The sequence below is a fragment of the Nyctereutes procyonoides genome, unplaced genomic scaffold (genome assembly GCF_905146905.1).
Source record: "Nyctereutes procyonoides isolate TBG_1078 unplaced genomic scaffold, NYPRO_anot_genome, whole genome shotgun sequence".
Classification (NCBI taxonomy): Eukaryota; Metazoa; Chordata; class Mammalia; order Carnivora; family Canidae; genus Nyctereutes; species Nyctereutes procyonoides.
Window position 1 is genome coordinate 57,621,964 of NW_026575049.1, and position 144,179 is coordinate 57,766,142.

A 144,179-nucleotide genomic window follows, 5' to 3' on the forward strand; every position below is an offset into this window, starting at 1 on the left:
TGTAGAAGCATAACTATACAAAATTGTCCTGAATTGAGACAAGGAAGTTGGGCCTTTGTATTCCCATAGTAATCAGTTATTAAACATGGTCTGACTTTGGGGAGAAACAAACCTTGGGCCAAATAGTTCCTTTTGGCCAATGGCAATTTCTGGGGAAGAATTAAATTATGACCTGTCAGAAGACAGCACTGCTAGCATCTAGGGAAATGAATGCTTTGGTACTGAAGGGGAATGTGGATGGCACACCACAGCATCCTTGACACTATGCCTAGTTCATGCCAGACTGAGGAATTTATACTTTATTTGGTAAAGATGCCACTGAAGGTATTCTCTCAGAATAGTAATGTGATTCAGAACTGTATGTAGGAAGATTAATCTGATTGAGGTGTTTGAATTGGATTGAAGATGGAGAAACTGGAGACAGAGAAGACAGTGGAAATCTTTTTAAACAGTCCAGGTGAGGAAATAAAGGCAAGGGTGTTGGCATTGGAAATGGGAAAGACAAGTGGTTGGTTATAAGAGATATAGCAATGCTAGAATTTACAGGCCCTGGTTTAACATGGGAAGTATAGAAGAGGAAGAAAACTGAAAAGTGAGTCTAAGGTTTTGAATCTAGCTGAAATGTAAAAATAAAGGTGCTGGTAATAGAAGAATAAGAAGACTATAGGCCTTGGTAGTAAGTTTGTTGAATTTGCAGGATGGCAGCCACTCGAGTAGAAGCAGCCTACAGGTGACTAGAAAATTGTTTGGGAGGGCAAAACACACATAAATAAAAAATTATATAATTATATGAGGATGGTCATGCACTGGTATGAGTATTAAATAGATAAATAAACAGTTAATGCTAAGGGAGGTCAGAGGAGAGAGAAATCACTGGCCAAGAAATAATCATAGAGGAACTGGCATTTGAGTTGGTAGATGGAGGTGTGGGATCTAGGAGAGAGGGAGGAAGAATGATAACATTCTAGGTGGGGGGCTTAATTAGAGGCAGAGAGGTAGGAATATATACCACATGTTCATGGTACCATAAGAAGATCACTTTGGCTAGAAGAAAGGATTCATTGAAGGAAATACTGATTTGAAAATTATACAGTTGACTGTGGAAGAATTGAGTTACAGGCTGAATGACAGGGAGGTTAGAGGAATTCATATATATATTTTTAAAGGTTTGTTTATTTATTTGAGAGAGACAGAGAGTAGGGGAGGAGCAGAGGGAGAAAATCTTCAAGCCAATTTCTTGCTGAGCATGGAGCTCAATGTGGGTCTGGATTCCATAACCCATGAGATCATGACCTGAATGGAAACCAAGAGTTGAATGCTCAACTGGCAGAGCCACCCAGGCACCCCAGGAATTCAGATTTCATGTAAAACTTTGTCTTTGTTTCTGAAATTTGGTCCTATTTACTGCTGAATGTAGGTGTCCATAAACCACAGAACTAAACTTTCCACTTGAGAGATACCCTCTGTGGTTTTTTACACCTAAGTGGCTCTAATGTAGAAGACTACTGGTCATTGACATTCTTTTTTTATGGAGATTATATGAGGACACATTAAAGAAAAGTTCAGTCTACATGTATTTCTGTGGCTTTTATATTCAGTCTTTGCTTAGCTTTCATGAAGTGCAAAGAATCTGCGGCCTAATTGGTCAGCTGGTGTACTGGCTCACCCTGAAAAGTAAATATTGTGTATCTGCAAGTGGTAAGTCAGTATGTGTAATCTAGCTGCCTAGTCACGCCTGCCCCAAACCCTGTTGAAAACTTTGACCAAGGGCTATAAAACTGTCAAGAGCTGGGGCCTAAATTTGCTTCCACACCAAATAGCTTGTTACTGAAGCTATTGGGAATACAATAGGGCATGCATTTGACTTGCTGGGATCCCTTGTTTGTTACAGAAGCAGCTGGCAGAGCTAAATAGCTTTGTATTACATCATTCTTCATTTCTTGGTTTTTATTTATCCTCTACTTCGATTTATTTGACATCAAAACTTGCCCTACCCTCTTCAAGTACATTCATAGAACAAAAAGGATTATCTTGATATCAATGCTATAACTTCAAAATGAAATCTTCAGATTGGCACTTAAAAACAAAACAAAACAAAAAACAGAAATTTATTTGGCACTTAAAAACAAAACAAAACAAAAAAACAGAAATTTATTTGGGTCTTTGAGCAGATGTTTAAAATTTTCACCTTTTTCCAACCTGATCAAGGGCCGCTGTGAGACTTCCCCATTGCTATTTTGTGACATTCACATAATCACTTATTTCCTATTTTCTTTGCATAATTTCATAACAGAATGTTTGAAACATCTCTTGGGAAAGGGATTACTGTTGAAAGCACTTTTTTTTTTTTTTTTGAACAGGAAGTGGATGATGTTTGCTGAAGCTACATGGTGACTTTTGGAATGGCCTGCTAGATTTAGAAAGAGTGATGGAGAGAATGCCATTGATGTGTGAACAGTTACTTCTGTTAAAGTAAAGAAGCCCAGGTGTGTCTGTAGCTTTTTGTACAGCTAATTGAATGAGCTTTCACTCAACAGAAGAAAACATGTCAAATCTTGAGTAATTAAAAAAAAAGCACCTGAGGACATTATTAAGTTGCAACTGATATTCAACAGCTCTACATTAATCTCTAAGAAGCAAACAAAGGAGTATTTCCTCTTTTTATCCATTGCTCAACTTTGTGCAATTGATTTTTTTCAGTCCACAGAAATGTTTACTGCACTATAAAGATTTTTTTTTTTTTAGTGCTTATATATTTAACAGTGTCCTTTAGATACTTGGTCTATAGGGGGTAGAGCTCAGTGATCCAAAGAATCACACAAGGAGCACCTGGGTGGCTCAGTCAATTAAGTGACTGCCTTTGGCTAAAGTCATGATCTTAGGATCCTTTTTGCTCAGCAGGGAGTCTCCTTCTCCCTCTGTGCTCTCTCTCTCTCTCAAATAAAGAAATAAAAATCTTTTTTTTTAAAGAAAAATTCACAAAAGAGCTGTACGTGTTGTATTTTCCATTTTAATTAGAAATCTTAAAAAAAAAAAAAAAAAAAAAGGGATCCCTGGGTGGGGCAGCGGTTTGGCGCCTGCCTTTGGCCCAGGGCGCGATCCTGGAGACCCAGGATCGAATCCCACATCGGGCTCCCGGTGCATGGAGCCTGCTTCTCCCTCTGCCTATGTCTCTGCGCCTCTCTCTCTCTCTCTCTCTCTGTGACTATCATAAATAAATAAAAAAAAAAAAAAAGAAATCTTGTTTAATGCCTTACTTACTCCATTTAGATCCTTAGTGAATCTAAATTAATTTTTACAGCTACCTTAGACATCCCTTTTAAATGAAAATGAAAGGAACTTTTCATTTCTTCCCTATTTACCTTGGCTACAGATGTGGAAGAGTCATCTACTGACCCATGGTGTGATTTTAATGGTACTAAGAATTCTTTATTTCCCAAATTAACTCTCATAAATAGTACATTTTTATTGAGGTATAATTGACATATAGCATTATATTGGTTTTAGGTGGATAGCATCATGATTTGATGCTTGTATATATTACAAAATGATCATAAGAAGTGTAATTAACATCTGTCACCATACACAGTTACAGAATTTTTTCTCTTATGGTGGGAACTTTTAAGATCTATTCCCTTAATAACCTTCAAATATATAATAATTTTATTAGTAATATTCCTTTAACAGGCACCAAAGAACTTGATGCAATTTGCTTATCCATGGTATCTGCTACTCTCATCCCTGGTAGAGAGGGTTTTTGGCTTTACTAACAAATTTTTTTAAAAAGAAGCACAGAAAATATGAACGGTCACACAGAATTAGCCACTGATCAGTAATCAGGCCTTGGAGTCAAATTGACCTGAGTTATAGACCTTGCTCTACCACTTTCTACTTGTGTGACCTCTGTTTCTCACTTCTCTGAGGCTCAGTCTCCTCCTCTTTCAAGTGGGATGTAAATGCCCATATCATAAAATGAGGTAATATTTGTAAAGCATATCAAATGTCTAGCATAGCAGGAGGCCGCAGTGTATGGCATATAATAGGCACTTAGTGCTAGCTCTCATCATTACTATTTAAATCATCTAGGCATTTAAAAAAAATGCCTTTCTTGGAAAAGGCTAACACAGATTTGTTGACACTAAGCTCTGCCTTGAAGATGTTTAAAGGCATGTCTTAGATTTTCACCTGAAGTACCAACCTAAATCTCATTTTAGGAGATTAATGTGAACTGCCCAACACCTGAATCCTTGTTTCTGAATCTCACTTTAAATGTTTGAATCCAAACTGCTCCAGCAGCTTTTGCCTCTTCCATCTACTTATTTGATGTCTGGAACCTCTTGCCTCTGCCACTGTGTTAGTCAAAGTCTGGACTTTTCCCCTGGTACTCTATTTCCAGAAAGTTTGGCTTTGTTATATCACCTCATTTATCCAGGCCTGACTCTGGCCTGAGTTCTGTTTTTTGGCTTTGTCTTACCAGGTCAACATTGATGGACCTATCCCATGGGCTCCATATAGGACACTAAGATGTTAAAGTTCTCAGTTAATGGGACTGGTGGACTTTATATCAAAATACTACTGAACAAGCACTCATATGGATGATTCTAGTAATCCACTCCCAGATTTTGGCCTCAGCCTCTAGTTTTAGTTTAATGTCTGTCTGTTATTATCTAGCATTTTTCCAAGTCTCCTATGGCTTCCTGAGTTTGCTTTGAATTTTTAAAAAAGAACTTCTTAATCTGACATGAAACTCATTATAAAAAAGGTAGTAAGTTGCAGATACAGAAAAGTATAGAGAGAAGAACACAATGTTCTTTCAACCTTGTCCCAGAAGTAACTACAGTTAGAATTTGGCATGCTTTTTTCTTCCAAAACATATATTTGTGATTGCAATAGTATCTCCTATATTTTCCACTTTACACTATATCATAAACATCCCCCACTCTATATACTTCTCTTGATAAACATTTTAATCACTGAATAGTATTCTACTATATAGATATGCCATAGTTTTAACTTAACCATTCCCCCATTATTGTGCATTTAAACGCTTTCATTTGTTTTTTAGAAATAACACTAAAGTAATAATATTTGTGCATAAACATTTTTTATAAGTTTAAAACTCAGGTGTTTTTTTTTTTTTTTTTTTTTTTTTTTTTTTACCTTTTTCTTAAAGAGTAAAGGAATAGTGTTCTTTCTTTCTGTCATCCTTGGATAAGAAGTAAACAACTACGCTGAAACAATTGTGGATATTTACATATTCATTGAATGAATAAATAGGTATTGAAAAGGTGACTTGCCCTCATTAAAAGTAAATAAATGGAAATGTGAAACTACTTAAGGATTCTACTTATCCCTGAACAAAAGAAGTACACTAAAGAAAAGGGATATAAAAAGAAAAAGAAAAGGGACATAGAATTTTGAGGGGGAGGTTAAGGAAAAGTTTCCTGCACTTAATGCCTGCCTTCCCACCTGGGTTAGTGATATGCATTTTAAAGAGCAAGGAGGAGGGAAAACAAGAAGGAAGGCTTCACCACATTAAATGAAAAGGAAACAATATGCATATAAGCATCCTAAGATATACCACTCTGCTAGGAAAAACCAAGATGAAAGAATTATTAGACACAACAGTTCAAAGCACACTGCACCTATCAAAATGTCCAAATGTCCATCATCTTGTATAGAAATGTACCATTCTAAGAGAAAGAGGAATCAAAGTCACTCAGGAGCAAGAGCTTCCTTTGTCTCCTTCATCTGGTCAACTCTTCCACCTGAAAGGCATTTAGCTTCATCCTAAAGATTGCCTAGAAGGACAAAAGGGAGGTCTCTTTCATTGTCAAGGACAGTACACCTTGCAGATGACACTCAAAAGAGGTTAAAATGGGTCAAAGCAATTGCTGGGCTTATGTAAGGGCATGTGAAGTTAATGTTAAAGTCACACACAAAAAAATCTTGATCTCAAAAAATATAGTTTTAACCTAGAGTAAGTATGGGAAGGAAGGTACTAACATGTAATACTGATTTATTCCAAAGAAAATTTAAGGTGAGAGTGTATCTAAGAGGATTAGTTAATAGGTAGTCTGGGAATGGTCTTTGCCATTCCAAACATCTGCCTACACCGTGTGTTAGAAAGATAAATGTGAATCACTAAATTCTACTCCTAAAACCAGTATTATACTCTATGTTAACTAAGTAGAATTTAAATAAAAATTTGAAGAAAAAAAAAGATAAGTGTAATTTGGGGCAAAGCAAGAAAAATGTGACTTAAAATGATGTAAAATATGCAAGTGTTGGTAATTTCATGCAGCTATTACATTTTTAAGAATTATGTTTTCTGGATACACTTTAGCAAATATGTGTAGCATTTAGTGAGATGACAGATAAATGGCTGGGGGGTGGGCATATTTAAACGGTAGTCATTACTTTTGTACAATTTCTTAGATTCCTTAAAAGGAAAGCTTAGAAACCCATCTGAGAAGAGCTGATCTAGAGAGAAGTAGCATGGCAAATTCAAGTCAGCCTGCCTGAGTTTATGGCCTGGCTCTGCTTTGTACAGATCATATGACAAGTAACCTTACTTTGCAATTCTGTTTCCACTTGTGCAAAAGGGGATAACAGGGATGCCTAGGTGTCTCAGTCTAAGTGTCTGACTCTTGGTTTTGTTCAGGTAATGATCTTAGAGTTGTGGCTCAATTCCTGCACTAGGCATGAGTCTGCTTGGGATATTCTCTCTTCCTATACCTCTGCCCCTTCCCCTGCTCATGCTGTCTCTTTCTGTCTCTCGGAAAAAAAGGGGGAAAAACAGGTCATAGGATTACTAAAAGGGTTAAAGGAGACACTACATCCAGGAGACATGAAAACATGTCTGTTTTGTACCTGTCAGTTTTGAACACAAACTGACACATGTCAGTTTTGAAAACATGTCAGTACTGTACACAAATGTTTATAGTGGCATTATACATAATAACCAAAAAGTGGAAACAAGCGGAAAGTCCATCAACTGAAGAATGGATAAACAAAATGAGGTGTAGGCACACGATGGAATATTATTTGGACATAAAAAGAATGGAAAATTGACAAATGCTACAACATGGATGAATCTTGAAAAATTATATAATTCCATTCCTATTAACTGTCCAGAATAGGGAAATTCATAGAGATATAAAGTAGTTTAGTGATCATTTAGAGCTGGGGGATGGGGTAAAGGAGAGGATAGGAGGATAATAGGGAAAGGATGTAAGGTTTCTATTTGAGCAGGTGAAAATGTAAAATTGACTGTGATGAGGGTTGCACATATCTGTGAATATACTAAAAGCCATTGAATTGTATACTTTAAACAGATGACTTGTATGATCAGTGAATTATATCAGTAAAGCTGTTAAAAGTAAAAAAAAAAAGAAATGAAGAAACAAAAAAGAGAGAAGGAATACAGAGAAAAATAAGTGAAGCTCTAACTGAAGAATTAGAGCTAAAATATAAATCTGACAGAAAATTATTCTGGTGCTTGGGTGGCTCAGTTGACTCAGCATCTGACTCTTATTTTGGCTCAGGTCATGACGTCAGGATCATGGGATTGAGCACTGTGTTGGGTTCTACACTAAACATGGAGATTCTGTCTCTCCCTATCTCTCTGTGCACCCCCGCCCCACTAGCACACACACTCTTTCTCTCCAAGAAAGAAGAAGAAGGAGAAGGAGAAGGAGAAGAAGAAGAAGAAGAAAGAAGAAGAAGAAGAAGAAGAAGAAGAAGAAGAAGAAGAAGAAGAAGAAGAGGAGGAGGAGGAGAGGAGGAGGAGGAGGAAGAAAAAGAAAAGAAAACTATTCTCTGCTCCAGTGGAACACTTCCATTCCTAAAGAATATGCTCATTTGCTAGCTTCCTCATTTAGGCAAAAACTGCTAGCTAGTGTCCAAACCCATTTTCTTATCTTCCTGGACACACAGCTAGACTCTATTTCCCAGCCTTCCAAAGGAAGGTGAGCATTCTGATGGAAGCCACTTCCAGGCCTGCCCCATAAAAAGTTCTCACTTTCCATCTGTCATTGATCCATCTTTTGATGTAGATGAACACAGGGCCTTGAAAACCTTCTGAAGATGATAGAGCCCCAAAATGAAAGAAGTATAGATTTCTGAATCTTTGCTTGAAAACAATTGCCTGCCTATCAGATTATGGGAGCCAGAAACCTAGGCTCATTCCTGACAAGTCCTTCTCTCTCACTGTCCATATCTAAGCCATCATTGAATTCTTTATTTTGTCTCCTATGTGGATTGAATTTGTTCACTTCTCTTCATGTTCTCCACTAACACTTGATTCAAGTGAACACATCTTTTCTTGGGCTGCTGGAATAACTTTCTAATCTGTATCCATTTTGGCCCTCTGCCAGTCTATCAAAACTTATTTCTCTTCTACTACTTACTCTGGTACTGAATGCTGTAGGACACACTGTGTTGTGGTAGTATCCTTGTCTTGAACCTTTGTACGCATTGTCAACACAGAGGGTTGTAGGAATATTTCTAGAACCAGACAGGAACTGAAATTAACCATATATAGAAGTGACTATGAATTGTTTAGCTATATATCACCAAACTCAAACTAAATATACCCTCCTAACTTAATTTTCCCAGGCTGGGTTCCCAAAAATGCTTGTGACCACTCCAATGCCATCCAACATGAAGAGAAATATGATGTGATGAAAGGGGGGAGGCATTAAGCAGAAAGAGCAGTCCTAATCAAGTCAGCTAAAGTATATTACTTTTGCAAATTTTACAAAAATATGACCATGTGAACACATTGCTAGGGTCCCTTTAGGACCTCGGAAGAGACTGGTGCATGGGAAGGGTCTTGAGATATAATTTCATTAGCTTCTCTGAAAATTGACCTTTGAAGGGCAACTAGTTTTATACAATATTCTGTAACTGGACTTGTGACGTGCTTTGAAATCACATAGGTTCATGGTGTTAACTATATAATACTATTTTACATGACATCTTATGTGTCTTCGCATCTAATTGCATTGTGGGTATGGTTGTTGCTTAATTTGTGAGGTAAGTGATACTTGGAGGAGAAGAAAACTAGACTAGAAGAAGAGAAAGGTTAAGAAAGGAAAAAAAGATGGAGAACCAACAAGAAAAAGTCAAGGAAGAAGTTCATGTGATTTGAAGCCATCAGGCCAGGTACACGTTCTTCAGGTGTCAGACTCATCACACAATGCGCTGACCTTGGTCAGCCGATTTTCATGCCTCCCCTAATTCCCTGCAGCCACTTGAGTTTACTGGGGCGGCAGTAGAAATTTCTAGCTCACTGAAAGCATCCTACATCAAGCCTCTGTCTCTCTTCCCATCTTCCTGAGGGCTTTCTCCAGTGCTAGGGAGCACCCTCTTCTGCAGGCAGTTATAAATGGGTGTGGTGTTAGTGTCCTTGGGGGCAACCCTCACAACAGAGTTGGAAGTTGTAGATAAATGGCCCAGTTTAGGCAGCTTCTGGTGGGATGCTTTTGAGGTGAGTTCCACAAGATTTCTCAGAGGCTCCCTAGAGGAAATGCCTACCAGTTGCCCATAGAAGTGATCTACTCATTTTTAACTCACTCATTTATTTGCATCTCTCCTCTCCCTGACTCATTCCCCCCCCCCCACTTCCTTGCCTGTTCTTTCTGAGTTAACCCCTCAAACTATCCACACTCAATTCTTGTGTCAGGGTCTGCTTTTGGGGCAACACACACTAGGACACCTGGTTTAAGTCACAGGCAAGTAATTTACCACTTAAAGAAATGTAATCTAAATATTAAAATACAAAAATGTGGAATACAGTTTTTAAAGGAAATAATTTGAAGATACTAAGGAAACTCAACAAAATTATTTGTGTTATATGCATCTCTTTAAAAATAATGCTGTGATTCTGCAGAAACTAATTTCATTTCTATGGGAAGATAAAAAAGAACTGAATTACTGCATTCAGGTCTTTAAAATTCTCTTGCGTTTGTATTCCAACTCTGGCTTATTAAAGGGGTCTGTGCTCCGTTAAAGTACACATGCGCTTACAATATAAACAGCTTAACTAGACATCTGTGTTGACTACATATAAGAGGCAGTTAACTTTTTGCCTTGTTTCTGTTCAACGATCTTGATATTTTAGTCTGCTGGCCAGATGAAACAAGATTGGTTGTTTGGTACCAGATGTGTCACAGTTTGGGTTTGTATTTTGCAGGTGCTCCCCCCAGCTGGGAGGATGGAAATGTGCCATCTTTCTGAGATGATGATTCAGGATAGAAATATAAGTCTGTTAAAAATAATTCGACATATTAATGGAAGGTTTTGTCCCTTGTGGGCTTCTTATGCATACCATATGAGCAGACCAGCAGCTGTTCTGTATTTTAAAAGAAGAGTTAGAAAGTTAGAAGCGTACATGGCTATTCAAAACATAAGCAACTGCTTGGAGTCATGGAAACAGGATTCAACAATAAACTTCTATTTGTGAAGCTTCCCCAAAAATAATAATCCCACTGGGCTGTTTTCAGGTGGTCTTAGGATACTGAACAATCTTTCTATTTCCATTATTTGGATTCACTAAAACATCTCCCTTGTAGAGGCAAAGTGGTAGAGATGACTATATTTATTAGATGTGGGGATTGGTTTCCAGCTGATTTCTACCCTTCAATATCTATATTTTAAAATTACAATTCAAAAACCCTACTTTCTACCATTTTTTACTTAAACATACTGTGAAAGAACTGAAAGCCCCACTGAGGCCCGAGTTGTTAATAAAACGAGGCATTTTATCTTATTCCAGGTGATGATGTTGTTTGTTCCTTCAAAAAATCACCTAATGAATATGTCAAGGAATGGCAGTAATCTTTACATTAGCTCCTTACTTTACACTAATCCTATGGAAGGAAGGACTCTGTAAGCTTTTTGGCCCAGCTTCTGAACCAGGAGAGTGTTAGCTTCGATCCCTCTTCACCATGGTTGTTCTCAAAATTCCCCCACGCAGACAGCTACATCTGGATCGTAAGTAATAGACTTTATCTTTTGGGAATTGCTGTCCTCTCCAGTATAGTAAGGCTCACATGATTGGTTCTTGATTCTGAATTTCTAGAGTTTAGGAGCATTTTGTGTAACATGATGACTTTTGCCTCTCTGGAGTTTTTAAAGAGAACAATCAGCTAAAGTTTAAGAAAATAAATCAGAATCAGGTTGGTATCTGTGTTATTTCAACACAATTGCATCTAGCAGCAGTGGTGACAACTGGTCATGGCAATCAGCAAAGCTGGTTTACAATCTAGGGTGGACTATTTGCAGGAAAGAAAGGATTTGCTTGTTGGTGTTGAAATTCGGAGTATGGCCAACGAAAAGAGCTTAATCTAAGTCAGAAGACCTGTATTCTAGGCACAGCACTGTTGCTCAACAAACTGTGACTTTGAGCAAGTCTTAAAAATAAGATGCCCTGACTAGGTGGTGTCTAAACTTAGAATCCTGTTATTATTATTATTATTAATAAGTGCACATAATAAGAAATTTTATGTTTAGAGGGGGTAGAGATTGCAAGTTGTTAAAGAAACTAGTTAAGAGGGAAATTTGGCAGTTGAAGGGAACTTATTCTTTTTTGGGGCTGTCTTAACAACCAAGAGGCCTTTCATAATCACTGTCAGAATGTGATTGTCCAGTTAGAGAGCATGGACTTCTCCAAGGGCAGGTATGGTAAAAGAACGATGAAGTGATGGAAATGACTAGTTGTGGCCTCATTACTGAAACTTACTAAGAATGTACTTATTTCCCTGGAAGCATGTTTGGAAGTATGGGAACCCATGGCTGCACTTTTTTCACTGGTGAAAAAAGGCAAAATGACTTTTAATTTAACATAAGTATTTATATTTCAGTACAATGAAAAGGAGCAAAAACATGCACAATTTAACAGACTGAATAGCAGAAAAAATTATTTTGAATTGTAATTTAAAAATGTATAGCTAAATTGATCCTTGCCCCCGATAATGAACCCACAGTGTGAAGAACTATTTTAGTGAAAGCAGTATGAGTTTTCTCTTCTACCAATGTCCAATGCTTCCCAATAGCCACTGCATAAAAGGAATGCTCAGATGCTTTAAAAAATTTGGCAAATTGGGATCCCTGGGTGGCGCAGCGGTTTGGCGCCTGCCTTTGGCCCGGGGCGCGATCCTGGAGACCCGGGATCGAATCCCACATCGGGCTCCCGGTGCATGGAGCCTGCTTCTCCCTCTGCCTATGTCTCTGCCTCTCTCTCTGTGACTATCATAAATAAATAAAAATTAAAAAAAAAATTTGGCAAATTGAGCTACCTTATCTCTCACTGTAGCCCAGGGTTAGGGATTAGTTAGTTACAGTTATTAAAATTGGAAAAACTCCTTATTTCAATATCTCAGTTTTATGGATAAAGAAACCAAGGGCCTCAAAAGCTAAGTCTCACAGTGGTTAAGGTTAGAAATGGTTCATTTATTCTACATTAAACTCTTAAGTGCTGGAAAGGATTACCATAGAAGTTACTCAATAAATGTTTGCTGCTGAATAAAAATGACTCTGAAGATGAATTTGTCTTGTAATTCCCATCTTTGGGAGCTGGTTTAAATCAGTGATTCTCATAGAGGAGGGGAGGAGGGAGTCATGTGTAGTTCGGAAATAAAGCAGGTCTTTGTCTTACTGCTTTGGTTTGTTTTTAGTGAAGATGTTTACTTTATTTTGAATTTCAAATTACATTAAAAAGAGAACAGGAGATTTTTATGTTTACTGAGGATGGTTGTACCTGTAAGGGAACTCATGTGTAAGCTTTCCAAAGTTCTTTCCAGGATTTTGCTTCTGTGAATGAAAAAAAAATTTTTATCACTTGCTATTTTTTTTTAGTTAAAAATGAAACTAAAACTGAGTGATTTAGGCTCATTTTTAGTGGATGAATTGAATCAATGTCCTTTTTGATGGGTAAGCCAAAATGGAATTACAGGTGGAAACATATCAAATTATGTCTCTCAATGCATGAATGTGGGACAGGGAAACTGAAGGACTCCATAAAAATTTGCTTTTTGTCCCTTTTCCTGCTTTTATTCTTGTTAGGACCTACACCTCTACTTACATATGCCTTGAATGCAAATAGTATATAGCAGTTGATGATTTCTTTAGATAACATCTAAAGAAGGACCACGTGAGAATGACCAAATGAAGCCATCATATGCATATTAGAGACCACCATTGTAGCTAGATATCTCAACACCAAGACCCCCTGCTTCCAAGGAATGACACCTTGGCCCTTGTCTTTGTTCTAACTGGTTCCTGGATGCCTGAGAGGACACATACACCAAACCACAATCCTTAATAAAAACCACCAAACTCCAAGCAAAGACCAGACTCCCTCCTTTCCTAAGTCTCCAAGACACTCCATGTGTATCTGCTCTGAATCTTCAGTAAACTGCTCTCACTTCCTGCTGGCTCATGTTTGATTTCCATCCTGTGCAAAGCCAAAGACCCTCTTGGCTGGTTCTGCAGGACCTCTTCTGGGTCCTTGGACTCCACCTGCCAGCATCAAATGGATAAAGTGTGATATGTTTACAATATGAAATATTATTCAGTCATAAAAGGAAGTGAAGTACTGATCCATGCTACTACATGGCTGAACCTTGAAAATATCATGCTAAGTGAAAGAAGCCAGATACAAAAGGGTACCTATCATATGACTCTATTTATATGAAATGTCCAGAATAGGAAAATCCAGATACAGAAACTAAATTAGTGGTAACTCCTGTAAGGGCTTGTGGGTTGGGGTATGAGGAGTTACTGCTAATGGATATGGGGTTTATAATGGGTATGGGACTAGATAGTGTTGATACTTGCATACAAGTATTCATGTGGACAGAGTGATAGGAACGCACTCAACAGTCCAGCTGTGTCGTGGCTGGATGTTATCTCTGCTTCCTTGTGTGGTTCTTGATTAGATCTGTTGCCTCATTATGTTTCAATGCTCCTTTAACAAAAGCCCATCCTCTGTTCACACAAGAAGTTTGTGTTTTGTTTCTTGATTTCTTCTGAGCTTTCTTTTTGACAATTGCTGAACATTTAGTCAACTTTTTGAGAAACACTTGTTTCAGGGTCGAAGGTGCCTGGGTGTCAGAGGTTATTTCTATGTGCTTTTAAACTTGATGTAAGAGAAAATTGGCTGCACACCTTTTTGTGGCATGATTTTGGCAGGTTTTTTTGTTTCCTTTTCTCCTAGATTATCTATTAGAAAAAAATCAAATGGTCATTCTTGCTCTGGCAGCTATAACTAATTTTTTCCCAGACAGAATTATATTGGCTGTTATTGGTTACACTTAAAAAAACTTCCAAAGATAGAGTGATCCTCTAAAAGAATATTTTTATTTAAAAATATAACACATCAAAGTGAAGCAGTTACAGTTTAAACAAATAAGACCTAAAACCTTTTCTTTGAATTCAGAGGGAGGGCAATTTGCTTTAGTTCACAGTCACTCTGGATGCCAAGAATAAGAACTGTTCCCATTTTTTTCCTCTGTGAGCATCAGTAATTAAGATGAGAAATTTTAGTTATAAGTGAAGTTTTAGAGTTTTAATTTTATTCAGTAACTAAAGCTTTTTCAGTACAATACCTTTTCTTCATTTTGTTCTGCATCTTGAGGAAGACCTGAATTCAGTGATGTTCTTACCTTTACTGAGTGTTATAGACTGAATGTCTGTGTCCTTCCCAAATTCATATGCTGAAATCCTGACTTCCAATGTGGTAGCATTATGGAGTTGAGGCCTTTGAGAGGTAATTATATCATGTGGATGGAGTCCTCATGAATGAGATAGTGCTCTTATAAAAGGGACTGACTCCAAGAGAGCTCTCTCACTCTCTCTCTACCATGTGAAGATATGAGTCTGCAACCCAGAGGACAGCTCTCACCAACCAGAATGTGACCATGCTAGCACTTTGATCTAAGACTTCCAGCCTCTAAGCTGTAAGATATAAATTTCTGTTGCTTATAAGCCACCTTGTCTATGGTACTTTATTATAGCAGCTTGAACTGATGAAGACACTGAATTTGCTTCTTCAGGTCAACTCCAATATAGTTTAAAAAGAATTTGTTTTCTCATCTCCTCTCTGTAGATTTCTCAATATAAGAATCACTCTATGGATACCTTATTCACTTTGGGAATTTTGCTTACTCTTTTGTTTACATTCATAATAAAAAATTTCAGACAAAATTTAAAATATTCAACAGAAACCAGCATATTATACAATAATTGTTTATTACTAAGTAATAAACAACTGTGTTAAGACTGCTTATGAAAATAAAACCAACACAAATATGGTAGATCCTCATTTTCTAAAGAAATATATCTTTATTGACTTTTTCCATTTTCTTACAAAGCAGTTAAAAAATTCATTCTTGAACTTGCATGCTGTTCAATGTTATGATGGTTGCCTCCTTATAAGACTGCCAGTGGAGCTGTAGTAAGTTTCCTTAAGCAACACAGAAGATAATCATTGCTTTGTCCCACTTTTACAGAAAAGAATCCAAGTTTCATTGGATAGAGTATGCTTAGCTCTCTTGAAGAAAACCAGTTTAGTGGATTAATGTCTAATTTACATACAGTAATAAAGACAAACTTTGAATCTTTACAGATTAAATGCCCACTTTATACCATGGTGTAACTGTTTGAATTATTGGTGAGTGTACAGCATATAGATGTAGATGTACTAGATACGTCTATAAATAAAATAGTGCTTTATGGTAACAATATTCTTTGGCTGATTTAAATGCCTATAGTGGACTCTTTTAAAAGACTAAAATGAAAATGGCCCCACTATTATTGTCAATCTTAACACTGAACTTGTGCGGAAGGTTCCTATACTGTTGACTGTTAGCATCTCCAGGTCCACGATATATTCTCTTGGTCCTGATAGCGATTTCACAAGCACAAGCATTGCACTTACAGGACTTGTTTGCTAAAATAAAAGAAAAAAGAGGGAGGGAGAGAATAATTTTCCTTGAATTGGAGTTTCTATTATTTGTGAGTATACCTAGTCTTATAAGAATTAGGGGAAGAATTTTGAGGGTAGGATAAAAGTCACTACTTAATTCCTTCTTGGTTTCAACCTTTCTTGGTTCTTTTCCCTTTGTGCACACATAGTCATTAGTTCCAAGTTACAGAGATCTGCTTTTTTGATAGTTCTGTGTTTTTGGTTCATCCCTCTCTGTTAATGTTTCTCTTCACTTTTACTGAGTAGTACCAGCCTTTACAGAGACTGTAGTTCAGGTGAGAATTTGATAATTTTTGAACTGGTAAACAAAGTTATCATCTTTCACTTCTTCTTAGCATTATGCATTTGCTTACATTCTAGTACATGAAGAGACAATGTGAATAGTTAATTTCTTTTTTTTTTAATTTATTTATTTATGATAGTCACAGAGAGAGAGAGAGAGAGAGAGAGAGAGAGAGAGAGGCAGAGACATAGGCAGAGGGAGAAGCAGGCTCCATGCACCGGGAGCCCGATATGGGATTCGATCCTGGGTCTCCAGGATCGCGCCCTGAGCCAAAGGCAGGCGCCAAACCGCTGCGCCACCCAGGGATCCCTGAATAGTTAATTTCAATGGAACACAGCAAATGCTAAGATACATGAGGTTATGTAGTGTATGTACAAAGATACATAAAGGTGAAAAATATGGGGAAAAAGAAGAGGGACCTTGAAGCATTGAGGGGAGGCTTTTGAATTTCTGAGGAGAGTCACCAAAGATAATTGGGAGTTTTGTAAAGAAGTATGTTCAGAACTGGATGTAGTTTCATTTTGATGAAGAATGTTATGGGTGCTGGAGAGTAGAGGAAAATGAGTTGGAGGGGCAGGTTAGTAGATGTGTGAATCTGAATGCCAGAGGAAAGCAGGGGGTAGAGACAGTGGATTAGGATTTAGCAATCACTTCAGTGGGTGGACATTAAACCAAGGGAGAGAATGTATATGTGATAAGACTGGATTTGGGAGAGCCTAACATCTAAGGAGTGGGCAGAGGAGAAGCCATTGAGGGAAGATGAGAAGAAACAGATGATTAATTGGGAAACAGGAGAATGGCCAGCAGTATCCAATGGCATAGTGAGGCTGAGAGAGACTGGAAATGAAAAATGCCCTCTGGATTTAGCAGTATAGATGTCATTGCCTTTTCAGAGCAACTCCAGTAGGGTAATGGGAACAGAAGATAGAAGGGTGACTAGGAAGTGAGAAAGCAGAGATTGTGTTTATAGGCTGTGCTTTAAGAACCTTGGGTTGGGAGAAGAGAGAGAGAGCAACATCTAGAGGGAGGCAAGTTGAATACCTAAGAGGCAGATACAAGTTTGATGGAACAAGGTTCTAGAGGAGATGGATGGAAGGATATAGGTGGTAGATTAGCTTTGATTGACAGAAGTAAAACCTCATCTTTGGAAAAACTCAAGGGAGAAGGTAAGAAGGAGGATACATGAACTTAAATTTGTAGGGGGTGAGTGGGAAGTTCAGGTAATTCATGTCTGTTGGCTTCAGTGGTTTCAGAAGAGACCCTACTGAAAAAGAAGGGTCCAAATTGAAAAGATCTCCAAACTGAACTTCCTCTCTACACTGGCTCTATCTTCCCCATATTAATAAATGGCACCACCACCATTTACTGTTGCTCAAGACAGACACTTATCTTTGGTGCCTCCTCGTCCTCCATTTCCCCATAGCAAATAACTCACCAAGTCATGTAGTTCTTCCTGTATCTTCATAAATTTGTCTGCTGTTTTTGGACTCACTGCTACTAGTGTAATACCCCATTCTCTTGAACTACTAACTGGTCTTTTCATTTCCATTCCTGTCCCACTCTCATTCAGGCTCTGCAGTATACCAGGCATTTTCATTTTAACATGAAAATCTAATAGCAATTCCTCTACCTGAAACCTTAATATCTCTGTAAGGCATTCTGTGATCTTGGCCCTGCTCATCTCTCTAGGTTCCTCTCAAGCCACTTCACTGGCAGCACTTGAAGTTTCAGACCAACTGGACTGCTTTTATTCCTTCTATTTGCTGGTCTTTAATTGTTAGTCTTCAGCTTAAGTTCACTTCTTTCAGAGGTTTCTAGATCACTCCTATCTTCTTAGTGGTTGACTTGGTAGGCACTCATGAGCACTTGCAACTCTCTATTGTAATATTCAGCATACTTGTGAGCACTTGCTTAGTGCCTTGACCATGAGCTCCACTGGGGCAGGAATTGGCTTGGTTTTATTCACTGCTGTGTCTCCAGGACCCAGCATGGTGCTTGTCCCTTGAAGGTAATAGTAATACCTTGAAGGCATTAGTTGAATTCATTCATTCATTTACAAATCTTTTTTGAGCATCTGCTAGGTGCCAGGTATATTCCTTTTGCTGAGCATAGAAGAGTGGACAGACAGGTAAAGTCTGCTTTCATTACATCTGCACTGTAGACCACACATATAGACAAATGAATACTATGCAAAGTGGTGATAAGGGCTATTAAGAAAATAGCCTCAATAAAGTATAGGTATTGGGTGGCATGGGTGGGGAGGATGGTATTCTACCTATAATTTTATGTACTACTTCTATTATAATATGTCCTCTTTTCTAAGGATGAAAGTTTTCTCAGTACTCTCCCAAAAGGAATATAAATAAAATCCTGTATTCTACAGATCCTTCAAAGATCAGGTCCAGTATCATGACCATCAAGAAACATTAGATTTTATTTATTTATTCATGAGAGACGTAGAGAGAGAGAGAGAGAGAGAGAGAGAGAGAGAGAGAGAGAGACATAGAGGGGCTCCCCTGGGGAGCCTGGTGTAGAACTCAATCGTAGGATCTCGGGATCACAACCTGAGCCAAAGGCAGATGCTCAACCACTGAGCCACCCAGGTGCCCAAGACACTTCTTTAACTGTTCCAGTCAACATTAATTCTTTGATGTCTTGGATCATGGAATCGAATATAAAATTGCTTCTCTTTTCCCTTCCTAGATGTTAACTTTTGCCACATGTAATATTTCAAGCCTTTAAAATAAGGAAGTATGTATTACATGCACCTGGTATGGGGCTGAGCATACAGTAGGTGCAATATTAAGGTCTGATGACTGATTCTTATGCATCAAATGTCCTCTACAAAAATGGATTTTTCAGTAGAGAAATTTTGTAGGATTCAACCTAATTACTTCTTGAATTATATGATAAGAAGTAATCTTAAAATGACTTTTTATTGGGCACTGGGTGGCTCAGTTGCTTAAGCAACTGCCTTCACCTCAGGTCATGATCCCAAGGTCCTAAGATTCAGCCCCACATCAGGCTCTCTGCTTCTCCTTCTCCCCTGCTGTGCTCTCTCTCTCTCTCTCTTTCTCTCTCACTATTTCTCTCTTGAATAAATAAATAAAATCTTTAAAAAAATGACTTTTTATTTCAAATAGTTTTTGTTTCAAATAATTTAATAATCAACTCTGGGATTATAAAAATTGCTAATGTTTTATATCATTCATGGAAAAGAGATTTTACTTGAGAAAAACACTGAGAATTTATATTTGAAAATATCAAGTCAATAAATGTACTGATATGAATCATAAAACTTTTAAAGTGCTATGTTTATTGCAAGGAAAATAACATGCTGGAACTTTGCTTAACTCTTGATTATGTTAGAAATTTTATTTTCTTAAATTATAGCTAAAAGATCAAAGTGGAAAACTATTTTTAAGAAAGATTTTGAGATGAACCTATTTTATTGCCATGGGTTACAAATGTTATTTATTTGGGCTAGAATTATTAAATTGGTATTATCTGAACTGTGTGAAATGCATTTAGAGTAAACTTCTTACAAATATCTAGTATATCTCAAATTTGAAGCATCTAATGTTAGAGAAGTTTATTCTTAGCTATTAGAAAAAAAGAACAATAATAGATTTTGGGTTGGATTTCTCTCTTCAGAAGTCGGTCATGAGAAATTAATCATTTCTAATTTATTGGCAAAGAAACAGAATCACAAAATTCTGGAGTTGGAAGGGAACTTAATATATCAAAGAATGGGATAAACATGTAAACATTAAAAATCTGTAAACTTTACCACAAGGATGAATTTCCCAATTTACTTTTCATGTTCTTAAAATGAAATATTGACTTTAAAATCTGATTAAAAATGGAGAGTGCCCAAAGGAGTTTTGAGAAAATTGTAACTGGATGAATAACATCCTTAGCGTGAAACAGTTACCGGAACCCTGCAAACTGCTTGGTGGGGTGCCATCATTTGCACATGAAGTGGTGAGCCTTATTTAAAATATGTCAAAATTTTCACCTAAAATGAACTTGCTGAGATTTTGCCTGGAAGGCTGAGGCACCAAAGTTAGGGAGATCTGCTTGGAAGCCCTTGGGGGGATGAGGGGCTACTAAGAGCCAGTTTAAAGGAAGAGAAGCAGGGGCACGGGGAAGCAAAGACTACCATGAAGAAAGGAGAAACCATGAAGAAAGAAATAGCAGAATTCAGAGAAAGATTTCATATCGGCAATGAAAGAAATGGAAAGCACAAAGATGACCTCATACTGTCTGCCTGGAAGTTTGCAAGAATGGTACAACTACTGGCCCTTTTGGTCCAAATAGATGGGGGCCCTTTAGGGACTTCCAGGTTTCAGTTTTGGTGTGAATGTAAATGATCTTGCAGATGTACCAACAAGGAATTTATGGTTCTTGAAAAGCTCTCCAGGAATTATTTTTTCTACGTACAATCAAGTAACCAGCACTGATTTGTGGTATCTATTTGGAGTGTGTGTAAGCTTTTGTTTTGCTGGTCACACACAACTCCATTAGTCTTCAACTTGGTATCTGAGTGACTTTAGAGAAGCTACTAAATCTGAGTCTCACTGTTCCGTATAAATGGAGATGAAATAGTAGTATCTTTCTGACAATGCTACCAAGAAGATTAAATGAGATAATGCACTCAGGAAGACTTACACAATGCTTGCACATAAAAACTCCTTAAATGTTAGCTTTCCTTCTAAGTGAATACTGCCAAACCACAGCAAACTTGCGCCTGTCCCAACAGCTACAGCTGCCCACAGGGTACTACTCACTCTTAGGTAGAACTCTCCATTTTCATTTCCAGATTTAATCCGAAAAGTATTGATAGTATTGGCATAAATGGTTGTGGCCTGTATCTGGAAGATGTCTGATGGCACAGACCTATCAGATCGGATGCTCATGTACTTGTAGACTATAGACTGGGGAAGTTCTCGGCACACCGCACTTGAGACTGGGCAAACACATCGGCTGCAGAGAAAAACAAAAGTATTTCCCAGTTTATGGTGGTAAGACCAGAAAGTTCTCACTTTCAAAAGCTCTGATTTTTTTCTTACTTCTCTGATGTTAAGACATAGGGATCTTGACAAGGATTTCGTGGGTAACAACGGAAGCCGCCATGATAATTCCAACACATTTCATCTTCCCGACATTCATTTGTGGTCTCACACTCATTTATATCTGTAAACACATAGGGTCAAAGAATTTACCGATCTGAGTAAATCATATAACACTTCATAGCTTCACTTCTGCTGTGCTTCCTCTGGACAGTGTAATCTACTCCCAGAGGATCAAGTCTCCACTTGCATGCCGAGCTTACCAAAACCATACCTGTAGGCTGTAACTCTCTTGGAAGCTCCCCAGCCAGAGAGTCAAATGCTCCCCCCATTGGTTTTGCTTGCTGTTTTCCCAGCCTAGAAGACCCTCAGGACCCAACCACGAAAATCCCATCCCAACCACGAAAATCCCATCTAACCAGCACACTTCAAGGCCAATTGAGATGCTTCTTCTTTCCTGCAGGCTTCTAACCCTCTAGGCAGAATTAATTCTGCTTCTAATCTTCTAGTGCACGTATCCATCTCTTATTTAATTCCATTTTATTTTATAATTAACTATTGCCATATCTATATTCTTAACTAAATTACAACTCCCCAAGGGCAAGGATTGGTGTCTTTCATGTTTATATAAGCACAGTCAATGGCTAACATTTGGCTTTGAATTCAACAGATGAACAATAGGTGGTTGATAAAAATATCATGAAATGACACATACTAATAATCTGTCTGGAATGACTCAGCTACATCTGTCCTCAATTAAATGCAATGAACTTAGGTCCTACTCAGTTTTGTGTCTAAAAGCACATTTAACTTAGCCCAGATCCCTATATACCTCTTACCTTGCAAACTTGAATCTCCCTGAATCTGTTCCACCTTGGATGGCATAGCTTTTTGGAAATAGTGTGGAAGAAGGGGAATTGAAGAAGGGGAATTAAAGAGGGGGCTGTGGTGAGAGGCAAGCCAGGAAAAGGCAGTGCAAGGAAGCCAAAAGGGGAGAGAGTCCCAGAAAACGAGGGCTGTGCTGGACAAGGACTGATTTTGGATCTGGGAATTATGAGCCTCCAGATGACATCTGAGAGAACACTTTCACTAGAGAGCCATTATATTTACTACTAGAACAATGAAAATTATATTAAGATTCACATCCCTAGCTATGTCTACCTCCCTTTACATTTGAATAATGATTTAGATTTTATCCATTATAACCGTTTCCTGAATCCTTCTACCTAATAACCAGACATTTTTATTCATTAATTTACTCATTCCAGTTTATTTTAACCCCTCTTAGCTTATAAACCCCTTGAGGGCAGGACTATAGTATCCATCTTTAAATCCCTTTATCACCCAGCATTAATACACTTGGGGGCACCTGGCTTTTAAGAAATATTAAAATGAACTAAGTTGCTTTTCACATAAATCATGCAGACATGGACAAGAAAGATTATCTCTGCTTGACATGGAGGAAAAACAAGTAAGGGTTAAGTATGTAGCCCAAGTTCATACAGGTAGTCATAGGCATCTTTCCACTGTGAGGTACTACATCCCCTAAATGAGAATACTTTTATGCCTTATCTTTGGAGGAAAAAATTTTTCTTTTAGATTCCAAACTGGCCAAAGCCATCTGGAACCCAAGAAGAGACTAGAGAAGTTTCCAAGAGTTTCCAAGAGTCAGTTATACAAAGTGTCTTCTTTTGGACTGGCTATGGCTAAAGAAAGAATTTAGATTTCTTAGAAGAAATCGTAATTGACTTGTCCTTTCAATATTCTTCTCTTTTCTGAAAAATAAATATGCTGTTTAGCTACAAGGAAAACTAGGACTGGTTTGTTATATGGAGGCCAAGAATGACAACAGGAAACTTTATGTAATAATTTCATTTATTACTTTCATTAATTTAGAGCCTAACGTAATCAACACCTTAATCATTCTGGAATGTTTTTCAGGAATTATTAATAGTATTAAAATATTTCATGAATGTGTGTATGTGCATTCTCTCTCTCTGTTTCTCTCTTTCCTACTCTCTAGCCTCCCCCACCCCACTGAAACACAGAGAGTTTTCATTTTTGCAAGGTTGTAGAAATGAGAACAGTTATTTCATCCTGAAAATAAGCCTTTGATTAAAGGTAAGACTCCAAACTCTTTCAGTTTTACTTTAGTCTATATGGACAAGGTTGGGAAGAGAGAGTTTTAGTGGAGAAAACTAATTGCTTTGTACTTTAAAAGAATGTTAAGCCTCTCTCTTAAAAAATGTTTTGGCTTAACCAAACATTCTGGAGCTGCATATCTTCAAGATATAACACTCTTGAATCACTTATTTGCAATTCTAGTATTTTTTTTCACCTTAAATTGTAACAGATATGTTTCCATACAAATAGAGTAGGTAGGTAAACTCTCCCTGTATGTTAATTTGCCTCTGTCTTTTGCTGAGCACCAAATACATTTATGATAAAAAACACAGACACATTTATTTGAAGGACTCCAGGGAAATTAGTTAAGATATCCCACTGGCTAACATTTTCCTCCATGTAATATTCATGTTAAAAGTCTCAGGCTTCAGAAAGTAAAATCATTGGAATGCAATGTTTTTCCACAATTAATATTAGAGTCTCTAGTAACTTTCCTGGAAAGGGGTATAAAGGTGTTCATTGTGCAGTGAATGGCATTCTGATTGTGTTCATACTTAGTGGTTGGAATCTAGTTGAATTATCATATGCATACCGTAAAAATCCCAGGTCCTGGGTGTTCCTCTGAGTTAATATTCTATAAAATCATGATATAGACTGAGAAGCCCTACTGTATCCTTGCCCTGATCTTTTTCCTTTCTCAAAGGATTTTACTGCCCTTGTATGTCCTTTCTTAGTTCTGATTAAAGAGGACTCTTTAGAGCAGATTTGCTACTAGTCACTTACATTGCTAAGTAAATTTTATGAAAACATCTTGGATAGTAAGGCTTTATTGTTTACAAGTAATTTTTATGTATGTTATCAATTTCATGCTCACAACTCCCTTTTCCAAATGAGAAAGCTAAAGTTTAGAGATGTTTGATATTATTTAAGACTATAGAGCCTCAAACAAATTTTCTGTCTTCAAGTTCAGTCATTTTTTCCCACTTACTGTTTTATGCAAAGACAAGTATCTATACTAGCTTTTCTAGGATTATGTATACTTTTGGCTTTATCTGAACAGACTTCTCTGTTAAAGAAATTTGAAACTACATGTAGCATTGGAGATGTGTAAGTATGAATATCACCTGAATGTTTATTTTAAAACTGGACCCTAGGATATTAGCTATTTTTGTTTTTTTTTCTGCTTAAGAATTCAAGCACATTTTAATATACTTGAGGCTGATTTTTCTCAGCACATTTAGGTATATAATCTTGGTATTTTAGAGGATATGAGACTGATTTGAGGTTTGCCTACCCCACATGTTAAGTTTATTCCCTAGACTCAAACTCATGGTGAAATATTTTAATAATTGAATCTTTGGGGCAGGTGATTAGAAGATGTATATCATAGAGATTAAGTAGGCTATATAGAAGAGATATCAATATTTTATTAAAATTATTTACATCTTAAGAGCAAAAATTACTTTCAATCTAAAAAAAGTCAGTGCTAACTGAATAATACCTTTTTTTATGAGATGAGCATACTACATGATGAACAAGGGAAAAAGGAGCTCAAATTATATAAACACTTAACAGATATGAAAACAATAAACTTACCCTGACATGTTCTACTTCTCACCACTTGGTATCCCTGGGGGCACATACACGAGAACTTCCCAGGTTCATTGACACACTGATACTGACACAGGTAGCTTGAGGTTCTGCATTCATCAATGTCTGTTCAATCAGACAAGAGTAGGTACACAGAGTTGAAAAACTTACAGGTCACTACTTTGACAATATTTCTGAAGATAAGGTAAAAGTGTAAAAATACTGCAAACTCTAAACCAGAAATATAGGGTGCTTGGTGGCTCAGTTGGTTAAGCATCTGCCATTGGCTCAGGTCATGATCTCAGGGTTCTGGGATCTGAGCCTCAAGTCCAGGCTCCCTACTCAGTGAGGAGTATGCTTCTCCCTCTTCATCTGCCCCTCCCCCTTACGTGTGCTCTCACTCTCTCTCTCCCCATCTCAAATAAATAAATAAAAAATCTTAAACAAAATAAAACAGAAATATAAAACTTCGTAAGAACCTGGAGGGAAAATTCTACAATATCAGCTCATTTCCTCCAGAACTCCACCACACAGTTTTTCTGACTATCAGTTTTACTCAATGATTGCTGAGAGTCTGGCGAATCTTGGACTTAACCATACTGACTGAGCAGACTGAATGAATTGGGAGTTCAGGGAAAGAATGCTTTGCATTTCTCAATGGTGATGTCCTTATAGTTTGCTCAGAAGGACAGAGGCAGCTGTCCAGAACCAGCCCCTTTTGGTTTTGAGCACAGTGGCATGATATGAGGCCTCTCTGGGTGGGGTATGACCTTTGTGGCTTTAAGTAAAACTGGAAAGAAGTCAGAGACATCAAGTGTCAATGGCATTCCCCTCAGGATGTCGTATGCCTTTTGAATTGCACAGTGGAACATGCACAGGCAATGGACTCTGAAGGTCATCCTTCCAATTAAGTGGCCCTCTTTTTACTCATGTGGAAAGTGAAATGCAGGCAACTTAAAGAAATGTGTTCAAGTCACACAGTGGCGGGAATGAGACTAGAGGACAGGTCTCTTGGTTTATATTCTAACGTTTCTGACATGTGATTAGCTCTTTCCAAATTTAAATGTGCATACCAGTCACCTGGGATTCTTGTTAAATGCAGCATCTGACTCAGTAGGTCTGGTATGGGGCCTGAGATCTGTATTTCTCACAAGTAGAGACAAGGATGTGTCAACGCTGCTGGCCATCACATCACTTTGAGAAGCAAGATACTAGAACACCCCTTCTAATTATTATACCCAGCCTACATCTACTATTTCAGTTATTTTGTTCCTTCTCCTTTCTCTTGATAACATACTAAAAAGAAAATACTATAATTGAACTTAATTAACTGTATTTTAAAATAGAATTTGCATGGAGAAAAAGATTGTTTTCATAAACAGGTACGTAATTGGATAAAGCAACAGCAATTATACAGATTGAACTGTTGTTACAAATTATTTGGAAAATATTTTACCTTCACAGTTGAGCCTGTCACTGCTCAGCTCATATCCTTGATTGCACTGACAGATAAATGAACCGAGAATGTTGTAGCATTGCTGAGCACATTGATTGCTAGCATCACATTCATTTATATCTGAAAGGAAATATTATATACATTTATATATCTATGTCTTTAAACATATCCTTGCTCCTTTGTACCTATGCCATTTAATGATAAGTGAATAATTCCTGGGTTGGATTCTTTGCCCTGCAGAAGCTCACTGGAGAACATCCATTCAGGTTTCATATTTATTGGAGTGACTTCAAACATCTGTCATGCACTTCTTTTAGAAATACCAGAATATTTCTTTCTGGGAATGACAGTTAGTTTTGTGTTTGATGAATCTTTCCAAAAGAATTTAATGATTCTAATAAATATACATTCCAGTATCTATTTTCTTTTATTGTTGTTCAGATGCAAAGTGCCAAGTCTATAAATAATTGATATAAGACATTCATACTGATACAGTCTCTCAGCATGCTGTGGTGAAGATTTATCTGTGCTATTTATTACTTTTTAAATGGGTTCTGTTAAATTCCATTACAATTATAACATAAGCCGTTGAGACCCATACAGAGTTTTGCAATGCTCTAAGGCACTGAAAATATTGTGAAAAGGCATTTTTCCCGCACTAGATTCTTTCCATGTCATGCCAATCTTAAAACTGTGGGCCGTGACACTGCATTCTGAAAGGGGAGAAGAAGCATGTAAAAATCAGATGCACTCTCAGTGGAAAGTTTATGTACTTGAACTTACAGTAATCTACTGGCACCTTCAGCATTTATATCACATACTGTTGATTAATTGGTGTGTGTGTATCCATTGATCTGTAGTTTTTTTTATATTTTTGATAGACTCACAGAGGAGGAATAACACCACGGTTAATAAAGTTTTCCATTCACATCTTGATGTGTTTTAAGAGACAGATTGGTTATTGTCTTTATAGCTTTATGCAGGGAAGATAAAGGAGACCAGTCCACTCAAGAGCACAGAAAACTGGAAATACTGCAATGCGCCCTGACGTTTTTTGTGAAGACAGAAATCAGTTAGGATGGCAGTCCGCCCAGAGCTTACCTACACAGGTATAGTTGTTTGCAGCCAGCTGAAACCCAGGACTGCACTGGCAATAAAATGATCCTGGTGTGTTCACGCATCTTTGGTGGCAATATGGAGGAATGGTGCATTCGTCTATGTCTGGGTTGTCAGGCACACACACAAAGAAAACCAAGTTATTGGCTATTCAGAGCTGGTAGCTCTTTAGTTCTCAGCAGAACATTATCTAGAAAACCTAGCCAGAGAAAAATCTCATTTTAAAAGGCATTCTGTCTCTCTCTTTTTAAATTAGGGTAAATATTCTTTTAAAAATAAGCTTTGGTTTGCATTCTGCAGTTGAGTGAGATGTTAAAAACAAAGACTTCATAAAGCTGGTTGAGTGGGTTGAGATTTAAAGACAGAAAAGTAATTAAGACTATTTCACATAGATATGAAAATATATATGTCGGTTCTGGGATCCAAAAGGTTATTTGTAATGACAGAAGTAAAAAAGCACTATGGAAGAACTGATTGATGTAGCATAAAACTAAGAGAAAGGAGGTGTGGTCTACTGCTCAGCTGCTGACGTTGCCCAAGTCACATAAACGCTTGGTATCTTGATTGTTTCTTTTGTAAAATTTGGACAGTAATGCTTGCTATGTGTATCTTATGAAGTTTCCATGAGAATCAAATGAAAGAACACTGTGAAAGGAATAGGATGCTAAACAAATTACCTCTTGAGACTGCCCTCTGACACTCTGATGAAGTGTTCCAGGCTGTGTTCTTCTCAGATAAATATTTCCAACTATAAAATGGTCAGTTGAGAACTTGCGGAGTAGGATTAACATCTTAGAAGCATAGTAAAATTTCATTAACTCTACACTTTGCGACAATGCTAACATGACGTGTGTAATTAAAAAGTAACAATTATTCATGTACAATATAAGACTGTGCACTGTACAATATAAGACTGTACAATATAAGACTGACACTTCCTTATGGTAAAAAACAAAAACAAAACAATACTTTATGTTGAGTTCTTCTGTCTAAAACTGTGGGAAGTGGTAGGCTCAAGTGGCCTCAGGATAACCTGAGATGAATCTTTGTTCTGGCAATTACTAGCATGGTCTTCTCAGAGCTTCAATTTTCTCTTCTGTAAGTGATAATACAACAATGTGGTAGACTTGTTGGGAGGATACCATGAAATTATAGGCAAATTTCTTTGCAAAAAAACAGGTAAAAATAAATGGCACCTGTTATTAATAGGCTGCAAAATATATTTGATTTCACTTGAATACTGAAATCAAAGGTAATGGCATTGACATGGCTTTCCACCTCATTTATTTGAAGTGTCTGCTCAAATGTCACCTCAGGGAGGCCATCTCTGTTCATCCATATAAAATGGCTTCTTCTGTCCCATCTGTCACCTTTTCTTGCTTTCTATTTTTTGTGGCCATTGACACTCCTTGATATTGTGTTATGTGTTATTTGCTTCTTGTCTGTCTCCCTCACTATAATGCATGGCAAATAAGACCTGTCTTCTCTTCAGATGAAAGTAGAGTATTTTTGTCAGTTCACTGCTATGTGCTTAATGCCTGGAACAGGGTCTGGCATAGTAGGTGCTCGATAAACATTAGTTGAATGTGTGTGCAGACTTCATATTGATTAAGAACAATTTTAGCATAGCTCATCCTGTACCCAGTATTATAGCCAGGGGCCCCTATTGACAGCTAATTTGTAAAAATAGTCCCTCCTAATAGCTCCATGAGGGACATGATTCTGTAAAATATGTTTGCTCACCATGAAGGCCCAGCACTTAGAACAGTATCTGGTACACCATCATGGTGTACCAGCACTTAGAACAGTATCAGTAAATACTTGATAAATAAATCATGCACGTCTTCTCAATCAGTGAATACCCACTGAATCACTGTTATTTGCAAGCATTGTGTTTGGCACTATAGTCTTATAATGATGATAAATACATTCTTTATACTCTGTCTAGCATGAAGAATGGCATGGAAACATATTATTGCAAGGAATGGTAAGATCAATGTAGAAAGCTGTACAAGGGACAGACAGAGCACCATTCTACTCAAGTGGCCTGCTGACCACTGTTGGTTCATGGATTATTTGGAACAGCCTGCTACAAATAAGTATAGAAGTTGAGAATATGTGTTTAGGAATAGCAATTTGGTGTTGCTACAACATTTTTTATTTTACTTTTAGTAGTATTGATCTACAATAGACTGGAAATTTAAAAAAAAAAACACTCATCAAGGTTTGAGAAGTAGTGATGCAGAGGAGGGAGGAACTTATCATATCTGGTTAAATCATGGAAGACTTCCCAGAGGAAGTGACCCTGAACTGGGATTTGGAAATTGAATAGGTGTTTGCCAGGGCAAACATGTTTTTGATGCTAAAAGAGCTTAGGTAGAGGCAATAAGGTGTGACACTGCATGATGTTTGTGCGGAACTTTAGTAGACAAGGCTGCAGTGTAATATTTTTGCAGGAAGAATGGTGTTGGTACAACAGAACTGGACAAGGATCTGATGGAGGAAGACCTTATATGCTCTGCTGGCAAATGTGGGTGAGGGGAACAGCAGAGAAGCCCCATGATTAGATCTGGATTTAAGAATGTTTCCTGCTACCAGATCCTATAGGGCTATAATTACACATTTTATTCCCTTTAATTGTTCCCATAGTAAGTTGAGTTAGTTCTTTCTCTTTACCTTTTATACCCTCAATTGTTTATTTTCCTGACTAATCCATTGGGCAAAACTTTGGTGCCTGTCCAGTTTTCCACACAATCTTCCAAATCACAGTTTTAGTCACACAAACCCTGGGCCTTCCACAGAGGCTGGGCACTCACCCCAGCACCTGGGCACAGCCCCATGGCGGGCAGAACCAGGCCCTCAAGGAGCTCAGTGTTGACATCTTGATGTCAAGAGCTAACATTTTCAGGCGAAAATTAATTCTAGCTTCCTATCCCCATGTTCTTATCCCTCTGTTCTAAAGAGAAAATAAGGACTCTTCACTGATGTATGTTAAACGGTAGTATGTAAATCACCATGAATATCACATGAATACAACTGACACAGGGATTCAATTAGGACGTTTTACTCCTAGTGCTGGACCTCATGACAGAACCTGGAACACATTTACTTTTTACTGTTTACTTATTCGCCAGTCAGCCTCTTCATACTGTGTTCTTCCTGCCAATTGAAAAAAAAAATGCATGGAGCATCTACTTGGCAGGCACTTTTTCAGGTTCCGGGGAGACAGCAGTGACACAAATCAGACCTGGCTCCTGTCCTCAGGTACCTCAAGTGAGAGCTCTCAAGTAGAGGCACACGCTATACTTGGTTTTGCCTTTCCAGCACTGCACCCAGTTGCAACACACCGAATGTTTAGTACACTTCTGTTAACTCATCACACAATAATACACACAGCTATTCCGTGCAATACTTGCCTCAGCTCTGAGCACTCCCACGCATGAGCTCCTGAGTATGTAAGTCATTTGTCTAAAGCCTCAAAATGAGTTAGGAGCAGAGTTGGGATTTGAACTTCATTCATGTGCCCTATAAGCTATGCTATTTTATGAACCAGTGAATGAAGGTCACATCGTCAATGTTTTGGTGCTGTGGCCACCAAACAGCTAATTTAAAATTATTTCCTCGGTTGCTTTTGTGGTCTCATTCATACTCCAAATTTCTGCTTCAGCTTAGTCTAACATGGAACCAACATTTTGAAATCCAGAACGTGCTCACCCTTTAAGTTAGCTCTTTCTTATTAATGTGGAAAATGGTCCAGTAGTCAATGACAGAACAAGCAGTTGGAGTTATCATTCTCCAAATAAATATGAATGCTTTGCTTTGAATGATGGGTTTAAACAAGAGGTTTAGGATAGAATTTTGCTTACTGCTCTGCTGTACTTACCTACGCACTGGTCTCCCCGCTTCTGGTACCCCTGGGGGCACTGACAGGCAAAGGAGCCTCGTAAATTGATGCACACTTGGTCGGCTCTACAGTTGTGGGTCCCTGCAGTGCACTCGTCTATGTCTGGTAAAGACAGCCAGCACAAAGTTTGAGTTGGTTGTGCAGATGTTACTATTTCCTCCATTTAAAAAAAACCCGAAGAAGTGTAGCTGACGCATAAATGACATAAGTTTTAGGTGCACAACATAGTGGTTAGACAACACTATACGTTATGTTATATTCACAGCAAGTCTAGCTACCATCTGTTACCATACAATGGTACTATTGCAGTATTATTAACTATATTCCTTATATTGAATTGCCATCATACTTTTTTTAAAAAAGATTTTATTTATTTAACAGAGAGAGAGAGAGAGAGAGCACGAGAGAGAGAGAGAGAGAGAGAGAGAGAGAGAGAGAGAGAGTAAGCAGGAGGAGTAGCATAGGGAGAAGCAGGCTCCCCACTGAGCAGGAGCCTGATGCAGGGCTCCATTCCAGGACCCTGAGATCGTGACCTGAGCTGAAGGCAGACACTTAACTGACTGAGCCACAGAGATGCCCCATCATACTTTTTAAAAAGAAATAAAGTTTTCACTTTATTAAGGCAATACTCTGTAATATTATATTAGAAATGTTTAAAATGATAAATGATTTCAAACATTTGGAAAATAATTTCATAGATGCCAGTGTGTACGACTCAGATTTAACACAGGCTAACATTAGCCATGTTTGCCTTGGCTCACTTTATTTTCAGAAATAAAACATTCGAGACATAACTAAAGCTTTACTGTATTCTTATCTTTTTATCTGCTCACCTACCACTGTCCTGGTAGGTGTGAATCCTTCCCTGAAAGGTTTTTATACTTTAATTATATAGATATGCATCCATTAGAATATACAGTGTTGTGTTGCGTGCTTTAAAGCTAAATAAATTGTATAATACTTGCTTTTTCTACACAATATGTTGCATTTGAGATCATTTACATTGACAAGTCTATAAAGAACTGTCCAGTAACCAGGTATAAATCAAACTTTAATACTATGTATTTCCTGTTGCCTTTTAATTAAACTTTAATTGCAGGGGTGCCTGGGTGGCTCAGTTGGTTGAGCATCTGACTCTTGATTTCAGTTCAGGTCATCATCTCAGGGTCATGGAATCCGAGCCTTGTGTCAGGCTTCCACACTTCGTGTGGAGTCCGCTTGAGATTCTCTTGCCCTCTCCCTCTGCCGCTCCCTCCACAGCATGCTCATGCACATGCTCTTTCTCTCCCTCAAATAAATAAATCTTAAAAAAAAAAACCCCTTTCATTGCAAATTTCAAAATGCAAAGGATTCAACTTGATCATATTTCTCTAGGAGAGATAGATTGGTGTAGTTTAAAATACATATTTTCCCAAAGCATTTCATAGTTTAAAAAAGATATTTTCCCAAAGCGATTCTTTAATTTACTAAATGTGCCCAAAGGAGTAGTAGATTATAGTTTTAGAAAAGTAAAAAATGCTCGTCACAATATAATGAATCTGTTATAATGAGTTTCTTTGGAATCAAAGGTGATATGAATTTATGCATGTGCATTTATATTACGGTGATTTATAAGTGAAATTTAATTTTGCCTTTTCAACATTACCTTCGCATTCAATAACTCTCTCACATTACAAAGTTATGTAGGTGAGTTAAGAAGATGAAAGGATTATGTGATTTTGGCATTCTTCAACAACTGAAGGGTCTAAGCTTTGTTAAAAAAATATCATCAAACTTGGAATTCCTAGATGACAAATTTTGCATAAAAACTAAGACAGGCTTAGGGAACCTTAGATCATCAATGTGGTAAACCCAGGGTGGTGCTTTGGAACAAACAGTGGGCTAAAATTCAATACAAAAGATGAGCCATCAGTAATTAGAAGGTATTTCTCAATTCCTGCCTTCCTTTAAAGAAGCTCAGAGAGTGGCTTCTGCTGCTTTTCGCTCTATTTTCAGGGAGAACTGCTGTACTCACACTACCAGTGTAAGAATGTGGGAGATTCCTGTGGTTAAGAGTTATCCTCTGATACTGGATTTGAACGATAACAGACATTTTTCCCAAAAGAAAGAGAGAGGGGAGGTGAAAACTACTTTAGGGATGTATGGCCATTTATTGGATAATACCCTATAAAAGCATCTACTTAACATGATTCTTTGAACCTGGTTTTAAAGTTTTGGAGAACTTTTTTTTGTTACTGTTTTTTATTTTTGTTTTGTAATCCACCGTCATCATCATCATCATTTTCAAATCAGTGATTCTAACTCTGTCCTTTGTAAGGTACCACACAGAGGGGCTACGATCTTTTTTTGAAATTATCTGGTCTTTTTTCTGTCTTTTATTATATTCTCATATGCACTTGATGAAAACATTTCTACTGGGGTTTCTTTCAGAGCTTTATGACTCGCTAATGCAGAAATGACAGCAGAATTCCTATTGTTTTATGTCAAGAGCATCTGCCAGCATTTGCAGTGATAACAGCCCTGAGAGATACCGAAATGTGAGATTCAGATGTGGCAAGTTCCTCAGTGCATGCTGGCAAAAGATCAAGGACTGGGGCTGTCTGCTGCATTTTCTAAGGGAGGCCTCACCAGTGACTGTGGCTTTTCTTTCTGAGACCTCTCTGCAAACTGCCTCCACCCCATTGCATTCCCTATATCCTACAGTTTCCTTCCTACTTTCTTATTCAGTTCTAAGGCTCTTTGATAAATAAGCCAATATTTCCAGTGGACTTAATATATCAATTAAATAGATTTTAAACATAAAAATTGTGCTACCTGGACCTACTCCTTCTTAAGAACCAGGTTCATTTACCTTCTGAAAAGGATTATTGAATAAAAATATTCAGTGAGTTAAAATAACTTAATAATTTAAAAAAAATCACTGCCTTCACTGTCACTATATTCTTTTCCTTTCTCTATCAACAACAACAACAACAACAACCAACAAAACCGCAATAGCACTCACTGCACCTAACACCGATGGATGATATTTTTAACACACTTTGTACATACTTGGACTCACTTTAATTTTTGGATGGGAAACTTCCTGAAATTCAATGAAATACAACTTCATGAAATTCCCTTCAAGAAATTATTCCAAAGAAGTTGAGCATGTGCTTTGTCATATACCTGGAGCTGGATCTTCTAGGAAATGAACTGACTACATTTTCATTGAGAGCTTCTCTAAATCAAGTTGAGAATATTTGTCCTCTCCTTTGCTCTTAGCAGTTTATCTAATAACACATAGACAAATAGGATTTCTTTGTATTATCTTCGATTATACTGTCAATTCATACCATTACTTAAGTGACACAATTTTATTATTTTAAAAGTTGCCCTTTGAGACCCTGTTATTATTTATTCATAGAGCATATGCCATATGAGAAAGTCATATAAGAATTGTTATGTCTTGTTAAAGTCTTTTACAGTTTATTCTTACAGGATTTTATTTTTAAGTAATCTCTACACCCAAGATAGGGCTCAAACCCACAACCCAGAGATCAGGAGTCGCTTGTCCCACCAACTGAGCCAGCCAGGCACCTCTGCACTCTTCCTTTCTACTTGTATGCATTTCTATTTGTCTTAAATATCAGAGAGTTAATGTGATGAGTCACGAAAACATACATCTATGTCAGAGACTCGAAGCAGAATATACATTCCTGTGCTGGTGTACCAGAAGACCTCGTTTTCCCAGGCTTTTCGTTTAGAAAAGGCTTCTGTGGTAGGAATATCCTGAGTGGCAAAAGCACTGCCTTATTCATAAGGAAACAACTCAGGTCAGTCATGATATCCCTGGTAATCTAGGAAAAAGTACTCCAGGGAGAGGAGTTTTTGTTTTGCTTTTAAACTATAATTTATCCTCGACAGTGAAGCTCACTAGGTTCTTAAGCAATCAGTTAACACCTTCCCTGGGCCCTGGCCCCAAGCACATTGAGGATGGGGTCTACATCTCACTTTTTTTCTGTATTCCTAATGCCTAGCAGAGTGCATGAAACAGTGGGTTTTCAATAAATGTTTGTTCGATAAATGGATGAGTGAATGATAACCGTGTGCTGGGAACTGATGCCTAGAGTTTGAGGGAAGTAGGATCAGTGTTTTGTCTTATGGAACTAATCATTTACAAGAAAGAGTAACAGGAAATATGTGAGAAACAGTAAAATCAGCAAGATGTCAGCACATGGAAACTGTAGGAAAGCAATGGTGTTGAGAGGTGCAGAAACTAGGAGGCATAAGGCAGCAGCAGAGGTGGGTGGCTGTGGAAGGTGTGCCAGGCCAGGGGAGTTTTGAGCTGCATTTTGAAGAAGGTGAGGAGGCTATTTCTAGGCAGGAGGCAGGCTGCATTAGAAAACATCCAATAAAACCAATGTGGTCTGCAGGACAGCTGGAGTCAGCATGGCTGGAGGGGCTGTGTGTGAGGAGCCTGCTGCAGTGCCTGCTTGAAGGTGCTCATAAAGTGGTAGCTCAAGTCATAAGCAGGGCCTTAAAGGTGGGATTGGAATTTGAATTGGACACCACGGGGAGCAGCTCTGAACTATGCAGACACAGCCTAATGTAAACATAGCCAAAGAACAAAATAATAGAGTGTGCTTCCTAAAATATCACAACACGTAAATCAACTCACATTTCATCATTCTAATGCATTAAGAATAGCTAAGGGCAGTATTTGGTGATTCCCTCATTTTTCAAAAATGTGCCCACACTCTCCCTCCTAGTGATTTATACTGTTGTAGGTCCCTTTCTTGCTGACTTTGGCACCATCATTGCTTCAAATAATGCAGTCTGATCTTTGCTCAGCTCTCACTCCTAGCCTCTTTATCACGCTGACCCGCAGTCTATGGAACCACATATTTGGTTTCCTCTCAAAAGTTAATGGAGGTGACTGTGTCCACATCTCTGTGGTGTCCATTAAGTCCCTGCTTAGGCCCTCATTCTCTATGTTTTTGGCTGCTTCCCGTCATTCTGACTCATATTTCCCAAACCCCTGACTCATGCTGCTTTCTCTCTCTTATGCAACATTTTAATCTCTGCAATGTTCTTTTCATAATTTGATAACTTACCACGACATGGACATTCAGTGTGTTTTCATGGGCAAACATTTTCTGTACCTTAAATGCTTTAGATTACCATTTAGACTTCGCTGCTTTAGGTTTAAGGAATGGTTCAGAACTACTTTGGAATAAGCCACCACTGACCAGGGAGGAGAACACCGTGAATAGAAGGAAGGGACTGAAATGATTTTGCATCTGTCACTGCCCAGGTGATCTAGGACCATGACATCAATTCTTTTTTCTCTGTTTCTCCGTCTGTAAAATAGACTGTTCATCCTTAATGATGCAAAGATTTTTTTTAAAGTTCAGAATCTTCAAAATATATCTTTTTGTCTCTAAACTGTAAATCCTCAGAGTAAAATATCCACATCTTTACTAGGTCTGTGGGGAGCACTGTGCATGCTTTGTGAATATTACTTGGTGCTGTCCTTTGAGGTCCTGTGGTTAAAGCAAAGGCAGTGGTTAAATTCAAGTCGCTGCTATTTCTTCATCTGTGCAGATTTACATTCTTAAATCTTCTGCAACCATACTAATTTAATCTCATAAATAGAGTAAAGTAGAAAAAAAGGTCAAGGATTCATGTTTGCTGTGAGAAGGAGCTACTTTATTCCTAGCCACTTTCCTTCCCTCCTCCCACCTATCTACCCTCCTTCTTTCCTTTCTTTCTTCCTTTTCTTAACAACTTAGATAGATACCCATCTGTTCAGAATAATTGGTCCTAATCCTTTCTCATGACAGGATGGTAAATTAGTTCTCAGCACCTTTTCTATTTACTCTATAAAACTTTTCAAATAAAAAGGACTCATTGGGTAAGGATCTTATTGTTATTTTGGGTCTTCATCTTATTTTTCAGTATAATCCTGGAAAGTGGGAGCTATCTCAACAAGTGCTGAGAGCATTGCTGTTTTACTATTTCTTCATCCATTCATGGCTCCTATTAATGATAATCTGAGTATTCAAGACATTAAATTATGTTGCTTAAATTTTGATTAAGAAAGCAGTGTGTGATATTTTATATAACCATACACAAATTTGTTAAAATTCTAAAATTAACTGGTGTAAAAATAGGTAAATGCTTAGCAATATTTAAACATCTATTATTTGGTTAGAAAATTAGATCAGTGAGCCTCTGATTTCATCCTGATAACAGCTCAGTGGAATAAGTGGTCACATCATGCACAATTTGTGGATGAGGCAGGAGGATGTCACTGAAGTGTAGATTTGTGAGGTAACCTGCCTAAGGTTACCCAGAGTAGAAATTCAAACCCCAGATTTCCATTTTTGTCCCTGCAATTTTGGTTTCCAGAAAGACTTATTTCCTAAGAACTCTGGATAGCAGGCCTTTAATTATAGTTTTATATGTATATGTATATGTATATGTATATGTATATGTATATATATTTAATTTTTCTTAGAAGTAAAAAGAGGGTCGTTCATCTGTAGTGCCTAGATTCCTCCCTTGTGTCTTTCTTCTACATTAGAATAACATTCATAGCTCTCCAAGTCTTCTGTTTCCCTCCCCAGTCCTTAGCCAATTATCAACAATTTTTGTCAAAGACTTTCTATTTCCCTTGCTGCTTCTTTCATAGTACTGGAATCAGATTTATCTGGGCTAAATGCCCAGTTCTAGTTAGCTTTTCACCCTTCTGAAATTATCAGCTAGAATTCGCCCAAGCTAAGCAGTTCTCGTGGAGAAAATAAATACTGATATTAAGTAACAAAAGAGAACTGTCTTCATCTATGGCCAGCAGTAGATTTATAGTTCTAGATTCTTATCTGTTCTGGCAAAACAGATTGTTAATAATTTGGTGTGCTTTAAATGATAAACAAAAATATCACCAAAATCAACAAATATTAGCCTCACTGATAGTTCATTTCTTTGTTTTATAAAGTGGTGAATCAAGTGTTCTGGAAGTCCTTGTCATTGCACTGTGTTCTATCAGAACCTTGAAATATGCTGTTCTCATAGGAAAAATTATGCTACACGTACGGAGTTGCTTTTCCAGCAATGATGACTGATTTGCACTGCAAATTGACCTTTTCTCACCCAGTCTCCTCTGTGGCTAGTGGGGTTCATCTGCAAGACGATGGGATGAGGTTAGACATGCAGTTCATGAACATGGGGAGAAAACCAAGTGGCACACATGACCAGTTCAATTTGTGACTCATCTGTACTACACACAGACCAAATGAACCAACTGCTCACAGGCTAAAACAGAACAAGCAAGGGAACAAAGGCCTTACTTATTCTTCAGCTCTTTTTGCAACTGGCAAAGTGAAGCTTATTGTTTTCAGAATATTAAGGAAAAACATTTTCTACTGATAAATGATTGCTAATCATCAGGAGTGTTCTCTGGCATCTCTTGAGTATGTCATTCCCAGCTAAACTTCCTTTTTTTGCTTCTTAAACTTAATTATCCATTAAAAACATGTTTGGGAAAAGATGACTCTGGTATTTGGAGTGATATTACAACTAGTCATCAATCCACAACCTTGTGGAGGTAAAAAAACTGTATTTTGTAATAAGTAGCACCATTAATCTTTGCTTTAGAGTGGCTCAATACCAGGAATTAAAGATGGTCTGTGTGAAAGGTCAAGCCCAGTCTATACCAGCTGGAGACCAGCTTCAAACTGGATGGCTTTCAGAGTAATTATGATCCCATCTGATTATGGGATGCCTCTGAACTGATATTTTAATAACTGTAGTTTCCTGGTGCCCTACCTCTTTACCTCGATCCTCTCGATCAACTTCCATCCCTAGCTCTAGATCAAATCCCCGGAGTGCAATGAACTGAATGGAGACTACATTCAGCTGAGTCCACCGGGCCTTGCCTAAGCACTGTGACTTGATTCCTGGCCCCCTCCGTGAGCCTTGCAGCCAGATTAGTCAGTCTCCCTAGCCCAAAGCACACACATTCTTGGCTTACTCCTTCAGGCCAATCATCGCTTGAGGTCGCACAAGCCCCTGGCTATGGCAATGCCAATTATAACAAGCATGGCTTGGTGACCTCCTAATTGTATGAAACCAATTACATTAAACTTGTTGTTCATTCAACAATAAACAGCTTTTGTGCCCACTAAATTGGGGCATACTACTAAATTTGCTGAGTGTAATTTGGCAATACTTCTCCAAATCATTAACTGCTTAAGGCTTTTTAAATAAAGCGTATCTTTGTGCTTCTTGCCTTCAGAGCATGTTACTTTCTTGTGTATATTTTCCTACCCATTTCATTACATCTTACTTATGATGTTTCTGCACAATGTTTCACCATATGCCTTAGGGCCCTTATGTTTTTCTGAATTCCAAATGAAGCAGAGAGGTAGGATGAAGGAGGGGTGGAACTCATCAAATTTGCACTAAATTCCTTTCTCTTTTTGATTCAAAATTCCAGCACAATGAAAAGCAATGAAAGGATAAATATGTGAGTAAATCTAAATGAATACTGACTGTATAAAACAATAATAGGAAGGTCTTTGGGGATTTATAACATATTTGGGATTTATAACATATTTGGGATTTATAAAATATTTATAATTAAAATACATGAGAATAATAAGTTGGCAGGAGGGTAAATAGAGTTTGAAGATCCTTGCATTGTCAGGGAAGAGGTAAAACTACTAATTTATTTTAGACTTTGATAAATCAAATATGCATATTAAAATACCCCTATGGGAAAGCTAAAGGAATAGTAAAAGCATAAAACTACAAATCTAATACAGGGGAGAAATGGAATAATACAAAATGGTCCATTATTTTAGAGAGAAGGCAAGAGAGGAAAGAAAAGGAAACTAAAATGTGCAGAACAAACAGAAGGCAAATAGTAAAAGGGTAGTTTAAACCTAATCATAGCAATAGTTGCATTAATGTAAGCAGATTGAAAGATCTTACTAAAAACCAAAATTCTCAGGTTGATTATAAAAACAAAACCTAAATATGCTGTTTCAAGAGAAACAATTTAAATATAAGGATGAAAAGAAAAGATAGGTTGAAAGAAAAAGATGAAAAATGTACTATGCCAACACTTATTAAAAGAAAGTTGGCTTTGCAATATTAATATCAGACAAAGTTGACTTTAAGGGAAAAAAAGATTACTAAAGAATAAAAAATACTATGTAACAAAAGTTTTGGTTTATCAGGAAAATGCAGAAATTCAGAATTTAACTGCATTTAATCACACAGCCTCCATATAGATAGACAAAGCACAAATAGGTAAAACTAGAGGGAGAATGAATACACACAATTACACTAAGAGATTTTAACATACTTCTCTTAGTAACTAAATGAACATACATTTTCAGAAATGAATAGAAAATATGAATAACAGATGACAAACTTTGACCTACTTGACATAATATAGAACACGGGACAGAATACATATCCTATTCAAGCATTGAGAGAATGTTAAAAGAAAATGATTATATGCTGGAAAGTCTAAATACATGTCAAAAATTACAATATATGGATTTTTGTTCCCTCACTACAATGCAAATGTGATGGAAAAGACAGCAATTACCACAATGAAACTAGAAAAATCCCCCTTTTTTTGGGAAAAGAAGATGTACACTTCCAAACAACTAAATTTGAGACTACATGAAACTGAATGAAAACGAAAATATCACATATGAAACCTTTTTGGGGAAAAAAGGGCCAGCCCTTCAGAAGGTTGATAACCCCTCCTTCTCTCTTTACATCTCCTTCTTTCTGCCCCCACTCTATTCAATTTAAGAGAGAAGAAAATACAAATAAGATTTGTATCTGAGATAGTCTGTTATGAAAGCGAACTTTAGGGTTTTAAAGGGCCACTTAGAGAAGAAGGAAAAAGTCTTGACCGTATCTTTCCAAGGGCAGAACTAGAATAAAAGGGTAGAAATTTAAGGAAGGCAGATTTTAGTTCAGTCTGAGAGAGGAACATGGTTACTAGACACTTTAATATATTAGGAAGTAGTGAGGTTCCTATTACCAGAAATATGCAAGTGGTGCAGTGTGGATCTCCACAGTGGGTGGGGATTTGACCAGTTATCTGTGTTTAAAAATGGTGTTAAGGCACTGCATACAAACATGGCAAAATGTTAACGATTTTAGAATCTGGATGGTGGGTGTTCCATATTCATTGTACTGTGCACTCTACTCTGAGTTTGAAAATGTTAAAGAACTGAAAAATAGGGCCCTTGGGTGGCTCAGTTGGTTAAGGGTCTGACTCTTGGTTTTGGCCCAGGTCACCATCTCAGGGTCTTGAGATCAAGCCCCAAGTTGTGCTCAGCCCAGAGTCATCTTGTCCCTCTCCCTCTGCACCTCCACTAGCTCTCTCTCTCTCTCTCTCTCTCTCTGTTGAAGAACTAAAATCTTTATAAAATTGAAAAATAGAAGCCACATCGACCTGAATATAGAAAGTTGTAAGGATTCAACAACATTGAATGAATATCGGTGCCTTCTCTCATTTGACACAGGACATACATACATATATCTTTGTAGAGTTGCCATGTTGACATTGATGCTTTCATAATTTATCCTCTAATATCTGAAAACCTTGCTCTATGATAAAGTATTGCCAGGAAAGATCTCATCTTAAACAGTTATTTATTTTATCCCTCTTCCTTGAGCAATGTGGCAGTTAAAACCCAGACTTATTATTTCTTGTCTTGTATAAATGTTTTTTTCAGGAAGGTAGGCTCTACAGCTTTCTAAGGCATAAGATTATTCAGTGACTAAAATGTTAAATTTGAACAACTATCGGCTTACGTCCAAATGCTTCATATACTATTAAACTTTTTTTTCTGTAACCATCTGCATTGTGAACCTTCTTTTGTTTTTTTTTACATTTTTAAAAAATTTAAATTCAATTTGCCAACATATAGTATAACACCTAGTGCTCATCCCATCCAGTGCCCTCCTCAGTGCCCATCACCCAGTTATCCCATTCCACCCACCCCCCCTCCCCTTCTGCAACTCTTTGTTTCCCAGAGTTACCAACTTCTTTTTTTTTTTTTCCAACTTCTTTTTTTACTTTAATTTATGTCTCTTTAGGTTCCTGTAACCCTTGGGATTTGGCATTTACAGAAACACCATTATTTCAATTGTCCTCAAAGGACTAAACTTACAAATCAGGAGTGGGAATTATCCTTAACAATTAGAGTATTGCCTTAGAATCACAAAAAAATCCCTGCTTTCCTCTTTAAGAAAGAGGGCATTTGACTGCAAATTTATTTGCTACTTCAATCTGTTAAGCATTTTTATAAGCTGTATCTTCTCATTCTTTACATTTCTGATGCCTGTATTGAAGGATTTTGGAAGTGTCAAATGTGATGTGGTTTGGAAATGTCAAGTCTTTATGTGGACTCATATGAATATGTATCTACATTTATGAACCTTAGGGGTGTAGATAATTAGAATATTCTTAAAATAGTTGTGTAAAAATCAATGATAGTCCATATTTTAGCAATTTCCTCCTCAGTTTCACTCTCAGTTCTTAAAACTTTTTTCTAGAGTTATACAATCTCAATTTATTTATTTTTTTAAAAAGATTTATTCATTTATTCATGAGAGACAGAGAGAGACTTTTTCTAGAGTTATACAATCTCAATTAATTAATTAATTAATTAATTAAAAATTTATTCATTTATTCATGAGAGAGAGAGAGAGAGAGAGAGAGAGAGAAGGAGGCTCCACGCAGGCAGCCCGATGCGGGATTTGATCCTGGGGCTCCAGGACCACGCCCTAGGCCGAAGGCAGGCGCTAAACCACTGAGCAACCCAGGGATCCCTACAATCTCAATTTAACTACAAGGTTTAAGACAGGGAAATTCAGAATGCTGGCTTACTTAATAGTGGGGTAGCTGACATACACCATTAAACTAAGTGAGATTTGACTTTTTGGTTTTGTTTCAAATTGATACTATAGTTGTCACTTTTCCCCAAGTTATTCATGAATTATCATGCATGTTTGAATTTAACTTGCTTATAACTTGTGCTGACATATATAGGCTATGGGATATCCTCCTGTCTATGTGAAGGCACTTTCAGTGCTGTGAAGTAATAGCATTCAAATAACTCCCATGAGTTCAAGGTACCTAAAGGCAATAGAGAACTAAAGAAAATATTGTTCAATAAAACTATTGACGACCCTATGAGTGTTTCAATCCTACAGATTTCTCAGGCTAGCATATATAAAATAGTCTTTGGACTTTTAAATGAATTTGGGGCATTTTACCTTACATTTCCATCAGAGACAAAATTATGTTTGGACTATATATTCTCTGTGTTTGCTTCAGCAGCACATATACTGAAATTAGAATGATACAGAGAAGATTAGCAGGGCCCCTGTGTAAGGATGACTGGTAAATTTGTGGACTGTATGTCCTTTGAGATCTCTTTCAGTTTTCTTTTAAATATTTTATTTATTTATTCATGAGAGACACAGAGAGAGAGGCAAAGACATAGGCAGAGGGAGAAGAAAGCTCCTTGCAAGGAGTGTGATGCGGCACTTGATCCCAGGACCCTGGGATCATGACCTGAGAAGGCAGATGCTCAACCACTGAGCGACCCAGGCATCCCAAAATCTCTTTCAGTTTTAAAAATCTGAAATTAAGGTTCATTTTACTGAATTCCTGGATTCTGTTGTAGAAAATATTCATTTTCCAGCTCTTACCTCTTTTGCCTTCTCTACCTTAAAATATTGGATCCTGGGAAACCTGAACAAATATGCTCTTGCTTTTTTGGGGACCATGATCATAGGTTTCTATTTCTCCCCCACCTTCCTTTTTTTCATTTTTCAGCAGTGGCTTCTGACCTGTAGAATCAAAGGAGGGTCTAAAAATGGGCTCATCTTTCAGGATTAAATGGCTCTGTTAGCAGAGTGAGATGAATAGAAAGTTCTCTTAAATGTTTAAATGCACTACTGTGTACCTGTAAAGTTACATACTTTCAGGAATTTAGACTTGCTTAATGTCTATTTGGCAGCATAAACTCTGAAAAAAATCTCATGGGGAAACACGCCCAATACATGGCTTCTCTGTCTATATAGTACAAAGGGAGATGGACCTGTTCCAGTTATACAGTTGATATGTTAAAGGTAGATGCCAAGCTAAATCAGTTTTTAAGGGAATTTTTTGGCATGCATAAACACGGAAGGAAAAAAAGACTATGTTCTTAGATCTGTATATATATATATATATATATATATATATATATATATGAACATATATATATTTTTATTTTTTAAATTTTTATTTATTTATGATAGTCAGAGAGAGAGAGAGAGAGAGAGGCAGAGACACAGGCAGAGGGAGAAGCAGGCTCCATGCACCAGGAGCCGGACGTGGCATTCGATCCCGGGTCTCCAGGATTGTGCCCTGGGCCAAAGGCAGGCGCTAAACCGCTGCGCCACCCAGGGATCCCTATATATATATTTTTAATTGGTTACTGCATGGAACACATCCGTAGAGTCTATCATATTCCAAGTTTTCATTTTAGAAGAAAATGGAAAAATTGAGCAATTCATATTGTTAATTTTAAAATTAGCCTGGAATTATTTTTCCCTAGAAATGTAATCATTTGTTTATGGAAACCTTTAAATGAAAATCTTTGGCTTCAGGCATGTATGTGGTTAATGTGGATGACTGTGAGGCTGCCAGATAGGTAGGACCTATCAACTAAGGATCTCTTTCAGGGCTTTCATAATGACAACAATCATACTATTTTCTTACTTCATAAGATTTTTTAATTCTAAATTATCTTACTCGAGATCGTTTCTTTAGTTGCTTGTGCTAGCTTTTTTTAAACCTTATTACTCCAAGAATTTATTATTCCAAGAATGAGAGTTTATGGGAGGACTTGTTGATCTTTTTCGAAAGTCTGAGAACCAGAGAATAATTTTTTTTCTTACGTAACTTGAGACAGAATGATATGAAATATGACTGAGACAGAAGAGTGGGTAAGATCACAGGTTTTAGTATAAAATAAGTCTCAGTTTGAATCCAAGAAACACCACATTTTAGGTGTGTGTTCAGGTCAAGTTATTTAATTTTTCCAAGTTTCAATGACAAAATCTGTCAAGTAGGGATAATACCTATTTCATACTGTTATTGTGAGTACTAATTGAAATAACACACCCCTCAAATGGTATCTGGTTGACACTAGGTGCTCAATAAATTGTACTTAACATTGTGACATGGCTATGAGTTGGTGTAAATCAGACTATTGTCTACAGACTGAAGGAAGCAAAAAACTGCAGAAAGTTAGGGCTTTTAATATATTTTGCTATGCACTTGTATATAATTACACATCCTATCTTTGCTTCCTTATTCAGGGTCATATTTTGAATGTGGTCGGTTATGACTGAAATCCAATCAGGAAGATCATTACAGCCTTGAATGACCTCCCTTCCTTTGGCATATTCCAGATGAACAGATAGGAGAATAGGCAAAACCAGCCTTTCTTTCTTAAAGCCATTTCTCATTAGGGAAATTGCAAACATTCAAACGAGAGATACAAAAGCAAAGAAATATCTAGCAACTTTTGCATTTCACAGTATTTTGTGATATGAAAGGACAGTTAATGGCTATAGGACCCCCTTCACAGCAATGGAGTGTTAAGGTTTATAAAGACTACTTAGCAAACATAGCTTTAATTGGAGCTCTAGGGATGCCTAGGTGGCTCAGCGGTTGAGTGTCTGTTCGGCTCAGGATGTGATCCCAGGGTCCAAATGAGTCCCACATTGGCGGGCTACAGCAAGGAGGTGGTTTCTCCTCCTTCTGCCTGTTTCTCTCCTTCTGTGTCTCTCATGAATAAATCAATAAAATCTTTAAAAAAATAATTGGAGCTCTAATTAGAACCTATATGTAACTCTAAGAACTTCTGTGAACAAGTTCCAACTACGAAAAATCTAGGAAAATATAAATTTTCAGCAGCAATTTTTATTATATTGGCCATGTCAAGGACATTGGGGTCATCATCTTTCAAGGCAGGGATGAAGTTATAAATCAGACCTAAAGAACAGATGGGGAATATTTTCAAATGTAGTGGAAATAACCGCATGTAAAAAGTCAGCACAAGTATTTCTGGTTGTTTATTCATAAGGACAAGACTTTAAGGTGAAAACATCGATGTCTGACTTTTCAAATGAGCATAATTCTCTACAAAACATAACAGTGATCTACATAATCATTTGTGGTTGATGAAGCATCTGATCAATCATATCATACAGGAGACTCTGAGGTGGAGCCAATTTTTGTTTTGTAATGCTATGCTAGTGATATGGCAAAACCATGGCATATTAGAAAATATTCTTTAGAAATACTAATTTTGGTTTTCTCCAAAAGCTAAATGACCTACAGCTTTCATTATAGCTATAGGCAAATTATGTACATGGATATGACAAACTCTTATTTCCAGATTAAGGCTTTGACAGATAAAATTAAGAAAAAAATAAAAGAATTTAAAGCATGAGGTAAAAGAATATGCTGATAGTGACAGTGTGACAATCCAGACGGCTAGGCTGACTTCCTTCTGTCATCTTCTTACTTATTCTTTCTCTTTCTCTATCCTGCATTTCTGACTCCTTCCTCTTTAAATACTCAATTTTGCATTTGCCCTTCCTCAGTGTCATCCTGATTAGGCAGACCGTTCTTCTAACTTGAGAGCTCCGACTGCTGCCACATCTGAGGTAGTGTTAGGACATCTCCCGCTGGTTGTAGGTCTTGGGCACTGCTGCTTCAGCAATGGTTGGGGAGTGCTTTGGCCCAGTGCTGTGACTCTCCAGTGCACCCTCTGGGAGCTCAGCAGGGTGCCCTTGCCATCTTTATCTCCTCAGTGCAGGTAGGCTGCTGTCCAGGCCCCCCGAACTCCCTACACCTGCAGCTAGTCTCATCACTACTCACCTAGATGTTGACAAAATGCAGAAAGTCCTATAAGATTATTTTGAGCCTCACTGCAGCATATTAGTTGGTTTTAATATAAAAACTAGCCTTTTCCTTAGATTCCAATTTGCCAATGTACTTTTTTTTTTTAAGATTTCATATATGTCTTTGAGAGAGAGAGGGAGAGAGTGCATGTGGGCCAAGGGGCAGGGGCAAAGAGGCAAATTCCTCTCTGAGCATAGAGCCTGATGCGATTCTACCCCCCTCCACACCCCCACACCCCATGATCATGACCTGAGCGGAAACAAGAGTCAGTCGCTCAGCAGACTGTACCACCCAGGTGCCCCTTATCAATGCATTCCTGTATGATCCTCTGCATCGGCCAGGCTACATATTGCCATGTGTAAGACACATGTTGCTACCTGTCTAACTTTGTCCATGAGCCTCTCCCTAACCCCTCTACTTTAACAGGACAGTTTCCTTTTCAAGATTCAGCTCACACCTACCTTCTTTATGCTTCTTTTCCTAGGTTCCTTTGGTCAGTGTAAGATCACTACAGAAAGCAGCTTATCCAGCTGACTGTGGGACAGATGTAATCTTGTTAAGAAAGAGCAGTAGCAGCAAGTTTGCTATCTCTAGAAAGTCAACTGCTTTTGAGAGGTCTTGAATAACTCCTCCTATCTTCCTCCTTAAGTAGAGCCATCTTGAGGGTAAAGGTGTGCCCCTGGCACTTTATCTGATTCAGGGTCCGAAACAAGTTTTGATCCAACTACTGATTTCTGGCATTCTTCATTAGGAAACCATCTTCTGGATTACCCTATATACACACCAGTGGCCTATATAAATTTTATGGCCCTAATGTGTTGAAGGTACCAACTGAGCTTTCTATTGGATTTGATGCATAAATTCTGGCACCATTATATTACAACATTGCAAAACATAATAAGTAATACTCAATGCTTCCATAGTACTTATACAATTGTTATTACATTTTTTTTTTACAAGACTAAGGGATGCCATGCCAAGTAAGGTGAATGTACAAAACTTCTCATAGCTTCTGCAAAGGCCGAGTTAAATTTTACTTTCAAATTAGTCTTCCAGTAAGTTTTAGTATAAACTTTAAGATGGAACAAACTCCAAGCAGTAAAAATCTTTTAAGTGTTACAGTTATATTCTAGGTGGATAAAATCATAATGGCCTAGAACAATGCACTAAATGCCAAGTGGATTTTTAATGCTGAGGTTTTTTGTTTATTTTATTTTTATTTTATTTTATTTTATTTATTCATGAGAGACACACACAGAGAGAGAAGCAGAGACACAGGCAGAGGGAGAAGCAGGCTCCGTGCAGGGAGCCCGATGTAGGACTCGATTCCGGTACTCCAGGATCATGCCCTTGGCTGAAGGTGGCGCTAAACTGCTGAGTCACCCAAGCAGCCCAATGCTAATGTTTTTAACTTTTCTTTGAGCTAAGATGTTTTCCCCACTGCATTTTATTTGGTTAAATGTGAGCTGTGCTATTTTTAGAAATTTATACTTAATTTGCCTTTGTAGCATTGCTATATGTGGAGAATAAAACCTGTCCTAATTACTTACAAGGAAGTTAGGATTCAGAAATGTTTTGAAAGTAAATGATGTTTCCCTCCTCTGTGAGTGAAAAGAGTGGACTTCATTTGGATTTGGAGAAGTTTCATATTTGTATAGGATATCTTTCACTTAGTGCAGATGAAAACTCATGTCACTTTCACTACCTTCAGGATGAAATCCAAAGTTTTTAATGTGACATGCAAGGCCCTTATGATTTGATCCTTGCTTATCATCATGTACTACACACTGAATCGTACAGAATACTTGTTCCCTTTTTCGTCTCTTACTTAGGACCTTAGCAAATGCTGTTCTCCAGGCATGGAACATTCCTTCTCCTTCTCTCCTTCCCTTCCCCCAATTTGTTAAGGCCAATTCCTACAACTTCCTTAAACTGAAGCCTGGTGTCACCTTTTCTGGAAAGTCTTTAAAATGAGATTCAAAATGCCACATTGTAATTACTGCCCACTCCCTCCTAGACTGTGAGCTTTTTAGGGTAGGCACTATAAGTTCTTTTATTTTTATATTCTCATCACCTACTATGCTTTGTACACAATAGTTACTCAACTCAGGCTTGTTGAATTATCTTTGAGTTAATAGGATGTTTGGTCTGTGGTCTTGTGCCATCTCCCAAACTGTAATTAACAAAGCAAATGTTAAAATTTTCTTTCCCCAACTCATTCCCAAATCCAGTATAAAAGAATAAAGTAAATCTAGGCAACTAACGCATCATCTCCAGAAGACCCCACTTCTGGGAGAAATACAGGCATGACTCTTGCTTATGAACTTAGAATTGAAACTTAAATAGGGTAATAAACAGAACATGTGTTTTACCTTTGCAAAATTCTAGCTCTTGGGAAGTCTTAACACACACACACACACACACACACACACACACAGTATCACAACTAAGTGAAGTGAGATCTAAATCCAGTTAAAATTCCTTTGGATTATATCATAAGGTAAACTATATATTCTTAGGATTTTAAATTCTTGCTTTATCCACTTAGCAGTTCAGCTTTACCCTCAATCCCAAACAACACTCCCAAATCCCTCCTTCCATTTTTGTATTCTATTTAAATTCTTATTTTTAAATGTTTCTTTTTTTAAAATTTTTATTTATGGTAGTCATCACAGAGAGAGAGAGAGAGAGAGAGAGAGAGAGAGAGAGAGAGAGAGAGGAGAGAGAAGCAGGCTCCATGCACCGGGAGCCTGACGTGGGACTCGATCCTGGGTCTCCAGGATCGCGCCCTGGGCCAAAGGCAGGCGCCAAACCGCTGTGCCACCCAGGGATCCCTAAATTCTTATTTTTAATGAAGGTAATTGTTAACTAGGAAATTCATTTCCCCTAGCCATACTGGGAGAACTTTTTGCTCTCCTCTATTTATAATGAGATTATTCCTTCATTCATGCTTATATGCAAAATGGATGGTAGGGAACTTATAAGAGAGAGAGTGGGCCTATGGATAATTACCTCTTGCCATAATTTCCTGTAATTGCAAAAACCTTGTTTTAATCAGGGCATGACTCTGCTTAGGTTACGTTCATTGCATTTCACAGCATCTCAGCCTTAGCCATATTAGAATAAGAGCAACTGCTGTTAAAGGTCTATGTTCAGACGTAGTTTATGGTTAGAGACTTGCTCTGTATTCCTACAGCCATATATTATGACTAATAAACATTCTACAGTTTAATGGATGTGAGCAGAGGCAGAAAGGCTGATTGTTCAGAAGATCATTTAAGGGCTTATTTAGCTCCTAATTGGTTATTTCATGGGGCATAGGAGCGGAAATTACACCAAAATATTATTAATTGACTATTTAATGTTTTCCTTTGTAATACCTATGAATAAATATATTGTTAAACAATATTATAAACGGTTTACCCTACTTGGAGTGGAACTTGTTTAGAATCGTCTTTGACTCTGGATTTGACTCATCACTTACATGCAAAATAGTGACTATGTCTGTTAGAAATGGTGTTAAACAAATTATTATGATCCTGAAAATAGTCCTTGTGGATAAAACTCTTTATCCTTGTCAGCATTGTTATCATATGTATAGTACTTGAAAATTAATGCAATTCTTTTTTGAGGAACTCACTCACTTTACAAGAAGTAAGATCTACTCTCATCTCCCATCCCAGTCCTATTAAGATGATTTAACACATTTAACCATATGTGTATACTTATTTCCCCCCCTCATCCTACAACTATCTGGAGGTAGCATTTTTATTATGTCACTCTTTGCTCAAAATCTTTCACAAGTTATGACATCACTAAATTGAAACGGCTTAACCGAGAATTCAGGATTCATATAAACTGTCCCTCCAATGATTTTTCTTATCTGGTTTCCGGCAGTCCCCACAATAGCCTCCCTTTCCTTTACCCCAAACAGCAACAAGATATTGTCACTATTATTCTGTGTATAGGGCATCCACCCAGCAAAGCCTGCCCTTTCTCTTCTGAGGATTATTTATATCCAGTTCAACCTTCATGACCCAGATTACATTCACTGCTTCTAAAAAGCCCATGATGGCCCCGGATTGTAGCAAGCAGTCCCTCCGCTGGACTCTACCACTGCTTTTACCATTGACTCCGTGGGGACTGAGGCTCTTGACTAAAGTTTTGTTGACCTGAATTGTTAAGCTGAATTATTTGTATGATTTAATGTTTTTTAAATCCAACCTTGCTTTACCTCTTCAGATAGCCTGAAAAGTCCTTGCAAGAAAGGTGGTATGTCTAGGCATCTAGTATAGTTTGATTACATAATAAATGAATACATTGATGCATGAATTGATGAATAAATGACTTAAAATTGAACAAAGGAATGCATGAATGGTGCAGATGTCAGAGCAGACAAGAGAAGCTATAACCTAAATTTAAATGAACAATTTGGGGTCTGATGAGGGAAGGGTGGAGTTCTTTAAAGCCAAGGCCCATGATATCTAACTGATCCTTTAATGCTTACAGGGCAAAAAGTAGTGGTTCCAGCAAGAATGGCCAGAAACAGGCTCTTTTAGTTCCATAATCTTTCAGTTGAGCCCTGCGCATTTGGGAATTTAAGACCAACATGAAGTTATGGTGGTAACTTGGCCACGCAATATCCCCCTTTCCTTCTACCCAAGGAGGGATTGTGACCTCATTCTCTGGGAAGGGGACTCTCCTCCAAAGCATTCAAAGACCATCTCTCTAAAAAATTAAGTGAAATCCAAAATGGGGGCAGGATAGAACCAATCTTACTCAGAGAACATACATGAGTTCTGGGGGTTAAAGTCATTGCTGAGTTTTATATATATTTTTTTCTTTTAAACCTTTGAAAAAAGAGATCAACTCTGGTTTCAGTTTAATTTAAAAAAAAAAAACCTACATGGCCACTTCTTCAAATTTGTTCCAGATGGATTTAGTCATAGAATGATTGATTATCCACTCAGTGTGAGCTATGTGGTTAAGCTCAGAAACCTACAACAAACTGGTTTGGAGCTGTGTTTCATGGTAAATGGCAGAGAGGATAATCCTTAAGCTGTCATTTTAGAGTTAGTGATGAGGAAAGAGGAATTTAGTGGGGCTACTTATGTCAAGAGAATGTATTAGCAAATGGATGGTTGAATATGAAGAAATCTTATGAGCGCAATGCTTTTTTTTTTTTCCTCTCTGGACTTTCCTCTCTGGTAAGGGGAACCAGATCTGACTGACAGCCCCCTTGAAGCTTCCCCAGCTTTCACTGCCTGCTCTCAGGACCAAACCCACCTTCCCAGGATGCTACAGGCCTGAGGCCAGAGGCTAGCCTCTACCTGGTTGCTAAAGCACCCATTTATCCTGTATCCATCCTCTCAACAGGCCCAGAGAGGATTTTATCATTGGCATCAGAGACACCTGGACAAATCTGGAAACTGATTCTGGGGAGAGTGAACCAAAGAGAAAATGTACTGCATTCCACACAGAGCTGTATCCTGCACTTTAAAAAGCAATTTAAAACATTTGGTACCTTTTCATTTTAAGAAAAAGAAACCTACACCTCCTTTGGATTTTAATTACTCCTTTTAATAGCTACATCAGCCTTTTATCTATTCTTTCCATTGGGTTTACAATTTAGCTACTAGAATATTCTTTTAGGAGAGATTGGATGTGGCTGGTGGCTTTCCCTACATGCACCATCTGATTTTACAGGTTCTCCTATATGTTGTTCAGTTTTTTGGTTTCCATCTTCTCTGATTTTTCTGTTTTTGCTCATATATCTTTTCTCTTTTTTCTTTCCCTTAGAGGGCTCTTCTACATTATTATTGTCTTCTTGTTGAAAAACAAGCCACTATCCTGCCTCCTTATCAAGATACCCACTCCTTAGAGTCCTAAGAAAATCCATGTTGGATTTTATGATTTCAGAATTTTTAAGTCTAACCTATTTATTGCAATCTTAGGTTATGCTCAGCATGGTCTCCTACTAGACCTACTTTCTTTTGAGGTAAAAGAAAAAGATGTAAACAAGTGTAAACATAAAAATGATGGTTCTAGGTACAGGCTTTTGACTAGGCTGAAGGAACAAAAATGTGACCAAAACAGAACAGAGGTTTCTATGGGAGAGGTGGAGAACATTTTCTACAATTCCCTAACACACACACACAAATATCACAGATGTCTAGGACAAAGTTAACATGAAGCAAGAAGGATGTTTATTAAATTTATTTTATGTAACAGGCATGTAGGTATATGCTAATCTGCAAGAATAAAGGTAGTTCTTCTGTTTGCTCGTTTTTATTCTGCAAAAGTTTTGCAAAAAGTTTTTATTTCAGGGATATTGTTTATAGAGTAGATTAAAGGAGTTTTTAATTGCAAAGTTTCAAAATCAAAGGATATAGTCATAATTATTTAGGAATGGTTTTGGAGAGGATGGATAGCGTTTCAGAAGTTCCAAGTCCATGAAGGAGAGAAGGGTACGTTCATTCAGAAGAAGCTGTCAGAAGAGTGAGGTTCTTCTTACAGACAGTACTTTGCCTATTTCAACCACACCCATCAGGCTGTGTATCTGAATGAGTCATCCAGTCTCCTGCACTGCTGGGAAGGTGGGTACATTCTGCTTTTTAACTCCTATTTTACTTTTTGAAACCATTCAAAATTCTAGACTTAACTCTAAAGGTTTGGTTGGAATCAATGGAGGAGGAATTTTCATTACGGATTGTGGTAGGCAGCTTCTTACATTCATGCTGTTGAATGTAGACAGGATGTTGTGACTTGTTTCTAATGAGCAGAATATGAGAAAAGTGATGGGTTGTTGCTTCCATGATTAAGTCACAAGACTGTGACTTCAATCTTAGTAGCATTCTCTCTCGTTTGTTTACCATGTTGTGAGATGGCCTGTGAAAAGGTGTATGTAGCAAGGAGTTGAAGGAGGAAGAAGTCATGACCAACAGAGGTAGGAAGTAAATCCTGCCAACAACCACTAGTGAGGGAGCTAGAAAGTGGATCTTTCCCAGTGAAACCTAGAGATGACTTTGGCCTTGTGAAAGACCCTAAGCCAGGAGACCCAGCTAAGTCACATCTTGATTCCCGACCCAGAAGAAATGTGAGATAATAAAGGTTTGTTGTTTTAAGCTGTTAAGTTTTAGGGTAATTTGTTATGTGGCAACAGATAACTAGCGTGTAGACTTCCTTATGGTTTCTATGTGATGGATAATAATGCATATGCTCAGCAAAGACTGGTTACTATGGTTGTAAACCTGGTTTGAGTCTGAGGCTGAGAAAAATCTCCAAATGTGAAATGAACAGACTTATAGAACTGAAACAGATTTTTCTTTAGTGAAAGATACTTAGGAAGGCAGGAAATCTTAAGTGAAGGCAGGAAATCTTAATTCAAAATCAAGAATATAACACAGAGCCTTTAACAGTAGTGTTGCACCTTTACAGGTTATGGCAGTTTCTATTAAAACATGTAAAAAGGATATTTACTGTGCACCAAAATAAAAATAACTCCTTTCTCTGCTAGGATTAAAGTGGAGTCCTGGGCTGTACGTGAACCATGATAATTATCCCTGTCAGGGCCTGGGGAAAAGACCGTGGTGATCTAGCTTTAAAGCTTCAGTGATTTGGTCCAGACTTTTAAAAAACAACCAGTACTAGGTGTGAACTGTTTTGTCAATAAAGCTTCACGTCATTAGAACTGTCTGGTTTTTTGTTTCTGAGTCATTAATGCTATTATAATCACAGAATGCACCTGCATTCTTCCCAGGGCAGATTTTAACTTGCTCTGGTATGTTTTCTTGATAAAAATGCCACCTGAAAGGCACAGAAGAACGCCTATCAATAGAAGCAGTCTAAATGCCAGACATGTATCAATCAAGAGCCATATAGCTACAAAACTTTGAAAGCTTATAACCTAGACAGAGTGCACTCTGCTTACCTCTCTTTTACTTTCTTTCTCATTCTTTTAAAATTGTTTTGAAAAAAGGCTGGGAAGGGCAACTTTTTAATTTTAACAGCTGAGAAAACTGAGGCCCAGAGAGGTTAACTGGCTTAATACAGTGAGAGTCACTTAGAGGAAGACCCAGATGGGAACCTTTGTCTCTTGCTGAGTTTCCTGGGGTTTCTGCCATTCTTCGCTGCCAAAGACTACTTTCTGGGATCCTCCTGAGCATTCAAGCATAAAAACATTCCACCACAGGAGAAAATTCTATTAATTAGTAAGCAAAGGAAACATCTATGTATTACAGCTGTAGCTGTTACAAATGAATTTACATGGGAGAAATTGAGTACTAACCAGAAGAAAAAAATATCTTTTTGAAAAAAACAAGCAAACAAAATCCCACCTCATGCAAATTATCCAAATTATACTACATTTTGCTAAAGGCAGAAAACAGAGGATGAAGAATCACTAGGCATATCAGCTTCCTGATGGGAAGCACAAAGTGTCAACTACTGGAAAACAGACTCTGTTATATCCACAAAATCTGGGGGCTTTGTAGAAATGTGAAATCTCAGGTCTCATCCCAGACCTACTGAATCAGAATCTCCCTTTTAATAGGATCCCCAGGTAATTTGTGGTGCATTAAAATTTGAGAAGCACTGGCCTATCACACATAGCATATAGAAGATTCTCAAAAACATAATAGACAATTGAATTGCAAATTTAAAGAGTCCACTAGCCAATTTTATAGAAACAGTAAAACTGATTTATTCAGAGTCACCTTCTCATTTTTCTTCATCAGTTTTCTTTTTGAGGAAAGTATGCATTTATATGTATGAACACAAGTCGGAAGTTGGTAATTGTAATACCATTTTATGAGAAACTTCAGTAGAACCTATTTTCAATTAGGGTAGTTTACACTTGCTCTTTGTCCTTGACGCTCCTATCTTGTTCTCCTTTTCTCTCTCTTCCACTTCCATTCTACATCTCTTTTTTTCTGTCCCTTATTCTTCTTACAGCTGCTCCTGACTCCCAGGGTGAGAGGAGACTCCTGGAAGGGAAGGATATGGCTCAGCTGTTTGCCCTATCTTGCTTTTTTTCCTCCACAAATGTGTGAATATGGTCCTGGCCTCTACCCTAACAGGTGTTTGATGCATTTTTTCCCCCTAGAGGACTGATTTTCATACTGAGTGGTATGTGGTGGTGGTAGGTAGTGTTGCGGGAGGGTGTCACTGTTCCTTGAGTCTCTCAGCAGAGGATTCAGGAAAGTCCCATAAGAGGCTCACCATTCCATCCTAAAAAATATTTGGTATATATATATATATATTTGCAATCAGTCAATGAATAAGCAACACTTAAGTCCTGAATTTTTGGCAACTGCGGTTACTCAGTTGTGATCTTTGTGGATCATAGGTTACCTAAGAGCGTGGAGAAATTTTCTTCTCCTTTAAGGAAAAATGGTATTTTTTTTTTCCTGCTGAGTAGTAAAACTGACATACCAGTGATGTGTCATCTATTAGAAGAATTTGTAAATGTAGCTCTCTAAATCAAGTGCGAAGATGTGGTCTGAACTTGAATCTGCACTGACTCTTCCTAACTTGAGGATTCCTTTAACTAGCAGGTAGTTTTACCTACTTCTCAGGACCTTTATTTGATCTTTTTAGCTCTTGAGAAAATTCAAAACCCTATTCATATTTAATCAAATAATTCATGCAATCTTCCTTTTTGATATCTTCCTTATTTTCTCGTCACTATAAACTGTTCCCTTAACATGAGATCAGAAACTGTATTTTTCCAAGAAAAACCATGTTTTGGTTTGGTAATCTGTCTACCCCTGACTTTGATATTATAACCAGATTTTCCAACAATTCTTTAAAACTTTCTATTAGGACTCTAATATTGTTTGCAGCTCGGTTTTTACAATGATAACCAAATAGCCCAAGATCTTCTAATAGAGCAATATTCTGATGGTCTATTTGGGGTATTAACCATCTGTGACAGCTTGGCTTATTGAAAACTATGGCTCTGGCATGCTTACACAATCCATTTTTACGCTTAAATTGAAAAATCAATGAGAAGATTTTTTTTTTAGTTTACTTAGAGTTGATCTCTAATTTACAATGGTTTTGTTATTTAACATTTTTTTTTTGAATGAGCTATTCACCAAATAATCTTTCCTGGTATTTCAGAACTATCATTAGCTGCTTAAATTGCACCATGATTAAGTTTCCTTCTTTCATATAGCTTTTTTTTTTAATCATTAGCTTATTTATTTATTTTTTAATCACTAAAGAAGGGAGGTAATGCAATTGAAATTCAGAACAAAGCACTGCATCTTTACCAGCTTGTGCAGAAGGATTTTTCTTTTTTTTCTCTGGCTACCTTCCTGGATTAGGGTTCTTCTGATACACCAGGTCATGAACTATTTTTACAAAAAGGACCCACAGCTTTTACTGGGATGTTTAATTAATCATGAATGACTGGAATTTTCTGCTTTGGTTGTTGAGTAGACTTTTATTCTGGGTTACCTCCTGACTATGTAATTTTCCAAAGTCTGAAGAATGAAAGGGCATGGGGATTCAGTGTCAGGCCCAAATAATCTGTCTTTTTAATCCATTCTACGAGGGTCTATCTGCAAAGTTTATTTTATTAAAAATTCCATTCTCATTGTAGAATGCTGAGATGGCCACACCCTAACACATTTACTTCTATTTTGTGGACCCTGTCTCTACTCCATCTAACAAAATTACTAGTTGATTAAATAATGCAGTAGCTGTCCAAGGTGTTCTGTTCTCCTATGATAGGTAAACACATGAAGTTTCCAGTGTTGGTTTTCCAGAAATAATGAGAGAGTAACGGAATCATGTTAGAAACTTTTATTGGCTTCCATCTGTTTAATTTGGATACATGTTACTTTCCTACCAAAAAGGAATGTGCATCATACATATCTGTGCATGTGTATGGGTGTGAACCTGAGTAGATGTGTGTGTGCATACATGCGTGTGAGCAGGAATAAATGCAATCTAGGCAAGAAAGGGGGTGTTGAGCCTACAGAGGCAGATTTCTGAGGTGTCTTTTAATAACTTCTTTTAGGATGTCCTTTTCTCTTTTTGGGGAGGAGTTTTGTGATATCACAAACTGCTCAGGAAAGAACATGGATGGATAAGGAGAGAAAACCATCTTATATAACCATCTCTCTTCAGGCCTCAAATTATGAAATGTGATTAGAAAAAAATTCACCAGTGGGCTTAGTAAAGTTAAATGATGCCAGATACCTCAACAGCTCCTGCATTTTAGGAGAATAATTAGAGCTGAACTAATTCTCTAAGAGGCTTCTGAATTGACTGAATAGCAGACTCCACAAAACAGACATACTGCTCTTCATAATGTTGGTAATTAATACCAAATAAAATTTTTGTAATTTTTGGTAAAAAAACTTATTTTTAACTAATATTTGGTTAAAAATACTGAGATATTTAAGTTTTTTATTGAATAGTAAAAATGTCAACTACAACTTAGTGGCATACTCATTTGTGAATGTATGTATGACAGGAGAGCTCTGCTGCAAAAACCTTTGCACATCTATTCACTACTGAACAAAAAAAAAATCTTCCTTAATCCATATTGTGATAGACCCTGGTCTCCAGGGAGGACACTGAATAGAACCCCATGAGTTGTTTCCCATTTTGGATCATGTTCTATACCTCCACTCAAGGGACTAGGAGTAGATTCCTTATAGTACGCAAAGCTGTTTAAGGTGCAAAACTTATTTCATTACAGTTGCTGGAACTTCTTGGGATTTAACTATATTCACAAAAGTAGTTCCAGTTCCCATCATGGTTCTTATTTGAGTTGGACATACATAAAAGCTATACACACAGCTTTTATGGTTGTCTCTGGTTCCGTTCCCTACTTCACACTCTTATTTCATCCACAGTTTAAGTATAAGCTAGTTATTAGCTCCCAAGGAGCCCTCAGTAAGCTGGGTTCTTTCTTCTGGGGCCCCTGGGATCCATGGATTTCCTTTTCACTTCCCAAGCAATTCAGCTCTTCCTTCCTTGAGACCACTTCAGAACTGTATTTCTTTCTTTTTTTTTTCTTTAAAGATTTTATTTGTTTGTTTATTTATTTATTTATGAGAGACACACAGAGAGAGAGGCACAGACACAGGCAGAGGGAGAAGCAGGCTCCATGCAGGGAGCCTGACACAGGACTCGATCCCAGATCTCCAGGATCACACCCTGGGCTGAAGACGGTGCTAAACCGCTGAGCCACCTGGGCTGCCCAAGAACTGTATTTCTTTAAGTCACCTACACTCAACTAAGTGACTTTCCTGGATTCGACCCTTCAGCATTTGAATTTCTGGCTGGTAGTTGAGGAAAAGGACCAACATAGATTGCTCTGAACCGTTCTTCCTTTCTTATTCTTATTTTAGAGAGCATTATCAAGTGCCTTGAATTTATTCACAAAATCAGAGAGTTTACATAAATATTTTCCAGCCTTATGATTTTGTTACTTCAAATATCAGATATATTAACATTTCCCCCAAACAACTGTATTTTCATTATTCACCATTAGATTTCTGAGGAATTACATATTTGATACTAAGAAGCATTCACTAGTTAAATGACTTGCCAGAAAGTAAAAAAAAAAAAAAAATCTAGTATTTCCAATTACTAGTTTTGCTATAGGGATAATAGAATGCCTAGAATAATCCTTGTTTATTCACCCATGTTTATTAAAAACCTAACAATCTAAGATATAAAAGAATAGACTTTATTGTTCTTTTCAAGTGGCTTAAGCTTAAAATGAGGACAAGATACCTAAGACCCCCATTACTGAGAAATTTTATTATATATATATATATAATATATATATATAATTGGGAAATATACCTCATACACATTTGGTACTTAATAGCTTATTTACAAGGATGATTTTATTTATTTATTTTTTTTTTAAATTTTTATTTATTTATGATAGTCACACACAGAGAGAGAGAGAGAGAGAGGCAGAGACACAGGCAGAGGGAGAAGCAGGCTCCATGCACTGGGAGCCCGACGTGGGATTCGATCCCGGGTCTCCAGGATCGCGCCCTGGGTCAAAGGCAGGCGCCAAACCGCTGCGCCACCCAGGGATCCCTACAAGGATGATTTTAGAACTCAAAGTAAATTGTAAGCCTGAGCTCTCTGATGGTTAAAAGCCATTCATTTATTCAATTAAACACACACACATGCACAAACAGCATTTGCTTAGTGTCTATTCAATAATAAATGAAACAGGACACAGTTCAGGAAGATATTTAGACACAGCTGGAGGAACATATTAGTATTTTGACAGGGAGAGCTACTGAGGATGGAGCCAGTCATAGATGTTTGCTGTGCAGTGGCTCAGCATGATGTGTACTCTGTGATCAGGTTTTCCTCCACCTACCCCTATGCGTTTCCTCGTTAGCACTCCTATTAGTAGCACACTGTTTCTGGGGGACTCTCCTGGGAGACCATTCTAGGGTAGAAGGAACATGGACACAATGCTGATTCTCACCTATTCTGCTTGTCTACATGATGGTTGTTACTTCCTCTACCATTTGGATTTTAATTTCTTCAGGATACCTCTCAACTTTCCCTCCTCATTCTCTTCTAAATGATCCAATCTGGGGAGGAACCAAACTTTTGTTCTTAACCACATTTTCTTTTCTGTTTTCTTTTTCTGTCCAAATACAGATTTTAGTAAATTGGAAGGATACCTGTATCATTCAGTGGTGATACTTTTGGCAGTTTGTTATGCACTCCTTGTGATGTCCTTCTTTGCTGGACTGTTGTCGGTTTCCTTTATTGCTTTTTTGATAACTGAAAGCTCAATGATGCCAAGTTCCCTTAGGACTATGACCACTCCTTCCTTCCTCTTTGATTCTATCAAAGTGCCTCACAATAGAAAGTGGTCCTCAAACTTGGTTGAATTTATTGAGCACTAACTGAATGCATTTGTGTTCTCTTTGATCACATTTCACTTGCATTATTGCCTGGTTACCCTTGACTAGTACAGATACACAACAATTTGAAAAGCAGTCCAAGGTTTAAGAACTGATTTTGTCCAAATCTCAAGTTTTTCAGTCTATTTAGAACACATTTACATAACATTGATTCACTGTCTCTCCTTTGAATCTGTGGTCATATGAAATGGACAGCAATAGGTGATCCGTGCTGCTGCCAGTATCTTGCCACTCAGCTTCCTTTCATGTCATTTCTTCACTTCATCTCTATTAAATGTTTACTAATCAGTTAGGTTCAAGCTACAAGCCTGAAATTGTAGCTAAATGCTTGCAATGACAGCGGTGGTTTTCTGCCAATATTTGAATGCAGTTTTCTTGATCAGTTTTGTTTTTGGGTGTGCAATTTGCAGTTACCTCCTGGAAAAAAGAAGCATGCTAATGGATTTCAGATGTGGCGTGAATTATTTATTTGTACATTCGTGCAAAATCAAACACATTTGGGACAAATTTTGTTTACTCTTTGGTTTCAAAGACTAGAATTGTGCCAGTAATTCAGCAAGTGTGAAGGCAATCCCTACAAATGGGGCAACTTGTTGATTTCAGAGAATACAGTTTTAGACTTTCTGCTGGAGAAAGAAATAATGAGCCAGTATCAGTGCACATTCCTGAAGTTACCCAGCCTTGCAACTCTACTCTCATCTGCTTCTTTTTTGCTGCTATGGGGAGACGGAAATCCATTCCACAGAAGAAGTGTTAACTAGTTTTAACAAGAATCTCTTCTTTGATGAGAAGGAAATCTTTGATCAAGTTTAAATTTAACAGAAGACACTATGGGAACACTCTTCTAATATCTGATGATTTCACGGAATCTAAATAAATTGAGATGTCAGCTGAGCATCTGGTATTAGAAGGATCTCCTATCACTTTGGTAAATGAAAGATGCTTTAAGACCAAAGTCAGAGTCAATCTCCTCTTTTGTGACTCTGCATGAACTTCACCTCCAAACAGCATTAACTCATGTCATCAGTTCATGCTGTGAGCATATGGAGGATGCTTATAGAAGGTATGAGTATCTCTTAGCACCAACCATTACCACAGCCAGAGCAGAACTTAGAGTTTCACCTGACAATTTAAGGACTGTTATAGTATTTTGCATTTGCAGGTTTTTTTAAGATTTTATTTATTCATTTGGGAGAGAGAGCAGGAGTAGGGGCAGAGGGAGAGGGAGAAGTAGACTCCCTGCTGAGCAGAGAGCCTGCTGTGGGGCTCAATCCCAAAGTCCTGGGATCATGACCAGAGCTGAAGGCAGATACTTAACTGACTGAGCCACCCAGGTGCTCCAGCATTTGCAGGTTTTATAGAAAGATGCAAGCAAGATCTCGTTTCCTACTTTAGACACTTCCTTTCAGTCTAGTCTGCACATATCATATCCTACTAACTAGGACTCATGACCACTCATGTTTAGGAATCAGAGTGCTAATGATGACAATAAGAAAGATGAGAGAAGTAAAATAGAAATATTATCATTTTTAAAAGGTATTATTTATTTATTCATGAGAGACACACATACACACACACACACACACACAGAGAGAGAGAGAGAGAGAGAGAGAGAGAGAGAGAGGCAGAGACACAGGCAGAGGGAACAGTAGGTTCCATGCAGGGAATCTGATGTGGGATTCGATCCTGGGACTCCAGGATCACGCCCTGTGCCGAAAGCAGGCACTAAACCGCTGAGCCCCCAGGGATCCCCAAAATAGAAATATTATATCCTAGAAACAGAATATATATTTTTGATGATTTGTCTTTCCTACTTCACATTTCCCATGTTAAGTATTATGACCCTACCCTCTGATTTTTGTAGCTGAATGCAATTTTCTGATGTTAAGATTAAGTTGGGGCATTGGTTCTCAAACTTGAGCACACATCAAAATCATAGGTTTGTTAAAACACAGATTGCTGAGTGCCATCCCCAGAGCTTCCGATTCAGTAGGTCTGATAGAAACCAGGAATTAGCATTTCTGATAAATTACTGGATGATGCTAATGCTTCTGGTCTAGGGATTACACTTTGGAAGACATTGAGTTAGGTAATTATACAGCATAGTCTTTTGTTGCAGAAGTGTGATCATACTTTCATCCTTTCACCTCAAATAGTTGCCATTCAATTTTTACGAAGTAATTTTAAGGACACTTATGAGTGTGCACGAATCAGGTACATATACATATTGTTCACAAATGTATATTAGATATAAATATTTTTTAAAGATTTATTTGAGAGACAGCAAGTGCACATGTGCATGTGAGGAAGAGGGGAGGAGCAGAGGGAGAGAGTCTCAAGCAGATTCCCCACTGAGCCTGGAGCTAGAAGTGGGGCTTGATCTCATAAACCTGAGATGACCTTGGCTCAAACCAAGAGTCAGAGGCTTAATCAACTTACTCACTCAAGTGCCCCTACTAGACTTGTCTTAATTAACTAGATATTCAGTGACTATAGTTTTTGGAAAAGTAAATTATTAAGCTATGCTAGATTTTTCAAGAGAAAATCAATTACTTCTATTGCACTGCACCAGCTTATTGTAAAAAGTAATTAAATTATCCTTATAAACTCAATTTCTATCCATTTATATGGCTTTTGAGAATTTTTAGGTACTCAAAGGCAATTAACAACTAAAAACAATGAAAAGCGGTAAACAGGCTAAATACCTACTTTACTTTCTGCTTGAAGTATTCGTTTCTGTTAATATCATATTTTACTCAATTATAGTCTTCTTTTTGCAAAATATGTATTTTCTGAGATCAGAGTTGTTCACTGGGTTGTATAATTATACATAACAAAAATTATGCATTTCCTCACAAAACTAAGCAATGAAAAACCCTAATGACACTAGTGAGGATAAAAAAACAGGGTAGTGTTTGAAAGCTGTTTTATTATGACAATGCGAGGTATGCTAAGCCACTTGATTACACTATAATTTATAAATCCTCGTTTGGATATGAGATCATTTATGTTTCAAATGAAAGAAATCAAAGAAAGACGTCCCTAGCATCTGAGAATCTGTACATGTTAGTTCAAGTTTCTCCTTTTTAAAGTATATGTATAGATAATAACTTCTTTCCTTTTCAAAATAATATTTTAGTTATCCTTATGTTTATAAAGAAATGTGCAAAAGATAATAGGTGATCTCCAACAGTGTAGAGATATTTAAACCCTGAGCATAATTTTTTTTCCTTTAGGCCTTAAAAAAAGGCAATTTTTTCTTTTTAGCTTTTTAGTTGCTCCTGCATCACAGACAATAGTAATAAAAATAAAATCATTTAAGATACAGCTAACATTTTTTTTAATTTGACAAAATTTTATAGATGAAGCATGGTATTTAATTTGGCAGTGTAGTACATTTTTTTCACCAGCAGAATGTGGGAAAGTGAGTTACCTATGGTATGATATGTATCTAAGTATGTAGGTGCTAATGTCTAGGTCCTCTGCACATGCAAAGTCTAGAACAATGTGGAATCCAGTTTATAGACAAGCTGGCAAGTGGGATCCTGACAACAGCAAAGAAAGACTTTGTCCAGGTACTTAACAATCAGTGAAGTTTGGTTTTTGAAAGTTTAAAATAAATTGGAAAGAATTATTTCACTGGGCAAACAATGCCCTGACCTGAAAAAATGGCTTTAACATTGAGACTTTCTCACTCTTGACTGGGAGGTGCAATAGATTTGGTTATTGCGGGTGTGCTAGAGTGATCAACCATCCCATTTGCTTAGGACCGAGGAATTTCTCAGAATGTGGGGCTTTCAGTTTTCAAGCCAGAATAGTCTTGGGTAAACAGAGACTGTCAGAAGGTTGTGTATTCACATCTCTCAATTATACCTTACATAATACAAGCCAGGTACTACACTTGGCTTGGCTCCATAATCAGCTTCATTAGGCATTTGTATCAAGTTGATTTTTTGATGTTGGAGTTTCTTTGGCAAGTTAGTAATGCTATCTGTAAATCCTGACTGATTTTAGTAATGGCTTAGTTATTAGCTATACAAAATACCCTATGTTTAAATGTTTGAAAGTTAAATTAAGTAAACAAATTCCTTCACATTGGGCAATTGATGCTCTTACTTGCCAGTTCCCAAATGATTTTTTTTCCTACAAGAATGAGGCTTTTAGAAAGTTATATATTATTTTAAAAATTCCTTTCTTAATTTGAACTAGTGATTTCTAAATCCATTACTTTTGAGGAAGATTAACAGAAACTTGCAATAAAGTTGTAGAAAAATAAAGTGACCCATCAATGCGTTATAATATATGCCCCATTCACTCAGCTCCCTTTTGGAGCAGATTAAGGTCTGTTGTCTTTTTTGTAGGTGATGATAGCTCATAGAGGAACAATTTCTAATTTTTTTTTTATTTATGACAGGCACACAGTGAGAGAGAGAGAGGCAGAGACACAGGCAGAGGGAGAAGCAGGCTCCACGCACCGGGAGCCCGATGTGGGATTCGATCCCGGGTCTCCAGGATTGCGCCCTGGGCCAAAGGCAGGCGCCAAACCGCTGCGCCACCCAGGGATCCCGAAGAACAATTTCTAAAACTTTGTTTATACATGACTCCAGGTATGTGACAATAAAATGATATTCACGTAGTTTTATAGCTGCCAAGGATGGTGTCTGTCATTTGAAATTCTCAGTGCAAATTGCTCCCCCCAGCATTATCCATGGTTGGCAAAAATTCTCTGAAAAAAATTGCTCAGTGTGAATTGATATTTGGATATAATGTTGCTTTTTAAGTCTCTTGCTTTTGCACAAAATTGAAAAACTATAGACAAATACATGAAAAGGAATACAAAATATCATGTTTCACTGAATGTTAAAACACAGATAGTTGGTCAGGGTTGTGAGATAGAGCCCAAGTCAGGCTCAGCAGGAAGTCTGCTTGAGATTCTCTCTCTGCCTCTCCCCCACCATATAAATAAATAAATAAATAAATAAATAAATAAGTAAATAAATAAATAAATAAATAAATAAATCTTTAAAAATATATTTATAGAAGGAACTACTCTTAAAATATCTACTGGTATTTAAATTATTAGGCACCATCCATAACTGGTAATAATGTGTTCAAAGGTACAATTGACTTTAACATTGAAGGACAGTACAGATTTCAGCCATTACATTAAAAAAATGCCCTCAGCTTTAGATTATATAATGATAAACTGTACCTGTTGAAAAATATATGTGGAAAAAAGAAATTATTTTAATACAAATATGACTCATGTGTAGACATTCATTTATTCTGATCCAGCAACCATGGTAAATGTGTTTGGATTACTGGGCATAGTATGAAACATTTAAAAGGGAGTGGAGATCTTTATTAAAACAGAAGGCTCTTCAAACTCCACAATGATGTCAGAAATATAGGTCCTTGGAGCACATTATTGTTTTAAGCGGAGGTCCCTGCACTTTCACATTGGTTATAAAACATTATTTTGTGCTGCTGGCCTGGAATGAGAATGTCATACATCTGCAGGCAATTAGAAGAAGCTGGACTGCATGTTTGATTAGCTCAATAATAAACGGGCACAAGTGTGACTCCACTTATGTTAGTCAGATTCCCTAGACAGATTATCCTGTTGTTATCATATGAAATAACCCCCTTTTATCAACAATTAAGTAAATCCACATTTATGGGCACTTTGCAAAATTGTGAGGTGGGAAGAAATCCAACTTAAGCCTTAAGTCATCCAAAAAACTTTTAACCCTGCTTTCAATGATACCGACCCCGACCCCAAGTTTATAGAAATTGGTTGAATTGTGTAGAACAGTTGGGTTAGAAATACCCTTGTGTGTACACAATCAGTAAGTATGTGTTTAGCATCTATCATAAGCAAGGCATTTAATAGTTTTAGCTTATAAGAAAAAATCTCATAAAAGTAAGAATTACAAATGTTTTAATCTGTGAAATGTAACTTTGTCTAAAGTCTAAATCTTTTTAAGAAAAATTAAATAGGATTTCATTTTTATTATTCATCTTTTATTACACAGTTTCTACTGTAACCAATGAATGTTGTAAGTCTTGAATATGCTCTGTCCTGGAACTTCTTCATTCAGTTCTAGGCATTGTTCTTGAGTTCAACCACAATTGTCAGTGATAGACTATAAGCCACTTTGGGAAATCACCCATTCATTTATCTGTTTATTTTCTCTCTTAAGTACCATTAAAATATACATTTTAAGCATGAAAAATAATTCAGTATATAAAAGTCAATACTTAAAAAGATTTCAGCATAGATTTCCAGTTTCAGAAAAATACCACCAAACCATCTATTCCAACCATATATTTAAATAACACAATTAAAAGTTGCTATCTTAAATAAACTGAAGATAACTTCCTATCGATATTCATTCAAATACATACGTAAAGTAACCTCATAAGGCTATCTCCTTGACATAATCCTTAAATTAGATATTGGAATATCAAGCAGATGCTGAAGCATTCATCATCAATATTGGAATTCTGACTCATGACAGTTAACACGAAACAGATGCTGATATGATGCACCCTCTGAAAAGTGACACCATCACAGCATGGGTTAGCTCTTGATGTGGGGTACTTAAAAATTTGAACACAAAATACAAAATAATAAAAGTCAGGGCATGATAGGTGTCCTTCATTCATAAGCCATTTGAAATCTATCTCCTACAGAAGATAAAACTCAACACTGGTGAATAAAGGGCAGCATATCAGAGAAACAGAAGATGCTTCCTTTACTTAGGTGATCCTGATTCAACCCCTTAGTATTGAGGGAGGAAAGTGCTCTCTTCCTCACTTATGCACGGGTAGAAGGTAAGAACTGGACCCTTTCTATGGGCCAGTGTGTACCAGGCACCTGTGGTGTCATATGGGATCTACTCTGTCAGCCTCTGGTGGTGAAAAAAGGAGTCGGGGGCTCCTATGGCCCATTTCAGTAACAAGCTCCACACTAGGCAGATCAGAAAGGGTTTGCTAAATAGGAAAAGGGAAACAAAATCTCTAAGCACAGTCTAGTTAGCTAATATCCTACACATCTTCAAAGCCCAAGATTCTTATCATTTTGCTAGCATGAGTCTACAGCTGTTTCTAGAATACACAGTGATGTGTACTCCTTGTGAAAATAAACAGAAAAGTCCAAGCAGATGGTGCCATGGTGCAAGTGATACAAGCGAAATGTACTCAGATGAGGACTTAACAAGATATAAATGTGAGTAGGGGAGATTCCTGCAAAGGTAACAAGAAACAGAAATCCCGTTTCTTTATTCCTCAGCGAGAAAAATAAATTAGTGGCAAGTTCAATGAAAAGAAAGTTTGAGAACCCAAAGGTGGACATTTATGGAGTAGCTTGACAGCACAATTTCAAATTCCAAATGAATAACCTGACTGCTCCTTCTGATGCTTGGGTTTGGAGGCTAGTTCTGCTCTCACCACCTGTGTGGGCCCTGGTGCTCAAACTTGGCTGTCTGCTGGAACCACTGTGAGGAGCTTTAAAAAATACCAGTGCCCAGAACTCACCCCTAGAGACCGTTATTTAATGGGGCTGGGGTGTGGCTTGGAGATGGAGAAGTTTAGAAGCTCCCAAGTGGCTGCAGATAGATAAGTGCAGCTAAGGTTGACAATCACTGATGACCTCTCTGAGCCACCGCTTCCTCATTTATAAAATGAGGACCATACAGGCAGCAACCATCTTTTAGGATTTTTGCAATGATTAAATGATAATTCAGGCAAAGCACTCAGCACAACCGTGAGATGTGGGAAGCTTCTCAATAAAGGTGAGCTGTTATCCTCACCCCGAGGTGCACTGGGATCAGAACATTCTCGTTAACATAAATCATGCTTACCTTGGCACACGTTATGCTCACTCTGTTCGTAGCCCGTTGCACACTGGATCCGGTGAGAAGGGTTGGAGGGGATGCGCTGAGGGTCAGCTGGGTTCCGCCGGATGACAAAATTATTTCGGCCAGTCTGCACTTCAGGGCCTGCCACGGCGGCAGCACTGGCAACGAAGCCACCGCCGGGCATCACCCCGCTGGTGGCCATGCCACTGGCTGCCACGCCCCCGCGCCTGTCCCAGACGTGGCGGCTGCATTGGCTGCTGCACCCACGCCCTCCGCTGCAGGTGTTTCTTGTTGAGGTTGTTCATTATTGACAATAATCTGGGCTGTTTTAGGAAGGCAGAGGTATCCTCCGTAGTGGTTGACACATTTCATCCCACCTTTGCAAGCGTCTGGGACAATGTCACATTCATCAATATCTGTGGTCAGCAATAAAATAAATCAGGAATCTTCTCAGAGGGAAATCTGAACATGTAAAAATATGTTCATGCCTTTTTGGTAGAATACAAACAGGACAGGAGGAGTGACATGAGATGGAGACAGAGAGCTATGTTCAGGTGGGAAGTCTTTGAAGTTGGCTCACCTTTGCACTGCTGTCTTACAGGATCCCACTCATATCCGTCTGTGCATTGCTGTGAAGAAAACATCAAAGATGGGACCAGGAGACAGTTAATTGGCGTATCCGCTTCCTAAGAAGTCACTCTAAAAGCTGCATTCTATGGCAACAATTTTTGCTTTAGAGTCCTAGATAGATGATGAGATGGGTAGTTTAATGTTCTCGTGGTCCCTCCCTTCCTTCCTCCCTCCCTTCCTTCCTTCCTTCCTTCCTTCCTTCCTTCCTTCCTTCCTTCCCACTTTTCCTCCCTTCTTCCTTCCTTCGGACAAAGCTGTGCATTGGACCACTTCAGGGTTCCCTTCTCAATCACCAGCTGCCTTAACACTTGTGTTGTATTTGGTACAGTTGCCCGTCACCATCTCAGAATTCTTTTCTCTGACTCAATACTGATCTTCTCTAAACTCTCTGAATGTCCTTTTTGCTTTATTTGCCCTTCTCCCACATTATACATTTTAGGAAAAAGAATATTCAACCAAGTCCCTTTTTTCAGCCCTTGACCCTTCCTTTCCTCTCTTAATTCTGTTGGAGCATTCTAGCACCTGCCTTTCCTTATTCCTATTCAGCTGAGTCTCGAGCCTCCTACTCACACCCTGGCCTGCCTCCTAGCTTCAGTTGCTACAGGTCCTTTCTAGTTCACTCACTGAACAAACCATCTGCTGAGTACCTTTTCCTACAAGGCACCATTCTGTTCCCTGGGTATGCAAAGGTCATGAAGGCCTTGTCCTCATCCTCAAGTGGCTCACAGATCAGAAGAGGAGACAGAGAGATAGACAAGTTGGAGTAAGATGTCAGGTGCTGTGACACAAGCATGCATGTGGAAGGAGTGATGGACTCTGTCCAGGGCTGTGTGGGGGTATAACAGGGTGCAAGAGAAGGCTTCATGAGGGAGGCCACAAGTGAATTGGGCCTTACAGGCTCTTCCCAGGGAAATGTGGGGATTCTAGGATGAGGGACCATGTGAGCAAAGGTGCAGCATTGCTAAAGAGAGAAGGGGTTGCAAATAGTCTGGGTGGGGGGATGCAGTTAGAGGGACAGGCAGGAATCAATTCCTACCTTGAATGTCCATGAACGTTGACCCAAAGGATCAGATTCTGTAGGTATAGGTAGGAGGCTTGGAATCTGAATTCCTAACAAGCATCCCAGGTGATTCTAACACAGGTTGCCTACAGGCTACTTCTTGAGAAACGCGGCTATAGGTGATGAAGCCCCAGAATAGTTTTTTTAATTGCTTATTTTGTCCCTAAAGCACTTTTAAGGAAAATATTTGACCAGATGCAGATTTGAGGAAGACGCTTCATGAAAGATTGATCAAAAAGTAGAGTGAACAAACAAATACACTTGAATCCTTTTAATAGAGCTGAGAGTTGCTTACACACACAACAGATGCTTGGCAAGTATATAGCTGAATGGAGACGGGGAGCTCAGTTTAAATATTTTAGCGATATATCTGAAACTTCTCAGGGTGAAAACTAAACTCACTTTATCTCCTAGGCTAATTCTTTCTACTTTCTCCCACTTGTCCAAGGCACTACTACCTTTCTTGGGACCCCGGATTATAATCCTAACACCCACACTGACTTTTCCAATTGTGTTCCTTCAAGCTCTGCTGACTTTGTGTCCATGTCTATATCTACCACACCGGTGTAAGCCTTCCTGCCCCACACACAGCCTCCACAGCAATCTTTCTTGCTCTCTTGATTATGTTACTCCTACATTTAAGAGCTCACATTGCTTGCAGACCTCTCAACTCCCACTTCTGTCATCTTCAGGTTCCCCGCACTACCTAGCTCCAGCCCAACTAACCTGGTCATCTCCTCAATGTGTCTTGGTTATTTTTACCTCTAGACTTTGATCATGACACTTTCTCTGATTGAGGTGCCCCTTTAGCCTTTCTGGATTAGTCTGACATCATTACTTCTTTCAAGATTCAGCCTAGAACTCGACTTTTCCCCATCCAGTACTGACATTAATTGTTTACTTGCTTTTCTATCTCTTTAGCAACTTGTATAGTATGTATGATTTGTACTTGCTTAGGAACTTTGTAGTTCTCAACAGTATTTTCCCGGGGCAAATTCCCTGAGGTGAAGGTCTGAGTTTTCTTAGTGAACAAACTTAAATTTTGCTGGTGGTAAGAAATGCTTATGTACATGGCAGCTACTTGGCAAGGAAATGGCTGAATGGACCCTAACTTTAAAATGGAAGGGGAATATTGAGGCTGTCTTATGGATATGAGCTCAATCTTCCAAAAAGTATCTTTCAAGCCAGGCACAATGACAGTTCACTTTGAATAATCTGTATGCTAGCTAGCTAGAGAAAATATGCAGATTGTCTTAGGTATTTAGTTCCAGTACATTTAATATAGGCCTGTTAATATAGGCCTGTCATCCAAGCATAGGCTGAGTTTAGCTTCACCACTTGCTGGCTGTGTAGCCTTCAGCAAGTTAGATGCTCTCTTTGATATTCAGTTCTGCTATTGGTGAAAGGAAGATGATACCACTTACCTCATACTTTGCTGTGAAAATGAAAGGAGCTAATGTCTCCACAATGGGGTACTCACAAAGTAGTTACATCTTACTCTTTAACCATGAATTATGGGTCATACCCAGTTGAAGAGAAAACAGACCTAATTTTAGAACAAAAAGGATGTCATATCTGGAAAATCTGCTATAATAATAATGAATCCTAGTTAGTGGTCTAAAACTATAGTGTTTAATGCACAGTGACCTTTCTTTGCTAAAGATGAATGTGCTTTAGTTGATGAACTAAAGAAAAGGGGGTATAAGACAGGCAATTCTAAAAGCAATAAAATATTTTATTGGATAAATATAAAAATGGGTAGTTAATTTAATTTTATCTAAGAAGGTAGTAAGTTTAGCCTGAATAATAAAACATTCTCATTTGAAGATAAACAACACATGTATTAATTTCTCATGCTTTATTTATCTTCAGCAAAGGAAGCAACTATATTTATCATTAAGTTAACAAAATATTTATGTGAAGCCCGATTTGATTTATAGTTGATCTGAACAACAACAAGGAACATTTTCCAGATGAATATTAACATTCTAGGGATAATAGGATACTGAAAAGTGAGATAATGTTTATTATCAGTAATTGACATTAGCTCACTTTTAGGAGTTTTATTTTCAAAAATTTTTCACATTCTTTTGAGTAGGATTACTTAATTTTAAATTGGGAGCAAGTAGAAAAATATGTTTTTCGTATTCTGATCCAGGACAAATGTCACTTGCCTCACAACACCGGTTAAAGACTAGAAAACACAAAACAAAAACGAACAAACAAAAGAAAACACAAAGCAGAGGTGCAAACAAACTCACTGGAAGTGAGGTAAGTACTGTCACCTGTTTTCGCCACATCCATTCCTGATAATAGGATGGGTCCGATGAGTTTTCAATATTTTATTAACATTGCTTATTTCCATGCAATCAACTAATTAATCAAATATTACTTGGAAACAATCAGATAAAATTAATTAAAAATTGCAAATTAATTAGAAAATGCAAAACCAAATTTCACACAATGCATTCTATTTTATTTTTAAATTTTTTAAAAGATTTTATTTATTCATGAGAGACACAGAGAGAGAGGCAGAGAAATAGGCAGAGAAGCAGGCTCCATGCAGGGAGCCAGAAGTGGGACTCGATCCCAGGACTCCAGGACCATGCCCTGGGCCGAAGGCAGGTGCTAAACCACTGAGCCACTCAGGGATCCCCCACACAATGTATTTTAAGGCCACATTAGCCAATACTGCATCCTGGTAGCACGTAAATTTTACCTGAAGGGCATTTATATGAATTATCAGTTATACCATAACTGAATATATAGCCTTTGTAAGTTTAATAAAGGCCATTTACATGAGAACATAAGTCACAGACACAAATGAGGTATGTGCTTTTGTAGTGTGTGTTTTTTCTTTTTTTTAAGGTTTTATTTATTTATGCATGAGAGACACAGAGAGGCAGAGACACAGGCAGAGGGAGAAGCAGGCTCCATGCAGGGAGTCTGTTGCAGGACTTGATCCGGAAGGGCCAGTATCATGCCCTGGGCCGAAGGAAGGCACTAAATGGCTGAGCCACTCAAGGATCCCCTGTAGTGTATGTTCTTATTTGACTTGTCTTACTCTGCAAGTTTTGGTTTTATCTGCATGTATATAGGAATCCAGGCTTTCCAATTCTTATCCTCATTCATTTATTAAATGTGTTGGAAACATGTAGCTTACTTTAGTTCTTGTTTTTAAAGGGTCTCCTTTTTGAGTCTTGCAGAAATCATTAAGTTTCAGTCCCTATCTCAATTGGTGATCTAAAAGAACTTTTGGAGGGACCACGAGTGATTTAAACAAATCTTAAATGTGAATCCTACTAAAGCGTTGTTTAATTTATTACCCTCTACAGCCTACAGCCCACATACACTGGCAGGAATGGATAAAGTCCCCCTTGTGTCACAGAATCCCGCTGAACCACACTTATCTCAAATTCCATCGCCCCTTACCGTGTATGTGATGGTTTCTTCGGTGTCCTGTGACTTGACCAGCGCCAGAGTCAGCATAGTTAGGAAAAGGGCTTTCAACATCGTGAATCTCAAAGAAAACAAAGGGCAAACTGATGCTTAGTATCTGCTGCTGGAGAAATAACAAAACCGTAGCTGTGCAGAAACAAGCAAGGAAGGGCAGGAGGGAGAGGCTGAGGTTCCCTCATACCCAGTTTCCAATCTACTTTCTCATTCCTCCCCTCCCTCTCCCCCCCCCCAACCTTCCCTGGGCCAAATGAGGCAGCAAAGCCTGTAAAACGGCTGCAGAATTACATTTCACTTTACTCCATCCAGCTGCGCTGAACATATACAAAGGATATTCAGCGGGCATTTTATACTGCACCTTCACAACAGGCTCCAGCAAGGGGGTGGGAGGGAAAGAATTTCAAAGGAGATGGTGCGTGTGCGTGTGCGTGTGTGTGTATGAGAGACAGAGACACAGACACACATGCACACACACAGAGGGGGTGGAGGGGCAAGCCTCGCATTCCTTGAAATATTAAGGCTCTCCCTGTATGCTCACCTCCGGCTCGTGAAGTTCCTCGCACAGCTCAGCAAAAATAGCCATGAACCAGTATGAATTACCCTGGCTTCAAACTTTTTTTTTTTTTTTTTTAAACAAAACTCAAAGGGCAACCTCCTCCCCTAGTGGATTACCTGCCCTCCAGGGTTCCTTCTCACATCCCCCAGAGCAAACTCCCAAATGGGCATTTGTGCGCGCAGCTCTGTGCGGAAGCCCCAGGTTGCGCGGAGGAGCAGCCCGGAGCGCCGGCTCGCGCCCCCCACCCCCCGGGGGCGCTTTTTAGTCCCTCCGGTACCCGACACGCCGCCTTCAGGCTCGGGCTGCGCCGGGTCAGAACCCGAGGCAGTGGTGTGCAGTGGTGTGCAGTGGTGTGCAGGCGGCGGCCTGGCGCCCCCGGGGGGTGAGCTCCCCGTGCTCGCAGCTAGACCCAGGCTGCAGCCCCGGAGCCGCCGCGCTCGCGTGCAGCCAGCGGCCCTGGAATCCAGGTGCGGCTCGAGGCTCGTACCTCCGGCCCCCGGAGCGCTCGGAACCTGGGAGCCGGCGGCCGGCCCGGCGCGCACACCCGTGCCCATCCCGGCAGCTGTCACTCCGGGGCTCGCCCGCGCGCACACACGGTCCCGGACGCGCACCTCCGCCGCCCTCCCCGCCCGGGGCCCCGCACGGCCCGGGCAGCCCGCGCCCCCCGGCGTCCCCGCGCGCGGCCGGGGCTCCTACCTGCGCGGCCGCGCTGCTCTGCGGGCCGGGGCGGCGGCGGGAGAGCGCGGGGGAGCGCAGCCCGGTGGGTCCGGACGGGCGAGGTCTGGCGGCGGCCGCGGCGGCGGGACCAGGAGGAGGAGGAGGAGGAGAAGGGGAGGGCAAGGGGGAGGGCGGAGGGGGGCGGGGAGGGAGCTGAGGGAGGCGCGAGGCCCGAGCCCGGCGCCGCAGGCCCCGCGGGAGCGCGCTGCGCAGCCGGGTCCGCGCCCCCTCCCAGGGCCCCGGCCGAGGGTGGCACGCTGGGCGCCGGAGGTCTTGGGTTCGAACCAACCTTGGTGATGCTCCAGCCTTCCAGACGGTGTCCGGTGCCGTGCTGGGGACAGGGCACACGTCTCTCCAAAGAGAGAGACAGAGACAGCCGCTCAGGGTCCTGAGAAATTGCTTAAACTTTTTTTCCCCCCCCAATAAGTGGATCCTAGGACAGTGAATTAACCGAACTCATTGAACCGGTTCTTTTGCCCTTTCTTTCAAACGCTTTATTTATTCGTTTTATTATTTGAGGTCTGCTTCCTCAAATGTAGGAAAACAGAGAAGCCGTTCATTCAACAAATGTTCTTGACCTACTATGTGCTAGGAGGGGCAATGAGCCAGGGATAGCTCAGGCTAACGACACTGTGAGGTCAGGTTTGTTTTGGGGCTCACAAGCCTCTCCTGTTGATGGGCCCTTTTTCTTACCTGCTGCTTCTCTTCTCTCCACAGGTTTGCTCGCGGGAGTCCCCCAGGACTGTTTATTGAAAGTCGGGCATTTCACTTTCACCTTTCATACTAATGGTGGAATTTCCAGAATCTGGAGAGAGAGAGAGAGAGAGAGAGAGAGAGAGAAAGAAAGAAAGAAAGAAAGAAAGAAAGAAAGAAAGAAAGAAAGAAAGAAAGAAAGAAAGAAAGAAATTTCTGGCTTCTTCAAATCATACCACACAGATTGCTGTTATCTCTGAAGGCTCCAACTCTACAGTCAGATGAATAGTTTGCTTCCAACTCAGTCATGTCTTCTAGGAAGCAAACAGCCAAATACAGCTTCATGAATGAGACAATGTGCCAACTGAAGGTGCTAAGGACTTTGACCTGGAATGAGATACAGAGAGGGTGGGAGAGAGAGGATCAGCTCCTTTCCCTTTTCTGCTGGCCACCAGGGAAGAAGGTGGTAGACACTGCAAGACAGAGAGGCTGTTTGTTGGGTGGAGGCCTCTCTCCTTATCTCTGGGGTATGCAGTGGGTTGTTTAGACCTTGCCAGATTGGTTGCAAGCCATACAATATTGGGCAAGATCAAAGGAGCTTCATGGCCCTGAACCTTACATAAGTATGTGGGATTTTGCTAATAGTATTGAAGATTTTTTAAATTTCATTTTTATTTTATTTTTTTAGTATTGAAGATTTTTACGACCAAAATTCAAATAAGTTTGTATTCCTAGTCATTAATGACCTCCAAACTTTTTTTAAAAAGAGAGAAAGAGAGAGAGAGAAGAACTTTGTCTTTGTATAGTAAAAAAAATCTACCCAGACACTTTCTTCTAATTTTTTAAAAAATTCTATCCTCAGCACTAGCCCCTGAAAAAGTGGGTTGAAACTCCCAAATTTCTATCTCCAACCTGGAACTCTTCCTGCCTGAATATCCAACTGTTGACATTGTTATCTTCATCTGTACACCTAATGGGCATTTCGGACTTAGGTCTGCTGAGTCTCTCTCTCTCTCCCAGCCTTCTCCATCCACCTGCTTCACCATCTCAATTAACAGCAATTTCATTTTTTTCAGTTTTCTCAGCTCCAAGATCGTGAGTCACCCTTCATTTCTCTTTTTTTTCATACACCTTGCATTCAGTTCTTCAGAAAATTCTCTTGGCTCCATCTTCAAAATATATCCACTCTCCATCTCTTCTTTTGTTAACACCCTGGTCTGAGCAACCAGCATCTTCCACATGGATTATTACAGTAACCTCCTAATTGGTCTCCCTGCAGTTTTTTTTTCTCAGCAGAAATTCATATAGATGGATCCTAGAGTATGTACTCTTTCATATCTGGCTTCCCTCACTTAGCATGCTTTTGAGATGTATCCTTACGTCAGAAATCCACTCCTTTTTATTGCTGATGTTATTTCAATATATGAATATACCCTGACTTTTTTTTTCACCTGTTCACTTGTTGATAAATATTTGGACTGTTTATGAATAAAGCTGTCATGGACATTCATGTAGAAATTTTTGTGTGGATACATGGTTTCCTTTCTTTTAGGTAAATACTTAGGAGAGGAACTACTGGGCTATGTGGTAAGGATATGTTTAACTTTAAAAGAAAGTGCCAAAGTGTTTCCCAAAGTGACTGTACCATTTTACATTCCTACCAGCAACATGTGAGATTCCATTTGCTCCACATCCTTGCCAATACCTGGTATTGTCAGTCATTTATAGAGTTAGCTGTTATGGTGGGTAAATAAGTAACATCTCATTGATGGTTTTATTTTACACTGATCTCATTTTTAATTATATTGAGCATTTTTTAATTTCTTTATTGTCCATCAATACATCTCCTTTTGTGAATATCTCATTAAATTAAAAAAAATTTTTTTAGAGAGGAAGGGTAGGGGGTAAGGGGAGTGGCAGGGAGAGAATCTTAAGCAGGCTCTATGCCCAGTGAGGAGCCTGACATGGGGCTCAATCTCATGACCCTGAGATCATGACCTGAGCTGAAATCAAGAGTCACTTACCCAAATGAGCCACTCAGGCACCCCATCCTTCCTATTTCTGACGATAGGGTATTTCTTTACTAGTTGAAAAATAGTGAAATTGGTTAATGGCATTCTTGGGCTACTGATTCAGGGGTAGTCTATTGTCCCACTTCAAATTAATCAGAACTCAAAGAAGTACTTCATTTCCAGATTTAGGGGAAAGGCTTTCTAAGCTTACAGTAGAGGGGAACAATAGAGCCCTTTGCTTCAGTCGCCACTGGCAACCATATTACCACCTGGAGGTAAGCCAGCCTGATCTGGAAGGTGGTACAATCTGTGAATGGCCCACACGTGGATGGAACCTACGTCCTTGATAGATTTTTCATGGGGCTGACTAGTCCTAGGAACCACGATACTTTTAGACATTCTCCACAATGTTTAATTTTCTTATAAAGTCAGAGGAAAAAAATTTCATCCAGTCTGAATTAAATGTCTTAATACCATTGCAGTCTATGAAATACATATATATATATATATTTTTTTTTTTTTTTAGTGGAGGAAGGGGTCCATGAAGGCAAAAGTGCCCAGGGATCATGAAAGTCATAATGTGGCCCTGATTGTTGCACTTCCAAATCAGGCAATGTGGACTCTGTTCTACCTCTACACTCCAGTCTTGTGAGGTAATATATTTTCTAATGGTCCAAGTCAGGTGTTCAGTTACTTGCAGAAGAAAATGTACTCACTGCTAGTGTGAGGAAGCCTCCTACTCTGGAAGTTCTGGCCCTTGTGATGTGCTATGCTTGCGTCCTGCACTCCAGAGTAGAAGGCTCTGAGTGTTTCTTGGGAGAGGCTGTTGGGAGAGATTCCCAGCCTGCTCTGTCCTTGGGCAAGCTGAGTGTTCCAGCCACTTCTGCTTGGATCAGCTTGTGAGTTCCTCCCCACCATCCCCTGGCATTTTTGTATGTGTGTGCGATTTTTAAAGATTTAAGACTTGAACGCTCCCTTTAATTCAAGAAGACAACTCTGGCCTCTCTTCATATGATCTGAAAAGTAACCAGTGACTAATTTTCATAAGGAGGCCCTCTGCTTCCTAGTTTGCCGACTATTACTATATGTATTGCAAAGAAGAGTTTATATTACATGTTCTTTAATATTTCCCTTTTTAAAAATTCCCCGAGAATAATTAGAAGTTTCAGGGACCCACAGATTCTTTAATTAATTGAGTCATGGAGTCAACAAATCCTGTGGTTAAAACCTGATTAAGAATATTCACTGATGTGTGGGCAATTGAAGACAGTGAAATCTGTAAAAAACAAAGAAAAACAACATTAAACAAAAACCAAAATGAACTCAACAAAAAAGGCAGCAAAGATGAAACAGTTACATAGGGCTTAATAGCAGGGTGATTAATTCACCCCAATTTGTCCAGGACTTTTCCAGTTTTTGCACTGACAGTTCTGTGTCTTGGGAAAGTCCTCAGTTCTACACAAATTCAAAGGTTTGTGTAGTGGGGAAAAAAAAATAGGACAGGTAGCCAGGAGTTCTTGCCTGGACTTTGCTATGCTCTAGCTACATAACCATGGCAGTTACTCAACTTCTTTGAAACAGAACTGCACAAATGTTGACCAGGGTAACAACATTTATAACTGTAGTTATTATATTTACCTGATTTTTTTTACCTTGTTTTTGCTGGTTCCTCATCTATTCCCTCTTTTTCTGGTAATAATATCCTGACTTTCCTTGGGAAACCAACCCTTATAGTGATAGGCCATGACCAGGTCTGCCCACAGAATGCCACTAAGTATACAAAAAGAGAAAACTCATAGGCCCTAAAAATAAGGGGGAATGACCCAGTGCCAGTACAACAAGAATGTCAAAGCCCAAAACCTGGTTATCAGGCCTACTAATGCGGCACAATTATTGTCTTCTTAAGTTGTTTCCATGTGCTGATAAGAATGAGGATACAAAGAACACAGGCCCATCATTCCATGTTTCTTTGACTGGAAGGAGCCCATTCTACATGGGATGTCAAGGCTGTAGACCAGCATCTGAGCTATAAGGCAGGGGGAGAGCTGAGACCTACTCCCTGAGTCCTTATTTCATTATATCCTTTGCTGGCTGATTCTTTCTTTCTTTCTGATTTTTTTTAAATATTTTATTTATTTATTTATTTATTTATTTATTCATTCATTCATTCATTCATTCATTCATGAGAGACACAGAGAGGGAGAGAGGCAGAGACATAGGTAGAGGGAGAAGCAGGCTCTATGCAGGAAGCCTGATGTGGAACTCGAGGATCACACCCTGAGCCAACGGCAGATACCCAACTGCTGAGCCACCCAGGCATCCTGCTGGCTGATTCTTTCCATCCCTGAATCCAGACACCGTGATTTGGTCTAGAGTATTTCCAATCCAGATAATTTGCATGGAGCTTATTTTTCCTCTGACTCTATGGGTAAGTATGTGAGCCAGGCTCTGCTGCTCATAACATCAAATCTCCTATATCCACAGTTATTCGGTCAGAATTGATAAATACACCCTAAGACAACCCTTACTGAAGGGTCAGTGGGCATAAGAATAGAATTCTGGAGAGTCTGGGTTCAAGTCCTGACTGCTACTCCCTGGTTGTATGAACCTGGGAAAGTTACTTAAACTCTCTGGGCTTCAGTTTTCTCTTATAGAAAATGGGGATAATGCTGATTCCTTTTTTTTTTTTTTTTGGTGATTCCTATCTTGCAGAATTTTTAGAATTTTTATGAGTATTAAATAAGAAATTGCACATAAAGCCCTTAGTATAGTTCCTTGCACATAGTTACTGCTGCTGTTATTATTATTAATCCCAGGGACCTATCACTCAGGGGTCTGTGCCGTGAGCTTAGTAGATCAGATTCACTGTACAATAAGATAAAAGAAGTTACTAAGGTTGAAAATTATCTTCATATTTTTCTTTATAACCGTTTGTAGTTTATGGGATATTTAGAAGAAGCAGGGTCTGGACACTTAGTCTACTCCAGTTTTATGAATGAGTCATGGAAATGTGTGGCCTCATACTGAGCAATGTCCTGAGGTGACAATATTTTGGGAATAAGTGACTCTGAGATACCTAATATTCTGAATTTTGAATGGGTAAAAATTATATTTCTTTACTGATAATAAACAGCAATAGCTAACAGTTATGTATTATTTATGCTGTATCAGGAACTATAGTAAGCAGTTTATATGTGTTAACTCAGCAGCACTATTATTATGCATATTTTATTAAAAAGGAAATTAAGGCACAGAGCAGTTTAGTAACTTGCCCTAGTCATATAGCTAGTGAACAGTAGAGTAGTGGTTCAAAAGCAGACCGTTTGGTGCCAAAGCCCATGCCATAAATGCTCTTTTATGTTACTTCCTCCCTACCATCAACGGAACTTAGGGCTGCAGGGACAGAGCATAAGTATGGATTATTTCTTCAATGTAATGCAGCTACAGAGATCCAACCTAGAGTCATAGATTGTGCAGACCGCAATTAGAGATTGCAATAAATTCACTTTGTTAAATTGCTATGAGCTCAAGGGAATCTGAGATTTTCAAGATTTGAAGATCTGTTTGGTGGGGGGAAAGTTACAATTTCAGAAGAGATTCACAGATGTCGATGACCATGCGTTGTGCTCTAAGTCTCAATATGCTTTAATCTATGTCTGAATCAAACACGTCCTGTCAGTGTGGCTCAGTTCTAACAGTGGCTGACTAAAGTACAGGCAAACTATGCCTAGCAAGAACCCACGGTGAGTATCCCTGACATTCTAGAGACTGAGACATGAATTTTAGAATTAGCCTACAACTTCTGGCCATGTAGCCAAACCAGACAATATTTGGGTCCAGTGGTTTGCAAAAGTATATTTCTTTTTTTTTTTTGCAAAAGTATATTTCTTTATGAAGCTATTGAAAGAGAATCCAATACTGAAGCCAGAATTGGCTGTATAAGCCTTTGCCTTTTGTAGAAAGAGTTCATTTGTTAAATACTAGTATTCTTAGTGACATGATAAAAATTGATCTCTGCCTAATAATAGCCCTGTAACATACCCTTTCAAGAGTAATGTTGATTAAGTTATTTATTTTCTTGAGCTGCTTTCAAATTGATGTTTAAAAATTCAATATTTTTGAATAGCTAGGTTTACTGTTCTTATTTGTGAAAATATTCTCAAGGTGAATACACATATGGATTTCTGATATACTTCCCATTATTGAAACAAGTTCTTGGAAGAGATAGCTTCTAATACACTTTTTTAGTGCTAAAATTCCTTGATTTTAGCTTGTCTTTTGGAGTCCACACCAGGCCAAGAGAAAAGACTAATGTAAGTGGTCTTTCAGCAAATACTAAGTCTATTCTAATACACCCATTCGACACACATATACACAAACTGTTATAAACTTGTACACAGAAAATAATGTGTATTTATTAAATTGATTGCTATAATATCCCCCAAACATTAAGCCATGTGACTGATGGCTTGTGCTTTAGAAGAGAACTCATTGAAATACATGGAAGTTGGATTGCAGCTCTGGCCCCAGAAAATATTGGCAAGTTTGAGTTTATGTGACATTAATTTGCCTCAAGTATGTCATTGGTGAGTTCTTTATTTTAGTGAGTGCCAGATGTATTCTTCTTCAGAATGTATTTGGTGAAATGCTCTTCCTGAATGCCAAACTGACATGAGAAAACTTTCAGTCATCTGGAGCTTGTAAATTGTTCTGAAATTTTTGGAATTTTATTGAAGGCTTGATTTCATCATAGAGCAGAGAATACCTTGGATGAATAAAAAGCAAATCAATCAGAAATGATTGGAACCAGTAATTAAAATTTCCTTGGAGAAATAAAATATATGATGTAAATCCACTGCCTTGCAAAAAAGATTGCTTTCTAACAAGTTATCAGATCTTACAGAGCAACTTCAGATGCTGACACAGATGTGATGCTTTATTTTGTTTTCAGCTACAAGTTCCTCCCTCTCCTTTCAAACTTAGCTTTTCCGGAAACTTCATTTGGCTAATCAAGACTGATGGGGTTTCAAGATGATTGCATTATGGAGCATAAAATTAGAAAAGAAATACCCCCTGTAAATTAGTAATTTGATTTCAATATGTAATTTAAAGAACAGGATCATTACTCTCCCACTTTTGCCAGTTTGGAATCTTTACATAATATTTTGTTGACTTTTAGAATTTCTGTGTTCTACATAGACCAATGGAACAGAATAGAGAATCCAGAAATGGACCCTGAACTTTATGGTCAACTAATATTCGACAAAGGAGGAAAGACGATCCACTGGAAGAAAGACAGTCTCTTCAATAAATGGTGCTGGGAAAATTGGTCATCCACATGCAGAAGAATGAAACTAGACCACTCTCTTGCACCATACACAAAGATAAACTCAAAATGGATGAAAGATTTAAATGTGAGACAAGACTCCATCAAAATCCTAGAGGAGAACACAGGCAACACCCTTTTTGAACTTGGCCACAGTAACTTCTTGCAAGATACATCCACGAAAACAAAAGAAACAAAAGCAAAAATGAACTATTGGGACTTCATCAAGATAAGAAGCTTTTGCACAGCAAAGGATACAGTCAACAAAACTCAAAGACAACCTACAGAATGGGAGAAGATATTTGCAAATAACATATCAGATAAAGGGCTAGTCTCCAAAATCTATAAAGAACTTATTAAACTTAACACCAAAGAAACAAACAATCCAATCATGAAATGGGCAAAAGACATGAAGAGAAATCTCACAGAGGAAGACATAGACATGGCCAACATGCACATGAGAAAATGCTCCGCATCACTTGCCATCAGGGAAATACAAATCAAAACCACAATGAGATACCACCTCACACCAGTGAGAATGGGGAAAATTAATAAGGCAGGAAACAACAAATGTTGGAGAGGATGTGGAGAAAAGGGAACCCTCTTACACTGTTGGTGGGAATGTGAACTGGTGCAGCCACTCTGGAAAACTGTGTGGAGGTTCCTCAAAGAATTAAAAATAGACCTGCCCTACGACCCAGCAATTGCACTGTTAGGGATTTACCCCGAAGATTCAGATGCAATGAAATGCCGGGGCACCTGCACCCCGATGTTTCTAGCAGCCATGTCCACAATAGCCAAACTGTGGAAGGAGCCTCGGTGCCCATCGAAAGATGAATGGATAAAGAAGATGTGGTTTATGTATACAATGGAATATTCCTCAGCCATTAGAAACAACAAATACCCACCATTTGCTTCAACGTGGATGGAACTGGAGGGTATTATGCTGAGTGAAGTAAGTCAATCGGAGAAGGACAAACAGTGTATGTTCTCACTCATTTGGGGAATATGAATAATAGTGAAGGGGAATATAAGGGAAGGGAGAAGAAATGTGTGGGAGATATCAGAAAGGGACACAGAACATAAAGACTTCTAACTCTGGGAAATGAACTAGGGGTGGTGGAAGGGGAGGAGGGCGGGGGGTGGGGGTGAATGGGTGACGGGCACGGAGGGGGACACTTGACGGGATGAGCACTGGGTGTTATTCTGTATGTTGGTAAATTGAACACCAATAAAAATTAATTTATAATAAAAAAAAAAGAATTTCTGTGTTCTACTTTCCAACTTTATTTTACCTTTGTGAATTATTTTTTCCTCACTCTAGATTTTTATTAAAATAGAAAATCCTCCTTATCTGTCCTTTTGTGAATACTTAATCTTCTATCTTGATACGGATCACAGATAACAAAGTGGGTTTTGACATCCCTTTGAAAATATTTAAATTAACTTTTTAGGAAGCAGTGGTTCAAACAACATTGAAAGGTTCTCATTGAAATCTAGAATTTAAAAAATGTGTAATAATGTTAGAAATACATATTTTATTTTTTCCCATTAATATGTCATATCCTATACAAATGGAACTGCTGAGACCAAAGCCTAAAAAGGAATGGACATTGTTTTCTCTCTGCTTTTTGAGGAATTTTAAGGCATAAATTATTTTGGTTCACTATCTTTAACTTCTTTCTCAGTATAGAATGTGGAAAGGCAAAAAAACGCCAAACCCTTTCTACTTGGAATTTATAGTATGCTGCTCACACAAAAAAATATAGGGAATGACATATCTGACTTTTATTGTTGATTAAATAGGGCAAATGTGGAAACTCTATTCAAGGTAAGAGGTTGAAAGTTTACATATCCACAAGGGAGATATCACAGGAATATTACTTAGATTTAAGTATTTTTTTAACTCTGTTCAAACAGATGCTTCAACTGTAGATGGTTTTTAAAGGGACCAAAACTTATAAAACATGAATTTGTTCAACTCAGTTGGAAGAATGGCAGGATCAGAAAGGACTTTCCAATCTGATTTAAGATCGATGTATTCAATATCACGGTGAAAAGGAAATGGAAGGAAAAGGGGATCTTTGCAACCATCTGTTCCAACTCTTTTGTGAAACTTGGAGCTTAGATGACTTGTTCAAGTTAACCCTAGTTCGTGGCAGAGCCAAAGACTAGAACCAGGTGTCTTGATTCCTCGTCTTGAGAGTGTTCCACCTCCCTGTCTTTATTTTCAGCCTTGTTTGTCTATTTGATGTAATCTTCATTATCATCATCTATCCATACAACACAAATTGAGCATTTGACTTAGGTATGTTTCTAGGCCTAGTGAACTGTTGGGTGGAGCTGACACATACATGTTCAGAATGAAATGAGTATTTTCTCTCTTTTCAGCCAGGCTGTGATCTTGAAGGCAGGGATTGTGTTTGTCCACCTCTTTCCCAGCCCACATTGCACATATATGCTCTATGAAGCTTTATGCAGAATACATTTGGCCTCAGTAAATTTCTCCAGCTGTCTCTATCCTATGAACTCTTGTCTGTTTTGATTTCTGTCCCACTGTCTCCTACTAGGAGTCCTTCTCTCTAGTACCCTCTCTGGACTGACCATTCACTTCAACTTGACTTTGATTTTGGTGTCTTTCTTGGAGACTACCTTTTATATTATTTATGTTTAACACTATGCTTCTAGGGCAAGTGACCTACATTTCTGCCCCTACTGCAAACTCCTGGGACACTGTCCTCCTCCCACTGTAGTGCCCAGGCCCCATTTGTCTGGCATTGAAAGTGAGTCTTTATCTTTGTATTGCTTAAGAAATAAGGATAGCCTGGGACTTGGTAGATTTTCAATAGATGTTTGTGGAATGAACAGTAAAGACACTTCATTGCATCATATTTGTCCTTATCTTCATCTTTTTATTGAACATTTAGCTTGGAGAGATGATGTTAAGTACCCTGCGTGATGTAAAATGGTCATGGTTCATTTGATCCCATTCAGATACATAAATATAACTTACTCTTAGTCTTGAACTTCCAGATAGTTGGTTTTAAATACTTGGAAAAATCTACAAATACCTGGTTATTTTTCTCCCTCTTTGTACTGTAAAGACTTAGTTTGATTATAAGTTTGTGCTATATTAAGGGATTATTTTCTCTTCTCTAATCAGTGAAGATTGTGCTATAAACACTAGTTGAGTTTCTATTCCTTAGTCTTATTTTTGTATTTATTTTAAAAATGTTCTATTTATTTTGAGAGAAAGAGTGAGAGCATGAACAGAGGGAAGGGCAGAGAGAGAGAGAGAGAGAGAGAGAGAGGGAGAAGTAAACTCCTTGCTGAGCAGAGAGCAAGATGGGGTGGCCGGGGTGAGGGTGGGGAGACTCAATATAAGCCAAAGGCAGATGCCCAACCAACTGAGCTATCCAGGTGCCCCACTTAGTCTTCATTTAAATATTTTCAGAAATTCTGTGTTGGAGCTAACTAATACTTAACAATTTAAAAATAATGTGTGTGTGGGGGGGGCACCTGGGTGGCTCATTTGGTTAGGCACCAGCTTCTGATTTTGTCTCAAGTCATGATCTCAGGTTGTGAGATCGAGCCCTGCATCAGGCTCTGCACTGGACATGGAGCCTACTTGAAATTCTTTGTCTCTCACCCTCTCCCTCTGCCTCTCCCCACCTTCCCACTGCTCACACACTCTCTCTGAAGAGAAAAGAAAAATCTGTTAACCAGTTTCATTTTAGAAAACAAAATGTATTTTTCTTTTGCAGAATTATATTAAAGGAGATAACAATGAGTTTAAAAATGATTAGAAGCTTCTTTTTCAGTGATTTGCTAACATTTCAACATGAATTTATTATGTTTTGAACATTCTGTAGTTTCCTTCTTTCTAATGACTCTTTTAAATAATATTATTTGTTTTTTTCTATTTTTAAATGTAATATATGCTCAATGTAGACATTTTACAAAATATACGAAAATATGAAGATGTACATTAAAGTCATCTGTAATAAAATGACTTAACTGTCATATAAAAGAGAACCAGTTAACATTTTGTTGTATTTCCTTCCAGATTTGTTTATATATATATTTACTCAGTCTTCCTTGATTTTTCTCTCCTCCCATATTCATTCTAAGTATATATGGAAATATAGACAATGGTGTTATTTTGAAGCATATACATTATACATATGGTACCAAGGGTTGTATATTATTTTTTCTTTATTAACATTTTGTTTTAGACATTTCCTCAACTATTTAATGCTTTATAAAGCTTATCTTTTATCTTCTTTATGAGCAATCTCTAGACCTAGGTTCTAGTCATTACTGAACTGGACTATCGTAATTTCCTGGATAATAATCACACTCCACTTTCATAGGTTCAAAATCTGTCTTTCACAGGAAAATTATCCCTTCTATTTTATGACAAGTACAGATTGGTAAATACTTGTCTACACTCTAGCAGCACCATGTGTATTTCCCTTTTCATTACACTGACGTACAGTCTATGATTGCCATGGGCATATACATCTGTGTGTCTGTTTCCCCTCTGGGATCCAAAGCTCCTTGAGAGGTCAGGCCATGTTAATTTTTATATTCTCAGCACTCAGCAGAGTGGCTTTAGTTGGTGCTTCATGTGTGTGTATTAAAGAAAAATGAAGAAAAGGAGGCCCAGAGACATTACATGGTCCCAGTGAGCAGGTTTAGTTTAGGCCTCTTTCCTGGAGAGGGCTGATCTTAGGTTCTTTGTTACTGAAGTTACTGCAGACCACAGCAGGCCTATATTGAGAATAATAATTTGTTTTCTGGCCTTTGTCTTTTTTTTACTGCAGGACCTTCAGTCTCAAAGTCTTTCCTCCTTGGAAGTTCAGGTCTGAGGGTGGTGGTCCCGCATAGGCTCATAAATGTGTCCTTCTCACTTCTGCTGTTAGCTGAGAACTGCTGAGCCTGCAAAAAAGGCATAACTCTCGTGGGAATGCTGCAGCCTAAGGCATTCTATTGGGCTTTGAAGCTCCCATGGTTGGGTTGGAACCTTCAGGGTCTCCAAAGTGAACTGTTTTCTGGAGCTTTCAATGCTCTGACACTGCCCTGCACCCATGCAGAAGTAAAGGAAACGTCTCTTTCTTCCTTTTGCGCTACATTTTATCACATGGGCACCAAAGTGGCATTGCACTGGACATCAATATTTACACAATCAATAACAGAAACAGTATCTTAGGTCTATTCTCTCATCAGTACCTTTTCTTAGGAGTCAATGTGTGAGGCTTTGGCCAATAGGAAAAATCTGGGTGATGATATGATACTAAAAACACGCTGCTACCCTCTTTTCTTTCTCCCCAGCAACTGTGTCTTTGTCGTTGAATCAAGTCTCCAGGAGGCTTCTCAGTCTCCCAGTGCAAATCATCTTCTAGGAGGCCCACCCTCCCAGTTCACCAAACTCATATGTTTCAAAGAAGAACATGGCATATGTATCTCTACATCAAATTATACTTTGATCTGCAAGGGTGATCTGTAGATCGATAGAAGATAATGAAGATGAAAAGGATTTTGAACATCCAGCACAGACTGAAGAACTTTTGAAACTTCTTAATTCTAGATTTCTTTTTGGATTTTCCTTGAAAAGTTTTGCTATTCTTGCTACATATTGGCTCTTACTGGTATGCCTAATTACTATTACTTTTTTTCTCTTCCCTGTAGCATCTGCTATGTGTCTTTCTTCCCTAGAATCTTTTAGCCCCCTCCTTTATTTTTCTCCTAGCTGCTGAGGAAAGCCAGATTTCTTAAACCAGCATCATTGCATTGACATAAAATAGGTAACAACTGGGTCACCGACAATAAGGGTACTCTTGTCCCTTTCATTCTTCTTTTTCTATAATAGCTTTGAAACTGGAGTTGAGCAAGTTAATAATTAATTTAAATAAAATAAAACATTTCAGGGTCTAGATTTCAGCCTGTGGATCATTTTTTAGACCCTTCTTATTTCCATATTCTCCTATTTATCAAAATCTTGCAACATTAAATAGGCACTAGATCTTTAATTCTTTGACTTCCTACGCCAGTTTTGTTCTTTTATGATTGTACTTCAGAGCTACAAGTTTAATCTTATTCTATTCTATAGGTTAAAAAATTTACCTAACAAAAGACACACAAACACATTTAATAGCAGAGATGGATCTGGAATTCTGGTTTCTTGATTCTTATCCTGTATAATATTCATCCTTTGATTTATTCTTAAGGACTTTTTGAATGCCTGCTATGTTCCAGGCCCTGGGCTAAGTGTCAGCGTTACAAAGAAGAAAGCTCAGTCTTTGGCCCATCCTAATTTGGAAGGAAAGAAAGATAATGCTTAATCCTTTCTAGAGGAGTCAAAGATATTTTTGAGACACACAATATACATTTATAAGGTACTTATCCAGGTCTGAGAAATAGTTTATAACAGAATAAAATTACAAATGCATAGTTTTGAGGCAAGAGTTAAGAGATCCAGATTTTTTTCAGTAATAAGCTACTATCAAACATATATTACAACTGAATCTAAGCTCTACAGGGGCAAGGGCTGTTTCTGTCTGTCCACTTCTGTGTCAATGCTTGCCATGAAATACATTCCCAAAAAAAATGTGTTGGATGAATTATTGAATGAATTGTTAGCTTTTTCTTGGAATCTGTGGTTTAGTTGAAAAATCTCACAGAACACCATAAGGATATTATCAAGAGTATGTCTTCCTTCCTTCCACCTTCTGCTAAAGAGTAACTGGCTTCAAAAAAAAAAAAAGAGTAACTGGCTTCCACAAATGTTTATCATCTTCCTTTTGCAACTCTGTTTTGCTACTACCTTTTTTTTATATCAAAAAAGCTTAAGAGATTGTTTGTTTAATAGACCTTAGAAATACCGTAGAGTTAATCTGAGTATGTTTTAGTCTTTCCAAGTAGATTTCTTAAAATGCAAATTTGTAAAAGTTTATGTCTTTTTCTTTTGATTTCCTACTTTGTCTGGACAACAGTGAGATTTTAAAGCACATAGAATGTTCAAGACATACCCAAACTCAAAACTCCTCTCCAAATGAAAGTGAATGTGTATTTCCATTATTTGTGAGTGTTAATACATTAAGTTTGACTGGCTTCCAATCTGTGAAAATAATGTTTATGTGAGAAAGCTCCTAGTTATGTATTTGAAACTGATTAACAAACTATGTACTAAGTTCCCAATACTATGTCCTAAGCACTGGGCTTACCACAACACCTCTAAGGATATTATAGTCTAGAGGAGTGTCAAACACCTAAATAGGCAATTATAACACAATGTGATGGGGCAGCATAGAGAGGTCAAGGAAGAGGCAACTCATCCCATCTTGGGAGGCCATGGAAGGCTTGCTTTGGAAGGAGAGACATCTCAGGGAAGTCCTGGAGAATAAATTGAGTTAACCAAGGCAAGGAAGGAAAATAGCCCTTCGAAAAGGCTCAGGGAGCCTCCAGGGAAGTAGTAAACAGATTATCTGACTGGGGTAGAGAGAGCAAAGTGGGAAGTTGAAGCTGGAGAGATAAACTGGGGTTAGATTATGAGACTTTTTTTTTTTCCTCAGACTAGGCAATTGGGACTATTTGGTACTATATAAATGGGTTTCAAGTATATTTGTCTTGAACTGGTAAGTGTTGACTGGATTTAGAAATAGAATTTATATTTAACCTTGAAGAGAGCAGTTAACAGGAATGGATGGGAGTGGAAATAAGCATGCAGCAAGCAGGTTGAAGAATGGCTAAAAAATGATGGTGTAGAGACAGTGGTTGCTATCAAGAAGTTAATTCAATTTATGAAACAGTTAAAGTTTGTATGCCATTAAATGTGTAGAATTAGTATGGAATTTTAGGTTGGTTACAATAAGAGAGGATAGGATTACTATCATATATCTTTCTTGATGTATGCTAATTTTATTTTCCAAGAGTACTATGAAGAAAATAATGTTAGATGATAAAAATGTTTCCTCCAAAAAGAAGTTTTAATGAACAAGGTTAATGTTTCTACTGAAGAATTATGGTGCATATGAAATCTGAGATGCTTCTACAAAGTTTTGTCTCATAGTGACTGAGAAAATTTAAAATAGATTATATTGTGTGTGGAATCTAATTTTTGAAAACTGAGCTCATAGATACAGAGAATAGATTAGTGTTTGTCAGAGGCAGGGGTGGGTAGTAGGTGAAATGAGTGAAGGTTATCAAAGGTTCAAAGTTCCAGTTATAAAATAAATAAGATATGGGGATTTAATGTATAGCAAGGTGATTGTAGCTAATAATACTGTATTGCATATTTTAAAGTGGCTCAGATAGTCACTTAAAAGGTCTCATTACAAGAAAAAAATTTCATAACTATAAAATGGTGATGGATGTAAACTAGACTTATTATGCTTACCCTTTAGCAATATATACAAATATCACGCCATTATGTTGTACATCTAAATCTTATATAATCTCAAAAAAAATTTTTTTGAATTAGTCTCCATACCCAGCATGGAGTCCAACAGGAGGCATGAACTCATGACCTTGAGACCAAGAACTGATCTGAGATCAAGTGTAGGATGCTTAATGACTTTGCCACCCAGGCACCCCTAATCTCGAATAATTTTTGAGTAGTTATGGCTACAAATAAAAGTTAACAAGAATTTAACTTTTGAAAATAAATTATTCACTTTATATAATAGACATTCTTGGCATTATATAAGAATTCTTGACATTGGTTGTAGAATTTCTTTGGCTCTTTTATACATGTAAAATTATTTGATTTATAAGACTTCCTTGTTCATAATATTATAGAAGGCAGTCTACCTGTACTGTTAAGAATCATGCTGCCTACCTTTCAATAAAAACTACTTTTCAGGCTATAGCATTAAGAATTAAGCCCATAGATGATACTTCTGTTCTTGAAACTCTTATCAAGGGTCGATTTACCATGAAGTTAATGAGACTTCAGAGCCCCCTCACTTACACAGCCTCCTACCTAATTCTGAATTTCTAATTCCTAAGATCTTACACCTAATTTTGTGTTTATAATTTCAGATTCTTTTTCTTAAAGAGGGCCCTCAAATTATATAAGTTTCAAACCAAGAAAAACCTGGGTCTTCTTTGATTTATCTATTATAGATAATCTCTAGAAAAAGAATCTCAGTGTAGGTATTTAAAGCTTCTACTTTGAACATTATCAAGAAATTGGGAGAATAGGCTACTGAAGGGAGAAGCATGCATCCTTAAATTTTAAGCAAATGTCAAGGAGTAGAGAATATTCTTGGAAACTAACAAAGCAAAACATTTCTACAAAGAAGTCATTTTATGTTATTTTTGTGTGGCTTTGCTATCTAGTAAGAGTCCACAATTTTAGGGGTCACTGTGAACTAGGCTCAAATTAATCTACACAGCGGACTGGGAGGTAGGGTCTGTTTCTGTTTGCATTGCACAAAGATGAGGAGACTGAGGCCTACAGAGCTGAGGCTCATCTGGGTGTGTCCATTAAGAAAGTGCATAACTTAGCTGTATATTGTTCAAATGTTCAATACATTCAAGTGGTTCAAGTGGTGAGGTTTTTCTGTTTCATACCTGAACAAAGTTATCTCTTCACAGAAAAATATATCTAAAGACAAATGCCCTGGTCATAAAGGTACTATTAAGAGCCATGGCTGGCTCAGGGCAAATCCATGACCACACAGGAAAAGGGACCCCAAGCATGTGTCTTGTCAAGAGTAAATTTTGACATGTTAGCCATAAATGATGGCTTATTGCTTTGGTATATTTTAGATGGTTGTTCTACCTGAGGGATTTTATTAATTTTCCACCCGAGGGATGCCTGGCTGGCTCAGTGATTGAGTGTCTGACTTTGGCTCAGGGCATGATCCCGGAGTTTCAGGATCGAGTCCCAAATCAGGTTCCCTGCATGGAGCCTACTTCTCCCTCTGCCTATGTCTCTGCCTTCTCTCTGTGTCTCTCATGAATAAATAAATAAAATCTTAAAAAAAATTTTTCCACCCTGAGAGAGCATTAGACAACTCAAAAACCACTGGTTGTCCATTATCAGAATCTTGTTGGAACATTTGAATGGCTATCAGGAAAATGACTTTTTAAGAAAGGAGAGGTAAAGCTATTGTCTTCTGACAAAATAAAATGAAGGAGATGGGCCTAAATTGCCTATGGCTATGGGAAAAAGAGACATTCAATAAAACATTCAATTAAAATATCCTGAATAGTTTGTATATGATGCAGATGCCAGTTGTTGCACAACAGCCTAAGATCTATTTTGTCACTAAAATACTTAGGTGTCGGGGTGCCTAGGTAGCTTAGTCAGTTAAGTGACTGACTTGGTTTGTCTTAGGTCATGATCTCAGGGTCACGGGATTGAGTTCCCTATCAAGCTCTGCACTCAGCGGGGAGTCTGTTTGGGATTAGCTCCCCCTGCCCTTACCCCCACTCCCACATGCACAAGTGCACACACATACACTCTCTCTCAAATAAATCTTAAAAAACAAAACCCAAAAAACTTCAATGTGAATGGGGCTTGTGGTAGACGTAGCCAGTCATCTATGCCAAAGTCATCCACGAGTACCTGAACAACAGGTCATCCCATTTTTGTACCCAGCTGTCAAAGCATTTATATTACCAAAATGGGGTCATGTTATCCCATAGAACCAAATGTATGTTTAATTGAATCCTCCTGTGGTGATTGTGTTTTCAGGCTGATCCCTGGTCTTCAGAATTCTTTCTAGAAGCCTGGAAAGGGTTTCATTGTTTATTACAGGTTTTTCCCGGACTATTAAGGCTTCCCTTACTTTCCTCCCAGTCCGGCAATATTTTACTTTTAAAGAGCACCTGGTACTCCAAGCATAGTGTATTTTTATGTTTCAAATCTAAAATCTGGTTTTTAGAAAAAACAAACAACTGAGATTTCTTCATTTTAGTAACATTTTTAGGGTCTCTGTATTTGGTAAATTACAAAAAAAGAAAGAAAGAAAGAAAGAAAGAAAGAAAGAAAAAGAAAGAAAAGAAATCTGTTAGAAATTTACCAAATCATTTTATAGCCAAAAGAGCTGCTTCTGAATGTTACATGTAACCTGAATAGCTGACAGATTTATCCTTTCAATAACCTCCCACTCCTGCCCTTCTAACCCCCTACCTACTAATTTTGTCTTATTTAGTCATGAATAAATAACATTTATGATTACAGTATGTGATGGCTCTTGGGAACTGTGAGATGCTCTCAACTGGAATTTAAATTTCTACAAGCAATAATCCAATTTGTCAGATTTTGGGATCTTAGCCATGTATACTTAGCATTATTCAATCACCGAGTCATATCTCTAGGAAAGAGCAGGTCTCACCACATAAATTTAGCCTCTGAATGAAAGCCAGCGTGAGTTAAACAAACACAACTAATTGGGTCTTCACTGCAAAGAACTGTAAAGAACACTTATTAGTAAGTTGTGGCTAATTGTTCATTATCTGATAGAGAACTCCTTATTGGGAAGATGTTTTGCTATGAAAATAGAAAATATATGAGTTAGGGGTACTTTTTGGGAGTAATCATTGGGAAATTTAAATCATGTTTTAAATATAACAGACATCTTGGAATATTGATGCTGGGGAAGCAAATTCTAAATGAAATTTAAGATATTTTTGGACTGATCAAGTTTGTCTTCTAATTATAGCATGGTTTCGTTTGTTTACCAAAAATCTACCAATACTTGCATGAAAGTTAGAACTGAATGATTTTAGGTGGAATTTAAACCACCTGTTGCCCTGAATTTTTCACTCCCTCATTTCCTCTTTCATACATACACAGTTATTTAGAGAATGGGTAAAAATCAGGATTTATCTTTAATTTCTAAAGCTTTTGTAGGGTCCTAGTAGAAATGCCACCTCAGTAGGTAGCTTTTTGGATTGAATATATTTTCTCTAGGCAAGTATGAAGTATGGGTTGTAATTTTTAGTTATTTGTTGATGTAGGCCAAATTCCAAACAATGAACTAGAGGTAAAAGTCCCTAAGTCCTATTATGAATCCCCATGGCCCCTTAGGTTCCTTTCATTTTTCATCTCATTACATTATTAATTGTATAATGTCAGGGGATAAATGTCTATAATGGAAGCACAAAGAATAAACAATTTATAATTTAGAAAATTCTTCATTTTAGATGTAGAGTTCTCATATTTAATGTATGCATACCATTATTGAACTCTAAATAACTTTTCCTTTGTTAAATTTCTGCAGATTTTTTTTTCATTTTCCCCCTGATATTGGATTTTAATTTTTATGACTTCTTTACTCTTCTTTACATTAAATTTGTGGACACATTCAATATGGCATTTAAAAATGATTTCACTTGTGACTTCTACCATGTTCCATAGTTGGATAGTCTTGTATTGGATTCCACAGTACTTCTTGAGCTTCAGTGTGTCCCTTTGAAAAGTGTTGGATTCACCATAAAGGAAAAGGTGAAGTTTTAAAAAGTGGCCATGGTATTATCTCTGGTGCTATTTACACACCAAAATATTTTTCTAAATATTACATTAAAAATTTTTTTCTCCTGAAGTTATTCATTATATGTGACTATTATACAAAATAGGAAAATGATAGACAAAGAGACATAAATTAAAATCACCTCAAATCCTATCTCTGTTACTCAGAGGTAACAAGTGTTAGTATTTTTGTTTGGATGTGTTTTATATCCTTCAGTATCTTTCCATTCATACACAAACATATATAAGTGTATATAATGGGGTCATACTATGTCTACTTCTAGCACAAATGGTTTTTCCCATCTAATATGAATATAGACACATTTTCCTGTCCACGATTAGGTATTTATGCTATTATCTAGTGGTTGTTTAATGTATTATTGTAGATTGCTGTAATTTATTTAGCAATAATAATAATTAGCTAGTTGCTAATTATTAGACATTTAAATTGCTTCCAAATTCATATTGTCATAAAGAGTTTTCCAACCAGTGAATTTATACATAGATGTTGTACATTTGACTGGTTATTTTTCTAGGATGAATTTTTAGAAGCATCGTTCCTGGGTCACAGAGTAAGCACACATTAAGGCTTTTGATATCTTTGCTAAATTGTTTCCTAGGAATATTACAACAATATATAGTCCATCCTGTTGAATATGAGTGATCTTTTATCCCATACTATCCCTTTCTTCTTAGTCTTCGGCATTCTCACTGTTGAAAGTGACGTCACATGGTTGCTCTGATTTCTGTTTCATTGATTACTTGTGAGGCTGAATACCTTCAATATATTTACTTGTACAACTATGATCTCTTAAAATGGGTTGTCTGTTTCAGTGTCTAGCTTATTTTTCCATTTGTAGGGTTTAAAAATGCAATGACTTTATTAGATATGACACAAGATTTAAAAAGTTTTATCATTTACCTTTTAATATTTGTGATATTTTTGATATACAATTTAAACCTTTAAGTTTTATCTTAAAAATTAAATATTTGTACAAGAGAACATGTAAATACCATACCATAGTGTTTGAACAGCAATAATAATAAACTCTGTACTCACATCCCAGTAAGGACAGTACATTTCCAAAACTCCTGTAGAATTACATTTCCCCTTCTTTCAGAGACAACCAATTTCCTTAAATTTTGACTTCTTTTCTTTATAGTTTTGTCACATATGAGTAATTTCTAATAATATATTATTTAATTTTGTGTATTTTTGAATGGATATAGCTAGAGTCATACTTTATGAATTCTTTTGTGATACCCTTTATTTTTTTACTAAATGTAACCCATTGAAAATCACCCACACAGAGTCATCCTTTTTGATGCTTGTAAGGTATTCCATCATGTAGCCATATCACCATTTATTGATTCATTCTGTTATTTCCAGTTTTTTTGTTATTATAAAACAAAAATGCTGCCATAAACCTTTTGTACCTATCTCCTGGTACTTATGTGCAAAAAGTGTATTCTTAGTATTGGAATTGTTGGCTTGAAGGATAGGCATATTTTCTGCTTTAAGAAAACCCAAATTGTCTTCCAAAGGATTCATACCATTTTTTTTTAAATTTATGATAGGCACACAGAGAGAGAGAGAGAGAGAGGCAGAGACACAGGCAGAGGGAGAAGCAGGCTCCATGCACCGGGAGCCCGACGGGGGACTCGATCCAGGGTCTCCAGGATCGCGCCCTGGGCCAAAGGCAGGCGCCAAACCGCTGCGCCACCCAGGGATCCCGGATTCATACCATTTTGTATTCATAACAGCAGTGTTTAAATTTCTCTTGTTCCACATTATTAGGAATAATATCAACAGTGGCTATAAAATAGTTTCCATTGTAATTTTTGCATTTCTCCAATTTCTGCTGAAGTGAGCATCTTTTTCATGTTTATTGGTCATTCATGGATGGCTTTTCTGAGAAAAGCTTTTTTATGTCTTTTGACCATTTTTCTGTTGAGTTGTCTGTTTTTGCTTCTTTTTTTTTCTTTCTTTCTCTTTTCCTTTCTTTTCTTTTATTCTAAGGTGTTCTTTATATATATTCTGGATACTAATCTTAAGTTAGCTTTATTTATGAAAGAATGCCCTCTTTCAGCTTGTGACTTATTTTTTCCACTTCCTTTATGATATTTTTTGGTGTCATAATTTAATTCATCAGGCTTTACTTTCATGATTTGTACTTTGTTATTTCTTGTTTAAATTTTTTTTCTACTCTGAGGATATAAAGATATTCATCTATTTTTTCCTGATAGAGAATGGTTTGTTTTTCAGTATTTATATTCCTTTACACATCTGATATTGTTTTTTTGTGAATAGTTTCATGTTGTGTGGTAGGTTGTTTTATTGTTCCTAGTTTTTCACCCCTCCCCATATCCTCTTTGGCATGTGGTTTCAAGTTGCTCCCACAAAGTTAGAAGTTATTTCCCCAATGCTTGAGTTGGGATCAGTCACCTGGCTTGTTTTGGCCAATATAATGAGCAGAAGAGACATCAGTTTCAAGCCTAGGCCTTAAGAGGCCTTGTGTGTTTCTGCTTCTTCTATTGCTATGAGAAAAACATGTCTAGGTTTGTTGCTAGTCCCAAGAGAAAGAAAGCTATCCTAACCAAGCAAGCTGAGCCCAGTTGATTTCAATAGAATTCCAAAGAACTGAGACATGTCAGTGATAATAAACCATCACTCCTTTAAGCCACTGTGTTTAAGGTGGTTAGTTCTGTAACACTAGTTAACTGATAAAGGTGCTGATTCAATTTCTTTTTTTTTTCTAGATGAAAACCAATTATTTCTCTTTTCATTATATAAGGTGATGTCTCTAGTTTTTTGGTTTTCTTCTGGTTAGTATTTGCCTATTATGTTTTTTCCCCATATTTTTCCCTTATTGATTATCTCTTTTTTTTAAATTCTAGTCTAACAATTTTCTTCTTTGAAGGAGAAAACAGCCATTTTTATTTATAGTGATTATTGTGATTTTGAATTCATCTCTACCATCTTAACTTTCATTTTCCTTTTGTCTTATCTTTTCTATGTTCTTTTTTCTCCCCTTTGCCTTCTTTGGGACTGGTTTGTTATTATGCTATTTTGTTCATTTTACTTTTTCTTCTAGTTTTTAATTATATGTACCATTTCTATTAATTTTGTGGTTATCTTAAAATTTTTAGCATGCATATTTATCTTAAAAATATTCAAAGATAATCACTGTCTTCATCCTCTTGAATATTATATGAACTTGAGAACACTTTAACTTTGGTATCCATATTTTGTACTATTGTTTGCTTTTATTTTTGTTCTGTATTTTTAAAATGCCACACATTAGACATTAGTATTAGACATTAGTATCATTGTATCCAATTTCTATTTAATTTGCCAACATGTTTACTATACTTTCTCTCAGTATTTCCTTTTGTATTCAGACCTTACTTCAGGGCTTTGTCTTAGAGTAGTTCCTTTAGAAGTTCCTTTTGTATCTGCCAGTGATAAACTTTCTCCATTTTTGTTTGTCTGAAAATGTCATTATGCTCATCTTGAAAGATACTTTTCTTGTGTATATAATTCTAGGTGGAGAGCTATTATTATCTAACATGTTGAAGTTCTTATTTTCATAATCTTCTGGCTTCCGTGATTACTCTCAAGATGTTAGCTGTCATTTTAGTTTTTCACTTGTACATAATCTTTCTTTTATGTCTAACTTCTTCTAAGGCCTCTTTAATTCAGGTATGTGGCAGTTCCTTGTGATGTGTCTAGATAAGGATTTATTTACACTGCATTGGTGTAATTCTTGAATATGAGGATTTATGTCTTCTCATAATTCTAGCAATCTCTGGCATCTTCTCATTGCCTTTATTATCTTCTTTGGCTGTCCTTTTAAACATATTTCTATCTTTTTCTTCCTTCAAGTTTCTTGATGTCTCCTTTATACAGTTGATCTCTTTGCTGCATATTAGTACTCAGATTTATGTTCTGATTTACTGTTCTTTCTTTAGCTTTATCTAATTTGATGATTAATCTGACAATTAAGTTTCTAGTCTTAATTATTATAGTTTTCATTGCTAGAAGTAACACTGCATTTTTAAAAGCCTGTCCATTTTTTATAGTCTCTTATTTCTTCATAATTTTCAGTACTTTTAAAAACACATTAAACTCACATTTTAAAAAATCCAATATATTATCATTCCAACACTCCAATTTTCTTAGTCTGATTGAATGGCTTGGTTTTTCTGCTGACTCTTTTTTATGGTGACTTGGTTCCTTATGTGTTTTGGGATTTTTGTTTGTAAACTCATAATTATTGAAACTCTGTGGGAAGCCTATGAGGCCTGGGTTAAAAGTATCTTCTGTAAAGAGAATTTTCATTTGCTTCTGTAAACCAATTAGGTGCTATGAAATCAAAGCTACTTTGACCTAATTTAATTTTTTTTCCCAGTCCACATAGATAATGTGAGGTCTGTTACCAAACCAAAATGAAAGTTGAGTTAAGGTTTAGTTTTTAGACATTCTCATCTTCTTTTCCAGAATCCAGAATCCAGAGCCCTTCTTCTGTGGGGCAGGAGTAACGGTTTTATTTTGTTTGTTTTTTCAGTTTATCTTTTTCACTGAGAATGTCTCCTTTCATGATTTCAGCTTTGTGGAAGTATCTTAATTTTAATTTCTGCTTTGAATTGACCCTGTTTCCTGTTTCTCATTAAAATTGAAAATTTCAAACTACTAGAAATCAGAAGTGGCCCCAGCAAACTGTGTACTTTAGTGCTTGATTATCTTTTTGGGTTCTGGCTATTAAGTAATTTTTGCCTCTGAAGAATTCCCTTATTTTCTTCCTTTTAAGCTACACTTCTAAAAGGTTTTAAAAATATTTTATTCTGAATGTTTTGGTGCCCTGTACAGAAGCATTCTTTGGGGCATACCATATTGCTGGGATTATAAATCTAGAAATTTAAATATTTGATGTAGTTAAATCTATCAATATTTTCTTTACTGGGTTTTGGTTTTGGTGTTAAACTTAGGAAGTCCTGCTCCACTTCAAGAATATTCAAACACGCACATATATTTTCGTTTTATAATTTCATAGTTTCATGTTTTAAATGCTTAAATATTTATTTAGAATTTATCATGATCAAACACGAGAAGTAGAAATCTAGGTTTATTTTTTTTTCAGACAGTTAACTTGTCCCAAAATCTAGGTAATTTATCAAAACATAAAAACATGAAATAATTAAGGCTGAAGTAATTATTGCCAATCAAAAGGGTTTGTGTTGAATAGAAGTTACAAGCATATGTATTAGCTGCATAATATGGAAAATAAATTATGAAAATGACTGCTTTTGTATTTTTTAAAGTTTCTTAATTTCCTTTGTACTCTTGCAAAGAGAATGGACTTTTACATCCTTGGTTTTAGTTGCCAATGCCTACAGTGGAAGATATCTTTTTTTCACAAAAATTCCCAGGATACTATAAGATGGGGCATTAAAATAGGAAACCCTGGGGAATTAAAGATTTTTGCTGACCTCATGTATACATTTGTTTTTCTGAAATCAGAATCTTGCTTATATTGAATTTCTCCTTTGTGACATGATTATTGGTGATCTAGTAGAGAATTAAAAACAGACACATGTTAATTTGGAAGGGAAAATCGGAACTTGAGAGAGGTGCATGGATAACTTCTGTAGAAGAATCTTAGGCTGTTTTTCATAGATTAAATTGTGCTTTTTAGTCAAGCTTCCCTGTATCTATTAAAACATTTCCATGCAAACTAGAAATTCACTGTTCTGTGAGACTCGAATTATGAACGTAATCTCAGTCATTCAGCAGCTATTTGTTGACCCTTCAAAATCTCATTTTGGGTTTTGTGTAGGGTACAAAAAGACTTCACCCCTTATTTATTTATAATGTAGAATAGTAGGCCACTTTTATTAATAGAACATATGAGTTAGTCACATTTTCTTCATAAAGTCAAATAATAGGAGTACATTTGAAACTAAAAGTATGTGGAAGAGACTTTGAGTCTCCTTGGTGCTTCCAGATTTTATAGTCTTTGCCACTTACCATCAGAGCATTGGCTGTTATTGACCTGTGGTTAGAGATGAACAAAGCTGTTTAGAATTGAATCAGAATTACTTTTTGACGTATTTGAAGTTACTTTATGGACTACATTACTTTTTTGATGTGTTAGAAGTTGCTTGTTTACTTGTTATTTTTTTCCTCACAAAAGGGAAGTTATGCAGTTCTAGACAACATTTGTGACATATACTACAGTATCCAAAGCAGTGTTAGGAACATAGTAGGTATTCAATAAACACCTGTAAATTAACTGAAAAGGGAGCATAGGAAAACATCACCCTCTTTGTTTTAACATTCTTGTTTATTGCATTCTAGATAAATGACAGTTTATTGTAGGGAGAAAAACAGAACCCGATGAACCTAATCTAGGAAAGATGTGGAAAGGGAGGGTTGTCCAGCAGGTCAGGAAATTTGAACCCGTTGTCAAGAGTTCTGAATGTTTTTCCTGTTGGATGTTATGAGGTGCTTACCCATCATTAATTTTAGTTTGTTTTTATGTGAGCTTAAACTTTGAGTGATTTCTTGACTAGTGCTTTTTTATTTAACATCAGTTTTTTAATGATTTGCATTTTGTTTCACAACAGTTGCCTAAAATATCCTTGAAAAAGGAGGGCTGTGTTCACCTTTAATACTTAAAAATCACTTGGAGGCAGTTCAATTGAGCATGAGTATGTGTTTGCAAGAAAGTAAAACATAACCAGAATGAGTAACCTCTGTTCTCTGAGGCTTATTGCATATCATTTATACTTGAAAAAACAGAGTGAATTTATTTGTTTTAATGTCCAAAAACTTTGACCCAAGAGTTAAAAAGAGCTAGCTGACCAGTACAGTAAAAATAGCTGCAAACTTACTTTTTAACTGGGGTGATATTTAACCTCACATCTCTTTATCACAGAACATGTTGAAAACAGTTTGAAATAATTTTCTAGTGTTAGAGGCACATTTAGAATATCTACTCTGGTAATATAAAGTGTAGGCTGGCCAAAGCATCTGAATAACGCAGGTTGCCAAACCCACCCTGGAGATAAAGAAGAGTTATTTTTTTAGTTTAAATTATCCAAATAGCTTATCTTTATAATCCCAAGACACTCAGTAATTGCTCAATCTTCATCGGATCCCTGCTGCCTTGTGGACAGAGTTATATTAATAATATGAAAGGATTTCAGGAAATAGTATGTCAGGAATCAGCAGTGAAAGGCTCATTTTACTTTAAAAATGTTTTTAAATTAAAAATGATACATAATAATTGAGTTAAACCTGAAGAAATCCTGATTAATTTCTTCAAATAGCTATATTTTGTTGATTAATCCTCAGAGATTTTGCTCTGTTGTTTTCTATTTTCTCTCAAGGAGTGGGTGGATCTTTGCTTGATTTGATGTTCCCTCTCAGGCCACTAATAAAGGCAGGCCTCTTTTCCCAGATGATTTTTTTTTTTTTTACTATCTCTCTAGAAAAATGCTGATGACAATATCTCTTTTATTACCCTTAATACTGGGCCTCTTCATGCTTCCTCAATTCAACATAACAGTCAATTATTTAAGATTTAATGAATGATTTTGGGTCAAACAAGGTCTTTTCCCCTCCTGCTAGTCATTTTATAGCTGTCAGAATAACTTAGAAGGCACAACAGAAAATATGAAAATCACACATTTAGTAATTTCTTTTAGACTCTGAGTTTGATAATAGAGAAAGTGATGTTGATAAAATGAGCTTTCAACAATTAAACACTTTCGTCCTCAGTACTATGGGGTATAAAAGCTTAAGATGTGTTACTATCAACAACTCACAGTCTGGATGAAGTGGTCACATTTGGCAATTAAAAAATGGCATAAGACATAGAACGACTACATGTGAAAATAAGCAGTACAAACAGCAAGTACTGTGAGTGCTTCTTCTGGAGGTTAAGTATCAGTAGACTTATGACTTAGCCAGTGGAGTCACATCTCACTTGGGGGTTTGGTGCCAAACAAAGTTAATACATGACATAAAAGCTATGTGAAGTCCATATTTTCGAAAGTCTCTTAAATCGCTCATAAATTTCAATTATCACAAATACGAGCCACATTGGATACTGACAAATGCCTTCTCTTAGCAAGTTGTGTTCAGTTAGTGTTTCATTTATTGTACAAACAGGTAGCTGGAGAACCTGTCTCAAGTTTATATTCAACCCCCAAAATCAGCCTCAGCATCATGAGCTGCTTGTACTGTGAGGGGTGCATGGAAGGTGCATCTGACTGACTCGGTGTCTCTCGCTCCTTTATCAGAATCGGTGGCAGAATTTTCCACCCTTTACGGCTCTTTTTCTCTCACTTTCTCCTTCCAGTCAAGCTTCTAGGGTTACTTTACACAAGTTAAATGTGTATATGATATGTTCTACTGTATGTAAGTTACACATATTCTTGCCAACTCTTCCTCTATCTACCCAAACATGGTAAGTTCTGATTTGTTTTTATTTGGGTGCATTTAAAATTTGTGTGGCATACTTAGCCTCGTATATTATTTTTTCATGATTATTTTTGTAAGATTGAGGCTCTCTTATTCAGGACTTTTGTATTCTCCTCTATCATTTTCCTATTTCTTCCTTCTCATCCTTTTAGTTTCATGGGAGGAAATATACCCTACCTTTCCATAAGCTGAAAACACTACCCATCCTGTGTCCCAGTCATTTCCTCTAAAATTACACCCCCTAAAAGATTGACCAATCAGCAAATATTAAGGAATGGCTACTATGATGCAAGTACTGGACTAAGGTTTGGAAAACACACTTTGAAGTGCAGCAGGGAGGAAAGCTCAAAGCACCATGTTGTAAATGTCAAGCCAGTGATACAGAAGGTAATTAGTGTGGCCATTCGGAGGAGGGAGACACTCACTACCTGGAGTGAAAAAGTCTTCAAAAGAGCTGAGACTGAGTCAAGCCTGGAACCTTGAGTAGGATTCACATAAGCAGAGAGCAAAGTGCACTCATAACCACATTCATTTAGACCTAGATAAATGAGTACTACCTGGTACTAATCCTCTGTGAGCTCATAGTCTAGTGGTGGAGACAGACAAGTAAAAACATAAATTTCAACATAATGTGGTAAATGTGCTCATCGAGGGATTGGAACAAAGTCCTGTGAGGGCACAGGGACTCAGTTAGATTCTGATGGGAAGGAAGAAAGGAGGAGCTATTTGAATAGCACTTTAAAGGTAGGTAGGGGGCTTCTCAGGGTACAGAGGGAAGAAAGGCACATCAAATCAAAGAAAGCTCTCCTCCTGGGCATGGATCTGGAAAGGAAAAGATGTCACCTGGCAGTGATAAAAGACTGGGGGTAAGGGTTGTCAGACTTGGGGAAGCAGGTGATGAAACATCTTTTATGACAAGGGGAGGACTTCTGTTTCATCTGGAAGGATAAAGGGAGTTAAAAGAGAGTTGTGAGTCACAGCATGACATTATAAGATTTTGTTTCCCATAAAAAAAATGCATTAAGCCTATGGCAGGGAGAACAGCTGAGATCGAAAGCTACACAAGGGTGAGGTTGTGTTTATCCCGTTGGTATGCCTATCATTATCACATGTTCTATAATATTTCAGAGGTAAACTTTTTGATAGCCTGAATAGTCTAAGGAAAGATTGAGAGCCCAGACTCAGGCCTTAGCAGTAGAAGTGGAAAGAAGAGGTCAATTTAGAGTGATGTATGTGTGATGGAATCTGTAGGATCTATTTGTCTGATCAGATGTGGTGGGAGGTGATTAGAAAGAAGGGAAAGTTGGGGATAATGCCAAGGCTTTTCACTTCAGAGACCAGATGGATTTATCATGAATTAAAGTGTAAACCACAGGAGGCACCATGGGTTCTCTTTTGGAAGTGGACATGTTTTGTTTAAAGGACCTGTGGATTTCTCATTCAACCATATCCAGTGGGCAATGGGAAATACAGGCTTGGGAAGTTGGGTTGAGATTGAAGCTGGGAATACAGCTTCATGAACAGAGATTAGAGAAATTGGAAGTAGAGGGGACCACATTGGAATGGTCACTGTCTGAGGAAAGGTTCAGGATTGTCTTGGCTTGAGTGGTGTACCCCCAAAATTCATGTCAACCTGGAATTTTAGAATACAACCTTATTTGGAAATAAGATCTTGGGTTTTTAAAAAATATTTCATTTATTTATTATTTAGAAAGAGAGCACATGCAAGTGTGGGTAGGGGCAGAGGGAAAGGAAGAGAGAGAATCTCAAGCAGACTCCACACTGAGTGCAGAGCCGATGTGGGACTTGATCCCATGACCCTGAGATTATGACCTGAGCTGAAACCAAGAGTCAATGCTTAACCAACTGAGGTACCCAGGCACCCCAGGATCTTTTTTGATGTAACAGGTTAAGATGAAGTTATACTGGACTAGGTTGGGCCCCGATACAATGATTGGTGTCATTTCAAAAAGAAAAACAGAAACAGAGACAGCGGAGAATGCTATGTGAAGACAGAAGCAGAGATTGGAGTAATGCCCATGTAAACCAAGGAATGCCAAAGATTGCCAGGAACTACCAGATGCTCACAAGAGCTAAGGAAGTATCCTCCTCTTGAGCCTGCAGAGAGGACATGGCCCTGATAACACCTTGCTTTCAGACTTCCAGCCTCCAGAATTGTAAGAGAGTATAGTTATATTGTTTTAAGTTTTCTGGTTTGTGGCACATTGTCATAGTAGTCCTAGGAGACTAATACAAAGACTAGGGATAGACCCTGGAACCTGACAGTGGTTCATTTGAGGGTAGCTGAGGAGGAGGACCCGTGAAAGGGGCAGAGAAGAAACCGTCCAGAGGGAGGAAGAGCCACATGAGCACAGGTGTGCATAAGTGCAAGCATCATTTGATCAGAAGGGCAACTTGTGATGAGGGATGGTTTCGAGATAGGGTCACACAGGTACTTAGAACCAGTCTGTGGGGGCACTTCTGTGCCAGATGCAGGCATGTGGTCAGCCTGAGACCATTGCGGGCAGGCAGGGAGCCGAATGGTCTGGGCTGTTTCCACGTCTCTGATCTGTCTCTCAGGGCTAGCCTTTCTCTCTCTTGCTTCCAAATTTACATTGGTCTCTCCTTTTCTGTAAAGGACAGAACAAATGACCTTGGATCTAACCAGCCACCCCCTTTCATCTCTCTTTGCACTCACTGCCTCCATTTCCTCACCACTCCCCCTTGGGCATTTGATTCTCTCTTTAGTTTTCTGATTAGACTTTAACTTGTTAAGTCCAGTGACTTTTTCCTTCTCATTTTCCTTAACTTTCCCTGCATTGCTGCTGTGTTAACATTTCTGATCTTCTCTGCCTTCTTAAAAGTTTCTCTTCCTATGAATTCTCTGCTGCTATATTATTCCACTTCTTAAATTACATCTTGGTCTCCCCAGGGTTCTTTCTTCCTGCTGCTGCATAATGTGCACTAGATAATTCTTTTGGTTTAACCATGACTTCTGTGATTCCCTTCCTCCCTCCTACAGTCAATTTATATCACTATTCATTGAATAAATTAATTATGAGTTAATTCAATAATATTAATGCCATCAAAATCCCTTCTCCACATCTGACCTCCCTCAGGCCTAATCTAATTTTGGTCAGGAATATTGAGCATTCACTCTAATCTGTGTCTGTTTAGAGTCCTTCTTATTTTACTTAAAATGTTCCCTTAAGGAATTCATTGAAGAAAATTTGGAAAATATAAAAAAGGTAAAAGGAGAAAAAAAATCACCCCATCTTTTCATTTTTTTACATGTAGAGATTTATCATTTATTTTTATAAGCATAGTTAAAAGCAAGTGCTTTATATATGTATGTGCTTATCTGCAATATGTTCGTCTTCTGCTTTTTTAAAAAAAGATTTTACTTATTTATTCATGAGAGACAGAGAGAGAGAGAAAGAGAGAGAGGCAGAGACACAGGCAGAGGGAGAAGCAGGCTCCATGCAGGGAGCCTGATGTGGGACTCGATCCTGGGATTCCAGAATCACACCCTGGGCCGAAGGTAGGCGCTAAACCACTGAGCCACCAGGGATCCCCTGTCTTTTAAACTTAATATTATAATATAAGCATTTTCATGTCATTACTGTTCAAAAATATTTCTTTGGCTGCATAGTATTCTGTTGAGAGGTTATATTAATTTTTCCTTAACAATTTTCTTTTTTTCTTTTCTGAACATGGAAGTGTTTTCTTTCTTTCTTTCTTTTTTTTACATTTTTTTATTTAAATTCAGTTTAGTTGACAAATAGTGTAATACTAGTTTCAGGGGTAGAATTTAGTGATTTTTCAGTTGCGTATAACACCCAGTGCTCATCACATCAAATGCCCTCCTTAATGCCATCCTCCAGTTACCCCATTCCCCCATCTACCTCCCCTCCAGCAACCCTCAGTTTGTGTTCCTATAGTTAAGAGTCTCTTAGGATTTGCCTCCCTCTCTGTTTTTATTTCATCTTATTTTTCCTTCCCTTCCCCTAAGTTCATCTGTTTTTCCTGAATCATTTTCTTAAGTTCAACATACAAGTTGTTTCTATGTTTTTGTATCATAGATAATGCTATAGTAAATATCTTTGTGCACAAAGCTTTACATTAGCCTAGATCTTTTTTAATGATAACTTCCCAAGAATGGACTTTTAGGATCCAAGGTATAAATATTAAAACCTTACTATATATCGTTGAGTTACTTGTGAGACAGTTTTGCCAACTTGCACACCAGCAATCTAGAAGAGTACCTACTTATCACAGCCCTGCTAAAATGTTTAAATTTCTTGCTCTCTAAATAATTGACTCTTTTCCTCTAAGAACACTGGTGGTGTGTCTCAGTTAATAAACCTACAATTCTGATATTTTTTGTGACATATGCGTTTAAGGACTGATAGTAGAAACTAAGCTGATGTCAAGGGTTCGCCTTTCACTAATAAAAGCATGTTTACTTGAAGAGCAGAATTTCAGAAAAAGAAAGACCTGAGAAGAGAATTTGATATCATTTTAGAGGCAGTCTCTTTGAATCTGTGGGACAGTATTTTGGCTTGAATTTCTCTAAGTCCTCTGCAGAAAAGAAAATATTCTTAATTTCTTAACTTTAAGCAGAAAAGCAATTCCAACAGAGAGGGAGTAGCTTTCTCTCTGCAGATATGGGACTCACATATCCTTATAGAAAACGTCTTCCCACAGGCATGTACAGATGAACATTTCTGATTTGCCTGTTACCTGCAAATGAAGTGATTATTTAGCAAAACTTTTATGAGAGAAGCATATATTATCCTAATGTAGGTATGTGCAACTAGTACACAGGGTCGGTCCAAAACATTAATTAAATTCTTGCTAGTTTATACAGACCATAGTGTCAGGTCACGGAAGAGATGTTTATGTGTTTGCAGAGTTTTTTCAAAGTGTCTGAGATCTGATACATTACATAAAACAATCCATGTCTTACCAAGTCAGATTTCTGAAATCAGTTTTTCATGATCTCTGGTTTCTGTAACTTGAATAAAAGAGAGACTTATAGGTGCTTGATACCACACAACTGGTATGTTCAGTGTTTGCAACTTTTGGAAAAATCAAACCACTATTAATATGTTGAAAGCTAAATTTTGTAGAATGTTAAACATTCATGAAAGGAATGATGAAAGAAAGGATAGGTTTCCTGCCAGCATTGCGGTCAGCAGCAGTGTTCTGGCCTGATTACTTAAGCCCATGTTTTTCCTAAATCAGTCATGAATCAGTAATTATCAAGTTTTGCAATACTAGGCCATTCTCTTGAGAATAGCAAATGATTTGTAATGTTAAGTTGATAGCTTTTTTTAAAAAAAGAAATAATTTGGCTCCTCCTGGTGGGTTTCCCTGGGCACTGGACAGAACCCCTATTGATTTAATGGGGCTTTGTCTCTGGAAGCTTTGTAGATTGATCTTCCCTATACGATCAAATAGCACATATTTGCTTTCTTTCCCCACAAAAATAAGAATGCTGCTGGTGTGTGGTGTGTTGGTTTCACTTCCATTCATTTGGCTTAACTATTTAAACCACAATTGAGTCCCAAAAGGAAAAAAAAAAGCCACAAGTCAAAATTCAGGAATCAAGGTTTTTGCTTTATTATTTTTATTATTTTTATTTTTATATATATTTATATATTATATATATATTATTATTTTATTTTATTTTATTTTGCTTTATTTAGTTTCTTCTCGCATATTTGGTGTTTGGTCTCGCATGTTTGGTGTTTGGTCTCGCATGTTTGATGGCCTGTTTGATGACTATTTTCTTCAGCTATAAGATGTTCTCCTTTGTGCACTGGGATCTTAAAGTTGGAAGGGACTCCATGAAAGTTTTCTTATTCACTCTTTTCCTTTGTGAAGTTCAGAGGAGTCAAACTGTCTCAGTCACAGAGCCTAGAATTGGTTAAATAGGGATCCAAATATGAACATTTTCTTTTGATACTGTGTCCACCAACATGCCAGCATCAACACAATTAGCTTGTTTAGATGTGCGAAACCTGGAACCCAATGAGCCACACTTTGCAATTTGTTCTGGTGTGCCATGTGACACAGGATTTCTTGGTTTCTTGGTTTCCAGGACCCTCTTGCCATTGCTTGTCTTTTACACCTACCATCCTCTGACTGTATATTCTACCCAGGAGGTCTTTATAACTTAGCTTTGTCCATCCCCTGCTTATTTCTCTTTGGACACACTCTCTTTCGGGCACATCTTTGGCAACACCTTTGCTTGGACGTTCTCAAGAATTTTAATGCCTTAATGTCCAGGAGGGCCCCTCAGCATGGGGGCCAAGGAAGTCTGAATCATATGAGCCTTTCAGAGTACTCTAGAATCCTCCATCTGTTTTCTCCTAGGGGCTACAGCTTTAGTTCTTGTGTTAGCCTTTGTTTGGGATGCTTCTTGTCTGATAGCCATTATCCCCTTAAAGTACCAATGAATTTTGGCATCCTGAGGCCTTCTCAGATACTCTTGGAGTTTGGTCAGGCTCTTGGTAGAAGTTATATATTCCCATTTTCTCTTTCCTCACCACCATTCGGTCAGGGCACTGGTACCCTGAATGAGGTTAACCTGTGGCTAATTTGCAACACTGTGACTGTTCCACAGCAAGGGTTCCCAGATTCGTGGAGCTGCAGAAGTTCACACAATCATAGGATTGGAAGGGAGCCTACTGGTCACTGAATGCTTGAGTCACCTCTACAAATCACTGCCAACTAATTATCTAGCCTGACGGGAAACTTATTACCTCCCAAGGCGGTTCATTCTAATTCGGACAGCTCCGACTGGTGAGAAATTCTTTCTCATACCTCTTCAGTGGGGGATGTGTTTCTTGTATTGAGTAAAACAGAATTCCTATTAATTAGGCCCCCCAGAGACTTTCCAGAGTTGACTTAACCTAATACCTTTGGGAGGAAAACTTATGTGCATTTACAGAACCTGGTGGATGCTGCCTTGTGAAATTCAGAATGCAGCCTTACATCATCAACAGACCTATAGTGGGCATTTAATATAAAACACTTGTTGAACTAAACTGAATTATTCTCTGAAGAAAGCAGTGATGGCTAGGAGTATAGTGCTTATAGTATGCGTCATTCTTTTGGCAGCTACTGCCTTGGGCTCTTAGTTACTTTGTAGCATGGATCTTGCCTATACAGCTAGTTAAACTCCTAGGGGTATGGACCTCTGTATTGTGTGTAGTCTCTAACAAGCTTTACTCATGACCTAGCATTCAGCTAGTGTTTTGCAAGAAAGTGAAAGTGTAAGAATTACTCCTTCTGTCACTGAATTGCTTTTCTTTCTGGCCCCAGATGATGAGTGGTGGTAGGGGTGGTGGTGGTGGTGTGTGGGTATGTGTTGGCAGGAGCCCAGGGCCAATTTTGTCTTATTGAAGGTTTTAGAACTAATCTCCCAACAGAAACAAGTTTCCCCAGACCATTCGACAAAAACCTGTTCCTTTTCTGTCTCTGACAGTGCTACAACATTAGCAGAGCTACATTGGGGTTAAATTGATACTTGGGTGTTGGTCTGGCAGCGTGACAATCACATACCAGGAACACCCTTTTCCACTCATCTGTCTGGTGCACACTTCCTCATTCTTCAGGTCTCATCAGGAGTATCTCTTTGTGGAACCTTCCTTATCTACTCAGGCAGAGGGATGACCTTTTCTTTCTTGTCCTTGCTGCACTGTGGACAGTCCTCTATTTTTACACATGCTGTGCTGTATATATATTATGTGCTTCTACCACATTCTCCTTTGTTATTTTGTGAACTTCTGAAAAAAGGGAACTGAATCTCATTTCTTTTTGTCTCTCTGTGCCAAGAGCAGTGACTAGTTCAAAGTGGGGAGATAATATTTTTGAAGGAATGGCTATTAAAATAAATGAGTTTGTGGGGACTTGGGAAATGCATTCCCAAGTGCTAGAGAACCTATTTACAAACAAACTTTTGGAACATAGCAGCGTTTGAGGTTGGGCATCACTTGCCCTGTTTGTATACTCACAGGGCTCTGCCCATGATGGGCATGACTAAACAGCATCCTTTCAGTTAACAGTAGTGACAGTAGTGCAGTCTGGGATAAGCCATGAGTGAATCAGGAACAAAGCAAGGCAGGCTCTGATGATATAAACCACTATAGATGTCCTGAGGGAGCACAGGGACAAGTAGAACATGGTATCCCCTTGGTCTGGCAACCAAGAACATATAACAGTTGGCTCTACGGAGTCTGTTGGCATCAGTGACAAATCCCAAAGGTGGTCAAATAAAGGGGTAGGAGGAGTTGGGAAGAGGTGATTGGCAGGAGGGTCGAATGCTAATTGGCCCCCCACAATCAGAGAATCTGTCAGGAGGTAAGAGTGTATGTGTATTTATGAAGGGAATATTGGCAAGAGCTTGGCAGAGCTCTAAACCTAGGGGAACACTGGCATAAAGACTTTTATCATTTGTTCAGCAATATGTGCTGAATATTTGTGTCCTCTCAAATTTAACATTGAAACGTCATCCCTGGTGAGGCAATACTTGGTGGTGGAGCTTTTGGGAGGTGCTTTTGTCATGAGGATGGTCCTCATGAGTGGGATTAGCATCCATAGAAAAGAGATCCCACGTGAGGACACAGTAGAAAGACAGCCCTCTATGAATCAGGAAGTACATGGTCACTGGACACTAAATCTGCCAGTGCTTTAATCTTGGATTTCCCAAGCTTCAGAACTATGAGAAATGGATTCCTATTGTTTATAAGCCACCTGGTCTAAAATAGTTTGTTACAGCAGCCTGAGTGGATTAAGAATATGCTTCCAAGAGGAGGTGAATTCCGGATCTGGTTGTCAGGAGGGAAAGAAGGAAGGTGCCTAGTTATTAGCATCGGGGCACATGATCAGGGTTGGACTAACTGCTGGGACATATGTGAATTCCTTATTATGGGGCTGGAGCTCCCCTACATGTCTTCTGTTTCCAGTCAGACTATATCCTAGAGACAGGATGGGGCAGAGCTTCCAGGGCCAAATATACCCGCTGTGGCAAGAAGGTCTGCAGGCCGGGTACCGACGAGGGCCTGACAAATGTCTCTTGACTGGTAGAACTCCATATAACCTATAATTAACAATTACATCATTAAATATCATTTATTGGCTACGCCAAATGTTGGCACTACATAGCAGAGAGCAAGAAACACTGATTTTAATATCCTGCACTTGAAAAATACTCCATACTTACCAAAATGCTTTCACATTTCACTATTTCATGAGACTCCAAAATTCTTTGATATTGGTTGGGATGGTGTTATACCCACTCTTTGGGTGGGTAACAGTTTAAATGAATCATCTTACTCCTGGTCAGCTAGTGGCAGGGGCAGAACTGGAACTACGAGCTCCCCATTGCTAAGTCACTGCTCTTTTCCTTGTGCCACTGCTTTGCTCTAGTGATGCTGTGACATCTCTTAAAGGACCATGTTCACTGAGAATTCATTCCAGTTTAACTGATTTCTGGGAAACAGGACCCAGCTTGGTCTGAGCATTCAAGAGGATATTTTCGGCAATAATTGTGAACCCAAGTATTGTTTAAGATACTTGCTTTAGGGACCCCTGGGTCGCTCAGTGGTTGAGCGTCTGCCTTTGGCTCAGGGCGTGATCCTGGGGTCCTGGAGTTGAGTCCCGCATCAGGCTCACCAGAGGGAACCCGCTTCTCCCTCTGCCTGTGTCTCTGCCTCTCTGTGTCTCTCATGAATAAATAAATAAAATCTTTTTTAAAAAGGTACTTGCTTTAAGAAATATGCTTTAATTCTAATTAAGTGGGTTCTTTAAAGGAGGTCTCCTTAAATGTACTGAGGCAGATTAAGCACTATCAGAGATTTTTTTTTAAGAAATCAGTTTCTGGTAAAAATGTTCCCATTTTTTTGTGATTTCACCATGCTGCTGCATTACTGAGTTCTTATGATGTTCGAAATACTATTCTAAGGTTGAGAATATGGCAACAGACAAGAGACAGTTTCCTTTGTCATAGGGCTGTGTCCTAGTTGGGGAGAGGGTGTTTGAGGAGGAAATTTACAGAGACCAAGTGAAATATAAAATATGTCGGATGTTGATAAATGCTGGAGAGAAAAGTACAGCAGGGAATGGGGACAGGATATGTGGGAATTGGGAAGGGTTGAAATTTAAAATAGGATGGTTAGGGAAAGCCCCACAAAAAAACTTGAAGGAAATACATATCTGTGTACAAATTCAAAGTAGTAGACATCAAAACTAGTAATTATTAGTGGGTACACACACGCATATGCACATATGTGCACACACATGCACATACAACAACCTAACATTCACTTTTCAAATTAACCCCCAAATCTATTCATCTAAAAAAATGAAATAAACTTGACTTTATGTTTTTGTAGAACTATAATGACACGGAACTTAGCTATCACTAATCTCTGCTTTTTGTTTGCAGACCTCCCACTGTTTAGCTCAGTGATAAAATTCCACAATAAATTTTGACTTGAAAGATTTCAGGATATCACAAAAATGAGAATGACGAATGAAGGCTATGAGATGAGGCAAATATTTGGCAAATCCTGTAAAGCACTTAGAACAAGCTTTATTAAGTGTAGGGGGATCAGATGATTATTACTGTTTTTATTTTTATCTGAGGTCAAACATAATTAAAATAAAACCTCTTCTGTGGGTTTCCAAATTAGTCTAACGATTTACTGGTCTCCAAAGATCTTTGTAGACGGTCATCTTGGCACAAAGTTCTAAAAGAGGGCTCTCTAGATCTGGAAAGAAGTTGGAAAATAATTTGTTTAAAAACAAAACAAAACAAAACAAATCCCGAGAAACACCATGAGAGAATATTCTGTGACATATTAAGGATTCGGTTGAAAGGTGCTATCAGTGATCTATGGCAGGCTGGGCCTTGAAATGTCCAGTTTGTCCTCGTTTGGGACTGCAAAGATCAAGGAGGAAATGTTGTAGCTGCCCTCTTGTGGCCAGATTGGAGGGTTTTTGTCTCTCTCAATACTTGCAGAAGGGATATCAAGCCTCACTCTCCAACCCCTAAGCTATTCATGAAATAATGTAACATATTAAAACATTTCAAGTTTTCAGATGGGCTCAACAGATCTTTCCCCAAAAGCAAAACCCTAGCAAGTCAGTCAATGCATTTTTCGGTGGAGCAAAACTCCTGGTTATTGATAGATTAAAATTGCGGCTCCTTCCTCAAGGGGAAGTCATGGGCAATTCCTGGCGACTATTAAAGATGAAATTTTCAAGTTTACAAGTACTTTTTTGGGAGTTACAGAGGTAGATATAAGAAATAACAAGAAAGGCTTTGGCACCTCTCAACTGGATAATCAAGGCTAAGTCACTTAACCTGAGAGCTTAGACCTCAGTTTCCTCATGTGAGCAAAAGAGTTCAAAAAAACATCATATATTTTCATACATATTCAAAGAAATATCCCCATTAGCTCTAGAACTCTGTGAATATGTGAGTTGATGAATGTGGCAAACTACTTTTAAGGCCCTGGAATTTCTTTCAGGTTAAGTGGCTTCAGGTTGGTGAACTGAAGAGCCACGGGGAAATTGTATGATGAAACATTTGAAAATTGCAGAGCTACAGAGAGGTTTATAGAGCTGCCCCATTGGGCTTGTGAGAATTTTTCAGTTTATCCATATAAATGCTGAATTTATTAAGTATCTTCTATGTGCTGTGCATTATTCTAGGTGCAAGTAATACAACAGTGATAGAAAATAGGAGTACCATTGTCTTTTAGGACTTATTGTTTGAAAAAAATTCCATCATTTTAATGCATCTTTACATAGTTTGCCTTTATGTTCATATGGTTCTGAAAATAATAAGAGGACTTAACCTTAAACTTTAAATACCTCCAAATATTTTCTAAGTGAGATTGGCTCAAAGCTTAACAAAACTCCCAGTAAGCTTGGGCAAGAACTGGTTCCAGAATCAAAACTTAAAGGTAGGGGGAAGTGTCCCTTTTGGTGAAGCTTCTAGTGAAGAGGTACCTGGTTGTGCTTTGATCATTCTGAAAACTGTTCTTTTATGGTTATTTTTTTTTAACAAAAAAAGGAATTTCTAACAGATCCCATACCTTTTCAGAAAATGCTTTTTCTATGTCCTGTTTTCACATTTATGCCATGCTAAATGTGAATGGATTAATGGAATCCATTAATGGAATGGATTAATTCCATTAATTCCATTTAATTAACCAGGAATGGTTAAGTAAAAAGCAAGATTGTATTTTAAGTGATTCATAATTTTATTTAAATTTTTTTGTTTTATCAGGATAAGATTATTTTCCTTGTTTTCTTTTCCCCCCCTCTTCAAGTCCTTGTGCATGCTCTGATGTTTAGAGAAATCACCGTAAATTTTGAAATATTATTTTGGATGTGAGAAATCTTAAGCTATACATTACTAATATCAAAGTTGACTTATGTTATTAGTTATAAGGATATACACATATGTGTTATGACCAGGTTACAGGGTCCTGATGGAGATGATTATTTCAGATTACAATTAATTCTGGGAGGACCTCTTGATGATAGAGATTTTTTTTCCTGTTGCCTTGGTATTTTCGGAATATCTTACACATCATCTACTATATGTGTCTTTGTTAAGTTAGAGTCTGGTTAGATAGAACATTTGAACTCTATTCAACTTGGCAGTGTAAAGAGCCTGGAGTCCAATGATTTGTCTTTAGGGCGGTGTTTGGGGAATAACAAAATATTTCAGAATCATTAAGGGTATCAAGAGGGAATTTGGGAGTGGTTGAAATGCTTTGTGTACTTCTAAGAAAGCAGGATGGGAGAGATTAGAGGAGGAAAATTGTTTTAAAAATTTCATTTAGTGATTTGTAAATATAATAAGCATTACTGCAGGTTCTTAATAAAATAAAATGATTATAAACTGGTAAAAAGATGAAGTTTATTCTGATCTCAGTTTAATAAAACTGGGTTTAATAAAACAGAGAAGGTAAAACAAAAAACAATTCAGATGTTACAAAGACAGAGTCATTGGTGACTAATATTAGAACTCCCTCTTGGGCAAAGATATATCTTTTAGGAAGACTTCTAAATACAGGGTGTGTGATATCATTTTGGTACAAATGGTAATACCATAGATCACTTCTTTAAACAGGACTTTTAGGTTGATAGGCTGTGAGGAAGGTAGTATGAAGTCTTAGAGTATAGACTAGGTTCAGATATGCTGGGTCAGCTGGCTACATGGTCTTGGATAACTTTTTGGTCTCAGTTTCTTTCCTTGTAAATTGAAGTGATTCCTCTTCTCTCATAGGCTTATTACAGAAAGGCTCTATGCTTCCCCTCTCCACATTTTCCAGGTTTGTAGGAGAGTTTTGCTATATATCTGTCTATTCTCCAAGATCATGCCAATCACCAAACCCTAAAAAGCTAAAAGAAGAAAAAAATGGTTTAGAAGTTGTTGCTTCAATTAGGTTGTACATGAAGATTTAAACTACCTTGTCTATCTATGCCAAACAAATAAGGATGTTTTTAACATTGAAGGCAAATGGTTCTTAGTCCCATAGGCTAAAAGGAAACCTGCATTTTTTGCTCTTTGTTTAGGTGTGGAAATGAGAAGAGGAACAGTAGGGGTTTATGAGTCTTGTACATATGACTTGAAAGCTGATCCAAGCATATATAAGTGGTTGTGATTTGAACATAGTTGTTGATTGCTTTTTACTCAGACTTCTTTCCTGCATTCATTTGTTCCTTCAAATCATTCAAACGTTTTGACCATTGGGTGTGCAATATTGAACATAGTTCTCATGTCTTTATGGACAAAGCTATGTTTAGAACACTGCCTAATTCTGGATCAAAAGCTCAAATGCGTGTGCAGGTTAGAAGTGAAGCAGGGCCTACCTAATACCACTGTGAGCACCAATGACTGTACTGAATTGGAGAATACATGTTTAGTCCAGAGAATAGCCATCAGTCAGTGGCTGATTGCTACAAGGGTGTGGGCTGTATATTGCTAGATATTCCAATTAAAAAATATTTTGTTAATTTTTTTATTTGAGAGAGAGAACAGGGGGAGGGGGAGGGACAAGCAGACTCTGCTCTGAGCATGGAGCCCATCATGGGGCCAATCCCACCACCCTGAGATCATGACCCAAGCCGGAATTGAGTGAGCTTCTAACCGACTGAGCCACCCAGGTGTCCCAAGATCTTCCAAAAATTTTTGAAAGAAGTCAGAAATGCAGGCTCTAACGTGGACTCTCTTGATTTTTAAATTAATGTTAACCAAACAGAACCCATTATCTGAGGACTGCCAGTATGTATTCTCAGATTCCAGCTGTGGTTAGCTCCTTTCTCATGATATGCCTTTCTGATAGCATGATGGTTAAGAACTTGATAACCCAGATAGGAATTATAGTGTATATGACCTTGGCAAGTTACTTGGCATCTCTGTGCCTTAGTTTCCTCATTTATGAGATGGAGATGATAATAATAGTGCTTATCTTATAGGGATTTGGGGGAAGAATCAAATGAGTTAAAATGTGTAAGTGCTTAGAATGGTACTTGGTGTGTAGCAGGTGATATAGAAGTATTTAATATTAATACCTCTTTCAGATCCTCCATTTAAGAGGCCATACCCCTCTTCCTGTGAGGTCTGGGAAGAGAGGAGGAAAAAGAAAAGGGAAATAAGCCTTTATTGTTTACTAAGAATTGTGCCAGGTGCTTTGTATGACATTTTCTCATTTAATCTTCATGCGGACCCTTGAAATGGGTTTCATTCTCATTTTATAGTACAGAGAACTGAGACTCTATGAGACTCAGTAGCTTGTCCAAGGCAGAGTTGGGATTTGGACTTACGTGGATCTGATTCCAAAGCTCATCATTTTATACCAGAAAGCTTACCATTCTTGACCTAGGGAGATTTGTGAATTTGATGCCTGACTGGACCTCCTTCATAAAGAGTTTTAAGAGAAATTGCCTTCTAAATGAATCCTCTTGGGTCCAGATAAACTAGGGAAAGCATTGCTATCCATAGACCCACCCACCTCTCCTCAGGGAAGCTTGAGCTCCTTAAGGGCAAGGACTGGGTTTTTGCTCTATATGGAGCTCCTAGTATATTCACTGAACTCAAATACTTACCAAGAAACGAAAGAGGGACTCAAAATAGGAGGCTGTCAGTCCATAGAGTTTTTGAGGAGTCTGGACTCAAACTGTGGTGACAAATAATTAATTAATTATTGCACTAAAAGCCCCCTGGACATTATAGAACCTTCACCTCCCTTCCCAGCAGGGTTCCTTCTGGTGTTAATGAATAGAATCAGAGTGGATGGGCAGAATGGAGGTGTGTGTGAAGGGAAGGAAGAAGGGAGGAAGAAAAGAATGAAAGTGGGAAATCTGCCTGTTTAGATAAAAAGAACTGGGGTGTGAAAGGCAAAAGCCATCAAGCAAACTTCCTGTCAGCTGCATGCAATGATCTTAGGCTCCATGAACTTCCCAAACCAGGACAGAATAAAAAATCACACACAACAGTTTCTTTGGAAAGCCCTTTTCACCTCCACATGCTCTGCTGAAAACAGCTTTTGTTTTTGGTAGATGGAATAAAAGAGTATGGGAAGTTTACTTAAAAGAATATCTGCTATTATAGATCACATAAAGTCTTTCCCAATTAGGGCTTAAGTCACATCCATCTACAACTCTGAGGTAGAAAAACATGAACATCTTTCTGCTGGCTAATGATATGTTTTTAAAGGATTTCAATTCCTCTTCCATATGAGAAGTTTGAACATCTACAGTTCATGCTAATCCTTGCCTCATTGACTCAAATGTGTTAGGAGTCAGTGAAATTACAAAAACCACAAACTAAATGATTAATAGTTTTTTTTTCAAGAATCAAGTGGAAAACAAACAGGTCAATAGAACTATAGTTCCCACTCCGTCCCTTGATCACTTTGATCTCTCATTAGAGGGAGGAGACTGTCAGATTTGCTGCACCATCACACTGCTGCTTTTCTTCACTCTAGCCAGATGGAATGCCAAGGCTATGAAGGCCGCACTGTCCCACCCCAGGGGTCAGGCAGCCTCACAGATGGGCCTTTGGAGCTAATCCAGATGCAGAGCAACACTGAGCCCATCCATCCAGGGTCAAGAATCCATGTCTGAATGAATGTCCCGCAAGTGCTCTTTAATAGGCTTAATCTGGCAAGTTACTAAACCTCGCTCCATCTCAATTCCCTCACCTGTGAAACAGGAATAATCTGAAAATGAACTTCACAGGTTTGTGATGATTAAATGAGCTTTACTACATGTAAAACACAGCAGTGACTAGCAACGCTCATTAATATTTTTAATATAATAATGTCTTTTAGAGGTAAAAAGACATTCTATTGATCATAGATGGAGGGGACATTTTAGAGGTAAAAAGACATTCTATTGATCATAGATGTAGGTGAACGAATTTTTATTGGAAATAACTTCTTTCAAAATGCTCTGACTTTGCAAATGATTTTAAAAAGTCTTTGGTGTGAGATTTGTGTGTGTGTGTGTGTGTGTGTGTGTGTGTGCGATTAAGCACCTTTATTCACCACTCTCTGAAAAATAGCTATTTCTATTATAGTCAGACTTTTGTCTCTTTCTGCAAATTATCCAGACTTTCAAAATGGTCTTGTTTCTTAGAGGGAAAAATGGTATAACTATAGAGCAACTCTATGTGGATAAAGCAGTGGTTGAATTAAACACACGACTTTTAAAAATCAATGAAGGGGGGGTAAGCTTCACTTTTTAAAGAAGTGACTTTGTTCTATACTGTTTCCCTATACTAGATTATTTCTCATTTTCACTAAATGGAGTACAAAATTGTCAGTCCCAAATAAAAATTTCACAAAGCTTGGTTTCCTAGTTCATAACACAAGGTATTTTTTTATTGGTAGAATGCATCATTGTCAATTCTCAGGGGCTGTCCTTCAGACGTTTTCCTATATCACATTATTGTAGGTGGGAGAACTGATTAGCATTATAGTGACAAAGCAGAATTCAGAATTACGCTCTATAGTCACACTTCACTTAAAATATGTTCCATCTTCAAAATCTTCCCTTGATAATGTTGGGATGGGGCAGTATAGTTTAGCAAAAGTCCACAGGCTTTGTCACCAAATAGACTTGTATTTGAATCTCAGATATACCACTTATTATTGGGTTTTGAATTTATTAACTATTCTAATAAATTTATGGAACAAATGGTTTTCAAACTTCAGCATTTCTCAGAATCACCTAGAAGGCACGTTAAAACATACACTGTGGACACCACCCCTAGAGTTTCTGGTTCAGTAGGCTTGCTGTTTAGCCTAGGAAGTTGCATTTCTATTTTGTTGCGACATAAATATGGCAATGATGCTGGTCTGAGGACTATACTTTTAGAACCACTAGGATACTTTATGTGTAATAAGTTAGGTTCAGAAGGTTCCAGTTGGGCCAGAGTTTCCACATCTATAAATGGGAAGAATATTGACTTGCAAGATTTTCTGTGAATATTAGAGATATTGTATAGATTCACCCAGCCTTTAATGGGCAGTCAGTAAGTAGAAGATATTCTCTAGAGTCAGACAGCTCTGGATTCAAGTTCAAGGGTTGACTGCTGACTAAATGATCCATTGTAAACTCTATAGCCTCTCAAAACATCATTTGTTTGTAAAGTGGATGGTATAGTCTCAATTGTATTCCCCCCAAATCCATATGTTGAAGCCCTAACCCCAATGTGATGGTATTTGGAGATAGGGTTTTGGGGAGTTAATTAGACTTTGGTGAAGTCATGAGGGCCCGGGGGGGGGGGGGGCTCGTGATGGGATTAGTCTTCTTATAAGAGACTAGAGAGCTTGTTTCCTTTCTCTCTTTCTCTACCATGTGAGTACATGGCAAGAAGGTATCCATCTACAAACCAGAAAGAGAGCCCTCATCAAGAATCTAAATAGCTGGCACCTTGATCTTGTTCTTCTCCAGAGCTGTGAGAAGTTCCTGTTATTTAAGCCTATATATTTTGTCATAGCAGCCTAACTTAATGCAGTGGACATAATCCCTACCCTGTAAATTGTGTGTGTGTGTGTGTGTGTGTGTGTGTGTGTGTGTATGACTTGGAACAGTGCTGGCTACCTGTAAAAGGAGGCAGATAGTAAGTATTAATGGTATTATTTAATAATTGCAGTCATCATTATGTCCTTGCTTCCAATCCCTTTGCAGGATTTATCCTCATGTTAACTTTGCTAAGAACTCCTCAAATCTGATGGTAAACTGATTGATTGCAGGGCATGTGGATGAGATGAAAAGTGTTGAGGGCTAATTCACATCATTGCCTTTCAACTTTGTTGCTACAGATTAATTTCTGTTCCAGCATCTCATCTTTGGGCCAGCACATATTAAATAAGAACAACAATGCTATCAACCTTGTTTCTGGGTTCAGCCTATCCATGAGAATAAGGCCTCTCACGTGGCTTATTTTCTGGTGACGATCCTTTTGTCAGAGCACAGTTGTCTCCTGGGTGGTATCTTGCACATGTGTTTTCCATTAAAGTAGCAGCTAAAGAGTGGCAGCTGTGAATCTTTTCTGGCTGGAGCTCATGTTCCGTTTTCTTCTTTTGTAATTAGCCTAGGGTGGAAGTTTTTAGAGGAAGGGAGGGGGAGGCTTCTTTGTGAATTGAAAATTGGACTTCATGCATATGACATTGGTTTAAATTGCTCAAACTTAACTGTGATGAAAACTTTCCCTGGTTCTCCCTCTCTCATTAAAATTTCCTCATTTATAAGTAGATTCCTCAGGCTTTACATTTCTACAATTTTCAAGCATCTAACTTTATTTAAAACATCATATTAAAGTATTAAAAACTTGATTGAAGCTTTAAAAGTGAAAAGAAAAAAAAAGAAGCCAAACGCTTTTGATTTTGGGGGATAATATTTTATCATGGTGAATAATGTTGGAACCACTTAGACATGAATGAACAAGCTATCAGGGGGTCACTTTTAATAGCTTTTTATTATTTTACTTATAAAAAAGGCATTGTATACCACCACTCTGGAAAAAGTTGGGCAGTTTCTTATAACATCAAATAGACATATACCGTGTGACCCAGTAATTACACCCTTAGGTATTTACCCAAGAGAAGTGAAAGTTTATGTTCACAACAAACCTTGTACTTAGATGCTTCATGCAGTTTTAGTCATAAGTGCCCCAAACTGAGAGTAACTCAACTTCAGTGGGTGAACAAACAAACTGTGATACATTCGTATAGTGGAATACTACTCAGTAGTGAAAAGGACCAAATTATTAAGACAAAGAACAATTTAGATGAATCTCAAAGGCATTTTTGGTGAGTGACAAGTTACATGAAAAAAGTTATATGAAAAAAAAGTTATATGATATTTTTTAAAAGATGAAACCATAGTGGTTTGCCAGTACTAATTTATAAATTAGCACCAGAGAATTTGGGGGTGCTAGAATTGTTCTATACCCTGCACAGCAGTGGGTGGTTCCATGTCTCTATACATGTAGTAAAATTAATAGAAATATACATCAAAATATGTCAACTTTACTGTGCTAATTAAAAAGAAAAAAGATTGGTGGAGGGAGATAATATGCCTCTTTCAGGAATATAAATGATTGTCCCAGTATGGCATACAATGAAGTATTTAAGTGTGTGTTGAGTCAAACCTATTATAGAATATCTGTACAGGTAGGAAATGTCACAAAAGGATTTATTTATTTATTTATTTATTTATTTATTTATTTATTTAGAGCACGAGGAGGGGCAGGGGCAGGGGGAGAGGGAGAGAGAATCTTAAGCAGGCTCTGTACTCAGTGCTAGAGCCCAACACAGGGCTTGATCTCACAACCCTGAGATCATGACCTGAGCCAAAATCAAGAGTCAGATGCTTAACTGACTGAGCCACCCAGGTGCCCTACAAAGAGATTTATTTTTGATTATTTTTTTTTTAATTTTTTGTTTTATTTACGATAGTCATACAGAGAGAGAGAGAGAGGCAGAGACACAGGCAGAGGGAGAAGCAGGCTCCATGCACCGGGAGCCTGACGTGGGATTCGATCCCGGGTCTCCAGGATGGCGCCCTGGGCCAAAGGCAGGCGCCAAACCGCTGCACCACCCAGGGATCCCTATTTTTGATTATTATGCATAATGGAGAAGGAATGGGTTCATGTATAACAACTAAAAATCCTAAGAGAATATAATGAGTTAACAATACTCATAAATTGCTTTTTGAAATTTCCAATCTTCACCAATTATTAATTTTCTGATCTCCATTGCATTTTCAAAAATGAATTGCATCTGGATTCTGAGATGCTTGAGATGGGAAGTAGTTGGGTCAAAAGTGGAGTTCACTTTCCTTTATACTGTACATCAGCTATTCATATCCTACCATCTGAAACTAATTTGTTTTGTGTGATTTATTCCATAAAGTTGCTGGAATAAACAATGCATGCACAGCTCCTCAGATGTGTATTCAGCAGGGACTTGCTTGCCTGTGTATGATTTTCAGCTTTCTCAGAGCTTTCAGAAATACCATCCAGCACATGGGATGTCATGCGGGTTCTCGGAGGGACTATGATTTATAAACTCGGGTACTTTCGTGTATGTGTGTGTTTTTTAAAATCTGTGATTGATGCGATATGGGCCATGGTCCCCATTCCCAAATTGTTCCTAAGTCCAGTTCAGTGAGTTAATAATGGAGAACAGACACGTCTGCTCTATGTCTTTGGTCCAAATAAGCAGAACAGAATTGGGATTGTTTAGTCAAATGGATGAGAAGTTACAGCATTGTGGTCTGTCACTTGCCTCCTAAGGAAATGAAAGGTACCTCAGATGGTACATTTTCCATGGTGGCAGTTACTTGCTGGGTGTGGCCTGACTTCTGTGAAGTGTATGCAAAAGCATTTCACAAAGTTTCTCAAAACCTTCCACCTCCCATTCTTGCTGCCAGGAGCTTTGCTAAGTAATGGAATAATATAGAGGAATAAGACATAGTCCTTCACATGGACTTCACATGTCTTCACAGTCCTTATAATGCAAGTGGGTCCTTATCACACTACATGTTCAAAACTACATTTTTCCTCTTTTAAAGAGAGGCTATACTAGAGCAGCTAATATGGGTCACATCTAGTACTCTTTCTCCCCCAAATCCACATTTTTGTTTTGTCCCCATAATCCAAGCATTGCTTAAATATTTCCCTTCTGATTCCATATGCCATCATTATCACTTTAAGATAGAGAGTACAAGTAATCACAGAATGTCTTAAGAATGTTCTTGTTGGTTCTAGAAATAAACTTTTGAGTTTCTCCTTTAGTGAAAGGATTCCTTCTTCAGGAATCTTCTGGCTTACACTTGAACTTTGGCATGCAGTTCTCTCTTGCCTTATGTTCTTAGAGGCCATCAGCCCTTAAGGTATTCAAAAGTATTTTGGAGAAAAACAAAGTATTTTTGGAGTATCTTCTATATAGCACTGTTCTAGGTATTGAAGAAATAAGACAAAGTCATAGGCTTCTAGGATTGAAGAAGAAATAGAATCAATAAGGAGATAAAAATAATTTCAGAGTGTGTGAAATGCTAGGAAGGAAATAAAACATACCATAGAGTGAGTATGTGTATAAAGGTGGGGAGAATGCATTACTTTAGACAACAGATGGTCATGGAAAACCTCTTTGAAGGGGTCACATTTGAGCTGAGTCTGGAAATAAGAAGCTAGTTATGTAAAGATTGAAAAAAGAACATTCTAGAGCAGGTTGTTTAATCTGTTGGGCACTACACTCTTCATGTTTGAGACATGGGGATGGAAATTGCCTCTCTTACTATTTTACTTAATATTACACTTAGGGAATTGTTTCTTCTCCTTAAAGCCTTGAGCTGGGTGGGTTTGGAGATCCTAGTAACCAAGAGAGTATCCACTTCCTCATATTCACGTTCACCAAGGAACTAAAGTCATAATCTGGTGAAATTGGAAGTTGTTGCAGTTCCTGCTTCTGTAGATGGTCATAGGCCTATGTTGATAATCATAACAGCAATATACTATTCCTTACCCTCTTCCAGAACATTGGCTAACCAGAAATTTTTACCAGGTGAGGTGAATCAAATGTTTGTGCCTGCAGGACACAAGTCCTTGGTGGTCTTGTCTTTATTGGGTCACCACTATTTCCATTGACCAGTATTTCTGTGCTCAGGAGTACTATGGGGTGTTCCAATGGATCTCCTGGGTTCCAGACATAGTCTTTCTTGCCCTTGTTGTCTAGCACTAACCCAATTTCCCCTTGGTAATTGGGCCAATCACCTTGGACAGTACAAGGATGTGCATGTTGGCTTAGTGGTTTAAAAAGCCCCAAGGAAGCTCAGTTTAACATAACTATGTGTGAACATTCGTTGTTTCCTTTCCTTCCCTTTTTCTGCTAATTCATTTGAAGAGAATATGTGGTGACTAACTTTACAATTTAGGTTTGAGGTAGGTATAACTGAATTAATATTATACCCAGCATCAATAAAATGATTATAGGACCAACTGTGGCAACTGTGTTACGTACCTGGCTTTTTCATACAGATAAAGGACAGGAGATGATGTTGAGGAACAAAAGTGATGAATTGTACTGGAAATTTTGCATTTACCTTTCCATATATACTTTCTACTCTTCAGTATGCCAGTAGGCTCCCCTCTCAGACTCCATTATCTGGGCTCCTTTGCCTTTTGGCATTCAGGTGAGTTTACCCAACAGGAAACACTTGATGGAGCTCAAAAGGCAGGAGGAGGAAAGAAGTTAGACTATTTTTTCCTGTACTCCCACACCCAACCAGGCTATGATTTGATAGTGGCTTCTCTGTCAGTGGCTCCTTTCTTAGGGCTCCAATTCTGGTGACCACTTACTCTACTTTTGTCCCTTCAGGACTAGGCGAGGTATTGGCTTTCCACTATTGCTACAGTTAAAAGTCCTTGAGTCCTTCAAAGTCTCTGGGCTCTTTAACCCTCGCTAGGGTTTTTGTGAAGTCCCTTCAATTACTCTTTAAGGTTCCTGCTGGGATCTTGACTCCTAAATATAGGGAGCAAATTGTGTGACATAAAATTGGGATGGGTAGACATTATTGCAAAATTATCACCACAATAAGCCTAAGTCATGCCCCTTCCCTTTTTTAAAGAATTACTCCACCTATCCAGGGAGAGAATGTTGAGAAATACACATACACAGAGCAATCATAATAAAGTAATAATCGAATAATTGTTATACTAATGGCTAACATTTGAGTGCTTATTTTATCCCACACACTGTCTTAAGCATTTAAATGCATATTCTTCTCTCATCTTTATAACCTCCTCATGAGGCTATTATTTCCATTTTGCAGATGGGGAAACTGAGGCACAAGAAGTCAAGCCATTTGGCAAATACCACTAAATAAGTAGTGGAGTATTCTGATTCTAGAGTCTTCACTCTTAACCATTAAGCAGTGTCTCTCTGGGAATAGAAATGGGGATCTAGAGGAGGCTTTTTGCAGAAGTATAGGAGAGTGGGGAACCTGGACTATAATGGAAGAAGTGGTGATAATGAGGGTTGTCAGATATGGTCTATATTTGGGATGAGCTGGAGGGAATGACATAGAAAGGAATCAAGGTGAATCCCAACATCATGACTTGAACAACTAGATAGATGTCAGTGCCTTTGCTGAGTTGGTGAAGATGGACAAAATGGCAAACTTGTGAGTTCAAAACATAATTTATGTTCTGGTCATGTTAAAGTTGTCCATTGAGATGAGGATGCCAACTACATTAGGGTTCTCCAGAAAAACAGAACCCAAAAAATCTATCAATCTATCTACTTATCTATCCATAGAGAGAGATTTTTTTAAACACTTTTTTTTTTGTATTATTCATGAGAGACACAGGGAGAGGCAGAGACAGAGGCAGAGGGAGAAGTACTTGATCCCAGGACCCCAGGATCATGCCCTGAGCCGAAGGCAGACGCTCCACTACTGAGCCATCCAGCTGTCCCCAAAGAAAGATTTTTATAAAGAATTGGCTCACATAATTATGAAGACTGAGAAGTCCTTAGATCTGCAGTTGGCAAGCTAAGGATCCAGAAGAACCAATGGTGGAAGTTCCAGTATGAGGGCAGAAAAAGACTGATGTCCCAACTCAAGGTAGTTAGGTAAGAAGAGTTACCTCTTACATTTGAGAAGGTTACCTTCTTTTTTCTATTCAGGCCTTCAATTGATTGGATGAGGGCTACTCACTTTAGGGAGGGTAACCTGCTTTACTCAGTCTCCTGCTTCAAGTGTTTATCTCATCCAAAAATATCCTCACAAACACACCCAGAATAATGTTTGACCAAATATGTAGGCACTCTGTAGCCCAGTCAAGTAGACACAAAGAACTGTCACAGTCTACGTTTTGTCAATCTGGCTACCCATGAGCATCTCCTTAATGCACATTTAATCTCCAAATAAATATAATAACAATATTATTATTCCACCTAACATGATAGACCTATCCTGCATATAACCCAAAATGCACAAACCCATTGCACATAAATAAAGTTTACTTGAGTAAAGTATACTCTTCTTGATATCCTGTAACTTATGTACTATGATGTAAAATTAGCAATAGTTCTTATGTTACATGATAAGTAAACAAAAGAGAAAACAAAGATATTTGCCATATATAATATATATACACACATTTATATATTATATATATAAATGTATATATAATATATGACACATATATAAATGTACATATAAAAATACACATAGACAAATATATTCATAAGAAAATAAGGAGGAAATACTCATGACAATTGCAGTGTTCATTGCTGTAACTAATTATATGGTTAAGCTTATATGTAGCGCTACTTTCTACTACCCATTCTGTATTTTCTGCCATCAGGAAGCACCTGATCTAGTCATGGTTCTTTACCTAGTGTATGACTCAAACCTTCATACCTAAAGAGTCTGAGCCATTGGTAGTCTTGCCTAGGTTGCATTATTGTAGTTTTCCATTAACTCAAATCATGGAGTATTTGACACACTAAGATATCTCCTGTATTCCAGACATATTTTCCTTTCCTTCATTGTGGAGTAGCAGCCCAATTTCTCCTTAATAGGATCAATCACCCCAACCAGCCTAGTAATTCTCTTCTTTGCCTGTGATTCAGAGGCATGAGGAATTCAAAGTGGCTGGGCAACAGTCTTCACTTCCAGTTCAATGGAATCATTGTTGTGTCTCTTGGTGGAAGCATTCCTCCCTTCGGAACAAAGACATCTAGGCCAGCAGAGCATAAGGTCATGGGAACAGGAAACAAAAGTTTTGCTAGTGAGTTGCTAGGGGTGATGGTGAGTGGTACCACTCCCATTTCCATCCCTTGATTCCTGGACCCATGAATCCTGACTATGGGAGAAACAACACCACATATGGATGCTGATTTAGAGTGTATACAGCCTTCTGGAGAACCTTGCCCCAACCCTACGCAGTATTATTACCAGCTGATGTTGTAACTGAGTCTTCAGAAGGTTATTGCACCATTCTTTCAGGAAAACTGCTTTGGGATGGTGGGGAACATAGTAAGACCACTTAATTGCATGAGGATGCATCCATTGCTATACTTCTTTTTCTGAGAAATGAATCCCTTGCTCAGAAAAAAATGCCGTGTGGCTTAGCATGATGATAGATAAAGCATTCTATAGGTCCACACAGGTGGTTTTGGCAGAAGCATTGCATGCAGGGAAGGCAGGCAAATCTATACCCAGAGTAACTGTCTATTCCAGTAAGAACAAAATGCCACTCCTTTCACGATGGAAATAATCCAATGTAATCAATGTGTCACCAGGTGCTAGTTGATCACCCTAGGGAGTGGTGCCATACTGAGAACTCAGTAGCGACCTGCTGGCAGATAGGGTATTTAGTAGTAGTGATGAATGGAAATCCATGTTGCTGAGCCCATGCAAATCCTCCATTCTTAATACCATGGCTAAGCTACTTTGTTTATGAGCCTGTTGCCTGATAACAAGGGTGGCTGGAGAAAGATGTTGACTGGTACCTACAGAATGGGTATCTAATCCACTTGATTATTCAAATCCCCCTCTGTTGAGGTCACCCTTTGGTGAATACTCACATGAAACACAAATTATCTTCATGGTTTTTTAGCCCATTCTATTCCTATACCTCTCCCCCAAATTTCCCTGCCACCAGTTTTCTAATCATGTTCCTTCCAAATCCTTGATCATTCAGCCAAATCATTGGCCACAGCCAATGAATCAATATATATTTATACTTATGGCCATTTCTTTCTCCAAGCAAAGTAAACAATCAGCTAAACTGCTTGAACTTCTGCTTGAACTTCTGCCCACTGGGAGGGTTACTTTTCATTGCTCTCCTCTGAGCTGTCCAGGAAAGAGACTGTAGTGCTGAAGTAGTCCACTTTTGGGTGATGCCTGCATATCATGCAGAAGAACAATCTGTAAACCAGACTTGAGTTTTTTCTTCCTCTGTTAACTGGTTAGAGGGAACTCCCCATGAGGCCATAGGTGCAGGCTGGGAGAAAAAGGGCAGTGTAACAGGAAGAGGGACCATGGGCATTTGGGCCACTTCATATAACTTACTTGTCTCTTTAGGGCCTGCTTAGGTTAGATGGCAGATCTACCCCTTCCATTTGATAATGGAGTACTACCGTGTATGCCCAACTTTATGGCTTGCTGGATCAGATTAATGCTCATTTTTTTTTTGCCAGGCATCTCAGATCACCTGTGAACTTAGCGGCCCATGGTAAAGCATTCAGTCTCTACTAACACTCAGTAGCAGGCCAAGATCTATTACTTAAAGGAAAATAGTTATTTAGGGGAGTTGGTAGGGCTTTTAACCAAAATCCTAAGGGCCTGCACTGTGACTCACCTATAGGGATATGAAGGCTCCAAACAACATACTTTCTGTCACTAAAACTCTGAGCACCATTGGATTTGTGGACCATCTGGCCCAAGTGGAAGAGCAGCTTGCACAGCAGCCTTGTCCTATTGCAGAGCCTTCTCTTGTTCTGGTCCCTACTCAAAATGAGCCACTTTTTCAATTACTCAGTAAGGTAAAAAGAGGAATATATTGCTTCCAAAATCCAAAGAGGCCCACTAGGCATTGTGCCTCTGCATTAGTTGTAGGGGGGCCCCAGATACAGCAACTTATTCTTCACCTTAGAAGAGCTTTCTTGACATGCTCCATACCAGTGAATTCCTAGAAATTTCACTGAGGTAAAAAGCCCTTGAATTTTTTTCAGATTTTCTACCTCTGGCAAGCAAATGTCTTACCATTAGGTCTAGAGTACTTGCTACTTATTTACTAGGTTCAATCAGCATAATGTCATCAATGTAATAGGTATGATATCTTTTGGAGGTAAAGGGGATCAAAATCTCTGTGAACTAAATTATATCATAGGGCTGGACAATTGACATATCTCTGAGATAGGACAGTGAAGCAAATTGTTTCTTGTAGTCCCCATTGACAGGTAAGGAGAAAAAAATCATTTGCTATATCAATAGCTGCATACTAGGTACCAAGGAATATATTAATTTGCTCGAGCAATGAAACCACATCTGGTAGTACTTGATTAAGCTTACAACAATCCAGTCATTCTTCTAGATCTATCTGTCCTTTGCAAAAGCCAAATGGGCAGAATGAATGGGGATGTGGTGGGAATCACAACTCTTGGCTTCTGTTAGGTCCTTCATGAAGGTACTAATCTCTGCAACTCCTCCAGGTGTGAGGCATTGCTTTTGGTCCACTGTTTTTCCTGGTTGATATGGCTGGCTTCCTTCCTTCCTTCCTTCCTTCCTTCCTTCCTTCCTTCCTTCCCTCCTTCCTTCCTTTCTTTTCTTCTTTATTTCAGAGTGGCAGAAGGAGAGGTAGACTCTTAAGGAGGATCTAGGCCCAGCATGGAGCCAGATATAGGGCTTGATCCCACAACCCTGAGATAATGACCTGAGGTGAAATCAAGAGTGAGATGCTTAACATACTCAGTCATCCAGGGTCCCTAGGTAGATATAATTCTAATGGCTTCTACATAACCTTTCCTACCATAGTAGGCAATTATGGTCAGGTTATCAATGTGAGAATTCTGCTAGTTTCTGAGTATATATGTTCCAATTTTGTGTTCTAAAAAACGGGAAATAACCACAGGATGGGTCCAGGTACCCCTTGGGCCAACTGTGAGATAGACCTGAGCTAAAATTCCATCAAAGACCTGACCTAGGGATCCCTGGGTGGCTCAGCGGTTGAGTGCCTCCCTTTGGCCCAGGGCATGATCCTGGAGTCCCGGGATCGAGTCCCACTTTGGGCTCCCAGTATGGAGCCTGCTTCTCCTTCTGCCTGTGTCTCTGCCTCTCTCTCTCTCTCTCTCTGTCATGAATAAATAAATAAAATCTTAAAAAAAAAAAAAGACCTGACCTACATAAACTCTGATTTGTGGACCACAGTAACATTTTGGTTCTCATGGAATTAGTATCAGTTTAGAGCAATGTTCATATTCCCTAAAGGTCTAATTATTTCGTTTCCCTAGTGCACAATTACCTTGTTAAAAGTCTGTAGGTCCCTTTGGAAATGGGACCTACTGGGAGAAAGATAAACAGTATAAAATTTTGACAGTGTACTGGGGTCCTTCTTCAAGGGGACCGAGCCTACCTTCACTCAAGGAGTTCTGGGTCTGTAAACTGGCTCAAGTCTAGGAATTGATTGAGGGTGGTTAATTTTATGATTCAGTTTAGTCTTTTGTTCACTTGACCTAGAACTTTTCTGCTTATACAGATAAGTAAGAATTTAGTAGGCTTCCTATTTTATTTCTAGGAATACCATGATTGACGAGCCAATGCCATAGTCATGAGTTAGACTATTCCTATGGCCCCTTTGAATCTGCTGTCCCTTATGGGAACCATGCCCACCTTGTCTTTGGTGGTTGAGTGCTGCTACCACCCAGGATCCAATTATTCCCCTCATATTTAGGTTTCCCCAGTGAAATGGCCTCTGTTCCCACTATAAGATCTGACTTACTGAGATGAGCTCTTCAGGGGTCTAGGGTTCTCTCATGAATTTATATGTCTTCTGGACCCTCCCAGCGTAGTTGAGCATGTCCCAAATGACAAATCCATTCTAACACTCCAATCTCCCTAAGTCTTTGAATCCTTCATTTACATTTAACCAAGGTAGAGTCTGACATTTCTAACTCACTCATTCTAACTCACTCACTTATTTCTAATTCACTCCTTTTGGTCCATGTTTTAGCTAACCAATCAAACTTTTAGGGCCCTTTCTAACTCTCCATTCTTCAATATTAAATTCAAAATCTCTACTTAGTGAGCTCATATCAATAAATTTGGCCTGAGTCAACTTTATGTTCCTTCCAAAATTATTTCACACTCATATTATCCATTCCCACACCTATTCTCTGAATTTCTATCTATATAAGTTAGAGAACTCAAGTAGTTTTTCTGGATTATGGACATATCCTCATGGGACACATTGTACCTCACCTTTAAGGGCATGCTGGGGTGAGGGTGAGGGTCTCTTGTGGAGACTCCACATCATCTTACAAGGAAACTACTGCAGTAGAGACCATTAGTTTTCTCAGGAAGTGCAGGGTTAATCCCATCAAGTTGGAGGAAGTGGGAAGGAGGTGGAGAGGCCACTTCCACCACAAACACCTCACAATTTAGAGGTGCAATGTCCCCAGCTTTGTCAGGAACTTCCCATCTGTCCCCATTCCAACTTTCAGGATCCCATTCCATCCAATGAATCCAATCCAGAGTTGGATATATTGGTCTGGAGCTTAGGGGAACAGTTAGAGCTAGAAATACAAATTTGCGATTCTTTTGCATGTGGATAGTATTTAAAGATATAGGACTGGATTCTAAAACCTCCCACCCTCCCCCACCCCAGGAATGACTGTAGATAAAGGCCTGAAGACCTAATTAGTAGTCTTTCTAAAATTTCATATTTAGGTATGCACTATTGTTCTGAAAAGAAGAATTAAAATGATGATTTCCAGTACAAAAGCCTCCTTTATTCAAATAAATACTAAAAGCCCTCTATATGCCAGGAAATTTTCTAGATGCAAGGATACACAGTCCCAGCCTTCAAGCTACATACATTTTGGTAAGAAAGTCAGAGAATGAAAAAAATCCCAAACAAAAAAATAAAAATACAAAAAATGTCAGGTAGTGATAGGTACTATGAAGAAAAATCAAGCTGGGTAAGGGGATAGGAAGTGATGGAAATAAGAGGTTCTACTTATTTTTTTTAAGTTTATTCATTTATTTAAGTACTCTCTACACCCAACGTGGGGCTTGATCTCAACCTCAAAATTAAAAGTCATGTGCTCTTGTGACTGAACCTGCCAGACACCCCTGGAGGTGCTATTTTAAATATGGTAGTTGGGGAAGGCATTCTTGAAGAGACTTGAAGTGAGTTAATTATGTGAGCAGTGGGGAATGGAGTGGCTGGGTATTGTAAACAAGGAAGAATGGAAGGAACTGGAAGAGAATCCAGGGGTCTGATTCTATAGGGTCTTGAGAGTGAGAGGGAAAGGGAGAAGGAAGGGGGAGGAGGGAGGCAAAGGGGAAACTAGAGAGGCGGGAGGAAAGGAGAGGAAAAAAGATACAAAAAGCCAGGAGGGCCAGGGTCTTGCAGTTGGCAACTGTTAGAGAATTGAGATTCAGAGCTCCTGAGCAATTATGAGGGCACCAAAAACAAGAGAGGAGATTCCTAGAAGTGTTGCTAAAGCTTATGGATTGCTTTTCCTTTGATGTTCTTTGTCAGATATGACTGGAATTGGGGATTGCTTTTATAATTAGGATAATTAGCCTGTGTAGTACTCCACTGGAACTACACTGTATGGCCATATTTGGGTTGTTTTTAAATTTAAAAAACATTAAATTTATGTCTCACATTACCTACAGGAAAGACTATTCAGAGAGCCTGCATAGTAGCCTTTTCTCCCCTTGGGGAACATATTCAGCTGACTGTATGAATATATATATATATATATATATATATATATATATATATATAACATAGAATATATGGCAAGTAACTTATTAAATTGCTTATGGAATTTACTTAACAAGTATGTATCCACAAAAGTTGTATTGTTGCTTATATACAATATTCTTCAATCCATGTTAAAACATGTCTATTTTAAGACTGTTATTCTTCTGGAAACTCTTGATTTCACACAGAATATTACAAATTAATTTTTAGTCTGCTCCCTTCACTAGTATGTAAAACTAGTATCATTTTGCTCACTCCTATATCACAAATGCCCAGGATAGTAGCTTGCATACAACAGGTGTTCAGCAAATACTTGATAGTGAATTAGCGAAGTAAAATGAGCTAGCTTGTCATATTGCTGGGACCCCTCAACTAGAAAGTGCTAGAAGTACAAATGACTTTCTGCTAGTTGAAAGTAGAATTTAATTAACAGGTTATCTTTTATAGTAATTGCTTTGTAGCATTTTTTCTTTTAATAACATTTATTTTAGTGGTAATAGTGGGAAATAATCCCTATTCGAATAGCAATGCTTATGTAAACCCCATCATAAGCCTTTAAGTTAAAAAAACAAACAAACAAAAAAGCAGAGGTAAGAAAATCCAAAATTGTCTATTAATTTTTTTCCAAGTTATAAAAATAATCAGCAGCTTTAGGTTGTTTTGTTGAGTAAATATATTTAGCAAGGAAAGTACCAGTGTTAGTATAGGCACAAACATGAGACTAGATTGACTTCCTTGGCTTCAGTGATAAGTCTGTAAAAGGGTAGGCTAAAGATAGGTTTTTTAGCATTTTGGGACCATGTCTCTTAGAAACTTTTCTCTTCAGGGTTAAATTAAAAGTGCTTCTTTTGCTGTATAACCATAAACACATCACAGCACATCTAACATGAGGTGTTCACTGAGGCTTGTTTAGATGCTGAAGGCAATGCATTAGGAACTGATGGTGACCCATTCTTATCCAATCAGTTCCTGATGCAGTATCTGCGACATCAAAAACTCGTAGTAATTATATGAAATATTTATTTCCAAATGCAACAACTGTGTTCTTTTTGTTCCTACATATAAAATTTGCAATTAAGTAAACCTTTTTAACATGTGCGATAATATCAATCCAGCGTCACACTAATGAATAATATCCCCAGTAATTTCCACACTAATGAAACTGGAAAGTTCACTGATTGCTGTCTGTGTGTCTGTCTTCATTTATCTGAATACCAAGTAGACCTGAGTGTTAAGGTTTCACCATATTTTGAGAGACATTGGAAACCTGATATATATAAGATTCGTGTAGTATAATCATATTTTTCATAGCAAACCAGTGTGTAACTATATTTTAGAGAGTATATTTTAAAAATAGCTTTCCTTGGGCAGCCCAAGTGGCTCAGCGGTTTGGCGCCTGCCTTTGGCCCAGGGTGTGATCCCGGAGACTGGGGATCGAGTCCCACGTCGGGCTCCCTGCATGGAGCCTGCTTCTCCCTCTGCCTGTATCTCTGCCTCTCTCTCTGTGTCTCTATGAATAAGTAAATAAAATCTTTTTTAAAAAATAGCTTTCCTTAAACTACTTGTTCCTTTTTTTTTAATGACAATTTTGAGAATGTTAAAATCCTAAGGTGGATGTGAATGAGACAAACTGGTGAGCATTTAATTTCATATTCTCTGATTAGAATACATTGTATGTACATATTCAAGATAGGCTGATCATGTCTTTAAGTTGTTCTAGAATTCTAGCTCGCTGAAATGATAGAATGAGCAGATATGAGAGGCACAGGACACCAGGAAGAACATAGTGGTCAGATACAGAACTCCAAGAATGTTACTGGTTTCCTACCATATTGATCATTTTGTATATCAGTTTTTTATGATCTTTTCAGAAAATTCTAATTAGTCCTCTAAAACTCCCCCAAATATAATGAATGAAGGGCTCTAGTATTATTTAGAAAAATCTATCTTTCTATCCAATGGAACTTTTGGTTTACATAGACTATCTTGGACATAAAGGGTAGGAAATAACTGGATAGGGGATGTGGAAGTAGAATAGAAGTGGAGACTACAGAATGGAAACTGGAAAGTTCACTGATTGCTCTTCATCTGTCTTCATTTATCTGAATACCAAGTAGACCTGAGAGTTAAGATTTCACTGTATTTTAATTCTACCAATGGTACAATTTTGTAATACATTAAAATAATCCAGCTTATTATTTATTCTCTTTCTAGAGCTCTTATCTATGAGCTCTAGAATTTGTTATATATTTTATATAATTGAGATAACAGGCATTATTAATTATAATTATTTTAACAGGCATTCCCTTAAAGTTTATATGCTTTTCATAGAAAGTATTTCAGTAAAGTGAAAGGACTTGTAAATAGAATGGTCCTGGGAACCTTGAAGACCCCTTTCTCCTCCCTGGAGAAGAAACCCCAGGAGAAGGACCTGAAAAGTCAGCCCATCATAATATTTCCCTGTAGCTCTCCTTGTCTCTCATGCGTATAGTTTTGGTTTTTACTGGTAGATTTGACAGACTGGGGAAAGAGTTAATAACTCCAGCAGTGGCTGGGAAATTAGTTGATATTGTGTCATTTGTGAGCTAGAAGGAATGTGATAAGGAAATAAAAATAGGTGAGGAACGGGATCCCTCAAGATTTGATTGTTGCAATCATGCAGTGTGATCTTTATGTAATCTCATTTATCCAAAGTAAAAGAAGTCCGTTTGCCCACATGCCATGATTCTAGGCTTCTGCTGACTATTTGGAGTGCCTAGTATAGGACAGCAATGAATTTTTGAAAGCCCTCAGGACTGGGACATGGTGGCTGGGATGGTTGACTATGGGAATATCATCTGTAATTACAAACTGCTACAAGGAATTGGGTGGGAAAGGAGAGATTCATAGAGATGGGTAAAAGTTCCTATATAGGTCAGTGGTTATCAAACTTGAACATGCAGCAGAGTTGTCCAGAGGCTTGTTAAAAGACTGCTGGGATACACAGAGTTTCTAATTTAATAGATCTGGGATGGGGCCCAAGAATTGGCATTTTTTAACAAGTTCCCTAGTGATATAGCTCAGAGACTATAATTTGAGAACAACTGCTCTAGCCTGGTCCAAGACTCTATGGGCTATTGGAAACAAATGATCTTAACCAGGACTGTGATAAAATGAATGTGATGATCTAGAAGGAAAAAGGGCCAGAATGAAGCACCCACAGAAGTTCAAATTCTAGTAGTTATTGGAGTTTGGGAATGTTGCTCCTCAGACATCATATTACTGTAGATCTTTTAGGAATACATTTGCAACTTCCTGTTTTCATTTCCTTTCACCCCAGAAAAATTATATAATAAAAACTCTTCAGTGCTCTGGATTACTTGAGTTTGGAAATATAGTTAGTTTGCCTGTGGACAGGGCAAAATGATAGTAAAGGAAGACAATTCAGTAATCTTTGGGGCGTTGTATAGGCCAAGGACATCTCTGTAAGAGAGAGCCCTATAGTAGAATTAAGAAGCAGAGGGTTATTTTTTCTAAAGGATCTCCCAGAGGTTTTACTAGAGAGATCCTCCTGGTATATCCGTTCTAGGTTTCAAGAATGTCGGACAGCCAGGTGGCAGAACTTCTCTGTTTCTAGAGTTGGTGAAACTCCTCCCTTCTCCCAAGGTTTTCACCATGCTCTTCCCACAACTCCTACCCTTTCTTCATATCTTGACCTTACCTTCCTCAGATGAGATTTCCCCCTTTCTTAGCTCATAGCAGTTAACCTATTTACAGTGGAGGTATTTACATGATTAGCTTAACCACCAACTCTTCTACTAGGGGAGAGACGGTTTGTTTACTGCTGCATTCCCAACTCAAAGCCTGGTACTTCACTGGTTTTAAGTACTTGTTGAATGAAACATGGAAAGCAGCTGTATCCTATGGGGAGAACTTGAAAACCAGGGTTTCTTGAAGATCAAGCATGTTGGCTGAGTTTGGAACCTTCTCCATCTTTACCAGCTCCAGATCATCATGTTCATTGCTAGCAGAGTGTGAAATGCAAGCGCAGCAGGTTTTAAGACTGTGATTTAAGTAATGCCATAACTCCCAAGAGAAAGTGTGTTTTTAAGAAGTTTGGACTTCAAGGATTACTTGAAGAATGGGCTAGATCGTATCCTGGCAAGATTATGGATCTCGAGGGGCTCTAGGTGATATGGGATTGAATCTGTAACCAGGAAAGGTTTCTTTAACCCTCCTCCACCTTAATGGAAGACAGCAGCTCTGGCTTAGATAGGATGGGCAGCTATAGACTTGCTGAGACTTTGCAATCATCAGTGAACATATAAGCTGTTTTTTTGTTTTGATTTGTTTTGTTGTTTTATTCTGATTTTTTAATTAATAAACCATTTATTTAGGAGTAGGGTTTGGCAAAGTAAGACAAAGATGGTCTTTCTGGGCATTCAACAACTCTTTATCCTCTAGTAGTATAGCCTGGGGAGGGCCATAGAAAGTTCTAATCTGGGTATACATAAAAGACAGACACTATGAAACTGGGGCCCCTTTGTAGGTTGCATGGGGGTGCTGCTCTCTGTCAGGGACTTCAGAGGCCTTCTTGGTGGCAGATGGAACTTTTATGGGCTGATTTGAGCCTGCCCACATTCCTTACTACCTAATTCAGATGCAGAGGACAATAAAATCCTTTGAAGGCAGAAGAGTGGTTCATCTAGCTAACTTGTTCTCAGTAATGGAATAAATAAAACCTGTTGTCAAGTTGGGCTTCCTCATAGCAGTGGGCTCCCTGCAGCAGCTGAAATGCTAGGTCAACCTCCTGAGCCAGCATTGCTAATGGTCTAATGGGGCTGGTAATCTTACTTTGCTTTTTGAGCAAGAACTGAAATGTTGACTTCTAGCACTAAGATAGCTCAGACAAGAGTTTTCTAGGGGAATGAGCCTAGAAAGGAGGAGACCTTTGCTCATTTGGAGGAACTGACAGATAGTGTGGAAAGCCAGGAAACTGGTTGGAAAAAATCACTGGACCTCTGGACTTCTGTCATTCTGGTAGGCACCAGAGCTGGGTGGTGGTGAGATACCTCAGGGCTGGCAGTCTATAACCGGGGAGGAAGCCAGGGATCTTTAGAGAACACTCAGTACAAGTTTTGGGCAACACAGGTTGATGTGCAGCACATACTGGGACAACTGGTCAAGGAATAATCAGGCAAGATCTAAAGAAGCAGTCTTGGGATGCTGCTTACGTGGTGTCCCAAATAGCTAAGGCTGTAAGAGGCACATGGTCACTGTGGCAAAGTCAAATCTGGGCGTAGAGGTGGGGTCTGACGTGAGCAATGCTTAGAGCTTCAGTGAGTTGGGATCTATGATCAAACAGGAATATGCAGGCTGGAGGATGAAGAGAACATGGTCATCTGTATTGAGCAGGAATAGAATTCAGGTTTAGTGCAACAGCTCAGGATCATAGATTGAGCACACACCTAAGGGGTGGTCCTGCAGACTGGCAATAGCCTCTGACTGCTTGCTTCCTCTGGCAGAGGGGCCACCGGCTCCCACTTTGACCTAGGTAGTCTTCACGGTATAGGTAGTGAAAGACTAACAAGGGCCACACTGTAGGTGCTGGCAACTAAGGTGGAGACTTGGTTCCTAGGAGCCCTAACAAGATCTACAACAGTGAACAAGACATAACCTCCCTATGAAAAGTCTGGGAAGCCTGTTGTACTGTATGTTGGAACAGTCATAAACTAACCCCTTCTAAACCCCAGTCATAAACTAACCCCTTCTAAACAATATTTTGAATGTCTCATTGACAGAGATGCCAAAGCCAAAGGCTTCCCTTATTTTGATGCTAATTACCAACTGGGTAAACTCTAGAATTTTTAAGTTTTTTTTTTTTTTTTAAGTCAGATTCTATGTGGCTGAAAAGATACATGATTTGTTTTTTTCTTAACAGTAATAAAGCTAACCAGTTGCCAAAAGGAGATGGGGCTCCTAATTCCAGAGCCAGTTTTCTTTGCGTTCTTTTATACTAGCTCTCCTCTTAGTAGGAACCTACTTATCTATGGTCCGTGCTGAGGTTTAGTTGTGAGGAGGTTATTTGGAACCCACAACAGATATTTTTTGTTAGAGTTTATAAATTATGAACTTCCGAGAAAATCTTATTTGATCTATGTGACCTAATGAACAAGTCCTGCTACTTCTCTCATTAAAACTCTTCCACACTTTTCAAGTCATTTACAGTGAAACCCCACATCCTTACCATGGCCCACCCAGCTCTTGCTCCAACGCTAGCACCTGTCAGTTTCTCTCTCACTCCGCTCTACTCCATCTACATAGCCTTTCCGTTGGACTCACAGACACTGATTCCCACCTCCGACTGCATATTTGAATCTGCTGGGCCTAGGCATTCTGATTTGATTCATCTGTGATGAAGCCCTTGCCATTGGCATTTCTAAAAGCCCTGCTGGTGCCTGTATGTGTAGACAGTACTGCAAACATCTACAGTACTTACTGCATATGCCAGCATGACAGCAAACACAGTTCCTGATACATAGTATGTATCAGTAGGGCTCGTCTATTTAAAAACTGTCTTATCCTGTTGAATTACATTACATTTTTTTCTTTTGAAAAAATGATTTATCTTTTTTGAAAAATTGTCACCAAGAGTTGGAATTGGTCATTTTCTAATGTTAGGGGGGGAGCTTATTTCAACAAACAAGAAGATACAGATGAACTTTGGAGAATTTCATAGCTATAAAGGGCCCTAATGAGCCCTGAGGATTAATATGAACCCTCTTCTTATCAGGGACAAGTTATTTCCTGGCTTATCATTCAAGATTTGTCCTGTTAGTCTGGGAATAACTAGTTCTCAAACTGACTTCCTACTACCCAACATCAATTTCTGGCAAGGAAATCTAATACATCACAATAGCAGAAAGTAATTTAATGAGATAGATGTACAGACTTTTTCTCTTCCTGAAGATACTCAAGGAATAGTTCCTGTGTGTCAGCCAAGACCTTTGAAATAGCAACTTTAATAATTTCTGTTCGGATCAATCTTACATTAATTATAAATTTGCTCTGTCTAGTTTGTTTTGTACTCCTGGGTGAATGAGAAAGAGAACTGGCCTCGAATTTTTAATTCTAAGGAATTACATTTGTTCTCAATCTTTTTCCAGAATATGGTCTTCTGCTCCTGTTTCCAGGGGTCACCAAGAATTAGAGTTAGCTATAGCTCAAAAAGTCTTTGAGGCCAGAGTCAGAGTTGATTTTAAATTTCACTATCAATTAGGGCGGTTGAATGCAAATGTTCACAGAAGCAATGAGGAAGAGCCATTCAGTGTGATTATCTGGGCAGCTGAAGTTTGAGTAGGGCCTGGCAGATCCATCCTCTCTTGGATTGGTTAGAATTTGACAGAGTAACACTCCAAAAAAAGAGTGGAAAGAGCTTTCAGAAGAAAGCATTTTAAGTTTAGCTTCTAACACCTGAACTTGGTGGTTTGTTGTTTTTGTTTTGTTTTTAAAAAAACAAGGAACCTTGAAGAAATGCTATAAATGGAATGTGAATCCAATAAAGGCAAATTAACTCCCAAGGCTGGTTGTCTTTTCCAGCATAGCAGGACTTCAGAAAAGACTTTATCAAGATTGAAAGAGGTTGAACATGAAATGGTAACCATAGCAGCTTTACTTTTTCTTTTTCATGTAACAGAAATTTGGTACTGTAATTTTGGTTGCCTATAAGTCTTTTGATCCATGAGGGCAAGGAAATTGCTCTGTTTAGCATAATCCCAGAGACCACTGTGGGGGATTGTATGAACATCTCACAGTTGCCAGCTGAGATTAAGCCAACTCACAGCCATCCAGGTTAGACCTGCAAGAAGAAGAGAATCATATCAGCAGAGGCACATGGGTGCCTTAGGTAAAAATCTAAGTGACAAGGTTAGTCATCAGCTGAGCCCATCAGCTGAGCCCATCAGCTGAAGACCTGTGAAGACCTGTGTCTCCTGCTTTTTTCTTGATGAGACATTATCAAGCTACTTCTCTCGGTGAATAGAAACCCATTTTCACACATTTCTAGTACATACAACATTGCATATAATGTCCTAATCTTTGCATTTAGAAAGGATTTGTTCTATTTAATCTTTACATAATAAGAAACACAAGAGTATATGTGAGTATAAAAACAATCGCTCAAAACCCATTTATAAGCAAACTTTATAAAGAATTTGGGAATACCAAAGCCAACACCCTGAAATAGTTCCTCAGATTAAAAAAAAAAAAACAAAAAACAAAAAACCCAGAAATTACAGATGTGAAAAAAAGTAATGACCACATACTCACCAAAGGGGCAGGTGTGACAATGGGGGTCCAGGTCTTCACCTTTTTTAGATAGTAGTTTCTGTGTCCTTCCCTTTGCCCATGCTGCTTTATTCAG

General features: G+C 38.1%; 1 protein-coding gene and 1 non-coding gene across 2 annotated transcripts; one reads left to right on the top strand and one right to left on the bottom strand.

Annotated features, from left to right (window-relative positions):
- Positions 1-15,325: 15,325 nt before the first annotated feature.
- On the bottom strand, positions 15,326-75,831 carry EFEMP1 (EGF containing fibulin extracellular matrix protein 1). Its single transcript, XM_055328038.1, is given in 12 exon segments — positions 15,326-15,955; positions 21,065-21,260; positions 21,347-21,470; positions 25,067-25,186; positions 26,517-26,636; positions 27,618-27,737; positions 31,516-31,638; positions 69,312-69,533; positions 69,536-69,724; positions 69,889-69,937; positions 74,431-74,518; positions 75,707-75,831. Coding segments are annotated over 11 exon segments (1,506 nt in total). The 5' UTR covers positions 74,512-74,518; positions 75,707-75,831; the 3' UTR covers positions 15,326-15,793.
- On the top strand, positions 43,879-43,985 carry LOC129512271 (U6 spliceosomal RNA). Its single transcript, XR_008665008.1, has one exon. It is a non-coding gene; the product is annotated as a U6 spliceosomal RNA (small nuclear RNA).
- Positions 75,832-144,179: the final 68,348 nt, after the last annotated feature.